Here is a 144,179-nt window from a genome sequence, read left to right as displayed (position 1 = left end):
AAGAGAATTACACACCAAGAGGGCGTTCCTCCTACCTTATTATCACTTTCCCAAGCTATCAATTAAAAAATGTCAGATTTATGTACCCTGTGGATGTCATCTGCCTTGTTTGCACACTTTGTCCTTGCAGGGTTTTGACACACACTTCCCATGAATCGTCTGAGGAGTAGTGCTGCAGGAATCAAGGCACTTGAAGATGCTGTCATAGTGTCTAATAGGATTTCAAAAGGGCATTGCTCCTGCTGTCTCTTGATGTCAGTGCAGGTTGGGCAACTGTACCCTAGTCCCCACCTGTAGGTACTGAACACCTTTCCAGTCTGGGCCACAGTCTCACTCGCCTCTTAGACACAGTACGTAGCTCTCAGGATTTTGTGAGGATGCAAGAAGTGATGATGATGAGTTTTCAGGAAATACAGAAATGGGGTACTTCCAAGCAAGTTAACTAAGTAACTTTAATCAGAAAGACAATTTATTAACATTTTCTGTTAATAGCCAGATCTGTAGATTCCTATGATTCCCACTGCCAACATCTCTAGTACAGAAATATTTACCCTTCTCCTTCAGAAGGCTGGGTTTTATCTCATTTAAAATAGAGAGAGAATGAAGATTCATTGGTCAATGTTAGCTATGTTAACTCTCCCTTTTTGTCCCCATGCTTCAAAAAGAACAGAAGCATTCAAACCTTAAAATGGAATCGCAGAGAGTCGCAGCAGCTGTGAGCCATTAAATGCTTGGCTGTAGTTTTTTATTGAAACTATTAAAGCAATTTACTGTACAGGTAGCTTTGGCAAAGTCGGGTTTAGATTCTTGTTAGGTTCACAGCCCTGTATCCCCAGAGGTGAAGCACAATGTGCTAAGGAGACTCTGGCTCTCCTCCCAGCAGAGCTGCCAGTGCAGCAGCCAGAGCACAAAGAAGCGTGTGCGAGTGTGAGGCCTAATGGAGCTGCTATCGCTCTGATTTCCAGAGAGAAAAAAACCCGAAGAGTTTGTTAGAACGCAGTCTTGAGTGCCCTTAGGTTTTGGGTAGGGAGTGTGAGGCCTGCGTTTATGGCCCACTTTTGGAAGGAGGGCGTTTCTGTCTCCGGTGCGCTGGGGGAAGCAATGGGGCTGCCATCTAGAGGCCAGAGTGACCTTCCAGCACATTCCCTGGGACAGCCTGCTCTCCTCACCACCTACCCATAAAGGATTCCCCATTCATAAATGAAAGTGCCACACTACAAAGCATTTCTCCATCCATATCTCTCATTCAAGGATTGCGTACACTGCCTCAATCAATCCAGCTCAAGAATAGCCTATAGAGATAATTGATGCGTCTGCCATGGGGATGAAAGACAATATGAAATATGAGATACAAAGAAGAATCTTGCAGAAATACTTGAGAGATTCCTCTGAGGAGCTCTTGGTTTCTGGGAGTATTAGCAGGAAGACTTAAGCATGGGACAGGGTTTGTGTTGCCTATTAGGCACATCAAGCCCTATAGCCAGAGTAAGCATGATTTTCATCTGCTCATCCCATTGCTACTCCTTACTATTGCCAGGCTTTGGAAGAGTTTGCTCTGGAAATGCCCCAGAACTGTATCTGGTTTGGCTCAGAATGTGCTTTTCTCCCATCCCTACAGTGATCTCATTCCTCTCTGACAATAAGGTGGGGAACAAGATTTGCTGTGACCAGGAGCAAGCTCTGGGTGCCTGTCCTTCCCAACCTGTTCCTAAACTGAACACTGCAAGTCAAACCCATCTGAACCCCTGGCAACTGGAGCCAGTCTGTAACACGTTTTGGTGGTTACAGCCTGTTCAGAAAAGTCCTATCTTAGCAGTTGCTTCTTTACCATGGCTGCTCCTCTACTTTGCTGCCTCATCTTCTCTCTCATCTGGGTTAGGAATGGCCTCTCCCCTATGCATGTCCCTACAGCAGGTGTAGGAGTCATTTAGTACTGACAAATGTTAAAGGAAGACAGGCAGAGGACTCTCAGGGCAGCCTACTGCTCTCCAGAGTGCCCCATGCTAATCCAAGGTGTGTTACACCCTGCCACCTCCACACACCTTGAGCACACGAGGAGGGTGAAGTGGAGTGGGAAGGTGAGGGTTGCAGGGCAAGGATACTCTGGTCTTGTAGCTGGAGAGGTTCAACCAAAGGCCCTCACAAAGCACGTCAGTTTTGCTTGCACGCTGCCTGCCCTGCACCCTGCACCCTCCACATTGCAAAATCCCCTGCTGATGTGACTAAGAGTCACGTTCTACGGCCTCAGCATTGGTTTCCACCTCTCACAGCCCTGAAATGGAGACAGGGATGTGTGATTTGCTTTCTCTTCTCCTTACCTAAGACTCTCTGACCATGGGTGATTTATGCCCAGGGGGCTGGAGGGACATTTCTGTCAATACTGTTGTATTGACTAAATAAAAACAGATCTGAACCTCACCAGTGCTGCTTACATAAAGGAAAGAGGAAGCAGCCACTGACTCCAGCAAGCTCTAGCAAAGTTCTGCAATAAGCTGCTAAAAATAGGGCTACCCCTACATTTCCATCCTGCCTTTGACACAGTCACAGCTTTCACATCCCATTGGCCTCGCCATTTCCTTGTGGCGGGCTTGCCTCACGCCCCAGCGTCACCGCCAGCCCTTCCTGCCTGCGGACAGCCCCAGCAGCTTTGAAGTGCAGGCAGCTCCCTCCCACCCTGCTGCAAGCAAACACTTCCCCTGCCCTCTTTACCTGTCCCTCAAAGGAGAAGTGGGGCAAGTCCCTGTGACAATCTCGCCCTAAAAGTCCCAGAGGTACTGAAGACCAGAAAATCTTTCCACAGTGGAGGGTTTTCTCAGTAAATGAAATGGTGGAAAGTGTTTGTTTGAGTACCCTGGGTTAATGTTCCCAAACACTGCCTTTTGTCTGTGGCACTTATTCTTGGAGGACTTGGAGCTGAAAATGACCTGAACCTGCTTCTTGGAGTAAAAAGGAAAACAAGTGAACCCAGGGTAGAGGATGGGATGTGAAGTGAGTCCTTCTGCATGATCTGAGACTCAGGTGTCCCCATCCCTGGAGCCAGGGGGTGCCTGTTAGACAGCCAGTGGTGCTGTGTGCATGCTGGATGGCAGCTCCTGGAAAATGGAGATGCATTGGTAATGTGCTACAGGAAGAGCAAGAGTGCTGCCAGTTCTGCTGGTGCTGTTCCTGAGGGATGAACTCAGAGTGGATGGCATCACTGTTAAGCTGAGGAGAAAGCAACAAAGTCTGTGAAGCCTGGTGAAATGGAGACTGTTGAAAATTACCCATGTTGTTTGCCCAAGGTTTTCCAGATCCTGGGGAAGTAATGCCCATGGGATTTTGGGCCAACAGAAAGATCACTAACATTTCTGTTTTCCCTGTTTTTCAGTCCAGCAGGTACCAGAAAGGGCAAGGCAGAACATGCTGGACTCTTGAGAGACAAGAGGGATCAGGGAAATCTGGGACCAGAGCTCTGCCTTCCTCTCTGGACCACAAGATGATTAAGCATCTGACCACCTTGTTGCCATGCTGCTGGAGCAGGGGTCCAGAAAGTCTGGGAGATGATTCATTCCTCCACGAGTTTGGAGTCTGGCTGTTCTGGCCTCAACCTCTCAAGCAGAGGGATGGGATCTTGAAACCACACAGACCCTGATTCTGCTTCCAGGTGCCAAGAGTGAACCAAGAAAGCCAGCTGAGTCCCCTTGAAGTAAAAAGACTGATGATGAAGAAGACCTGAACTCCTTCTGTAGGGGCTTGTGGATGTTGTCTTGGGGTAGCCCTGACTTTGGAAGGGGACTGGAGTGTGGAGAGGCTGCCTTGAGGAGTTGATTGGTAGGGGCCAGAGGTCTCGGGTGAATGCAGGGAAGGAGCCCCCAGCCAGCCAGCCTGCAGGACAGGAGTAACAGCCCTGTTGTAGGGTGGTTAAACATAGCAGAAAACCATTCTGCTCAGAAGTCACACCTAGGCAACAAGAAATTTTCTCCAGACCAAGCCAGAGGTTATTTCCAGAAGCGTTGTTGCCAGCAGACTCCAATATTCAGCATGTACCTACCACTGTCCAGAAGCCGCCCATGGCCCAAGGGTGCAGCTCCCGTTGTGGGCAGCTCCTGTGGGTGCACGTGAGGGGGAGGAGGAGGATGGGCATGGGGGTGGCCGCTTCCTCAGCAGACAGTTTTGTTTCTCACTCTAGTGCAGAAGAGAAGCATTTGTTAGCTCTCACTACCTCTGAGCCTGTGTAACCGCTCTCCTCTCAAGATTAGCGGGTGTAGGTTTCCTGGGTGGCTGCAGTTTCATACCTGGATCTTAATTCAATCTGTCCATCTCCCTCCTTCACCCTGCCAGAGCTCACAAAGGTGGGCAGCCCGACCCTTGGTGAAGCTGTCGGTCTATGTTGCTAATAAGATGTTGTGGGGATCGGGGGAGCGGCCCTGGAACCACCACTGGGCTGGAGAAACAGGTCTACAGCCCTTCAGAGCATTTCTCACCGTGGCCGTCATGACAAAGAGACATGCAAGGGCTCGAGGAAATGCCAGGGAGTCCAAATGATGGGATCTAGATTATCTGCACACACAGACGTGCCTTCCAACAAGCAGGTCCTTCAGGAGATCCGCACATGGCTCACCTCCATGGCTGTATTTGAGCCTCCCCCGCCGCTCCTCCGCCTTTCCTTCCGCTCCCCGGCAGGTGAACGTGCTGAAAACCACACGGGAGGCCGAAGGCAGAGCTCTGTGTGTGTGTGGGTGTGTCTGCGTGTATCTGTGTGTGTCGGGGCGTTCCGCAGAGGCAAAGCTCTGGGTCACCCGCGCGATTTTGAGGCGATTTTGATGCTAATTTGGAGTTTCTGGAAGCGCGTGTTCCGTGAGGCGGTGCCACAGCGCCACCTGGCGGGCCGGGGCCGCGCGGGGCTCGCTCGGTGCCCGGGATCCGCCCCGTGGGAAGCGGCGATGGCACTTCCCGCTGGGATGGCGCTGCTGACGTGCCGGCAAACCCCGCTGTCACCTAAACAGCACCGTCACGGTGAAGAAGCGCGTGGGCAGCCGCAGAGCCCAGCCCAAGGCAGCCCCTCTGCTGCGTCACAGCACAGCTCCACCGTAAGCACACGCATAAGCCGCTCCCAGCGCACCCCTCTTCCACGCACTGCGGGCGCTGCTGATCAGGTAGCAGAGATGCTTGTGGGAGGGCAGCACAGTGCACAACACGGGTTTGTGAGGCCTTAGCAGGGTTAAGTAAATTCACTCAGGTTTTGAGGTGTTTGCGGTGAGATTTGGGGTCTCAAAATATACTGTCATTGGTTCTCACTGGGAAATACAATATAGTGCAATAATTTTGGTGCTCACAGATAAGAGACGAGGTGCTAGACTAAAGGAAATTCAAGAGTGTGTAGAATAAGCAGATGTGGGGTTTAGACCATCCAAGTGCCAGAACTGGGGAAAGGTAAAGTAAATGAAAACAAACAGAGGGCAAGTGTGGGCAGAAATCTTGCAGCAAGCATTTTGGGCAAACCTGGAAGGCCAGTCTACACGATCAGTAATGGTTCTTGCACAGTGCTAGAAACAGGCTGTGACAATTTGAATGAAAAGAACAGGGAAACTTTAAACATGTAAGAAAACCTGTGTGTTTTTGAGCACATCACTTTTCAGTTAAGGTATTCACAGGAACTGGCAGTGATGCAGGGAACATGGCAATGGCTGTATGTGTAAGAGACAGCAGAGCTGCTTGCCTATACTTGTTAAACAGCCAGTGTGACCCAAAGCTTTACTGGGAAAAATACATAGAAAGGACAAAACCAGTGCAACCAACACCAACACTTCAGACTGAAGCACTAGATGTGGTATTTAAGTCCATGTCTGGTAAATTCCATTTTTGGCTGGAGGCATGAAAGGCACAGGCTGTGAAGAGAGGCCAGATACCGATTGTGTGATGGTCAGTACCAGCAGGAGAGACTGCCCATGGCCTAAGCACAGTCTGCTCTGAAGAGAGAGCTCTGTCTGGTAGCTGGAATGCTGCTGGCCTGGACTCCTTGATAGCCTGAGGCACTTGGAAAATCCCAACCAGAAGTCCTAGTGGAGCCTACATCCATGGTCTCATTCACAGAGTTTGAGGACTAATTCCTTCAGCTGTAGATGTGAATCCGAAGACTTCATCCAGTTTCCTCTTTTACTTGCATGTTTCCCCGTCGTCTCCTTCTTGTCATTGCTTGTCCGCATATGCTGCACCACTGCTACCCTGTCCCCTAATATCTGGCTCAGATTTTAACAGTTTAGGGTACCTCTTCTTTTCAAGGCTCTAGACTGAGAGCCTTTTCAGATTTTAACTTTGTCTATACCAATGGGTGCTCACTTCCCTTAAGAGAGTATCCTGGAGCATCCCACCTCTGTGAACCACAAAGTAACATCTACGGGACTCTGATCGAGGAGAAATCAGTTGCCACACAACACCAGAGAGCTGGCTGTTGGGTAAAACAAATCCAGCATGTGTGTAGGACCCTGCTGAACCTGATCTCAGGGTCTCCAGTGATGTATCACACCTACATACACACATATGAGAGAAATTTTAAGTCTGAACTGAAACATCTGCTCTGGATCTGGATCTTTCCAGATCCACACAGCGCAAGAGATTTCTAGAGTGGAAAAAGAGACAACTGGTAAAGACCATATTCATCCCTGGTTACAGGAAACTGCCATCGCACTACACAAAAATATCATTCATTGCCAGTGAAACTCTCTATTTTAAATCCTTTGTTAATCCTGAAAAACAAGTTTTGTCATACATTATTCCCTCCCTCATCACTCCCTCAGGGTCTTAGGCCCAGCAAATCAATAGTAGTGAATATCCTTTGAACACCTTGAGACTACCCAGACAGAGTTGCCATTAGCATATAACTGGCCTTGTTCCTAACCCCAGCCTGTCAATCCTTGCACTTTCCTCTTGGGGCTGACCTAAGGCCTGAATGGCTCCCTGATGTTTCTGCTGCATCCCCTCCTTTAGGCTGGCATGCACAGAGCCTTCTGCCAGGTATAACTGTTGGCTAGTCAGCAATATTGTCCCAGTACATCACCCGGGGTGAAAGGCTAACAATTCTCCAGCGGGTTAGCAGAGAGAGGAGGTGAAGGGGGACCTGACTTGCAGGACTGGAGAAATGGGAAATGTGCCCTCAGGTACTGGATGCACAAAGCACTTAGTCTGCTAGCAAACAATGGCTATGGAGTGGAAATGAGGGGAACAGATGGGAAATGACATGCTTCCAAAACCTCTGTAAGATGACTAATTCCACTTTGGGGCTGTACAAGTTAGCTCTCAAATCAGGGAGTGGCAGAGTAGAGAAATTCCAACCCTGGCACTCAAGGCCCTTGACCCTTTGCTGGAGCAGGGCAGAGCGATGCAGGTATGGATCCTAGGGCTGTTCCTACTCGGGATCATGTTGTTCCTCCAGCACGGTTTTGAAAGACAAATGTCTTGTCCTCGAACACAGGCCACACCCTTCTCAGCCCCTTCACAGTCCCAGGAGCAGTGGCACAAGGACAGCCAGTAGATGGCACGAGCTGGAGCCAAACCTGCTCAGTGAGGAAGCCTGGCCTTCCTGGCAGGAATATTCCTCATCCTCCTCCTCCTCACCTCCTTTTGTTTGGCAACCACATCCTGAACACACACAACACTCACTTTCCTTTTCTCATGAATAAAGCAGAGATGTGATGTGGCCAAGCACAATAAAGTTTATCTTCATGAACTACTGGGATACCAACTGACAAAAATGTCATTAGTAATAAAGAAGTGCCATAAACACCACAGAAAATATGCTCTTGTTTTGGGGGGATGATGCAGCCAGTTGCTGAAATGCAAATCATTGCAGTGCTTGACTTCCAGGTGACTGTACCCCATGCTGCAAGCAGTTTCATGCTGTAGGATAAGGCTTCCTTCCCTTGGGAGGAAAATATCCTGTGGTAAGAGAACTGCTAGCACATCATGCCAAACATTGCAAAGAATGAAAGAATAGTTTGGGTGGGAAGCGACCCTAAAAATCTAGTTCCAAACCCCTGCCATGGCAGGGTCACCAGCAACGTGGCTTTACAAAGGGTGTTAGCCTTGAAGCCTTATATGTACACAAGTTGTGTAAGCAATCTAAGAATCTCCAGTACAGTATTTCAGAAGTGACAAATGAATTACCTATAGTAAGATTCTAATTCCCATGGCCATTTGGTTGTTGGTTCCTCTGTTGAAGTGTCAGAGCAGAAGGTATCACACAAACCTGTGTGCAAGGACTGCAGAAAGAATCGTTTTGCCATTTATTCAAACAGCCACTGCTGGCTATGACAGTAAAATCCTATCCTGTCCTCCAGTTAGTCAGCATCTCGTCACTTACAACTGGTTTCTATTTTCCATTTTCTTGCTTCTATACAGGTATACCTACAAATAAATTTCTTCGTGATCGTGTCAGAAAGACTGAAGTGAGCTACAGCAACAATTAAACAAAACTGCAAAATAAGCCAGAAAAAGGATTGATTTTATTAGGAATGGTACATTTAAATACATGTAAGACTTTGGGATTAATTTACATATTTCTTCCAAAAATGTTTCCCTTCTTTGACAATACAGAAGTTAAAAAAAAATATCTAATTCCAAATTGTAAGAACAACAGTATTTGCAGTGGAAATTTCTATTAATCAAAACAAGTGTGCATTCCGGAGATTTTGACAACACTTTTCCTGGGAATTTTTTTTGCTGCTCTCATTACTAAAATAACCTTCCTTTCCATCAAGACTATTGCTAGTCATACACATGTTATTCAGTATCACACTTTTGGGTATGAAAGCTATGTCACTTTTATAAACATCAAAAACATGGACATGCATATTGACATTTCTGTGCAGTTTTATGAAGTCACCTGTCAAATAAGGCCTATACATACAATACCACATACTAGTGAATTACTGTAAAATTATTATAATGGATTCCCAATAAACCTGACATCTGGATGGTATGTCTTATTTTAACAGAAAATTCCAGCTTTCATTACTGCTTAACATTGTATTAATCCATTATCCAAGTGAGCAATATTCAACTAACCAATGTGTATTCCTGAAAGTCTTTTGCAAATTAAGCATATTGTCAAGGTCATGTACAGCTGGAACTTAAACAGCCTGTTAAGCCAAGCAACAGGGAAAAAGGGAAACTCTAAACTAATTTTATCTGGTCCATTCATTCTCGCACAGAAAAGTAGCCACAGAACCTTAAAGGAATTAAATCTATACTTCCTGTTCTCAGACTTAATACCAAGGACAAAAGCTAACATAGTATTTTGGAAGTCAAAGGCCTTGGAGGTGGAGGGGAAAGTAGGGGCAAGAGAGGGAGAAAGCAGCGTATTGTCTCATCCCATTACCTCAGCATTATGTGTACATAATATATCTATGATAGAAATGTTTACTAATAGCAGGGAAAAAAATAAAAAAGACTTCCCACTCCAGACTTCACTGAAAGAAGAAAGCTGACAGCCAGCCCCTCCTCACAGAGATGGCCTATTTGATGACAGGCACTTTGGCAATGTAAGAGGAGGTCACCCTTTCATCATGTTAACTCTTCCCCTCCCAGATCTCACATAAAACTTGTCTCAAGTCTTGAAGAAACTTGAATCAAATTAATTAATACATCTCTCAAAGCAGGTTAACTACGGCTGTGAGCAGAGCTCGACCTAGAACGAGATTTTCTTTTAGAAGAAGAGGGAGAGGGGGAAGAAGCTATCAAGCTGGAGCGGTGGCTTTTGTGGGAGTAACTCTTTTTAGGAGTGCGACTGCGAGAACGAGAGCGGGATCGAGAGCGAGAGCGGGATCGAGAGCGGGACCTGGACCTGGAGCGGGACCTGGAGCGGGAGCGGGAGCGGCTGTCCGATCGGGAAGATCCCGTAGACCTGGACCTGCTGCGAGATCTTGAGTAACTCCTTGACCGAGATCTGCTTCTAGAAAAACAAAATTAAAAGCTGTACTCTCACCTCTTGCTAAATTTAAAACAATCGTGTAAAATTTACAGCTTCTCTGTACGCACGGCCCATCCATGTGAACCTGTGAAAGCGCTGTTCACAGCATTCAGCCATTTCACAGGGCTGCTAGGTTTCTGCTCTGCTCCATCATGACAGCATCTTCCTAGGTGAAGGCCAGCAGGAACTGCTGGCCTTGACACTCTCTGCTAGTGGCACAATATGAACTGCCTAATAAAAGATGCCTCTCCCCAGCTCCTGCCAGAAGGAGAGAAATCAATTTTTAGGCAGGGGAATCTCTATCAAAGAACAATTCTTTGTCTGCAAACATCCTGCCTTGAAGTATCATTTAATTTATCAAGAAAAACACAGAAATGGAACTTTATACCTGTGGTGTTTATTCTCTGTAGAAATGCCACGCAAACCAGAGTTTCTTTCAAGAGGCTAAGTATCTAAAGGTGTGGATCACCAGAACACTTTAAGGCCGTAGAGTTTTAACACCTAGTAATGCATCCCTTTTTTAATGGAAAGAGACAATGAAAGAGCTGCAGCCAACATGTTTTGTAGTGACTGAACAGCAGAACTGCTTAGGAATAACACAAGCAAGCTAACTGATTTTCTTTTATTCTCACGAACAAGTTGGCTTTCAAACTATTTGAGAAATATTTCACAGGACTGTGAAACAGCTTTCCTTTAAATTAAACATTTTTAACAACAAAATTAATGTTTTAAGTTCTTTCTTTATAACACCACAGTTTGTCTTTAAAAAAAATGTTACTCACATCCAAAAGTGTTCTTTTTACCGTGTTTAAGCAAGTTAGTTCTTATCTTAATCTGTTTACACTGCTACAAAGTGGTTCTGTGCAGTGATATTTAGCTTGGGGCCAAAAAAACTACATAATCAAACTTTGGCACAAATACTACCCAAATCCATGCCCTCAGCAGATTTTTATCATGCCAAGTGACATACCTATGCCTTCTGTGGTCTTCAGTCAGTTTAATTCTGCGTCCATTCAGCTCAGTGCCATCCAGTTTTTCCAGAGCACTCTTCATGTCACTGTAAGATGCAAACTCCACAACCCTGTATACCATAATGAAATGCAAGAAAAGTTACAGAGAAGCAAAAAAAGTAAGGAGAGCAGGTGTTTTTTAATCTGTTTATTCACAGCTGTTTTATCTTCTGAAAGCTAGTTTTTAACATGGTTAATAAGAAAATATGACACCAACACTCCTAGTTATCCATACCTCTCACATCTACTTAAACAATAGCAGAACTGCCATCTGCAAGGAGATGGAGAAAGTGCAGGAAGCTACAGAAACCTGCATCAGCTGAGGAAATACCTTTCAGTCCTCCACTAAACTGCATCCCAAAGCTGCCCATGAAACAAAACAAGTTTGCAGTATCTTCTGACCTATTTAAGAATTTTAACAGTGAATAGACAAGTCCAGTCTTTGTGGTTTTTAAAGTTTGAACTCAAAAAAGGGTCTATGTTGCATTGGTTTGCAGTGGTCCAAGAGCAGTTCTGCCAGCACAGACACTTTATTCACCCTTCCTTCCCTCCTGCTTTGTTGTGCAGGACCTTTGTAGTCTGCAGAACTGAGAACAGTTCTGAGAGTGGGCAGGTAGGTATTCCCCATGGAAGTTGGTTGTGTTCATTTCCCATGACTTTGACTGCTGAACCAGTGTAGAGCAGCCACAGACAGGTGGTGTTTTAGCCTCAGGCCTCAGATCATAAATGATTATATACAAATAAGACAGCAGGGCTTAACATTTGAAATTAATTCTCCCTTCCTTTCCTGCTTTCATGATAGAGAATAGAAACTGAACTCCTAGTTACTATCAGTTCATGTTTTGGATTGTTTTGGTTCCTTAACTGGAGAAATTTCAGCATCTAAGCCGCCCCATAGATCTGTATTTCACTTCTTCTATATTAGAGGAAAAATCATGCCCATATCACACAAAGACACAAAATGAACTTACCCTTCATTCCTGTTGTTTCTGTGTGCATCCACATAAGTGACCTCCCCTGCCTTTCTCATGACATCTTTCAAGTCCTACAGCAAAAGTTAACATTTTAGTTTGAACGGGACACGAATCAGTCAGGTAGCAGAATACTCCCCTAAAACTTTCCCTGCTGAAACTGCTTAATGCTTTTTAATTTCTATATTAAAAAAAATATATAATTTAGAAAAAGTTTCCGAAACAGCTTATGTAATAGCAGCTGCATACAGAAAGGATGCATCATTTTACAGCTACAGTGAATAAACCACTGCTTTCAAGATAATCCTACATCCCAAAACCTGCTGTTATGAAAACACAACGCAATACTTAAAATACCAACATGTCCCCTGAAATCAGAACTGAGAAGTGCAGTAGTATTAAATCCAGATTTTCATAACTAAAGTCCCAGTTAAATGACATTCCAATAAGTGTAGACAAATTCAACCTTTATGCTCACCTCCCCCAGCTTCAAAGTAAAATTAAAAGCAAAAAGGTCTAACTACAATGTAATTAAAAATTTTACAAAGGAATTTTTCTTTAAAAGTTTCATTTGAGTATCCATCACGCTACAGTGTCACATCAATGGACATCCTTGTCTTAAACTTAACAGAGGCTAAACGTGGACAAGTAAAATTACTTGCTTAGCAATAGGAGAAAGTACAAACAAATAATGCAAGAGGTCACTAAAAAGCTAAACATTTGTCTAAGTTAAGGCAGCACTTTTACCCAACAGTATCTGGCATTTTATGATCCCACACTACTTACCGCAGCACACCACAAGTGGCAGGTGATATAAGAAGGTACCTTAAGCAAAGAGCTGCTTGTCCAATACCTAGCTGGCCAAGAGGAACTCTCTTACATGAGAAAGGCAGTGATGGCTCATAGCAATATGCTTCACGGAGGTACCAGAGGCCCTGAAAGCACTGGACATAGTCTCCAGTCTCCAGAAGTGGCTAAAGAACCCGAGGATGATCTGTGCTAGCCAATCGAGATCAAACCCAGGCAAACCAAGATCTAGACTGCCAAAAAACAGGAGTGTCATAGGAACCAAAAGGAAAATTCAGAACAGGCCAAACCCTAGAATTTCAGCCACTAGAAAACCCCCAAATCTTTGGTTCTTTTTCCTCCACACAAGAAAAATGAAGGTTAACCAAATCAAGGTTGTTAGAAGAAGTTCAAAAGGCACTTGGTTAGAATTAGAAATACGCTTAAGGAACAAAAGACTACAAAACAAAAAGCCAAGAAAAAACTTTAGAACATTTGCCACAGAATATAAAAAAGCTCAGTTTTATCTAGTATTTTGATTCAATAGTTTTATGTTAAGAACTGGTATATGGAAAGTAGTAGATATTCTCCTTGTTTCACAGGTCTTACTATAAAGAAACCCTAATAGCAAATGAAAATTGGTCCCTATTAGTACCATTAAAAACAATACTTCTAACTACCTCAATTTAGAGATGATAGACAAAATTTTGGCTCTGCTCAAGTCAATGAGACTTTAACCAGACCAGGACTGGTAAGTCAAAAGGGAGTTTAAAAGTGTTAATCTACACAATTATTTCTCAAATCAGTAACTTTAGGCTTTAAGACTGAGGCTCCCACAAGACTGCCACACTACGTGCTGAATCCTAAGAAACATTAACATGAAATATCATTTGCAATCGCAATGTCAACACAATTAAGATGCCAACGTTATTTCTCAAAAGAGGAAGTGTGCATGTGTTATAAAATCTCAACATTCTGTAATTAGGGAAATGTTTTAAAAGTTACCTGGTATCACCTAACCAGTGCAACAATCAAATTTTATCTTAAGTTTACTGTTCTGGGTCACCTTAAATAGCACAAGAAAACCCTGTTGTCCTTAGCACCAGAGAGATATAAGGTGTAGGACAACCATAAGTAGGAATATATATCTTGATGTAATACAGACCTACTTTTCTCAACTGCTTGAAAATTTGATACAGGGAAACTGATGAGGTTGGTTGGAAAGCTCTAAACATGCAGAAATACATGTTTGCTAAAAAAAAAAAAGGAGAGCATCTAGCAGTTTGTCCACTACTTAAGAGATGGGATTATCTACTAACAATATAGTCAACAATCTGAGGAAACTGATCTGAATAGAAATTTTTCTGGCTTTTTCTATGTTTAAATATCCCAACACAGTAACTTTTAAGGGAGATAAATGTTCTCAAAGTATGGGGATCTGGACACACCAAAGATTAAGTTCTGTGTGCAAGTTTAAAAACAAGGTTCCATAACGTGTGTGCTTCCTAGCAGGGATTAGAAGGGAAGAATAATGGCACTACTGTTAATGGATTAGCTATTTTAATGTGTTATAAGTAGCACAGTTAGAAGTTAAAACACTATAGTCAGTACCAAAGCAGTACAACTTCAAAAGTAAATGTAGCTTGCATATGGTTGTTACCTTCAAACAATGTCTGCTTAGGCAGGTATCGAAAAGTCTCTTATGATAACTTATAATATATTTAAGAGACATGAAAACATTTAATTAGAATACTAAAAGATTCATCAGTATGAAATCTGAATTGGGTGGGCTTCAGATTAAAATGTAAGTACACATAAAGCCATTATAAATATTCACAAGTAAAAGAAAGTTACAAAAAATGTTAATTTTTTTTCAAGTTATGCATTTAACACTGAACAGCCTTATAGGATTTGTTTTCCTTAACACTCCATTATAGCTTGCTTCTCCAGTCCCTACTGTTGTTTCCAAGTGACAATCTCTTCATATATGTAACTGCGTAGCAAACCCAGAAGATATTCAGATTAAATCCAGTTGATGATCACCTCAACTCAGCTGGTTTTCTTTAGTTATTCAATAATTAACACAACTGTTCTGTTACAAACCCTTTGAACCTGTCATGCAGAAGATAAACTGAGTTCGACCGTTGATCTAAGTGGATTGCACCCAACTCTTACGAAACACATCAGCAGAGCTCCAGGCAAACCAAGAAGCCTCCTTGTGGGGAAGCAGCTCCAAGGCCAAGGCTTTGAACATTCAACATGTCCTACTGCATCTTTCAGGACTTTAACCAAAGTCTCTTTATTCAAAGAATATATAGCTTAATGAACAACACTAAACTCCACTATTCACTCACCTTTTGTAAATAGCATCTGTTGCTATGTCCTTACAAAGTGAACTTCCTATACACTGTACACTACACAGAACATAACTAAAACAATTGATTACATGGCTATTCTGTTAAAAGCCAGCTAAATATTAGCAAAACATTAGCAACGAGGTGAAAAAACAACAAAAAAAAAAGAAAGATGGTAAGAAAGCTTCAAATTACAAGTACCGAAAGTTTGGGTTTTTAAAAAAAGGATCTACAATAAGCATAGTCAACATAGTAGCTCTCTTAAAATTTCCTCTATTAATGATGTATTACCAGAATTCTCAATCATTAACTGGGTCACAAAAATATTTTGCAAAACGTAAGAAAAGACTATAAATTACAACCAAAACAAAGGCATGCATCTCCAGGTGTAACAATACAACAGAATAACATAGTTTGAATTAATGCAATGTTTCAATATTTTAGAAACAACTTAGAGTCTTCCAAAGTTTTATCAGCTGGCAAATAGAATTAGGAATCTGTTCCCAACTACAAAATCTAGTTACAGAATATTTGCGCAGCTTTGAAACAAAGGACTTCTGTGAGTGCTTGAATGCTAATTTTCACCAATCCCTGAAGCTTTTTTCTTATTTTTTGTTGACATTAAATATTTATGATGGCTTTATTAAGAAATTAGACTGAACAGAGTCTACTTACAGAGCAGTAAAATAAGGTGTAAAAAAGCGAAGGCAAGATGCTAACTCACCTGCCAGCTGATACGGGATGAAAGGTTTTCAACAATGATCCTGTGTTCAGTACGAACAGGAGGCCCATACCGGCTGGAAGAATTCAAAGGGGACAAAAAAGAAAAAAATCTCCAGTGTAAGGAATGTAAAGCTTAAGAAATCTGACATTTTCTACAGATCGCTGAAAGATTTAAGTAATTTCCTTATTGCTGGATTGCAGACTTGATTCTTCTTAGTCAAGAGTATATTTAAGACTCCACTAGAATAGTGTCCCGAGTTTTTTCGGAACACCCGGATCTGCCAAGTATTTAAACAAGAGGACTCAGAGATATAAAAGTGGCAGGATGACTCTCATTTTTCCATTATTGCAAACCTCTTCTTGTCTAGTACTAGCAGTCTGACATCATGAACATGACCACAATGTCAGATGCCCACGACCTTCAATCAAACAAACTTGCTACTTTGAAAGTTCACTTGTAGCCTGGACCGTGGACCCATTATACCACACCAAGGTTACTGCCACTAAAGTAAAAAAAATCCAATTAACATGCTTGCATATGTAAATCAGATGTTCCAGACATTGGTTGGTAACTGGCAGCAATTCTGACTTTGCAACTGATGTGAAGGTTTATGTCCCATGTAGCTTCATCTTTCTTCCAAACTCTACTCTGCACAGGCCACAGCTATGAATGTTTCTACAGAGTAAATTCTTCCACACATACTTCCTTCACACAGGTAGATATAAAGTGAAAAGATGTAATGTGTAGTTGACTAGCAGAATACATGCAAATCTGCAGAACTTTCACTGCATGTTGGCACAAGATTCACCACTGGCTCTAATCACTGAAAGTGAACAATTCCACAAATACTGTGTGTCCTCTAGAGGTATTCTAGAGATGAGCTGTGTCCTGGTTTGCACATTCCATCACTGGAGAGAGACTCTCCTGCTTGGTCAGCAAACTTAGTCAACTGGTATTTACTAACACATGCAGAAGTGTTTATCTTGTGGCCTAGAACTGCTCCTTTTCTGGGCTGTGTTGAAATAAGCATTTGGATAATCATACAACTGGAAATGTGAAAACTTGGTTAGACAGTAAATACCTTGAATTACTGCTCTACAATATCCTACTTATCATGTAAGCTCAATTTGGTGACAAAAGCTGCAATAGAGAAGCTCTGCATTTCTCTTGACTTGGTGTTAAAATCAGCCAATCCAATTGCAGCAATACTCCTTCACATCATTTACATGACAGCAGGAAACAAGACCGGCACAGTGCCTACAATATGGCAAAGGCACATTTCATAATAGGTTTGTGAACCTCTGTGAGACAGTTAAACTGCTTTAAAATTCCCACTCTCCTCTGCCTGAGAGGGCAAGTAATAGTAATGAATCTGCAAGGTTTGAGAACATAAATTTTTTTTTGTGAAGCTATACAGGGAACCAGAGCTGGATCCCTAAATCACATAAAGAAAACTCCAGCTCTTTTGTGACTGGAAGTGGAAAAGGACACAGTTCTTTTGTGACTGGAAGAGGAAAAGGACAGAGAGCCCAGACCACCTACCTAGATCCACTCTGCGACTGGTAATAACTGAACCGTTGTGAGAATCTTCCCCTTCCTCTTCGGGCTCGAGCATGTTCAATTGTGACCCTTGTGACAGGAACAAAAAAAAAACAAGCACATAAAAAAATTAAAACAACAAACTTCAAGTATTTGACATTGACTGGAAGCAAATGTGCACAAGCAAGAATTATCTTGCCCTTGCAAGCAATGATTTATAACACAACCACTGGCATTTCTTAAGGAGCCAGACCAGTGTTTTTTCTCATTGGTCTCCGTCAGATTTTCATGAGAATTGTCATTGAGTCTGTAATTCAGACAAACACTTGAATATGCTCAACCAGTGCAGGAGTACTCACAGAGAGAAAAGAATACTAAAATAACCACCAACAACCTAATGACCTAACATACAGATTCCATAATCACAATAAAAATTACTGCAACATTCAGTGACTATAGTTCACATTGCTGCCAACTGAAGGTCAATGATCCAAATGGTAACAGGCTATCATCAGCTTGTCTTCCGGTCAATAGGCAGATAAATACTAAATAAGTTCAATTCACTCTTACTAATATTCCTAATGAGAAGATCCTGAGTTACCTCTGAAAGAGAACTAAGTGCAAGTAGAGAAAATGGTCAGCCCTGCTCTAAACTACTCTTCCCCCAGCCCTAAACTAATCTTTGCCTTAAACAAGACTGGATCCCAATGAGTATCTTTAAAGTTATGGAAGGTACATCCCACTATAGAACCACAGGAAATGGGTGTCAGAGCACAAGATGATGCACTGCATTTAGATGCAAAGCACTTTTTCTATTCTTAAGGGAAAATATGGTATCACACTTACCTTTCATCACACAGCTCTTTACCATTTAGTTCATAAATTGCATCATCAGCATCCCTGTGGTCTTCAAATTCCTAAGAAGAAAATAGAAATAAAAATGTATTTTCCCTCACAGTACATGCAAGTACTAATAAATATACTTCTTTATAAATTTTAAATTTCTACAGCAAGTATCACCAATAACTTTGAATAAGGAAACTAGTTCCTGGTACATTTATGACTGAAAAGCCAACATGTTCCTAGTCACGATAATTTCTTCTCCCTCCATCCCACAAACTCCTTTTGCCTCCCCAGTTGTTTCAGTATAACTTATTTGCAGGACCTATTAATTAAACTAGCTGGTTTGCTAAGAAATATCTAAAATACTTTTGGGAACAGGTAGGGGAAACTACTTAAAGGCATGTAATTTAAAACACAGCTCCACATACAGGAAAATTGAATATAACAGCATGAGCTGATCAAATGCGGGAGAGCTGTGCACTGCCACAACTCCCTTAAGATTAAATTCTTACTGAACCAGCAAAGAAAGAGTGAACCAGAAAAAAAAGCCCTCCTAATTTTTTCAGAGTGAATTCAGTTCACTAGCTGGGCAAAAAGATGCCCATGTAGGAAGAGTATGAAACATAAGCCCTTCTTCAGCGCTGGCCACCTGCAGGTCCAGATCAGCTGTAACAAGCATAATTCCCTTCACTGTTGCAATGGAATCTGTCGCTTTGCTTTTGGCAGAAATGCTGCTTTAGTCAGCCTGAGTAGCCTCTGCCCACTATCCAGCCTACTGGTTCTTGGCAAAGCTGCTTGCACAGCTCTGCAGGAAACTAGGTCAAGAAACCTACCCAGATGAAAAAACAGCCCACTTTGTGCAGGAGGTGGGGGTCAAAAAGTGTTATTTTTCAATCAGATCAGCTTCCCAGGTAGGTTCATTATGTGTGGCTGGATAACTGCAGCAACACCACGAGAGGCAAGGGGACAAAGGAAAGAAATAAAGCAGAGAGAACAAGCAGCTGGGTAGGGACTGCTGGCAGCAACAGTGCAGATGGAGAGAAAAAATTGTGGAACTGCAGCTTGCAAGGAACGAACAACAGAGAAGAAGCTTCCCAAGTTGAAGAAAGTGTTTGCGTAACTATAAACAGCTTTTCAGAAGCAATACTGGCTTAAGCAATCTTCCCCCTTCTGCACTGAAATTTGCTTCACTACCAAGTGAAACATCACACATCCCTGCATAATGATGCAAAGATTATCTTAAAACACATAATTTAAGTCCAGCACTTAAAAGTATCAACAGCTGGCAACTACAAGTTCCATTATGTCAACTACTTTCTAACAAATTGACCATGTGCAAGTCTATCTAACTTGATGGTTTGAAATTTGAAAACACTATGTTCTGAAATCTACAAAATTTAAGTAAACATAATTAGTTTCAAATCATTAAGCAATGATTTTAATCAAGCACAACAAAACATGCTTTTAGCACTATAAGAATGTTCACTTGGTTTTATAATATGTTTTATAAACACAAGTCTTAAATAACAGAAAATAAAGATGGAACTGACAGCACAAGGCCAATAAAGTGTCATGAAGGATAATGCCACTCCATGTGTTTATAAATGACGCGGATGACAGGATCAAGCACAGCCTCAGCAGTTCTGTGTCTGACACTGAAGTGGGAGGACAAATAAATTTACCAGAATGAAAAACCATCCCACATAAAGACCTTGATAGGCTGAAAGATTAAGCAAGGAAGAATCACAAATCTTAATGAAAGATGGTCCATGACGTGCTGCATGTGGCGTAAGACAATCCCAAGCAGCAGAATGCGCTGGGGGCTGAGTGGCTGGAGAGTAGCTCTGCTGGAAAGGCCATGGAAATGCTCGTGGAGAGTCAGCTAAGCATGAGTCAGCAGCATGGCCTTGCTGCAATGACAGCAAATCGTATCCTGGGCTGCATCTGTAGGAGTACAAGCAGCAAACTGAGGGGGGTGCTATTATTCCACCCCACTTGGCATTTGTTAGGCCACACCTGGAACACTGTGTCCAGTTTTGGTCTCTCCAGCTCATAAAAGACATTGAAAAATTGGACTGAGACTAGCAGAGGGCAACCAAAACTCATCAGAAGGTTGGATAACAAAGAGAAGCTGAGAGAGCTGTGTTTGTTCAACAGGAAGAAAAGGCAGCTTCAAGGGAATACAGTCAGTCTTCCAAAACCTAGAACATAGTTACACAAAATGGAAGTGATTTCTGATATGGGTGCACAATGATAGGATGACAAGTATGGGAAGGAAAGTTGTTTAGCTGCAAAGAAAAAGCATTTTATTCTGAGAACAATTGCATTATTTGTATAAATTTATGAGACAATTATTCAAGTGTTACTAGTGATCTTTGCAAAGAAAATGGCTCCACCTAGGAACTAGAGAGGAGGGAGGACTGACTGACTCGCTTACAGGAGTTGAACAGAAGCTGTTCCTGAATGAGTCAACAGCCCTGCCCAGGAAGAGAAGAGGAACACTCAAGGAAAGGGGACTGAGAAATACCAGCAATTGGAAAGAGCACTCTAAATATAAACTCAGGCTCGTGTCTGCATCAGCCACTTACCTCCAGACTTTTAAGAGACAGGTATTTACCTGCTGGCAGCCAACAAGCAGCTCATAATGCAAGGGAACCAGAAACTACTATGTGTAGGAGTTAAGGAGCAATACTCTCATGAAACTAAAGTAGGCAAAGCCTGTCCTTTTGTTCCTTTCCAATAACTTCACTCAAGGGATTGATCTTGGCAGAAAGAGTGACATGTAAGCCTGCCATTATGTGAGGGCAGTATCAGCCTTTCAAGTCTGAACTAAGTGCTGCACAACAGCTAATTCTCAATTCTCATGAGATAAGTTAAAACACAGGCTGATTCTGAGTCAATCTGTAAAGCTGCAAAATTTGGACACTTAGGAGCAGAGAGCTCTAGAAAGCAGTGGTAGGTAACTGAGATACAATGAACTGTCTATTTAATTTCATAGTCTGACAAGCATATATGCCCTACAAACATGTACTGATGATGAGTATGTTGAATTTCAGCTGCACAAGCCTTCAAAGCTGTGCTACTTGGATCCACCACCCACTACACCAGCTGTCTTAGCCAACTAGTCTGCTTTTATGACAGGCCATTATTGAAGAAATATGACCAAGCAGACTGCAAGGGCTGAGAGTGGCACTTAAGTGGTTCTTATAAACTCTTCTTCTGGGTCAAGACTTCAAAACTTTGTACTGCCATAACAGAATATTTATACAGTCTTCAGAAATGAGGGGTAAATGTTAAACCCGTGGAAGACTATGATCAAACAATGTATTTAATGTAGCTGGAATATTACAGAGATTTTGAGCAAAACCTGGCCATAACTGTAATCCAAAATTATGAAAAGCCTTCTGAAATGTTTATTAATATTTTCCATTTCCCACTGCAAATATTATCTTAAACATCTTCCTTCCTTGACATCATCCTAGCAAGGTTAGTACCTGCAAGAAGAGCAAGGAAAACAAAGCTGTAACTTACCACAAAGCCAAATCCATTTTTCAGATGGATTTCTCGTATGCGCCCATATCCCTTGAAGAACTTCTCCACATCCCGTTCACGAGCACGTGAGCTCAAGTGTCCAACAAAGACACGGCAGCCACTCATCTTAAGGGTGATGCTAAAAAAGAAAACAGCACCGTTTATCAGATTAACAAACTTTAAATAGGGTGATTAAGATCACTTTTACATCTCAGAAATCTTCGTTAAATAGGATTTGATTTTACTGCCCTCCAGGTACACATGTTAAAAGCCTGACTCTCTACAGCCAGAGAAAGGATAAAATCCTGTCTTGCTGACTTCTAGCAGAACCTACAAAGAACTTCCAGTTTTGCACTTTTTAATCATAAAGCTTAAAATCCCAAATCTGTAATTTCAAAGATTTTACTGGGTTAGCAGCTGCTGGGGAAAAAAAATCGTATGCTAATCATTAGAATAACAACAAACAACAAAAAACATTCTTAAAACTTTTGCTTTCATCTAGAAAAATCTCTGCAATAAAATTTTATCAGCACACAAACGATGAATGGTAGCCATCAAATTATTTTCATTTCCAGTAACCATAAATATAAGTTACTTTAACAGTCTATCAGGCTTTGAAGAAGAATTTTGCATTATGAGATTTCAACAATGGCAAAAATAAAAAAGGCTATTTGAGGCACTCAAATTTTTAAAGCTATCCACTGATCCAGTATATATAATTCGAGATATTCTATGTAAAACTCTATTTTTAACCTTAAGGTGTCGCTTTTTCAATTTATGTGGTTTAAAAAAAATTTATCATCTCCTAACTGGAAAATATTAATTATTTGTCTCACTCAATGCACCTGCTGGCCTAGAAAAAAGCAAATATTTTGAGCCCTAAGGAAGGGAAATATGACGTGATCTTGCACGACAATACTGGGCTCTAACGCAGGCAGAGTAAACAGACAATATGTCACGTTAGCTGTGAAAATAACTGCCGTCAGTCGGTATGCAGTATTTTGAATTAATGTGATTTACCTTCTCTGCTACCGTACACCCATTAGGTTTCTATCGAATACTTTCTTTACTCAGCCTTACCGTGCCCTCAGAGAAGTGCCGAAGTTTTGGAAGCCTGGGTACTGGGCGTTTTGTGGGGCGAGGGGTTGCACGGCGACAGCACTTACTTAGATTGGCCTCAGCCCCGAACCTCGGAAGAGCCTACGCTGCCCTTTGTAGCCATTCTCTCCTTTGTGCTCACCCGTGCATTGTGATGCCCACAGGGAAATCCAGTTCGGGGGGCTGGTTCAGCTCCCTCGCGGAGTGCCCAGCGTTCCAGCACACGGCTTCCCTGGGCACCCTTACCGCACCGACACCGGCCAGGCCAGCCGCGGGCATTAGGGGAAAGGCAGGCCCTCGCAGAGGAAGGAATACAGCCTTACGTAACTGTATGCTTTAAAACACGGCAAGAACAGCCACTTTGGTAACAGCGCTCATTTTGGGAACAACAGAGATTTGAAAGATTAAAATGACAGCGTAACTGCTGTTCGATATTTTTAGTTCTAGAAAAATAAAGCGGGGAGAAGAATCACAAAAGGAAATGAACACGGGGTGGGTGGGTGGAACTGATCACCGTTGAAACTGTCAAATATACTGCGAAAGACTTACGAACAACCCATCCGCGCGTTATTTACTCATTATCAAGGAGCACAATGGATGCGAGATCTGCATTGACACCTGCGAGGCGCGGAGCTTCACGCGTCGCTCCTACCACAATGAAATCGAGCTCGCTCGCTGACGACTCAGTAGGTGCGGAAAAGCCCTCGGGAAGCACGGACCCGCAGCAAGCGGCCATCTGCTCCGCCCTCCTTTCGAGCCGTGAGGATCCGGGACTGCGCCAGGCCTGCGGCCTGCCCAAGGCGGCCGGGCCCTCTTCACACACAGGCCCGCCGCCATCACGGCGCCGGCCCACGCAGCGGCGTCGGCCCCTTCGGCTCTTCGAAGCTTTGCGCTCGCCTCCAATCCGCGACGGCTCCTCGCGGCCATCCCGCCGGGATCAGCCCCCCCGCTCGGGGCAGCGATGGATGGCGGTCCCCCCCCCCTCCTCCCCCCGCCCGCGGCCCCGCCGAGCGCTCGGGCCTGCGGCGCCGCGCGGCGCCAGCGCGGCCTCCGCCCGCCGCCCCCAGGCCTCGACCCGTTCCCGCCCCGCCGCAGGGTACCGCCGCCAGAACCCCGCCGGTGGCTCCCCGCGCCCGCCCCGGCCCCCCCGCGGTGGAGGGGCGGCCACGCACCGTCGCGGAGCGGCGAGTCCTGCTGGCCGTGAGGGAACCGCTCTGCGGCCGCGGCGACAATGGCTGCCGGCTGCTCCACCGACCGACCGCCGCGCGACCGCCGCGCCTGCGCACAGCCGCGCGCGCCGCCCCGCCCGCAGCGCGCCGCGCGGCACGACGGGAGATGTAGGCGCGGGGGGCAATGGCGGAGAGCCCCGAGAGCATCCCGCTCCCGGCCGCCGCCGCGGTCAGGGACATTTCCCGCTACACCGGGATGCTCTGAGCCCCGTCCAGCCTGGCCTTGCACACTGCCACGGATGGGGCATCCACAGCTCCCATGGGCGGCCCGTTCGTGCTGAACTGCCCGTGACTTTTTGTGTAAGACCTGGCAAAAGAGATAAAAACAATTCCGCTTTACACGTGGAGGGGAAAAGTCACAAGTGCGGAGAATTCATCCGGAGTGATGCCCTCGGCAGCTCAGCCCTGCCAACACTCGTGTGCCGCGGCCAGCCCCTCAGCACCATCTTCCCTTGGGCACACAGAATGACTCCGCTTTGGACAACGCCGCAATGTTTATTGGTGATCGCTGACACCAGGGGGAAACCTTGGCTGGGGAAAAGCGTCTGGTGAACATCCAGGCCTGGATGGCAGAAGCAGTTTTTCCATGAATAAACGGCACACTGCTGCTTTATCAGTCAGATATATGACTTTATGGACTTCTTACAGTGTCATTAATGACAGTTTACAGTATGATGACCAAGATGAAAATTATCTCTTTTGTCAATGTAGCACAGCTGCTTAAGTCTTCACTGTCCCAATGCTTAAAATATATCTACGGTTTGGTTTGCCCATTTTTCCCCCCTTGTCTGACAGCATTGTGTCCGGATTTCCTGTTTTAACTTGAAGTAAAAATCTAAGTTGCACTTATGATATTGTGTGTTAGATTCAGGCATCATTCAAATTTTTTGCCCTCTCTAGGAGGGAGATAACCTAGACACTAAACATCCACATAATAAATAGAATCTTTTTGGTTGCAAGTGATCCTCTTCATTCTTTCCCGTTCAGGTATTGAATCATTCAGGCTTCTCCAGCTGAGCAATCCCAGCTGCTTGGCCTCTCCTTACATGAGAAGTGCTTCAGTCTCACTCTCATCTTTGAGGTGATGTGCTGGATTTGCTTCAGTGAGTCCATGTCTCTTTTGTGGAGATAACACTCCAGATGTGGCCTCACCAGTGTTGTGTAGAGGGGCAGAGTGCCCTCTCCTGACCCTCCAGTGATGATGCCCTGGCGAGTGCAGCTAGTGCAGCCCAGGATGTGGCTGTTGCCACAAGGCAGCTGATGTGAACTCAGAACACAGCTAGCTGTGATTAAAATAGAAAATGTGGGTAGCTATAGCTGGTGCAAGTATGTCTTACAACTTTGAATACAATGTGTAGTTGTAAGGCTGCTTTATTTGATGAGACAGTCCAGGACACTCAAAAGGCAGTGCTGTGACTTTTTGTGCGAATTCTGTGTAGGCGGCAGAGCTGGACTATTACAGGAGCAGCAGCAGACTCTGTGTGACTGTGTGCTTGAGCTGCTGTGTTAAGAAGCTCAGAAGCAGAAAAAAGCTCCTTAAGTGGCAGTCTTGGAATGGTGTGGATGTAATAGGGATTGGAGTTACTGGCAGTAATGAAGATAAGTCATGCTAGAAGCCCAATTAAAGATTTTTGGTTTTATCTTGCTTCTCCTCAGCCTCTGGGATGGTGTCAGCAGGGAGGAATGCAGCTGTGCATCTGGAACACAGCTCTGCTGCTCCGGTAGTGCCTGAGCCAGCCTGGAGTCCTGCTTTCCTTTCTTGGACACCCTGCATGGGTGGTAAAGGCATGAAATACATCAGTAGGAGAATCTGCTGCATTGCCTCTTGTGTGTGGGTAGTGTTTCTGGAAGCTATCACATGCAAAATCAACTTTAGTAATAACGCTGTGTTTTAGCTCCCTTGTTATTTTGCTTGCACTGAAACGTTGGTCTCTCAGAAGCACATCTGAAAGCCCACTGGGAACTATTACTGTCCTGGCTGCACATCTACAGATGTAAACAAACACTTATCTGGAATCAGAATACTTAAAAACCACAATCTGTTTATTGTTGGGGTAAATTAACTGCTTTCTCATTTCCCTGAAGAAGAAATTTTATTTTCTCTGTCCCAGAAAGCAGGATGTTGTGGCTCAGCACCACAGATTATGTCCTATTCATTAAGGACTGAAAGTCTTCAATAAAGTGATGGTGATGATGATGATTGAATGTGCTTAATAATAAAGGTATACAATGCTTTCTTACCTCTGAAGATTAAAGCATTCCTTATTTTTAGGCAAATCTGTACAATGAAAGCCACAGGGTCATACGAAAAAGCCCCAACAGCCATAAAAAATCTAGGGGATGGTCTGAGAAAAGGTTTTAACTAGTTGTAGGATGGCTGCAGCACTCAGGCTGGAAGGTGACAGAGCTGGGCCAGTTCATTGCTCCACCATGAACCTTCCTGAGCACCACAGGCAAGTCACCCCTGCCTGGAGGCAATAACCACTGCAGCACTTAACAGGTGCCAGCCATCCAGAGAGAATCCAAGCCAAGATGTAAAGCTAGATCTTGTACAGGACATTTGGAGACAAAAAATGCTAGCAAATTAAAATGCAAATGAGTGAGGTGCTGTTAGGAAGCACTGGTGAGAGGTGTAGGTCTGAATATCCTGACCCTGCTCAACACAAATGCACCTGCCTGCAGCTGGTCCCAGAGCTTCTTCCACCTGGGATCCAAAGGATGGTCTTGTCTCCAAGAAGAGTGCCAACTTGTGTTTGTAACAGGGACTAACTAGGGCTTGCTCTCTTCTTTGGCTGCCAAAAGTACAGACCAACAGCTGCATTTTGTAGAATGCCTCGTCATTTGAAACACTCATTACTCTGGAAGCTCAGGTTTGCTGTCTTCCTCAGACTGAAGATTCAGGCTCCCACCCACCAGAATGTCCTAACCTCTGTGTGAGCCTGTGCTGGTGGAGGAGGGAGGCTCCTCTCACTCAAATTCTTCCACTGTGGAGCAGACAGCTGAGGGAGGGCAAGTGCAGGGAGAGGGAGGCCCAGTGCTTGGGGTGCTGGGAGAGGCGTACTAGGGCCTGTTTCCCATCCTAAGGGTCTTTATCCTGTGGCTGTTTAATAGAAAATACCTAAAGATACCTCTGTCAGGGACAGAAATGCAGCATTCTTTCTGCAAACCCATTGCTTAAACCATGAGGATATGGGCTCATTCTTTCTCTTCTATTGCTTGAGTGCTTATTTCAGGGAGACACTGAGTGAGGGCTGAGGAGATGCTCCCTGGCCCAGCCATTAGGTTTGCTGCTGGTTAGGGTGTAGGGCTAGAAGATGTGCATCCTGAGGAGGGATGAAGTGTTGAATTTGCATTATTCCCCTAATGTGAAGATATTTTAGGCAGCTAGGCTTCTGTGGAGCAAATGGGTGGCAAACCCACCTTGAAATGTGGCAAAGGAAGCAGCCAGACTTGCTGGGTTGTACTGCTCTTTATACATGAAGTGAGATTTGTGGCCCCTGCTGATAATGGCTGTTTGCAAGAGGGGTGCTTGGGCTCTGAAAGGGTCTGTCCCATGGGACCAACAGTTTCTATCTCCCACTCCAGACATGCCCTGAAGTAGAAACAGATGTGTGCAGGGAATGTTTAGGTGCAACAGGGAAAAGCCTAGTGAGCAATACCTCCAGACCCGAGCACCAGTTTGGATTGCAACTGTAAATAAAGGCTTCATATTTCCACCTTCCAGTCACATCTAGCCCTTTTCCCTGTGCCTTCTGTATGTGCACAGTGGGAGTAAGACTAGGTGTGTGCTGCAGCAGCAGCGAGAGATCATGCCTTTGCAGACAGTCTGAGGGTCAGGGTCACTGAGGCATGATAACTAGAGGTCCTCAATATTTTGCTTGAATGCTGGCTTGGCCACCAGGATGTGAACTACTAATAGAAAGCAGCTGTAAAGAGACTTGCTGAGAAGAGGCAAGAGGAGGTAGTGACAGGAGGTAGTGCATTTTGTACCAACATATTTTCATGCATGTATGTCCCAGAAGTCAAAGCAGAGAACAAAACTGAGACCCTATTTTCTGGCCGTTGCATGGTATTCAAAGATGGGAAGAACCTATTTTAATATCTTATTGGTGAGATCTAGTCTGTAGTAGCTCAGAGCCCTCAGAATATAGAAGAGATTATTTTTCTCCTGTCATTTTCAGTGGGTTCAAGTTGCTGAGATTTGAAGCTATCTGGAATAGCCTTAGAGATGTACAGATGCAATCATCCAACTTCATCCTTTGCAATGGCTGACTTCTCTACTGAGTGCAGCACTTAGCACATTTTCCAAGTGTCTGCTGGGGAATGTTCTGATTACCTGCTTGCACCAGGATATGCCCTAGACTTTGTTAATCTATGTTTACTATGCTAAGACTTTCCCAGCAGCTTAGTGCTAATGCAGAGGATTTTAAGGGTTTGCACAGTAGCAACTCTTTCAGGAGCCAGAGTCACCTCGAGGGTTTAATTAATTCAACAGGATTAAGTTTTTTTCGAAATCTGTGCTACCTCAGTATCTGTAGTGCAAGTAATGTTGTACAAATAATCTTCAATAATGTTGTACAAATAATCTTCATGTTGCGGTATGAAAATTATATTTGCATTCTGTTTTCTTAACAAAGACATTTTAGTTCATGCTGTTCCTTTTCACAGCCATTACAACCCCCCACCCACTCCTTTATTTCCCTGATAAGACCAGTCAGTCTGATTCGTCTGGATGGAATCTCCATGGATATATGAATACTTCTTTGAAACCAAGTTCATTCAAGGTTGCAGACTAGTTTCCTTTAATTGTCTTCTGAGACTTCTGGCTCTGCTCCTGCACTCTGCTCCAAACCAGATGCTGGCAGCACTGAAGACATGCAACAGTCACAAGATTTGAGAGGCTTTGGGAAATGTGGTTTACATTCTGGCAGGCAAGACAAGACCCATGTTGTTTTCTGCCCCTGTACTATCAGACAGGCTGAATAAGGCAGGTCATTGAGATCTCAGCAGCCAAAGATATCAACAGTCATGAAAATAATTTCTTGGCTAATTTCTTCAAAAAGTATTTCAATTTCCACACCTGAAATAGTCAGGATGGGAGACTGACAGAAATGGTTTACCCCTGAATGGAAGGAGTGAGCTTGAAGTGGATTGTCCACTTTTTCTGTTCCTGGCAGACAAAGGGGCAGTTGCTGAGCTGCAAACAGCTGCTTCCAGAGAGGAATTTCTTCAAGGCTGATGCCAGGCCTTGGCTAAAGAATGGTATGTTAGCTGCAAAACCATGAGCCTAATACCAAAAACTGCTTTCACATTTCAGCATACTAAGTGCCACAGACTGTTAGGCCACACAACTGCAAGACAAATCTTGTGCTGCAGATGAGGAAGGTGAATGTCTTGCAGCAGGTCATGTAAGCTCTAGCCAGTTTGTTGGAGGCTGTGCCATCTGAGAAGAAACATGCCAGTATATTTTAGGCACACCTATTGCCAATATTTTTACCCCATTTAAGTATTCAAGTACTCAGAAGCACAGGCCAGACCCTTCTGTTGCTGTTGACACCTCAGTTTCACCAAAGCAGTGCTGGGGTGCCAACTTTCACAAGGCTGGAGCCCACACATTGCCACCAATCTGTAGTGTGAGCAGGGATGAGCCACCTGCTTTCTGGCATAAAACTAGGAATACTTACACCTAGCTGGTGTTTCCTGTTAACACCTGGTCACACATTGCAACACTGTCACAGCTCAGAAAAAAGATTTTTATGAAGACTTTTGGAATCTCCAAGTACAGACTTGCAGAGTGCTTGTCGCCAGGATCATTCAACATAATTTGGCTTCATTCTCAGAGTGGTGGTAGACCTGGGCCCAGAGTCATGGCCCAAGGAGCAGCTATGCTCTTTTCTACCCCTTTTGCAAAATAACATGGATCTTTTCTCCAGACAGTGGTCACTTAATAGCACAACAGATATTCCCATTCTCCTCCACCCCATTTTTATGTTTAAATAAGTAAATAAAAAGTATTAAAATATCATTGCATCTTCTGGGAGAGGTACAACCTAGAGATATAAATTTTTTTAAATCAATTTTTTTGACAGTGCAAATGTCCATTTTAGGTGCAGCACATCAAGAACAGGGCAGCTACTGTGGAAGAGGAAAGAGGGTTACCAAAGCACGGGCAATGGATATTCAGAGGCAAACTTCAATATAAATTATCTGTTCAGGCCTCTAGTCATCCTCTCTGCTGTTTTAGCTTTCAAATAGATGAGTACTATGCTATATGCTTTAAAACATGGCAAGGGGAATCAGTATACCATACCTTTGAAGAGGACAGTCCCATTTGCAGCAACATAGTAGTGACATAGGTGAAAATCAAGTGGATTAAATACTGGTCCAAGTCCTACATTACTAACAATTCATAACAACCCCTCCAGGCTTTTTAGTATCACGGGTTTCAACACAGGAGGCTTCAGCTCAATTCCAGCCCTCATTAACAACACAACGATAGCTAAGTTGCACAGTGTCTCCTTTGAAGACAAACTGTGTCTATGTATGAAGCTAAATGGCATTAATTTGCATGTTCCCTGTGTTATCCAGCCTGCAGGAGAATGCAGGTCTTGGTGTATGCTGGAAAGAAGTGTGGTAGCAGACATTAGCATCCCCTCTCCACACAGTAGGCAGATACTGTCATGTTGGGATACATCACATGGCGCTGCTGTAATTTTTACTGTGTCCTACTGAAGGTCAGGAATAAACCAGAAAGCTGTGCTGAACCCCAACCCACATTGAATAATACCTTCCTCAGGCGGGTATGCTGAACCCAACCATGTACAATACCTTCCTCAGGACTCAGCTCCGTCCTGGGGAACAGAGGACAATGTTACCAAGAAGCTCTTGGCGAATCTGACCAAAAATCCACCATTCCTGCAGTCGTTACTTCAAAATACAATCTGCCTTTGGGACTAGAGACAGAGGTATGTGCTTATACCTATAAAACACTTACTTGAAACATGTCATGAAGCAGTAATGTTATTTTAATGTTGTTTCTCCTAACCCTATGTTTCCTAAGAAAGTTGTGGGAGGGCAGGAAATGTACCTGTAATATGAGATGGCTGCTCCCCTTTGCCGATTTCTGAACACATGCATGAGTGTGTTACTTTATGACTGAATAAAACTCCCACAGGAGTTGTCCTGAAGGCTGCTTTCTTTTGTATGTCCAGTAGAAAGATGACCCCTGGAGGAATCTATGATGTCAGAAGATGCGGAATCAAAATCAGTCAGATGTTCAATATGGAACAGTAGATGAATTGTTCATGGATGGTTTAAGATACGGTGGTTGTTTGTACAGATCTAGTAACTAATTCTGTGCTAGCTTTTAAGGAGTAACAAGAATAGTGTTTCTAAAGATAGGGGTGTATTTGGGATTTAAAGTGGTCATTAAGCTGTGACAATTTCAACATTATTCAGCAAGAATGAAAGGGCTGTGGGGCTGACAATATACCTTTAAATGTAGCGTAACTTACTTCTCCTTACCACCTTTAACTAAATAGGATTAAAGTATTTTACTATACAAATGAATAGTCTAGAGTTGTTATCACAAGAAGTTTTTAATATGATTTGTGACAAGCAATATCAAAGTTATCAACTCTCAAGCTTCATGTTCTGAAACCAGACAACTCTCAGCAACAAAAAAAGTTGTGCACTGATAAACATAGGAGGCGTATTGTATTTTTTAATTAAATATGAAAACATGAGCTGTGTACATTATTTTTTCCCTAGAAAACACAGCAATTTCAAAAGTTTATCATAAAATATTTTCATGAAATGAGTGAACCAGCAAACACATGCACTTGTGTGCCTTCCCCCCTCCCAAGATAAAAGTGATGAGAGAGACATACGCAAATGTAATAGTTAACAGAACAAGTGGAGTTTTGCCATAGTTTGGTTCTTTTTGGAAAGGATGGAATGTAACATTGTGCTTGACTTCCTATGTCACAACAAAAAATATTTGGTGCAATATTTTAACATTTTCTTTTTAAGTTTCAATCTGGTGGAGAAAAAATACCTTTTTCTATAATAAAATATGTCTGTTCTTTTTAAAACGTAACTTTTTTGCACAAAATAATTTTGTAAACTGTTATTTCAAGGGCAAGGTAGGCGGTCCCATGTCAATGTCCTCCCCCCACTTAAAAATGTGATCTGTTATCTGAAGCAAAACAGGAAAACACAAAAAAGAGCGGAGCAGAGGTTGCTTTGCAAAGAGAAAATAGGGCGTGTTGGACGGGGGAGAGGGGAGGGAGCGTGTGGTGCGACAGAAAAAAGTTAAAGGTCACTTTCGCCGTAGAGCGCTGTGGAGAAGGACATGTAGTCCAGGGCACCAGGTACAGCATCACGGCCATTGTAGGGTGCCATCCTAGCAATGCAATATTCAGCCTGGTCAGGAGGCAGCTCCCGCCGCAGTTCATCCACAGTGATGTAGTTCTGCAATGAGGATAAAGGATAAGGCACTCGTCACTTCCTGGAAACTGACTTTCCCCTGAGGGACGACCACCCCTCTGTCACACCAGGGCAGCAGGCAACACTCAGGGACAGCATCCCAACAACCAGACCTGTACACCCACACAGGGAGCTCTCTGCTCTTACACCCTGGGAGGACATGCACTCCCCTTCCCTACTGTTTGGACAAGCAAATGGTTTTTACAATGAAGATTGGTTTTGCAGGAGAGATGCTGGTGCAGCTAAAGAAAGACCTGGAGATAAGTCAGGCAAGTTATTAGTGTTAAGAATGTGCCTTCCTGTTGACAAAGGAGGTCCTGCTGAAATTAGATGGGAGAAAGCAGAAATTTAATTTGGATGCTGTTGCTCACCAGCAGGAGGTAGCAGCTGCTTGTGCTCCTTGGGAGTTGCCATTCCCTCCCTTCAGAGAAAGGGAAGGGGCCAATCCCCACTAGTTCTTGCTAGTACACCAAAACAAGCAGCAGACAAGCAAACACTTTGTATTGATTCCACAGTTCCAGCAACAGTCTTTTTACTGTGGACATTTTTAATGAGCAGGCAAAACTTATGTAAATTCAGCTTCTGGAGACTCACTGTGCTGAGCTGAGCTAGCCCAGCCTCCCTCCAGGCAGGTAACAGTAGCTGCCTGTTTGCTAATCATAATCACTATGTTTGTTGTCTTTAGCTAACTCACTCACGGCCATTTGCAGTCTGTCTCAGCAATAGCTCAGGTTTCACACCATCCCTCTCTCTCCTGTGACTTCTTATAATTTCTTTTTCCCTTTCACTTTAATGACTGGGGTATGAGGGACTTTTCTTCATAATGAAATATTAATTCATGTTACAGCCACCAGAGCATGTTAAACACTGACAAGTGTATGTAACATACTGCACAGAGTAAACAAGTTAATAAGTAATACTGCATCTCAAAGTACCTATTTATTCAGTGGTTAGCTTATCTGAGTAACATGGAATTTTCTGACCTCAAAAGACAATAGAACTGGCTTTTGTCAGGTATATGTCTAAAGGACAGGTATCATGGGTTTCTAGATTATGATTAAAAAAAGATTCTTAAAGAAGAATGGAAACCAGTACTGAATTGAAGGATAACTCATTACAATCTGAGAAATGGTATCCAATATTTCATGTGAGATAACTAGAATCATTAGCAAATAAAGAGATACATTAATATTACACATACATATTATTTGTTCAGTTACATAAAAGATTAGCGGGCATTGTTATATAAGAAAAATAAGATTACATATTTTATCAGCTGCTTCCCCTGATGATGTAAATTCCAAAAATTAATACTTTTCATATCACCCTAAGTTTTCCTACATTCAACCAATTTCTATGGTTAAAAGATGTCCCCCCTGCAGATACAGCATATCCTTAATGAAAGTCTATTGATTGAATATCCTCAATGAAAATGTATTGATTGTGCAACAACTGATAGTGACATGTAGATCTGAGAAAGATTACCTCAAGTTTACAGCTGTCAGTAATGAACTGTTTTCAAGACTAATCAAAACCATCTGCTGAACTTGTTAATTTTAAAATAACAAATTGCAACCAAGCTCTTAATTAAAATTTGAAGCAAGAGTGGGCTGCAAAGTTCTGACAGCTGAGCAAGGCTTTTGAGTGCTTTAAGAGACTGCTCATTAACCCACAGTTTAACCTTGCACTCCTCCAGCACTACAGAATGCTCCTGTGAAAACACCCTCCCATGGCAGAGTGCTTCCCTTGACACTTTCTCTCAGAGACAAGAGCAAAAAGAAAGCAGAAGCTAAGCAGATAGAGGAAACTGAGGTGTGGAGCCTGACCTTGTCTCCAGCCAGGATCTTGAAGGAAGCCATAACCTGGTCAGCAGTATCTGTATCTGCTGTCTCGCGGGACATGAAGTCGATGAAGGCCTGGAAGGTCACGACACCCATACGGTTCGGGTCGACGATGCTCATGATGCGGGCAAACTCTGCCTCTCCCTGCAGAGCAAGAGAGTCATGTCAGCCTGGGGACTCAGGCAGCACTGCTACCAAAGTGAGGAGAAACTGTTCAGCAGCTCATCTCACAGGCTAGAAAACAAAGCCAAATAGAAAACACCTCTGGGTTTTTTTTTAAATCAGGATGTTCTTTTTTAGCTTGCTGTTGTGTACAAATGCTTCCCACTCATTTGTCCTCTGGAATAAAACATTGCCAGCTATGCCTGAGGATAACACCCAGATCTAGGACAATGCTCCTATTGGGGAACAATACCAGCTGACTTTAAAGGAATACCCAAATTTCTCTATACATGTGCTAGATGTCTGTAGCAGTATTTGAAGATATACACTCCTCGAATCCTTTTACTTTCATTTACTTAAAAGAGAACTTCTACAGTTTTTTTCCACTGACAGAACAGAAGAGATATCTCTGGGGTATTTCATAGTATTGTACTCATCTTTAATAGCAGGCTTTGCAAAGAAGGACTTGCATATCTGGAGTGGCCCAGGGAAACAATCTCTACAGGGAAGATCCTACACAGAAGTTTTGCTACAAAAACCAAAACATTATAGTGTAGTTTTCTTTATTTCCTTCTGCATTTAAATCAAAGGTCATCTGTTCTCATCTCTGGGATTCCTTCCTCCCCAGGTAAAGAGGAGGGAAGAGTAGAGCAGAGTCTTCTCCTGGGAACAGGCTCTCCTAACACATTCAGAACATTATACCTTCAAGAGCAATTAAGGTACCTAATCAAATGTTACCGTCTTGGCACACTACACCCAAGAGTCTGCATTTATACCGGGCTGATGAGTAAGACAATTAAACACTGCTTTGCCTGATATCAGGAGTAAAGACACCAAGAGTGCAGGTGAATATGCCTGCACTGTGCTCTTCCCCTGCCCTTTGATGAGCATCAGTCTTTGGTGAAGTTCTTCCTATTAGCTGTCATGCCTCTCAAAGTGCCACAAGTTACCGCTCTGAATATTCAGGTATTCTGGTGAGGAAAAAGCTACAGGGAGAATGACTGGAACTTGAACTTACATGTCCAGGGAAGGAGATGTGAAACAAATGGCAGGAATGAGAGGAGCAGCATTTTGAGTGCATTCAGAAGTGAGGTCACATACACTTCTGAATTATTTCAACTGATATTCAGGGCTGGGGAGGTTGTGTGTGCTATGCAGAGAGCAGGCACCAATATGAGGAAGCTTACTGTTTCTTCCACTAGTAGCTACACAGTTTGATAAATATAATTTTTATTTGAAACATACAGGAATTAGACAATTATTTCTATTTTTGTACCTTTGGCTAGAGCTGTGAGACAAGAGTTTTACATGTACAACTAAAACTAGATTTAACAATGCTGATAGTTCTGGAAAATAAAGCTATATTTACCTTGATTCACTACACATTCTCCCTGTATTTCTGAAGGTGCCTACAGAATCACTTTGAATAGGAGTGACAGAGGGCTCTACATTACCATATTGTAACCCATGGAGATAAGGCAGGCTCGGAAATCTTCACAATCCATCATACCAGTCTTCTTCTACAGAGAATGACGCAAAGATGGAAAAAGCCAAAAGAGAAAAGGGAGACCAGTCCAGGGAGAAATGAACCCAGAGGAGATGTTATAAAGAATGAGTTTCAGGGGGCAGAAGATAGAAGGAGGATTTACAGGACAATGAAAATAACAGAGGAAAGGTAGTTTGTGAAACCATGAAGAAGCAAAGGTGGTTTTGGACATGGAATAGTTTATACACAAGAAACATATTGGTGATGAAAAAAGGACAAGAAGATATTAAGCAAGACAGATTGAGGAATGGACAATGAAAGGAGTTTTAAGTGACACAGAAGTAAACAGAACAGTTTGAAGACATAAAAGAAATTCTCCCAAGACAAAAAATTAAGGAATTAAAAAGAAATAGATACCAAAGTGCATTTAGAGAGGAAGTCGTATAGAAAAGTGATGTATATATAGTCAAACACAAGAACAACAACAACAACAGATGGATTAAGACAAACAAGAAAAGAAAGGAAAAAAACTGTTATTTTCCACAGTTTAATATCTGGCTGTGTTCACCACTAGCTTTCAGTACCTGTGCATCGTTTCCAATATCGTAACCCAAGCTGATGAGACAGGCTTTGAACTCCTCAGGGCCAAGTGTGCCGGAGTGGTCCTGGTTATGCGGTGTGCCAGGCAGCAGGACATGCAGTGCCAGTGCGGTGACGGTGTGCGGCGGGAGGAGGGGACACACAGGACATCAAAGGCAGGTGAAAGGACAACAAACAGGTGCACCATGCAGTGGGTGAGGAGAGAGGAACAGGAAGAATGACATGCAGATAGAAAGACAGGGAAGAAAAATAAAAAGTGCACAACATTAGATATCACAATGACATTTCAGGATGTGCTAAAAATGCTCTTGGAACAGTTCCTTCTCAGAGAGCTCACGTTTAGAGCATTTGAATGAAAAAAACAGCTGATGCTCAGAAGCCTCAAGATCTCAATCTCCCAAGTCAATTACTTGCATCACTGCTTGTTATCCAGTGTCAGAAGCCCTGTGTTTCACTAGTAACCCAGAGTGCAGGTAAGCAGGCAGAGGCAGTGGGAAGCATTGCCTTAATCTTATAGTCAACAGTTCCACTAAAGGAGTAGGTGAGGGCAGGTATGTTTGGCAACACACCCAAGGAAGCTTAGCTGTATCCCAGGAACAGACAAAGAAAACCAGCTGAAGCTCAGGGGAGCAGCGTCATGGCTGTATTTATGAGACCGGCACAGGGGGTGGAGCTTTGCCTGGCAAAGCTATTTCAAGTGCTCAGCTCTGCCAGCAGCACGGATGTACAGTGCACACAACACAGCCTGGCAGCTGCTCCTCCCTTTGCTCACTGCCCGCTCCCCCAGTATTTGGATGTACCTCTCAAATAATATACAAGCTACTACAGGAATTAAGAATCCCCATCCATCCTGCAGAATTTTAGCTCAGAACAGACCCAAAGCACTGAAGAGCCCCTGCCTGCTGCCACCACCTCTGGACAGATCAATGGAGTTACGACAGGATGATGGGGCCAATTTCAAGTGACTTTCTTCAAGAAAAAACAGTTTTTAAAGTCAATGTTAAGCCTTCATAATCAAATAGTTGAAAGTGGGAAACCCCTATTCTGTCTGCATTAACATTCAAACTGTTGTGAAGGAAGGGGCAAATGATATGAAGGTCAAAAAATAAAATCTTCAGGGCTTCATGGGTCCCTCTCCTAAGAAAAGAGCCCACGGTTTATTTTTCTTAGACAGCTAGAGAAGGGCTGAAATAGCCAGTGTTCAGCAATTTAAAAGCATTGCCAATCTCTGAGGTCAGGCTGTCCTCAGATATAGCAGAGATGGTATAGAAGATGGAGAACAGATGGTCCCAAGAATTTTATAAACCAAATAATAATTTGCTCTCTGGAGAGGAATGGATAAAAGTCTAATTGCCTAAAAAAGCCTTCAAACCTCTCCATAGTCTTGCTTTATCAGGAAATTTTGCAGTTTCCTATGAAGACATACCTCTCCCAGGCTAACAATCACTTGGCAGTCTTCACAGAAATGAGTGATTCACAGGAGTGGCATTTTTAAGAATGAAACATCTTCTGTGACCCCATTTTATCAATGACTGCTTGTTTTTTATTGCACTATGCAGTCCACATGGGAGCTTGTAGCTGCAGTCAGCACTGACTTACCCTGTCAAAGTGGTTGAAAGAAGCCCGGAACTCATTCATCTGTTCCTGGCTGATTCCTTTGGCATCACGGGTCAGGATCTGGTTTTCCACTTCGTTGATGGTTCTAGCAATTGTTGTTAGTAACTGCTCCCAGCCCACACGGATATGCTAGTAAAAGAGGTCAGGACAGTATCGAAATTAAGAAGTCGCTCTTCTGCTTCTGAGGCCAGTGGTTCAGATGTGCTACTTATTGCAAATTAAATGATCCTAGTGTGCAAGGCAGTCCCTGGTGTCCATTCCTCAGAAAAGATTCCTTCAAATCTGCAGGTGTTTAAAATCTGAATTTTAACTGAAAAAACTCATACTGAAGAGGCCAATTTCTGATCTTTCTTTGTCTTTCTTAAGAAAAACTTGGTCCTATTGCAAAATTCTTTTGCCTCATCAAAGCAGCATATTGGAAGCCTTTAACACAAATGAGAGGCAAGCCCAGTGCTTCTAGGACTTAAGCAGAAGACTCTCCTTACCAAGGAACTGAGTAAAACACAGTGCTTGGAAGACACTAGTGCTCCCCTGCTTCTGCTCTTGATTAATGGAAATAGTCAGAAACAGAAAAACAAGTTTCAAAGCCTGTGTTCAGCTGGACTAATGTTGAACTCGGATTGCTCCCAAGAAGCCTCACATTATCAACAGGAAGCCAGTCTCTGACTTTAAAAAAAACTTCTGTTGAACTTGTTTCTTCTGCCAGGTAGTGGCAGCTCAAAATCATCAGCACTTCCCTTTCTAATCCCAGCTAACACAATCAGGTGGCAGGAGAAATGAGACTTGTCAATTTTTCAAGGAACACTGTGGGATTCAGATTGTTTCTGTTGTCTATATTTGGAAGTAATTGGAATGGGTTGGCATGAAGTACAGTAGGGCAAAAATGAAATTCAGTGACATGTCATTGCACGCTTGGCCATATTATCAAGCTCTCTGTTTTCCTGAGAACCCCAGCACATTGCCAGAGCTCCATGTGGCTAACCCTAACTGGCCACAGCAGATGAGGCTGTCTAGTTGCTGCCAGAATTTACCTCCATGGTGTAGTTGGTGTGCTTGTTGTCAAAGATAAGCGCCTCCTGGATCAGCTGGTGGTCTCCTTCCAGCTGGTCAATCTTTGGTTTGTAATTCACAATGCTTTTCTCATACTGCCGCAAGTGGTTGAGCTGGTCCTCCAGGGTCCCGTGCATCTCTATTGAAATGCGGCCAATCTCCTGCATTAGCAAAGCCAAAGGAGTTAAGACTCCGCTGAAAGGACAAGCCCCAACATGCTTGACATTTATTGCAGCAATTTCACTCTCACACAGCACGATGATTCAAAAAAAATAATCTCAGGGAGCAGTTACTTCACAGGAGCTGAGACAGTGTCAGCAAAAAATTTAGCACAGTGATGAACATTTGTCAAGTGAGGTGAATCACGTGAGATGTGTCTAATACAAGGATACAAAAGAAAGGGAAGCTGCAGACCATAAACTAGTAATCTACCAAGCCAAATATTTTTCTGATGTATGGTCTGCCATTAAGTTAGTTCTTCATAGAGATATTGCTGTAACTGCTCTCTTCTTTCCAGCTCCTGCCATCAGTAATAGCTTTGTATTTTTACATTTTATGAACTCCAATGACTTTAATTCACATCTTACCTAAAGAGAGATCTCCCTTAAAAATGTCTCCTATGCAAATGTTTGGCATATTAGTTGTATTTATTTAGTCACATGTATCAAGACCATTGGTGTGTAAGCAATTACACGAACTGTCTCTGATTTAGGATTTTGAGTTTGTTGCATATAAACACAAATCTTAAAATACCAGTGTTCCCCATTGTAAGTAAGTAGTTTTTCCTGATACTACAGGTAGAGGAAGAAAAGTACAAGCGCCTCAGTAACCAATATCAATCTTGGGATTCTTGGTATTTTCTATGATGTTTCTCTTTCTGTACCTTGAAGAAAGAATGGCTGTGATGGTGGTCAGCAGAGATAATGAATAATAGTATCAGTGAAGACCACAGAGGAAAACAGTGTTTCAAACTTTGCAAAGCCCTACCTCCATCTTGGTCTGGATCCAGGGTCCAATGACATTGGCCTGTGCACCAAACTGCTTACGAAGCCGTTCATTTTGCTGCTGGCGGGCGTGTTCTTCCATCAGGGCTTGATCCCTTCTGGGAACCAGCTGCCGCACCTACAACAAGGAGTGACAACTCAGTGTGCAGTTTGGACACACAAAGACACATGTACAGGAAATGCAGAAGTCGCCACAAGGGAGGGAGGAGTGGGTGTTTGCACTGAATACAAGCAGTCACATGGTTTAAGTCACGGTGGGCAAGCTCTCAGAATGTGAATCCTATCTGCTGTAGGATACACACAAACTCGTGTCAGGCCATGGAAGACCAGAAGCAGCTTCCATTCATTATTTGGGATTTTGGTGGCTAATGAGAACTGAGTTGCAGGATTCTGTTCAGATCTCACATGGGTGATTTTGTTTGTTAGCAAGAACCATAAGCACAATGGGAAGGGACAGTAGCTGCTCTTTTAGGATTACAGCAGGGAAAGGCTACTTGGCTGCAGATACAGAACATCCGAGGGGCTGAATGGTGACAGGATACTGATTCACATGCTATACTTACCTGTAGGTCAACTGAAGACTAAAACCCTCAAAGCTTTCAAATCTAGCAACTTTCATTTAAAATTAGCATGTAAAAGGAGGTCTGTGCCTTAGGCAATTGGACCAAGTATCTTTTCCACTTTCCAAGTATACAGCAACAGAGCCAAAACTAAATGACAAAACCCCACTGAATTTAGCAGTAAGCACAAGAGGGGAACTGCAGAGTAAATAATCCATTTCCTGAACCCACAGTGGTTGAGCAGTGACACTGTCCCCCACTACCCTGCAAGGCTGGAAAGAACTCACATGTTCCCATTTGCCATTGATCTCATGTGGGGTGATTGTAGTGTACGGATTCGTTCCTGCCATGTTGACATGGTATGTCTGGACAATCTTTGAGACTTCATTGTGGATTCCCAGGATGGCTTGTCGCTCCTTGTCCGCATCTGGCAACGTGGCTTTGAACTGCTCATGAGCTGTAGTCAATCCCTGCAGAAGGAAGGCAGCAGCAAAGGGAGGGTAAGAACATTACTTATGGATTAGCCTCTTCAGCAAATGTACTCCTGAAGTGACTGCAAAAGCTAACATATTCCCAGGACACAATGCAGGCTACTCTAATACACTTTTCAGGTTCTCTCAGTATCATTAAATGGGAAGTTTTAAGTAGATAAATTACGTGAAGTCTTGTTTTCCTTCTCTTTCTGTCCCATGTTGACCAGGGACAGAGATCACATACCAAAAAAAGGAATAATAATGACTATAATTTAGGGGAAACTATTTCTCCAACACTGCTCAGTGACTGCTTGTCAGCCTCTTTGGGGAAGAAGATCTGACTACTAGAATTACTATTAAAAAAAGTCTCACTAGTTTAAATGTGCTATATGCTCTTCTCCCACTAGGTATGCACTATTTCTACACCCAAAGTAACTCCAGGTGAGTACTGAGGGTCAGATTCAATTTGGTCAGAGTCAGTTAGAACCAGGTGAAGGTCTTCCAGCCAACTGCAAACTTGCACAGGTATCAATGCTCCCGCTGCTGGAAAACAGCTCCTTGTTCCTGACCACAACAGGCCCTTCCTGTTCCCCATCTCACTGCGGTGCCCGGGCTGCACTCCAAGGACTGAAGTTTGGGGCGTGCTTGCTGGTAGTTTGTAGCCAGCTGACAAGCCAGCTGCTCCTGGCTCATCTGCCACTGCTTCTACAGGCCTTTAAGGTACTTCATCCCAGAAACCTAGAAGATCAAGTCTAGGGAAAGAGGCAGGGAAATGCACGGGAAACAGAGGTGTACGCAGGGATAAGCAAGGGAACAGTGTGGACAGAAGAAGGAATGAAGTAAACCATGTGATTGACTGCCCTCTCTCACAACACACACTGTTAACTACTTTCTGTAAAATTCCTTCCTTACAGGGTGACTCATTGCTTTGCAGCTGCTGTAGTGGCCATAGAGATTAATACAAGTCTGGGGGCTGGGAAAGACATTGCAAACAGTCACAAGGAGATGATGGAAATGGTTAAGTGCTGTTTAGATTATTTTGCTTTAAGAAAGACTTAATGAACCCTTTGTCCAGGAGGGAAGGATGGAAGAAACAAGTGACTGTCACACAGTAACTGTCACTACTGCCCCGCAGTCCTGGCTGTCCTGTTCCCTGTAGGTCTCCCACTTGCTGCCTCACGGATGGTCACACTTCTGTCAGCTATTCTGGCAAAGACCTGACTTGGATTCTTTTCACAAGCCCATCAGGCAGGTGAAACAGAAGTCTCCACTACAATTCAGGAAGAGTAATTCCTGCTCTCTAAGGTCTGCAAATTACCTGTGTATATCTCAAGTTGCTTTCCTAACATCCTTTCAGAAGGGGAAAAACTGAGATACTGTCTTTGTTGTCTTAAAGAAGGCAAGACAACTTTGATTTCAAATGGTAATTCAGCACCAAAATGGACAATTCTGGTTTTTCTTGTGCTCAGCACCAAAAACCAGCTAGTAGCTCAGCTGTCCTCGTGGTATGTCCTATCATATAGGACCAAATGACCTGGACACAACATTCCATGTGAGAATTGACCTGCAGACCCTGTAAGCAGCACTAAGCTTTGCTCATGTGGGTTAAGAAAAATTCCACAAGACCCTAAAAGGTTCTCTCAGTTTTCAGGTTTCCATTAATATGGCTCTGGAGTTACTCTGAAAAATCTGTTTTAATTTTTTGTGTTCAGCTAGGATGATGCATGTATGCTTTATACCTATTCAGATCCAAGTTTTTGGAGAAAATAAAGGAAAAACATACTTATTTTTGTTTATCTTGATAAGGCTCACTCAATAGAGCAGAAGCATCAAAATATAACCTATAAATTCATACTACTCTGAATTCATACAACTCAGGAGACCCCAAACTTCTCGAAGTCCCCACCTAACTGGTGCAAGTGACTGCTCTGTACCTGGATCTCCTCAATGGTGTGAACGATGAACGTGTCCTGCAGGTCTTCCATGGCCCCTTCCATCCAGTTATTGAAAGGGGCAGCTCGTTTGGCATACTCCAGGTACAACTGGTCAATTGTTTCCAGTAGTTTCTCTGTCCTCTGTGCATGCACAAAAAGAAATAAAAGAAAGAAAATCAGGAGAGATGGTTGGAGAAGAATAATCACATAGATACATGGGTTGTCTAAGCTGCTCCTTCCTTTCACAACTCCTTGGTGCTCCCTCCCAGGATGGCATGTCAGTAAAAATCTCTCTGCTGTTAAGAGATTACACACTGGACAGAATTCTTCCCTCTAAGGGAAATAAAATAAATCCAAGGTCCTTTGAAATAAAACAAAACAAGGCAAAATTTCAGGCACAATGAAATTACAAAACACGCTAAAAAGTAAAAATAAATCAATAGCATGAGAAAACAAATGGCACCATATCTGAGCTGAAGAAGAGCAGCCTAAGTCTACTGAAATGTAGGCCATGTTTACAGTGCAGGATGTTCCAGGAGTTCACAAGTGAGCTGATATTGCTTGTGCCCACTGCAGCTTGGCCCCCATGAATGCACTACCCAGAAGGTCCAACTTGTGACATGTCTCACCTCCAAGGCTTCTCTACGTTTCTGGGTTAGGGCACCCAGATTATCCCACTGATCACAGATCTTCTGGCACCTGGCATTGACACTGGGAGAGTCGTAATAGTCCAGCTCACTGTAAAGAGTGGAGAAAAAAATTACAAGAAGTCAAATAATGACCTGCACAGAAATAAGAGAAACCTGTTAGAAATCTTCATCTGTCTTGAAGACAGATTCAGACAAAGAGCTCATGGTCACTGCAAATAAAGCAAGTCAGGATGATATCAGGATCTAGTTTAGGAGACACTATGTTATGCTGACCCAAACAGCATAGAACAGGACCACCCAAGGCCTCAACAAATACTGGGGCTGGCTATCTGATGGGAATAACTTGCCAAAAGGGGGAGGGAGCACAGACTTTTGCTCAAACTGGAAATAAGCAGATTATGATGAGAGCAATCTGCTCCTGTATTCTGCTTAAGAACATTATGCAGTCTAACAAACTGTGTCTTATACCTCAGAATGGAAACAGAAGATTTTATTAGGAACACTAAAAAACTGCTTAAGATTGCCTTAAGAATTGCATAGTACAGGTGGCAAGGAATAGCTAAATTACATAACCCAGTAAATTTATTTAGGACAATCCCAAAATAACTGTGTAGTTTCTCTCCTATATGCCTGACAAGAAGTGCTTTGCTGACATGTCTATAGGCTGACACTCAAGGAACACAGGCTGGTAAAAGTATGACTGGGGAAAGGAGAACAAAGGGGCACACTAAAGCTTGTAGCCTTGCATTGCTTCGTGCACTGCACATGGGCAAAGAGGGAGAAATCTGCAGAGGGAGACCAGCCAATCTGGGAAGTGTCAGCCTTGAGAGAAAACCCCAAAATAAATCACTGGGGATAAATCACTGAGTGACCCTGAGCCATCTGATGAGCAATTCTTTAGGTAGCAATGCAGGTTACACTCTTACCCCCCCCAGCCTTGTTTCTTCATGCCATTGTATTGCCCTCCTGGGGTATGTGGGCACAGCTGTTGGTGGAGTCCTCCAGTAAACTACCCAGGTAACTGATGTGGGCTAAAAATAATTTCATTCCCAGGTTTTTAATCCAGATCAGTTGCTTGATCTACTTTGCTGCAAAGCCAGCACTGCAGATGAAAGAACTCCTCCTGAAAGCCTAACCTTTAACACACCTGTGCTGGACCACTGCAGCCAAGGAGGGCAACATGCCATGGCCCCAAATATTCCTGCCATGGGTAGCTGCAGTGGCTTCCTCCACGCCCTCTGCATCTCTGTGTGTCTCTGGGGGAGAAAAGAGCTCTGCCATGATATTTCAGGGCATGGCCTCTTTGCTGAAATGGAGGATGGCTTTTACAACATGAGCAGAGCCTGCTGTTCTCACACTTGAAAAGAAATAACCTCTCCCACAGCTTAAGCCTCAGTCTTCCCTGTTGCTCTTAGAGCTGCAGCTGCTTTGGCTGACATGCAGTGTGCACTTTGGAAGTGGCAGGTCAGGTAATGCTTGCTGACTAGACAGACTCAGTTTTAATCTTACTGACATGGAGGATTGCCTTGAATCCTCCTCCTGTTCCAAGGTCAATCCTCCAGTGGAAAAGAGCAATTCTGTAAATCTCTGTTGTTAAAGCAGATAATGATCTTGATCCAATAATCCTAATTTTTTAGAGAAAAACAGTTCTTCAACCCAAGAGGACTGATCTTGGCCCAGACTCCAGATAGGCTAGTGTGATGTATAAATCTTTCAAAAATAGGAAACAGAGTGAAAACCAAGTAGTTCAGACTGTTTGTTGCCAAGAAACATGCAGGGTTTCAAAACCTCCCTGTGCTGCAGCTGCTAGCTCTTTGCCTGCCTGGTACCTCTAGCAATCCTGATGAGCCCCCCAGGATTTCTCCTGGTAACCTGTATTATTCCAGGAAAAGGAGTGGAGCTGAAGGTTTCCAAGCTGGAGTGAAGCAGGGAAAGAGCTGATCTGCTGCAATGATGCCCTGCAGCAAATGCTGAACAGAATGCACACAGTGCAGGTACTTGTGGGGGAATGAATGAGACCACAAAGGGCTCTTTCCTTCTGTTCCTGGAGAAGTATGACAGTATAACAAGTCTTAAATGCATCATGTGCCAGCAGCAGGTCAGACTCTTTAGGAAAGGGCTCATGGCAGCATAATGAACTGAAAGAGGATGGAAACTTGGCTTAGGAGTATAATTCTGCCTCCTCCTCAACAGCACCCACAGCTCATCCATTTTCTGGCCTGCTTTTCTGGTGTGTCCGGATACTGGATAGCAGTATCCTAGATACTGTTTGGAAACACTGGGAATTCCCAGCATTTTTGTATGGGGATGGATTTTTTGCTCTCCAGAGGGCAAAGCTGACTAGCCTCCCTGGCCCCAAGGATGGGATGTGGCTGGGGTGCCGTACTTGAGCTCTTGTGCAATAGCAGCAATCTGTTCCACGCGGTCCTGGTGCGCAGCCAGGTCACTCTCAAAGGCCTCGTGTTTCTTCAGCAGGGCCTTGATCTCCGACAGGGTTGCAGTTTCGTAATCCTTCTGCTGCAGCATTGCTTCCTTACCTGGGGAGGGAGCCAAAGGACACAAGAATGAAGGACAGGACCCGGTGTGGCCAAATCCAGCTCTTGCCACCCAGGCACCCTCGAGGGCCCTCAAAAGGCCATTGGCCTCACTCCAGCTGGCCCACCCGAGGCTTGTCCCCATGCCTGCTGGCCTAGAGAAGCTCAGTGCTCACTTTCAAACCACGAAGTGTGAGTTTGCCATTAACAACACAGAAGGGCACATGATGTAGCTTAAGCCAGCACTGTCACAGTTTACACTGGACTTGTCTTAGTATGTGCAAAATGGGTTATGCTGATCCTGTTAGAGCCAAATCAGCATTTACTGTACAGGAACTTTTCCTCTGCTCTGTGGCTGCTCTCTTCTAGCCAAAGTTCTCACTTTGCCAGTTAGGAAATGCTAATGTTGACTGCATGACACAGAACAGAGAATAAGCTGGTTTCCATACACTGCTTTCTAATAAAATAAGAAATAAATCTAGCCTTCTCAAGAGGAAACTCTCATGGAAGGACCCATGCACAATCCATCTCCTCCTCCCTACACAACAGTCAGCACTGTGTCAGGCTACAGGAAGCATGTAGGTTGGCATTACCATCTGTCCAGGACTCATGAATGGATGCCTTCTGCCGGAACTTCTCTGCCAGGTGATCCAGCCTCTCTAGCCTCCGGATCTCATTCAATAACCACTCCTCGTAGCCTTTCTCAGCCTGCTCAAGGCCAGCCCAGGCATTGTTTATATCCTACAGACAGAAACATGAGAAGGAAAGGCAAGTTAGAAGCTGGAGGGAAGATGTTCACCAGCATTAATCTCAGTGAGCTACATGGCTCCAACTGATGGGAGGGAGTGAGCATGGGCTTTTCATCTCACAGGGCTCTGCAGACAAGTCAGGGAGACAAAGTGTCAGACTTAAGCAGGACTAGAAGCCCAGGATACAACCCTTTGCAGAAGAAAAGCCTCTTAAACACCTCTGGAGTTTTAAAGTTCCCCTACATCTAACTTTAATAAAACTCAACCGTTTCTGAATCAGAACAAAAGCCACTGAGACATCTCATAAAGACATGCAACTTGCGAAGAGTCTCAGAGTCTGATTTAGACACAGGGAAGCAACAATCACTTGATCCTCTCCTATCATGGCCTCCCTGATCTGTATTTTTCAGGGTTCCTCTCACAGAATATGTCACTATGAAGGTAGGCATTCTCTGCCCACCCACAGGCAGAAAGGAGTTCTCATTTTTTAGGCATGTTTGGGGTATACAGAAGCAGTCCCCCGCACTCACCGAGACCATTTTCCCTTCGGAGGGCATGAAGGCCGGCCTATTGCTGAGGCGCAGCTTGGTCTGCAGGGTGTTGAAATTGATCTCAAGTTGGCACTTCTCCTGGACCTTGGGGGGTTTGTGCAGGCGGCGGTAGTCACGGAAGTCCTCCAGCTTCTGCTGCATGGCCTGCATGGTGTTCTCTGGGGCCCGGTTCTCCAGCCAGGGGATGGTGCGACGAATCCACTCCAGCAGCTGCGAGGAGCAATGACAAGAAGCATTGAACTGAAAATTGTGCTGAAACTGCAGGTGTTGCTCTGATTTCATAAGGGACCATTTACTTTTATGTTTGCTGTCAGAAAGATTCTGCCACCAGCAGGGCTCATAAAGGAAAGTTGGCCAGCTTTTTTGGAAGTACTTTTTTTTAATGAGCAGCACATTCCCTTCCACACTAAGTAGTATTGCTAGCTGCAGCAGTGCCAATCCAACATGCTCAAGGCACAGTTTTTGCACAAGCAGGACCAAAACCATTATGTTAAAGCCCTTAAGAATTTTGGTGGACTGTTGCATAACTAAAAGATGCTGTAAGCATCTTATCTCCAGAAGAATCTGACAGGAGAAATCAAGTTCTTGCCTTCAGTACAGCCTTACACTTTTCCCACTCTAGCTTCCTCAAAGTCACTGTTGCTCCTTGAATATACCTCCATAACAAATCCATCTGGAGAGCTGGCAAAATGCTAATGCAATAGGCAGTCTAGAGTGTGAGTGGAAAAGAGCCCTATGCTTTTCAGATTAGGCTGAAACCAGGCTTATGAGTTTTGTTTTCCCTTCTATTGTCCATCTTTTCCCTACTTAGCTACCACAAACATACTCCAGTCCACATTTGGTCTCTTGTAATTTCCCTGTTGTCAGTCTGTCAGCCTTCTCAGTTAACAAAAGCAGCCTCCAGCTTCTATCTGACACATTCTTTCCATTATCAGTAAATGCATATTTCTTTCTTCAAGTATCACTAATTTTTATTCTCTGATCCAACTCCTGACTTCTACAGTATATTAAGATACAAGTTGTATGAAAGATGTAATGATCTTGTATAGTCCTGACAAATTCAAGTTAAACCAACTTGATTTTTCCTTCCATTTTAGCATTTCTGGGTTGGCTCCAAATAAACTGAGAAATTCAATGTCTCTCTGTGGAAACTTTTTGTTTTAAAGTAGATTGTCTTAAAGGTAACTTTGGTCCTTAATTTGAAGAGGAAAAACTAATTTTCTAGGGAAAATAGCAGTGGTTCAATAGCACTCCCCAAGATGACTTATCAGCATTAAATGCAATTCTTTTCTGCATATCACCACTCAGAAAACAACACCTACATCACTGGCCAATTTTTCGTAGTCTTCCATGAGCTGTTCATTTTCTTGGTTGACTGCCAGCACCTTGCAGATCCGATTTGCTGCTGTCTCCGCCTAACAAAGACAAGAAAAATGGAAGAAGGGGAAAATGAGAAAAAAAACCCAACGAAACCAAAACCTGCAGCTTAGCTTCCTGCTACATACCTGCAGGTACAATCTCCTACCCTTAGCTCTCTCAACCTATCTGCACTTTGAGACATCTGTCCTGACCTCTCTGCTTTCCACTTGGCCTTCTACAATGATTTGGTTTTTCCCTTCTATAATGATTTGGTTATTCCCTTCTTCAGAGGTTCTCAGCTGTACTGATTCTACCCTATATGTTGTGGGACAACCAATGTTTCTATGCTTTTTCTGGAGCTGCTTCTGTAAGAGGGCCTTGTTGTTTGCTTACTACCCTGGCTACCTCTTCACAAAGACAGGTAGAGTTTCTGCTGCCATCTCCACTCCCCACACCAGCATTCTGAGCTGGAACAGCAGTAACAGAGTAATGTCGAGCTGATGAGACTGTCTCCATACTTTTACCCCAGGAAAGAACTACCCAAACAGAGTTAAGCCACACCCTAGACTTACGAGAAAACTCCTAATTTTGTTTGGAAGATAAAATGGTAGATACTCCACTTAATCTTAAATTCTGCCCAGCAGAACTGTCTTCCAGTTTTCACTATATTTCTGGCACTGACTACAGGGCCACCTCCATGGTGAAGTGTACACCTACCATATATTCAGAGTCTTATGATCCAGCTGAGAAGAGGATTTCTTTTCCCCCCACTTTTCTGGGTGATCTTTCTGCTTACTCTTCCAAAACAAGTCTCACAATAAAAAAACATCCTACTGCTACTATTTAGGTTTGGAGTTTTTTTCTTTCCTTCTTTCTCTCCACTGTGAGACCAAAACCTGGTTCTCTGCAGGGAGCTCAACGTGTCAGAAAACGAATTTGGAAAGTAAGGATCAGAAAAATCCCTGCTATGAACTCAGAAGCAGTGTCTGGCATGGGGGACATACAAGCAGGCTGATCCTTGCACAGAATGTATCTGGGGGTCATCAGCTTCGTTTATCATTACCCATGGTGTGTGCCATGCCACAAAGCCCGAGGAGATGCCCCTGTGATGCATCAGGGGATTCCTCAAACCCCTCTCAGCACAGTGCAGCTGTGACCCTGGTGCCTGGGGAAGGTGTCACAGGGACCCACGGGCCCCATTGGGAGAACTACTCCTTAGAGAGGCTGAGTGCAAATGAGGGAGAGGCCAACACTACAGCAAACCAACTATGAACGCTGTGTCCTGCCTCAAAACTACATTTAGAACTGATGCCAAAATAAGTTTTGCTGAGTTTATAGCTGGTACATTTCAACCTTTTTCTATTTTTAAAAGACCTTTTATTATCTGTTTATTCAATCTTCAAGGACATTTGAGAAAAAAACTCTAAATTTTGCAGCTGATGTGAAGCAGCAAGAATAGCAATAAAGTCATAGCTACACAGTGATGTATGGATTGCTAAGGTCCCAGGGGACACAGCAATCTTATTCATTTGTAGAATGAAACGGAGCTGTTAAAACATCTATTCAGTCATCTGCCCCTTCACTAAAGTGGACCAGCTATGAGTTACACAGATTATCAGCTAATTTAAAACACATCAGAGAGACCTGTACAGAAAAAGGAGCAGTTTCACTTAAAAAGAAACCTGCAAAAAGTGCAAACAATGGTTACATTTAAGAAAGCTTGTACTTTGACCTATTTTTAACTAAAGTTTGTACTCTAATGGAGTGGTTTCTGATATTCAGAGAAAACTATAGACATGGGACCAAATAGTATGGCAAAAAGACATTGCTAGAGCCCTACCATGATATGTCTAGTGACTGCAGGGAACTGGCAGTACCTAATGTTTATCTCAATCACTCCAGGAGAGGTATTCATTTAACTTTCTTATTTTTATACCCCATGAGCTCACTGCAGCAGCAGCCAGCTGTGCAGGCAGGATCCCCTTCCACTGAGGCATATTTACATGTATCTGATGATAGACTTTCTCCAGCTGCCCAAGTTTAAATATGTGTGTGTATATATGTGTGTTGAGCAACTGTCCAAACAAAAAGACCCCAAGAATGTCAGCAGTTACGACATTATTTGTGTTATCCTAATGGCAGGAGTGTAGAGGCTTTCTTTACCAGTACTTGCCTTGGAACTGCTACTGCTCCAGGCAATAGTGTGCTGCTGCTGCTGCAGCCACAGGAAAGGCTCTTGGTGGCCACAGTCACCATTAATATCACAAGCGACACGTTACACTGTGCTCTGAGCACGGTAGGACAAAAGTATGCCAGAGCTTTCAGGCAACCTTCACAATACCCTCCACACTACTGCTAATGAGCTGATCCACAGTGATGGCAACCTCAAAACTAAAGTGAAACACTTTCAGGTAAAAGAAGAGTGGCACACCAAGATGTTTACATGAGGCCAAGGCAGCTCCCCCTACACCTTCATTAGTTCAGTGGAAAAAGCTGTTTTGGCTTTTTCCCCACACTGCTAAAGGCAACGATGCATTTAGGATGTTCATGCTACCTCCAAAAAAGCCAAGATGCCCACAAGGCACAGGGCTGCACTGAGAAGATGCAGAATCCTGGGCTCTGGAAGCTGCACACCTGTATTCTCAGAGAACCTGTGTGAGCTCATCAGCTTCAGTGCAGCACTGTGCTGACACACTGTACTGCTTGCACTCAGAGTCTTGGGGAAGGCAAGCTCATTTTGCTTGATACCACGCTGCTGTGTCGATGCACATGCTGTCTGGTGGAATCAAAATGAAAAACTGAATGGCAGCAATTTATCTGACTTTTGTCTTTTCTGTGCTTCTCAACCATAACTTGAACTGCTGAGGATAGGTGTAGAGTTTGCAGTCTCTCTAGTTCATGGATCCAAGTCTTTCTGCTGAGGAGGACCATGAAGGAAGGCATTCCCACAGTGCACTATGTAGGGATGCCTGCCTGTTGCTGTCCTCTAGCCTCAGGGGAAGATGCCTGGCTGCTGCTGTTGTCCTCTGGCCTCAGAGGACCACTCCAAAATACTATACACCAAACACAATCTCTTAATAAAACAGTAAAACATTAGTTAGAAATTGCCACACGTTTACAAAATATTAAGCCAACCAGTAGTAGCATGCATTTAGTGTGAAAGTCAGAAGCAGTTAGAAAACAAGCAAACCAACCAAAGCAAGTATACCTACAAATATATATATTTAAAAAAAGGCATAGAGAAAAAGCAGCCATCTGCATACACAAGTCAGGCTGGGGACCCTGTACCTTCAAAGGCTCAGGATAAGAGAATGAAAGAAGCAGAAAGCAGTTCATGGGACTCTCCCTTCAGGCCTGGTGGCAGTAATGAAAAATCTGGATGAAAAATTGAGTGATACCACAGTAAGTCATCTAACCCTGCATGAGGTGGCAACACAGTAACATCTGGGCAGGGGCTTGTACTCAGCAATCACTTTGCATTTGCCTGCGGGTTTGAATCTATGTCACTTAGCAGCTGGCTAATTTATGACTAGGGCAGCTCCAAAAAGGAGCTGTGCCCCTCCTGCCAGGGCACAGTTGAGTTGCTGGCCCATTAGGACTGCTAAAAAATGAATAATGTATTAAATCTTCACTGTAAGCCTGTTGGACTACGTGAGATTGAAATGTTAACACTAAGAAACTTCATGTGTAGTTTTTGCCCCAGCTACGTGGTTCAGGTCCTGAGGCAAGCAGAAGACTGTTTTCAGTGATCCCAGCACACTGAGCATCCACATAAATTGCTGATCAGAGCATGGAACCTGCTGAACAGGTTTCCAACTCATGGAATAGGTGCAGAGAGAAAAGGAAGAGATTGGTAAGTGGAATGGCTGTTTCTGCAGCAGGCTACAACTCTCATATTGTAGTTTGATGTTTCCTCATCTGGAGCTCCTCAGGTTAAGCAGACTGCATGGAGCAGTCCCTCAGGGGCACCTGGCAAAAATCAGGCCTTTTCATGAGGCTGGCATGATTTCTGAAACTACAGTCTTCCTGGGCAAGTATCAGCTGGCTGGAGCTTGCAGACTGGTCTTGAGTGTTTTGAACAAAAACCCACAGGATCCTAGCGGAAAAGTCATGACTACACCAATTATGCCAAATGGGCAAGTCTACTGCACTGCCGTGGGACACATTCCCAGTTCTTTGGAAACAAGACAGTATCATGTAATTTATGTGAAACTGGGTGAAGAACAAAAAGCTTGAACTAAAGAGCTGCTCCCTGGAAACTACTGCTTGCATTTACCCTCTGAAAGCCAGCATCAGCATGGAAACTGAATCAATGTTGGGACCATCAGCACTGCTTTGAACAAAAGAGATGGAATCTTTCTGGAGTCAGATTAGCCCTCAAGCTGGGCAACACAAAGACTGTGTTTCAAATAGAAAAGGCCTGTCTGTAACATGAAGAACATAGTCTTGAATTTTGGATTTTACTGATCTAAAGTCTCCTATTTGAAATTAGCAGTAATCTTGTGGAAGGGCCACAGCCCAGGCAGGTAATGACATGGGAGAAAAGAATTGACCTTTTTCCTTCATTCAAAGGACTGCTGGGAAATTGCTTGCCCAAAAGTGATCTGCAACTGTTTAGTTCCAAACATCCTGATGTCAGGCAAAAGGACTTTGGAGTAAAGACGAATCAGAGGAAGAAGGAAGGCCTGAAGCTATGGAAATGGGCAAGGTAGAGGAAAGATAAAAAGACATATAGGTGGTTTGGGAAACAGGAGAATTACAAGGGAGAAACAAGGAATGGAAGTGAATTTGGGAAAGCTGAAGGCCTGGTAAAAATGAACTTCATGGCTGGAGCACAAAAGTGCTATGTAACCAGCTCACGGATGATTCAGCCTAGGAAAAGACCACTGATCTAGTGGAGTGTGGAAGGCAGGATGGCAGCCCAAGAGGGACAGGCTGTGATTTCCTGGAGTGGGCAGATTTGACTGTGGTAGTTCTGGAGGTGCACTGCCTGGTCAGGACAATGCCCACTAATTACTGAAAGGGTACTGCCTCTGTCAGAGCAAACATCCATTCATCTTCCAATGCCAGCTTTACCTAATGCTTTCTCCTCTGCTGTGCTGTGAGACAGGAGGGAAGGAGCAGCTCAAGTGTGTCCAAAAGGACATTTACATCACTTCTCCAGCAAGATTACAGATGGCATATCCAAATGCATCACTGGATGCACTGGCTGCCCTGCAGACACCCTGGGGCAGACGGGGGTCTGGCATTCCTCACTGGAGAGGACAGGTGGGCAGGGCGGGGTGAAGGGAGGGGTTGTTAGCAGTAAAGTCTCACCTTCTGTGCCCCTGAGAAGGCGTGGTAGTAACATGAGACATAGGTCATTATGGCCTTCTCATCCGGCCTTAGCGTGCCTATAATATCTGTGCAGAGAAGGAAAAGAGGTTGAAAGGATAAAGTAAGAAGCAGCACATAGGATAAAACAAAACAATCATGGGTGGCGTGAGAGAGGGGGAGAAAACTTCCCATCATGCATTGCAGGACAGGCCAAACAGATTTCCATGCGGAGAGCTGGGAATTCGGACCAGAAGGTGGCTAGCAGTGTTGGCTTGTGGCTCAAAGCGGCACCCCTCCCTACCCCCCAATCCAGGGGGCTCCTGAGATGAGAATCTGGGCTCTGCACCTTCACAGCTGCAGTCTGGGGGCCCGGCCCAAGGATGCAAACAAGTTGTTTGGAGATCTGAACGCCCGCGCTCGAGGCCCTTCATACGCCAAGGAGCTGGAGATCAGAGCCTTCCCACGCAGTGCACTTCCTACACAGGAGCTGCTCTGCTGCAACGTGCACTGCCTGTTCCTACGGCACTCGAGTACAGGAGGCTGCTTGGTTTTGGCAAGAGATGTGTACAAGGTTTCACCTACAAAATGTTTTCCTTAAGTGACTCCATTACCAACAGGAAAATGGCTAAGCCAGAAGTAGCGAGGACTCAACTGCCTGGTTTCCAACATGGATGAGAAAAGAGGGGGGAAAAAAGGAAACAAATGAACAAAAACAGGCATCTCTGTCATGATAAGCAATGCTCTGTTTACAAAACCACCGTGGATGTACTTGTTAGACCTGCTTTATAAGCCCCAGGTGAACTGGGGCTGAATTTGTGGCACAATTTGACAAAGCAGCAAGTTCAGACCTTAAAGCAAGGGTGCTGGAACCTGCAGCATACATAAGGCAAAGCTTTGGCCATTCATTAAACCCTTCATAAAACCTCAGTCAGCTTTGTTTCTCCATCTTTGGAAAAGACAAAAAAAAAAGTGAACAGGTATCTGTGTAATTTCCCATGGGGGGAGGCTGCAGTTTCCTGCTGGGCAGAGCATCTATGTGGTGGTCTTTACTTTTTGTAAGACCAAGCATCCTAGCTCAGATTTACCAGGATCAAGAAGTCCAGGACAGCAGTTCATAAGGCAAATGGAGAAGGCAGAGCTCCCCACTCCCTTAAATTTGCATGTGTGCCAAAGTGTGGCATACCTAAGTGCCACTGGAAGTACTGCTGACTAGAGGGAAATGGGATTCCTGGCTTCCTTGCCCCGTGTATTGTATTTGGGGCACCACTTTGAACCAACAGCCAACTCTACCACGAACATAATAATAAAGATGCCCGTAGCTAGAGAGGAGAGAGAGAAAGAAAAAAAGGTTTGGACATTAGCAACGGCAGCAGGTGTGCTCTGTGGAGGGAGCTTGGGATCCTGCGATACCTTCTGGGCTCCTGAGAAGGCGTGGTAGAAGCTAGAAACATAGGTCATGATGGCCTTCTCGTCAGGACGGGCAGTTCCAACAATGTCTGTCAAAAAAAACCTCACATTAAGAGCATAATCAACTGATGGGAGGAAAGCAGAGGAGGAGCAGAACCACAAGTGTTCAGGAGGCCTGCTGCGGCGCGGGCGTGTCACAGCGATTCCACAGCGCTTCCCCAGGAGATGTGTGTGTCTCAGAACCCAGGATCACCCTTCTGGTTCCCCTCCCTCATCATACAATTTCCTCCAGAGTCTGGCCAGGCTAAGGCAGCCATACATCAGCATGTTTTGTGTCACAGCACTTCCCTGTCCTGAGAACATTACTGTGATTGGTGGATTGAATCAACCCAAACTGGCATCAGGCTGACATGACTTTTATAGACATATTACATTGCAATTCCTCTGTGCAGTTCTCTTCTTCTGGAAAGATACTTTCTCCCTTCTTTTCCATTCCCTCCTCCATTTCAACACAATGATGGCTTGAATTTCAAAAGGCCCTTTCATTAGTTTCAGTGGAAACTCAACACCTCCAGAGATCAGAATTAATGGTGTGGAGGAATGCACATTAGCTTGACTCCATGAGGGAGGAGAGAGATCAGTAAGGAGCAATGAGAACTCCTGCCAGGGGCCCTCTTCATCACTGCTACTTTTGCTAAGATCTGAAGCTAGATCCGCTTATTTTGGAGGTATCTGTATTTCCTAAGGAATGGCAGGAAACGTTTGAATTTACTGGAAACCTCAGTTTTTTTTTTAACCTCAGCATAATGAATGCAGGGAAAGCAAAACTCATCTCTGGGGATGGGAAATACCTCCTAGGAATATGAACATCCTAGTTACTAAAATACAGGTTCACTGGGTTTGGCTGTCCTATTCCCACCTTTCCTCTTTGCTCCTCTCACTCCTTGATTTAACAAAAACATTTAACTGCTTCCCCCGTCCAACTCTAGTCTGAAATACAGCTTCTACCATTGAAGCCTGCTGGGTTTAGGCAAACAGCCAACAACCAGAGAACTATTTCAGGCTGTTGTTTGCACTCCAGAGTTACAGTCTTCAAAATCTGTTGCCAAGCTGGTCCTGACAAGACTCTGAAAAGTAATCCTGGCTGTCCCAGTGGCCTCAGGGATGCAGTTGTAATCAGTACCAAAAGCATCTCTGAACAACACAGAATTCTGTCTTGGTCTCCAGACCCAGTCAGTGAAGAATCTTCATGCCAAACACTTCTGAGTAGTCAAGAAAAAGCAGTCTATAATAATGATAATAATATCATGCCCTCAGAAGGAAAAATACCAGCAATGTCAGAAAGACCACAGAAAAAAAAACCCTGGAGCAAAAGGACACGGGCCTACATCATCCACTAACTCAGTATTTTGCCTGATAATTAAAAGGGAACACTTCAGTCAGCAGATGACAGGTGTTAGTCATCTCTGCCTTGTGTGTCAACCCCAAGCTAAGATCTCCATGCTAGACTCGAAAGACAAGGACAGAGGAGAAAGAGGGAAGCAGAATATGTGACTCATTATTCCATTTTAACTTTTTCCCTATACATTTACTACACAGTCAAGCAGGGAACATTCCGAGGTTACTGGAATCTTGTACAAAAGGACTCCACCTAGAAGAAGTGGAAAATTTCTTGAGAAAAAACAAGTTAAAAGCTGTTGGAGTGTACTTTACCTTCTGCATCCAGCATCTTCGGAATATCCAGATATTTCTCAGCCACGTCAAAAGCTGTGTTTAGATTAGTGAGAGGATCATCCTGGGAAAGACACAGAGGAAGAGTGTCAGCAGCAACTTTTAACAAGGTACACAGCATTTCTCTCAGAAAGAGCTTTGGTTCAGGTAACTGTGCTTGCCAGACAAAAATTGTGTGTGAAGCCTCATGCAGCAGGATGAAACAATTGGCTTCCTTTTGAAAGAAGAGCCTGGAGACTCTTGGTATGATAATCAACATACAGTCTATGCACTTGCAAAAAAAAAAAAAGGAACAATGCATTTTGTCTTGAACCTAGTTATAAATAATGTTAGCTTCACATCAAACTGATAGTAAATGATGAGACCACATCTCACATTTACATCTCATGCTTATATTGGGTTTGCAAGTTCCATTTTAAAGAACTGCAGAGCTGTGTATCTGTTAGAACATCTAAGCAATACTAAAATAGTAACAACATCTGCAACGGGTGCTGTCCTTAGCTAGTGTACAGTTTGTTGAACACTAGTTGAGTGGGAGGAAGAGAAATGTTCCAACAAATCGCTACAGAATAAATACATATAAAAGTACCCATTTTGCCTTGAGTATGGCTTTTCCCTCTGCATGTCTTGTAATTTCCCTAGTACATTTCTATTCCTTTCTATATAAACCTTCTGCAGATTTTAAATTGCAGAAACATGAAAAACAAATGTAATTGAAAATTAAAGACTCTGAAAATTGTGTCCAGCATTCAAACATAATAATCAGCAACAAGACACTTGACAACCTGTGTAAGATTCTCATGGCAACTTGTTCCTATATTCCTGCATAACCATGACACTTCACTATTCTGAAGGATCAATCCACTTCATAGGTGACAAATGACATTTGCTTTATCAGTTTCTGCTGTTGAGACATGTGGCTTCTACTGGATGAAAGGTTGTGCATAAACTGCTAGTGTTCAGCCATCTTGTTTGGTGTCTTTTGGGAGGGAAGAAAGATGGGGTGCTACTCTCCATATTGTCATTTGTGCTGTTCCCACTGAGACCCACATCAAAAACCAGGAAAAAGGTAGTAAAATTATTTCACCTTCTTTCTAGAGCAGCACCCATGTTCTGTTTATTTTCTATCTGAACCATGTGCCTTTGCTTATTGCACTGACTTGGAAGATTAAGCTGTGCCTCAACTCTAATCAACAGGCAGCTTCCTTTGAACACACCCAGCAGGAAAGATGAAGCTGGGCAGGCTTGGGCAGACAGGGTAAGGGCATGAATAAAACTTCCTTTATGGCACTGGTCATTATGTAGCCCTCAGATTACAGCCTCCATGAACTAGGAAACTGAGCTGCTCTGAAAAGCAGTTTCCTGCAGCATTTACCTAGGAATCAAGCACGTATTAGGCTGGCATCCAACATCAGCAACATATTCCTTTGGGTGAATGTCTCTCTCAGACAATGTTTCACCTATCAAAGTAAATCACACAGAAAGGCCACTAAAACAGACAGTTATCTGTATTAAATCCACTGGAACAAGTCAATATTAAGCAAGGTAATGTTGCACAGGCATTCTGTGATGAAGCCAGCAGCTGTCACAGTATGACATAGTGTCAAATCTTACACTCCTATAGAATGGTGACTACATCAGATATATCTACATCCATCTCTTCAGAGCTGAGCAGTGGATTTTTACTATTCTCCAGCTACAAGGAACCATCCCATGCCATGGAATTAGAGGAACCACTTCAATTCCAACCTACTTGTCTTTTGTGCTTGGTGTGTCTCTGTGAACCCACAGCATAAGCAAAAGCCTTATCTGAGGAGGTGAGACTAGGTGGTATATAACCTCCTTTGTTCACTGAGTGTAGACACGGCCCTAGCTTCATTTAGAGAGAAAAAAAATAACAGATTTTCTTTCATTCAAGTGCAGGAGCATGCAAAGTGGCAGCTCCCCTGCCAGTCTTCCCCTAGTACATGTGCCTTTTTCTATTTCTGTAGAAATGTCATCACTGTGTAGCAAATTTGACCCCATGCTGACCGTGACCATCAGGGTTATTAACACCCTGACAGAGTGTTTAGTATTAACACAAACCCCTCCTTAGCACAGATCCATCTGAACAAGCCGCGTGAAGATCTGCCAGCCTCTCCTGGAGGAAAAGGAGGAGCAAATCTCTCCCTGCAGATAGCTTTCCTATCAGTTTGCAAGTAACAACACCAGGAGCATTCTTGCCAAAGGTTAAAAAGAAATTTTTGGCTGAAAGCTGGGAGAGGTTTCCTGATAGGAAAACTTACTGAGCTTGGGCAGTCCCAAAGGAAGGGCTGGAATCTTTAACGTGTGAGAAACTGGAGACTCACCTAGATAAAGCCAGCAGATTTCAACTTCAAATGCAGAAAGATGTGTGATCACAATATCTCTTAGGGAATGAAACTGAAGATAGCACTACTGAAAGCAAGCTACTTAAGTCCAAGGCTAGCTTGGAGATGAGCAGAGAGCTACACGTGAGCAAGACTCTGCTCCCAGCAGGAAAACCTTCACCCCTCAAGAGCAGTGGAGCAGCTCATTCCAACAATGATACTTCTTCGTGCATGAGTTAGGGCTCCCTGGGGCTCTTCCAAGACTAGGGCCCCAAGCCCTATGAAATTCCTCCCAATTCCACCACTTTCAGTTCCATCCTACTGTACACCAGCTAATCATTATTTCAAATCACCTGTTTCAGCTGATGCCCATGAAAAGGGGCAAGGTAATAAAGACTGGCCAGGCAGCTCCAAGCCTCACACTGAAGCACCCCAGCTGCAGGGACACTTTAGGGACCCAAACACAGCAGATCAAACAAAAGACAAGCCACCTGTCCCCTGATTCCTTCCACAGCTGAAACACACACCCAGAAGAGCACTGACCCAGATGAGGCTGTGGAGGTGTCTTGGTTGCAATTCCATTTACATGAACATAGCAGTGGCAGAGGCATGAAAAGGAACAATAACTTGCCAGACTCTAGCTGAGCTAGCCACAAGGAAATCTATAGCTTCACCATGGAGGAGGTATTTTGTTTTAGTGGTGGCAGACAGCAAACCTGCCCTAGACAGACACCAACCTGGTTCATTCTCTGCTTTTGCTGACTAAAGATTATCAAAGCTCTTCATCTTTCAACCCTAATTCAGGCAGGGACTCCTCTCTTCCTCCAGCTATTTCCAATCCTTGCAGCACACAAGGTTGCCAAGGCAATTATTGCAATGTAACATAAAAAACATTATTTATTAACTAGCAATCAGGAAAGGAGATGGAGGGGAAGGAAAATTCAGAGAGAGCAAGCACTTATTATATCTGCCAGAACTGAAGACACTGGGAAAGAAATCCAAAATTCATGTTTTTAGAAATATCTGCATATAACACAGCAGTACACAGACCACAGTCCTATACATATTGTGGTATATGAGGGGGTGTCAGAGCCAGCAGTCAATCACTGTCAACACTGACAGAAGTATCTTAGACGTAGCTCACAGCTGAGCTACAGTGAAGGTAAAAGGAGGAAGGGAAACCCCATCCTCTGCATACCTCTCACTTGCAGACCACCAGCTGAATCCCAAGACCTTATCCACAGTGAGCTGAATAATAGCAGACAGATCTGCACTAAATAGAAACTATCTAACCAATTAGCTGGGATGTCAGGCTATCACCAACACCAAGCTGGACTTGTCCCTGTTGTTTTGAGGCCTAGACTACACAAATAACTTCAGCTAGGCAGTGCCTGTATGCAGAAAAGAATTGTGCTTATTCCTAATATAGCTAGAATAGGAAAAATAGCCAGGAACAAACTCAATACAAAAGAGTGCTGACAGAAGAAGTTGCAAAATTTTGGGAAAACATGTGGCTATACACTGGCTGGCTACCTTTTGCAAGTACACACTGCCAATGCAGGCCTGTAGCCTAGACACAGCCCCAGTGACAGAGCAGAAAACACAAGTTGCAGAAGAATGCTGCCCAAACAAGAAGTACAGTGCAGAACTCTGGGCAGCTTGGAATGATTTCACCTCTTTATCTCATAGATTTCTGTGTATGTGTATACACAGAAACACACACAGCATTGCCAAAGGCACACACAACTGAGATGCCACTAATTGCTCCCTAGAGCTGGAAGAGAACTTGAGGTGGATCTCTAACCTACTATCCACTGCAATGGCTGTCTCTCAGCAGCCTCCTCTGTGTTTATATATACCTCAATTGGTTTCAAATATCTAGCATAAAAAAGGTTACCTTCCCTTCAGCACACATCAACTGCCATAGCTAAGGACTAGGCTCTTAAGTTCCTCCCAGCTATTTGCTCAAGATTTCAGCTGTTGTAGAGTTCTCCAACATACATTTAATCTCACCTCTTTAGAGTAACTGAGGCAGAACAACAATAAAAATGATACAGAGAGCGTGAGAAGACTTCAGAAGGTCGGAGGGAACCAGATGAAGGATGGGATCAAAAGCAATCAGAGATCAAAAGATGTTGGTTCCATTTAACCTTACTCCAAAAGTAAAAATCCCCTCCCATGTACATGGAATTTGGCTAGAACAATCACACTATTTTTCACCCTAAAAAGCCTGCAGTCAATATCAACAAATAACTCACTTTCCTTCACTCTGTTTTTGCTTGGCTTTGGCTTAGGGCTTTGTTGGTAACAGAGTGCTCTGCAGCATTTACCTGCCTGGGTTTGTCAGGCACACATTGCTTAGCTGCATTATTTTCCCAACATTAGGCACGGAAATGTTACTCTAATAATTCCTTTTCTTCTTGCTGCTGTTTGTGTAAACAGGTACAGTCTTCCCCCTGTGCTGACTCCAGACACTAAAACTGATCAGAAAAACTGATTGCTCTGGAAGACAGTAAAGATCTAAAAGGTTATTGAAAAGCAGATCAGGCATTGTACAATTTATGGCCTCTGGGATGCTAATTTGATTAGGTCATTTACATTTTGCTCATTTGCATGGTGATCCAGGAGCCCAGGTCTGCTGGTCATGGGCTTCAATGTTTATTTCCCTAGCTAACACCAAGCACACATGCACTTAAAAACACACAGTCCAGCAGGAGACCTGATGGACAAGCTTTTTGTGTTAGCCCCAGCAATGGTACACAAATTATGCTCTTGGTGACATTTCATTATGCTCTAGGTGACATGAGCACAGATACAATGAAAGTGGATCTCAGCAGACTGCAGGAATGCCAGTAGGACAAGAACCCAGTTTGATCTTCTATTGCACTGCTGGGTCAAGACACTGGGAGCAGCATAAACCACTAAGTGGTTATTGCAATCATCCATTCAGCAATCTTGTCTCCAAACCACACAGGGAGTAAAATTTGGAGCAGCTTGGTATCATGCTACCAGAAAAAGTATTTAAGTAAAATTGAGTTTTCTGACAAATGCTTTTTTGGCACCTGATACCTACATGCTAGGAGAAGCCCAGAAGCACTGCAGACGACTCAGTGCTAAGCGGGAAGCATGTGACAAGCGTCCAGTGAGGGCACACAAACCCCTCAAAGAGCATTTTGAACACCAGAAAACTGGTTTCTATCCAGCTCTCCACAGAAATGTTAAGCCAGATTTGACTCACTAGTCTGTGACATTAGCACAGAACTATTCTCACATTTGGTGTTACAGAGTTTGCCAGCTTTTGCTCATCAGCTGGGACTGGGGCATGTGTGCCTCATACCAGGCAGTCTGAAAGCAGGGAATCAAGGAGGAAGCTCATTAAGTTCACGCTTCACCAAGAAGCCTGAATGTACTGATTCACCCCTCCTTCCTTCCCCCCCAGTCCTGCAACTGCCAGCTTGTGCTGAAGTTCTCCAATTATGTGTATCAAGCTAATTCTTTTCCTTCTTTACTTCTAAGGTGCCAAGCATCTGCTCTGATAGACAAATGGATTTGTACCTTTCGTAGCTTGCCGTAGTCGATGAGCTCTGGACGGTGTCTATGAATTAAAGCACAGAAACCAAGGCCATCCTTCCAACTATGAGAGAAACACAAGAGAGAACAATGAACATTGCTCAGCCATGGAGACACACAGTAGTGAGCATGAGGGAAGGCACCAAGGCAGTGAGACAACTAATTCTGGTTTAGTTTCCAACTAAGAGTGCTTCTGTTAAGTGCTAGGAATGAGAGATATCTTGTACGTGCATGAGACTGCAATGAAGATTCCTTTCAACCCCTATAAAAATCCATTGTGATTACAACTTGCCCATTGAGTTGGGACCTCATTTTTTGCAGTTCTCTGTGCTGAACCCTCTGTGCATGTCCCATGCAGCACACGAGCTTGAGATTGAAAAAAGGTGTAGACCCAAGCCATAAAGGAGGAACAAGGACATTCCTTAGGGAAAAGGCAGATGTCCCCAGCCAGCTGCACTGATGGCAGTTAAGCTTAGAAGTGCTTTACTTTGTATGGCTCATACAAGGCTCCAAGATGTGCTGGAGAAAACACTATTATGTAGCATCTTCACTGGAACATCTGCTAGCTTGGAAATACGAAAAGCAGAGCAAGAGAACCTCTTCTTCCTTCCCAGCTCTGCCATACTACAAAAGTTAGGAGGCAGTCCTTTTGTCATGGCTGCTAAAGCATTCTGAGTTTTCACAGAGCAAAAGCTCTCTTACTTAGCCCATGCCACAAATGCTGCTCTTGGAGGACTTAATGCCCTGAAGAACTTTATGAAAGGAGCAACTGTAACCTGAATGAGGTACTTGGATCCTCTTAGAACCTCTGCCTCCAGCTTCCTAGGCATCTCTCTGGACCACACTGTTATTTGTGTAATGTGCACGTGCATTGCCATGGGAAGTCTGCCAGGAATATTGTTGAACATACTGACAGACATAGGAAAATAACACAGATTGTAAAACTAAGTTCTTGCCTGTAACTCACCTGATATGGAAGTTCTGGATGTTTACATTTTTGTAGGGGGCTGTCTTCCTCTGACACCATAACAAAAGTCCTTCTTTAGCAGATGTTTCTAGGGAAAGAAAGAAAAAAGAAAACACATCAATTAACTAATTTTCTTAGAAAACAGAAGTCTCTGGAGCATATGCTAGAAAGCCATCACCAAATCCTTTTTGGTAAAGACTGCACTAAATTGTGCTTTATTAAATTTCACTTGTCAGAGAATTTCTTGTTTGGTAAAGTTTACTAGGATAGTTTTGTTACTATTATCTTCTTAATGAAGTTCAGTAATAAGGAGATAGCTTTTTGGAACTGGAGAGTCTTGTAGGACTCTTAAGTGATAAGTTTATTTTCAGGCTCAGTCAATCCTTTTGAGCTACCCTTGAAATCTCTTGTAGGAGAAGCATCTGAAAAACTCATCTCAGTGTGCTTGAGCTTGGCCATAAATGTTCATGAGATGTCAGGGCAGCTTGGGAAGGGTAGCTGCCAAGGATCCTTCAGTGACTTACTTAAGAGGGCATTTTGGGCCATTTAGGTGGCAATGCCATTTAGTTACTCCAGTTTTCCACTACTGAACAGTGTCAGGAAAGAACTAAAATTTACCTTCAACTGAGATATCCTGAATGGCAAAACGAAGGATGATGGTCCAAATCATTCCAAGGGTCATTTTAACATTGCCATCCACAATTTCTGTGGGGAAAAAAAAAAAGGTAGAAAGAGAAGAAATAGACAAAGTTGCAACTGCAAATCCTTGTAAAAAAGGAGCACTGGGGAACATTCCCTTTTGCATATGGAAGGAACGGAATTCCTGCTAAAAACTGTTTTTCCCTGCCTTCCCAGATGTTCTGCTGATAGGTACAGTAACCCATAATCAGATTTTGCAGGACAATACTGAGAGCAAAACAGACACAGAAGATCCTAAAGATTGGGAATAAGCACTGATTTAGATCAGTGTAATTCCCCACACAGGCCTAAAAGCACCTTCCTCCAGGTATAATTAGTACTACTTAGAAGTCAGAGAAGCCAAACTGGGAAAAGCCTTACTTCTCTTATCCCGTATCTACTCCAAGTCACCTACAGAACTGCCCCAGCATAAACATACCAGAAGAACCAGTGACACTTCCCAGAGCAGATGAGCTCTGACAGCTGGTTTTGTCCTGTGAACAAGATACGACCAAGAAAACCATACACCATAAACATTTTCATTTCAAACAAGCCTAAATACATCAGACTTCCTGTACAGGACTTCTTTCAGTCATGTAATTGCCAAAGGACAATTTTTAAATGTCCACACATCCTGGTGGAAGAAGAACCAAAGACTCATGCTGACCAGTCAGCACAGAACATAACATAAACCATGACTGTGAGCAGATTGCGCTTTACTGCTCATTAGATTCCACAGCATAAATCAGCAAGGGTCAACAACTTGGAGGCTTTACAAGGCAACTGTGTGAGCTATGATCTGTTTAGGATGAAGGATCAAGGTCCTGAGAACAACAAGTGCTTGGGGCAATGCTGGCCCAGAAAGAAGCTTCCATCATGTATGGACTAGAGCCAAACAGTGAGCAGATGGGTCTCAAGTACTGATGCTCAACATCTACAAAAATTCCACAGATATATATATATATACCCACACACAGTTACAGAATTTACAGCCTTCACATTTTTGGATAGTGAAACCAGCTGAGCTGTTTTCTCCTACTCATTCTCTGACAGGTCCCTGTATGGCAGGATCTTTCACAAATAAATGACAAGTTACAAGAGTATTTTCAGTAAGAAAATGTTTGGAGGTAGAATAATTCAAGTCCCAATAAGATTGTCAAAAACCATTTTTGTACTACTGTAGACTCCTCCATGCCACTTCTTTCATAAAGCTGCCCAACAGGAACTGGGCTCTGGGGCAAGTACAACTTGTGGTATAGGCAATTGACGCCTGTCTGGATAATGCCACAAAAGTAACTCTATTTTAATCTTTCCTTTTAAGCTGTTAAAAAATTGCTTTTCTTCTTATGAAAAAAATTCAAAATGTGAACCTCATTGTATTCAAAACCAACATGCCAGCAGTACACACCCCAAAAACAGATTTTCAGAAATTGTGTCCAAATTCCTGAAAACTTGTGATTTAGAGATACATGTCATGCAACTTCCAGTGTAAATCAGAATTATAAGCTCTACTGTCCTTTGACATACATCTGAATTAGTGATTTACAGAAGCAGAAGACAGAAAGCAAGACATGCTACCTCGTTCTACTGCAGTAAAACTCTGTCTCTCCTCCTTTCTAAACTTCAGAGTACACTAAGATCTTTTATTGGGTCATCAGTTTGTCCAAAATTAAACAGCCAATAACTTTTCAGTTCAGTACAAAAAACATACAGTTATTTTGCTGGCATGAAAAAACTGTGTTTGCCTGTTGACGGTTTTCACACAAATTAATTTTTTACAGACATTTTGAGGTCAGGGGGGTTGTCTGCTAGGCTGATGCAAGAAAATGTCAGACGATGGCAAGTGTATTCAGTTCTGTACTTTTTGTATTCTTCATCACTCCAGTAAAGCACTGCAATCAAGAAGGAGAATCCTCACTATTTTTACAAATACCTGAGATACTGCAGCTAAAATATACAAGAAAGTATCTGTATTTTCAGCTTGTTTGTTTTGTTAATGTGATTGATAATCACTGGGATCTTCAAAAATCAAAAAACCCAGTGCTTGTAAAACCCCCAACAGTTGGCAGGACTCTTCTAGGATGTATTTAAGACCTGAAACTAAATGGAGCTCTTTAATGGGTTTGATTAAAATCTGATGACAATACTTTAATGCTGAAAATGCTTCACGAATAGTAATAAATCAATCAGTGAGCTGAAACAGGTATTACTGCTCCAAGGATTTAAATTGGAAATAAAGGTCCAGACACTTATCGACAGTGTAAAGTTGCTAACATAGTGTAAGAACTCAGCACTACGTTCTGGTCACATTCTAAAATTCTAAAGTCAGCTGGTGGAATTAAGGTGGAAGCATCCCTTCTTTCCCAGTGCTCTTCACAGCACAACCCATTTAAAAAGAAAGATGTGCTCCCTGTTCCCATATCTGATTATTCTTTAGCACAGTGCACCCAAACAAAGCTGCTGTGGAGGAAATCCAGAATGTTTCTACCACTTCATCTCTATATGTCATTTTACTTTACACAGTGCCACCATGTACCAAGCAGATACTGGTGTCAGTGAGATTAGCGAGTGATACATCCCAGGACACACATTTAACAAGCTACACAATCCTCTATCTTTTTTTTTTTTTTTTTGTTGTTGCTCTTTGAAAGAGACTTGACAAAATGGTTATTATTTATTAGAAGCAGGCAAGCATTTTTCATTTCTAGTGCTAAAAATCCTCTCCTGGAAACCTGGTTACAAAGTCAACCCGACTGATCACAAGACTCTATGCTCTTTAGCCCTCACTCACTTGGTCTTCCATCCCAGCACTCCCTCCTGCCAACCTCCTTTTCCTTCAGAATTCACCACCCTGCATCTGCTGCCAGTCTCTTTCTAGTATAGTAGGATAGGCCAAGAAACAAAAGCGAAAAACATGGCTGCAAAACAGGTTTGCATGGAGCTTTCTGCTTCCTGGTGATGAAGAAAAAGAAACTCCACAAGGATTGTTAAAAAGTTGAATATAACACTATATAAGGAAGACTCAGTAATGTGAGAGCAGTTCACGTATTAAAAGGCTTGTAATCAGACAGTATTTTCTAAAAGCCTGACTCTGCTTTCCAAGTGCTCTTTCTAGGCAGGGCCTCTGCAAGCACTGTGTGCACTTCAGCACCAGCAGCTGTTGCATGAACAGCAGCACAAGCACATGTTATCAATGTGATTTACATTCAACTTGAGGGTTGATCAATTGCTGGCTAAAGCTGGTGAAGCATCTGCATCCACTAGAGGGAAATTTTTTGCAACAGTGAATATGCTTTCACCCAGTTCCTATCACTGCACCGAGTACTAAGCAGGCAAGAACTACAGGACTGTTGGCCACAGAGACGTGCCTTTTGAAATGCCACCACCTCTTTTAAATGCATGAACTCATTTTGAAAAATGCAAAAATTATTAAGCTTCCTTTCCTGCTACAGATAGTTAGAAGCAGAATCAGCAACACAGAAACTGTTATCCCCTCCTAGATACTTCTGAGCTGCCCATGAGAGCAGAGCCTTGGGTTACCCCATGGAGAGAGGTTGCAGGGCATGAACAACTGGCAGGGTAGCATTATGATCTGGGAACTGGAGACCTAGAACAACAATGGTGACAACAAAAAGGGCTGCTCTGCATTTTGTTTGTCAAACAAAAGCCAAATACAGCAGACAACTATCCATGTCCCTGTCTTCAGAAAGCATGTTGCTCCTGATGGTCCTGTCAGATTTAGGACAGACAGCTGGCATTGTTAGTGAGGGTGTAGCTCTCAAGTCTCTAACAGAGTGGACAGGACAAATAAATGCTATGCTTCACGCACTGACATAGGGAGACCCTATCTTCCCCTTTTTTTTAACAGTGAAATAAATGTATCCTTGCACTGCCTGGTGCTTCTGTAGGTGTTTTACTCAGTTGGGACTTTTGCAATCACTGAAATCCCTCAGCTTTACTTCTCCTTTTACTTGTGCAGGTGAGAATAGGGGTCAGTTCACCCAAAATTATTTGTATGTTCAAGTAAGCAAGATCTGTTTAAGAAAACAGCAACTTTCTATGTAGATTTTAGTAAAAATAAACCAGTCCTAGGGTGACATACTTGACCTATTCAGCTTGTTAAAGCCCAGGAGCATTTGACATGAATATGGAATCGATTACAGCAAAAGAAGGGTCCTGAGGTGTCAGATGACAGTGAGATTTAAAAGCAGATGTAAACCATTTGGCTAGAGTCTTCCTTGATCCAGATTACACAGGTCTGCTGTATGCCACAACATACTTTGATTCTATACACATACTTTGATTCTGGCTAACAAAATGCTTAGATTAAAACAAAGCAAAACCAAACCCCCCAAAAAACCAGGACATTGATGGCCAATATGTACAGAGATCTACAGCTGGACTGCAGACCCTTCACAGAGGACCTTGCTGCCCAGCAGACACACAGGGATGGAACAAGCCCCTGAGGTAAGGAGTGTGCTCCCTCAGCCAGTACCACCACGCTGCTGCTGCATGCTGGTTTGCTTCTCTGGGAGAAAAGCTCCCTAGAAAACCTTCTACATCAGTCCAACCTGACCACAGTATCTACAGCTCATTGCTTGGTGCAGAATTATTACCAGCTCATTGGCTGGCAGACCTTCTACCTTGCTGCTACATGATGTCTTTTAAAAGTCTCAAGCAAGTCCCTAAAATTCATGCTTCAGAAAGGTTCATAATCCCTTTCATAGACAGAATAAACTTCTGTGCTGTCCAAAGTAAATTCCATTTTTACAGCTGATGTGCAGTTTACTGCGCAGCAAGCCCCTGACAGGCTGGGCAGAAGTCCCTGCAGCAGGCTGTGCTCCTTGGTGACAAGCAGAGTGGCCTGGGCTCGCTCTGTGTGCAAGGGTAGGCAATGGGGTGGGCAAATCCATGCTGTGACCACACTCACATGGCCTGAGAGGCATCACAGCACAGGCCCAAGCACTCTGTATAAAAATCAGAACTAACCTTAGGCTAAACTGCAGTGCCTTGCCACCTCTGGTAGTTTAAAGAAAGCCACATGTATTGTCCATATAGCTGCATAGGCACCAGGACAAAGGAAAGCCAGGAACATTTGGCAGGGGAGTTCAAGATCACTATTCAGATTGATGTGGATCATACTTCTGTCACAAAATGGCACTTCACAGCCTGTTTCTGAACAGGGTAACTGCTGTCAGTCCATACTGAATAAGTGGGCCCTGGTGATCTTTGGTCACAGATCACTTGACTTGCAAATGACTTCTAAGTGCTGTGAGATGCAGTCACAGCTGACTCAGGAACAGGACTCAGGAGATGAAAAAAATGAATCCCTCAGAAGAAGATGAAAAGAAACAAGTGCCAGGGAGAACAGGAAAAAAAAAGAGGGGAGGGGATTTAGGAAGAAAGAAAGATAGGGTTACCTATACTCTGGAAAATTTTAAGGAGCCATTTAAGGTAGACCACCTCTAGGTGCAGATCCAGCTTCCAGTTTTCTAGTCTCAAAAGGGTCCAATACAGATATGGACTATTGTATCAGACACTGCATGCATCAGTCCTTTTGTAAAGGCACAAAATGACCTCAGATGTGTATTTGTGTTCCATAAACCATACTCACAGCCAACAACAGCCTCAGGTTTCTACTGCTGAAAAAGCTGAGAAATTTGAAGGAAAGTTTTGCATGCAAAAATCAGTATAATTCAGCCATTGACCCCTTTTTGCTGTTCAGTACCAAAGACAGTGAAGAGGCATCTGCAATGTCCCTGACATTAGTTCCAAGTTATTCCAAAGTCTCCATAAGTTAAAGCAGTGTGCTGAGGTAAAGGTTTTGGTAAGGCAAACATAAGCACCTGCAGTGGCTGAGGTAATCTGCCTGATCTGACATGGAACAAATGAACCATAGGATGGGTGCAGGTCTTGGAGATGCCCCAAGAGAATGTTTGAAAATTCAGAACTGGGGACAGCATGCCAAAACTGCACTGACCTCATGAGCTAAGAACAGGCAGAGCTCAGCCCTGCAGCCCCAGGACTCTCCCAAAGAAGGAATACACATCCAGAACTGTATCATGGGCTCACTTCCTGGCTGTGTCATGAGTTTCCCTAGAGAAACCAAGTACTTCCATCTGCAAGGTGGAGATAACAAACCTCCCTCATTTTCCATGGTCACTGTAAAGACAAACCTAGAAATATCTCAGAAGCAGAGTATCTCCACAGCAACAATGACAACCTGAATCCATAGGAAGAACTTACAAACAGATCCAGAACAGAGAAAAGTGTCATGAAAACCTGTAAGCCCTTCTGGAACTTGGGTGACATATCTGTGAAACATCCACCACCTCTGCTAAAAAGAAAAAATCCTACACAGCTGCCTGGCTTCTGCATGGTCTGCAAGTTCTTGAGGGCATCCCAGATGCTGCCCACACTGGTCTCTACACAGTCATAAAGGCTTCCAGCCAGAGCATCCAGCTACATAGGGTGCACAACAAGAAGCCTGGAAGCCATGAAAACTGGAACCTCAGGGGTCCTTGTCCTATCTTGGGGACTGCACTTGGCTTTGACCCATGCAATGTCCTCCAGCAAGAGATCCTTCTCCAGCAGCTCTGAAACAAGCTAAATACAAATAGTTGCTATGCTTCAATTCAGAGTTTTCTTAATTGGAGAAAGAAATATCTCAATTAATTTGTTTCTGCCATTGCTCAAAGTTTTCCTTAACTCATGAGAGCCAGGAGAAAAGCAGGATGACCTGACCAATAATCCCAAATGGAAATCAGGTTTGGCAACCTGGTGTGAAGACCAGATTTAAATCCAGAGTATATCCCATTTTTAACTCAATTGTTTATTCTGCAAGAACACAGTAGGGCTAGGGAGGTGCAAAGGGAAATGATATGCTGCTATGAAAGAAAGGCAAGGGCTAAGCACAGCTTGGGCTCAGAAAAATCAGATGGTTCCTTTACCTTCTGCTCCAATGGATACTAGCTTGACTCCTTTGCTGGCAATGAAATCCAAGGCCTTGTTCACATTGGATATTTTGTGCACTCGCATTTTGCCTCTTTCAGGCTTCGCCAGACGTTCTCCTAGTAAGAAAAGAGGCAAAAAAAATAGTATTAGAAAACAGTTCTGAACCTGCTCTTCCCTGGTGCATGTTTCCTGTGGTGTGACTCCCAGTGCTCAGCCTGGCAGAGAGACTTCCCTGCATCCCTTCAGGACAGCCACACTCACCATTTTAAGCACCCCCAGAAAAAATCAGACAGAAAAGTATATTTTTGATGCATCCCAGGTAAGTAACACAGAACCTGTCCTTTTCAGAGGACATTTGCATCAGAAAGGAAAAAATCTGTTAAATCTCCACTGGGCTTGGCAATGGAACTAACCTCCTCTAGCCACAGATAACGAGGCCTGGAAAGAGCACAAACTCTCCCCCTACAAAGACAGGCAAATCTCTCCTTGGAACTACCTACAGTCAGCTATGAGGGAGAGATCTTGTACCTTGCCTTTTATTTCCCCCAGCCAAGATTCAGACCTCCTACCTCTCTAGTCTCTCCACTGAATGGCCAAAACTGCCTGTAGCAGGAAATAAAATTACTTCTTTGGCAAAGTGGCTTTAAAACTGTAAGGACTGTCACATCAACTCCTTTTCTTTAAGTCTGATGTATTTCTAACTCCATACTAGGTCTTTTACACAAGTGCATTTTAAATGTTTATACTGAGGCACAAAGAAGGAAGCAGCCTAGAAGAGGTTAATCTCTGACAGAAATCAGTCTTAGGATAACACTCAGCTCCTGACTGCAACAAAGCTGGTAGATTTGGAAAAGCACTTTCCAACCTTATTTATTTGAAAGAGGTACATTAAGTGCAGTCATGTCCTTCTTGATAGACTGCTTGTAACTACAGTCTGCTCTTATTAACAATAACCCAAACATTCAGAGTAAGCAAATTAAAGCTTGGACAGGTGGACCTTCCAAAGAAACCTCTAACAGGAATATAATTAGATGGGATTTCAGGAACCACCTGTATATGACAACATTAGAAGTGAACATCCACTTCCAGATCACAAGCTCCAGAATACAAAAACAATCTAAAGAAAACCAAAGCTGGTTTTGTACTTAAAAAAGGTATAATTAAAAGGAGATCAAATGGGCAAGTCTAGGCAAGCCACTTGACTTATTCAGTTCCAAAAGTCTCCTGCTATATTTTGAACTGAATTTTTAAGTCAATGTAAGCTGACTCAAACACTTTTTTTGAGGTTTAAGTGTGAGAAAGAAAAGCACTTGCCTTGTTTCCTAACACAGGTGTGAAGAAAAGCTAAAGCAGAGAAGAGAATACTATCTCCATAACAATGCCATCTAAAGGAAAAATGTCTGGAAATTACAATCCTTTAAAAGTGTTTCAGTGGTTACTGTAAACTGGTGCCATTACCTCTCACACTAAAGCATAAAACTAGATTCATTTTTAAAAGAAAACACTGATGTCTGACAATTTAAGTTAAAAGATGTATTTTATGGTACTGCCTCCTTCCTAGGATTAAAAGAAAACCTGAATTCTTTTGCTTTAATGGAACCTCAAGTACATGCCACAGTAGACTGCTTTATTTTTCCACTTGGATAATCTAGTCATTCTGAAAAAAAGCCGAAGCATTTTTGTGACAGTTATTTGCAACAGTTTCACAATGACATTTTCATGTGTAATTTTACAATAAACTTAAGCAGTCTTATGCAGCCAAATGTCAACAAATGGGTTGAGCCAGCTAAAACTTCCTTCAGTTCAATGTGACTGTAAACTAGCCTTGCAAAAAGAAAAATAAAGACAAGTGATTAGGTTTCAGCTGGGACAGCAAGCTGATCCAATTCACCTCGTGGCCCATGTGCAATGCCAGTGCAGTGGAGAGCAACTGACCTGCCCTCCCTGGGGCTGGGGAGAGCAGGATTGCTCCCCCTGACAGCCATGAGATCCTCAAGTCACTGATGGTGATGACAAACCTTCTCAAATTCTAATCCTTTCTCTGTGAACTTTTTTAGCTTTCAAAACCCAATGACCATTTCCTTCAGACTTGGACTTCATTAGAGACTTAGATTTCCAGAAAAAAGCATCATTTGGTTCCATGCCATACATTACTAATGATGTGGACTGTTAAAAGGAAGCTGGCTAGAAATATGTTCTACTTTGAGCTATTGGCATCACTGGCTTTATTTCTCAGTACTTCTCCTAGCTGACAAAAGGAAAATGGTCTACTATTTGCTTCCATTCTGATTCTCATGTAGTAGTCCGAGGCTGCGCTGTAAAAGCCAAGCAATGCAAGGATGTGTTGGCATAGAAGTTGTTCCCTGCAAATTTGTTTAGGAAAAATTTCAATTAGTGACTCTCTCTGTTTGAACAGGGAAAAAAAGCACCCTACAACTTTATTTTAAAAGCACTAAATGTAAATTCATCCTTTTTCAGTCCTGTATTATTTTTAAAATGGCTTTATCAGGGGAAGGAAACATACATGGTGAAAAAATGAAAGTGTATCCTTTGGGGCAGGGGGTTGCAGTTGTTACTTCCAACCACAGAGGCCAATCAGAGAGGACCTGCAATGAAGAAGTCCCAGCACAGTCCATGGAACTTCCCCTGCTGTACAGTGACTGGGAACAAGGGGCTCTTGTGGGGCTGAAAGGGGACCTGTCAGCAGCACAGCTCACCACCAGAAGGTACCATACTGAGTAAAACTGAAGCACTCAGACCATCATTGCTTTCCATACTTTGGGAAACTGCACTGGATGGGAAAACTGCTTCCTACTTGCCTGGCACCAACGTGTTTCCAAGGACACCTGTGAGGATCTCCCTCCCTGAAACAGGTTTCCCACAGTCCCAGTGCAGTCCCTCTTCCACCCCAAGGTCTCAGGAAGCTTCCCTGCTGAGGCTCCATCCCTCCTGCCATGGCAGAGTGCAGCAGGCACCCTGCAGCAGGGGCAGAGGGAGGGAGGGAGATAGTGCTCCCAGCCAGGTGGAGGAGGCACTCAGCTCCACATGGCTCTCAGCCAAGCTGACCCAGCACTCTCATGGCTGAAAGCTCTTACAGCCTTCTACTCAGGGTTAGAGGAGATCAGCCAGACACAGAGTAACCCTGCCCATGCCAAATTTTCATCAGCAGTCCCCCAAAATATGTGAAGAGGAAAGTGTGAGCCAAGAGCTGAAAGGAAAGGCCAGAAGCTGGAACTGGAGAGCTAACAGCCACCCAGAGACTCACCATTTTGGCAGATGATGAGTGGCCATGGCAAAAACGTACAGGTGAGCCCTTGCCAAACATCAGGGGACTCCTGACCCTCATACACTGCTCCCCATATGGGCTGCTACTGCCCCAGCTATGGACTGAAGGGGTTGCTAGAGGAGCTGGCAGCTGGAAGGAGGCTCTGCATGAGCAGGGGGGCTCACAATGGATAAGGGAACTGCAGTGATGGAAGTGAAATGAGGAAAACGTGTGCTATGTTTCTCTTTTTTTTGCCACTGGACTTAGGAGAGCTGCACTGTAGCTTCTGCTGCCTCTAGGGAGAGGATGCTCAGTCTTAAGATGTGAAGGACCACGGCCTCTGGTGGGATGCAGTCCCCAGCTGTCCCCCACACCTGTGCCCCCTGGTCATGCAGCTGCAGGCACAGAGCCACTGTGCACAGGGACAGGGACATGCCATGCCCGTGACACTGCAATTGGAAGCCACTGGCTTCTTCTCAAACAGAGGTGGATCTGACAGGCCTTGCCAGTGAGCTACCAAAGGGACAACAGCAGAGGAAGAGTGGGAGATGATGCAAGGAAATGAAGCAGCAGGAGATACAAGATCCCTGCTTTAGCACCAAGCCTCATCAGCCTTCTCCTACACATCCTTCTCTCCCCTACCTTCCAATCCAGCCATTAGAAGCTCAGCCCTCAAGGCCCATCTGCCCCAGGGTCCTCTCTGAGGGAATATAAATACAGAAAATACACTAACAGTACTCTGCTACCTCATTTCTTACAAGCACTGCAGAAACAATGTGCACACTGCATAGCTTTGATAGTGTTTCAAACTCAGATCCCTCCAAACGACCAGCATGGGCAAACTCCCTGAGATTTCATTCTATATTCATAACTTCTTGAATAACACTGACAATAAACTGACAGAATCTTTACATAAAATGGAAAAAGGGAAGGTAAGGAAAGAAAAGGGACATAGGACAAGCTGTCTGAGTGCTACTATCATGGTCCTTTAATTGAAAAATATACCAAGGTCAGGAATTCAAGTCACAGGATTGCTGTAACTGGCTCAAAAACCATCAAAACAAAGTCTGTGAGCTGGGGTGAACAATCCCAGTTTGATAAATACAGTCTTGCCCTCCTTCAATCCCTCCTACAACACTTTACTAAGGTATTTATTTCATGAGCACATCAAAAGGGATTACTGCTTACATGAAATAATCCCTGGGAGATATCTGTCTAGTAGTGGGACAATTGTGACACAGAATAAAAACAAATCTGACCTAACTTGTTCATGCCCCTGCTTTTATTTCAGAGAGATTTTGCTTTTCTTTGGGATTTTTTTTCCCCATGAAGGTTTGAGCATTAAGATCAGATTGAAACTAGAATGGAAAAACTTGAGTCATGGCTGAAACTGAATGACACAGAAGATTTACTGGTTTGACTCCCTTCTTCCAGTAACTTCTATCATACTCCCACTGCCATGATTTCCTAGTGCAGCATTCCCACACTTCCCAGAGCTGCTTCATCAGCCCTGCCAAGCAGTAAGAGCCACTGCCTGGATCTTCACAGGAGGCTGTGCATTCCTGACAGGCAGAGAAAAGCCAAGAAGCCAGAGCAGGAATGCAATAGGCAGCCTGCACAGGCCATGAGCTTTGGAGCACATTCCAAAATGGCCAGTGCTGGAGACATATATTTGTAGGGAGAAATTTGTTCCGAATCAGGAAGCAGCTGTTCTTCCATTCCAGCAAAAACTGCAGCATTACAGCCCTTGCAATCAGCATCCTGCACGGGCAGCACCACACAGAACCTCTCTCACCTGAAATGACTTCCAGAAGTAACATGAGTTTAAGACCATCCCTGAAATCTTCCTCTATGTTCTCAATCTGCGTCCCAGCCTTGCGGAGGTGAGAATTACACCATGCTGTAAATGTCTAAAACACAGAAAAGGAAAGGGAAAAAAAAAAAAGCAGTCAGTAATCTTCCCACAAACCAAACAACAGTTCCCAACCAAATCAGTGCTGTAAAGTACCATGACAAACGCTCATTAAGTTCTCATCTCTCCATCCGATGTCCCTGTGGAGCACAAGCATTTGCACCTCTAAATACCCAAAGAAGATGCAGGATGTTTCTGTAGCCGAGGGAATCTGAGAGTCATTTCACAGCTCCAGCACATCTGATGTTCTGGAGAGGCTTCTCATTTTCTGTTTGGCTTAGAATACCTTGAAAGCGATTTTTAAGCATGCTAAGTGCCCAAATTGCTGAAGACTTCCAGTGGTATTAGATAGCACATACTAACATGAAGAACAGAGAACAGCATTCCAGATGATCTTGTCTCTAGAGAGGTGCTTGGGAGAAAAAAAGAACCATTCTTCAACCACTCTGATCTACTCTATCCCCACCAACGCTTAGACACTGAAGCAGAGCCTGCTGAGCTCCTCAGGCACATAAATCACATCCCGGTAGTGTCTGTCCCGCTGCCTCCATTATCCCTGACTAACTGCTAAGCAGACCTCCTTTTCCTGTGATCATCCCACCTTTCCCCCCCATCACATACATGGGGGAGTAAAAACTTTCTGAATGAGGATAATATCACCCACCTCAGCAGAAGCGCAGGTCCTAGAAAGGATACAGGTAATAACCATTACTTAGTGACACTACTGTCTAGCACAGCCCCAAACTCCCACTACTTGAGAGCCTCTGGCAGAAGCACCACTGCAGCCATCTCAAAAATGAAATCACAGCCACTCTGTAATTAATGATACCATGCACCACCACTGGAATAACAATCCGAGTCTGAAGTGCAGGACAGACGGAAGCCCAAAGTACAATACAGCCAGTACTATGCAGGCTAAACAAAACTCTTTTTTGAAAGCACCTTCTGACTTCAACTAGTCAAGACAAAAGTATCTCTCATGTGAGAGAAATTAATTTCACCACAACAGATGACAAGACATTTTTTGTGGTTGCAATCTGTAAGCCCATGCTCTGAACAATGGGCAAGTGGGGCACTGCCAGGGGAGAGACCATCTCTTCCAAGAGATGTGACAGGAGTTATCTCAAAAGAGTACCATGTGAACTAGTCTGAAAAGTTTCATGATCAAAGCACAAGGAGCAAATATAAAACATCTCAGACACCTCTGTGTGTGTGGCACAGACTTAGATAGCTGAATCAAAGAGCTGAATCTCACCTGAACATGCAGAAGCTGACACAAAACTACTGTTTGAAGAGTAAATGGTAGCAACCAGGAAGACAAGTTTGTTTGAGTGCTAATGAATGTGTTTCCCAGTGTTTGAATAGCAGACCAAGTAAACCCTTTCCTTTGTACAACCTGATAACCCCTCTATCACTCTCTAAATAGAAGTCTGAGGTTACTCAAAAATGAATGTATCCAAAAGCTCAGTGCTACCACAAGGAAAGTCTTCCCTCCCTCTCCCAGATGTGGTCCTGGAGCCAATTCAACTCACTGACCCAGCAAAGAAAATTGTTTACTTTCTTAAGGCTAGTATTCTGCTCAGTAGTGCATGGAGGCAGTTCAGCAGAATTTTAACAAGCCTCTACAAAAAAAATTGGGCACACAAGGGCCAAGCAGGAGGGTGGAGTGGACCACAGCAGTCATGCCATTTTAAGCTGCTGGGGAACCACAGAAGGAAGAACTCACTTAATACTGAATCACAGCACAGCAAAAATTCAGAAAGGCTTTACTACTTATGCCATGCATGGGATTTCAAAAGAAAGATTACTCCAAATGACAACAGGATTGTTCTTCATTGTCTCAAAGCTGGGCTTTCACTACTAACCTGCTCTCATTTGAGTTCACCAGACCACAAATAGCGTGGCAGAATCTTTCCTTGGAAAAAGCATTGCTCAACAGCTGCCAAGCCTTCCACTGCTGTGCTTTGGCCTTGTTCTCCACTGGGACTGTGGAATGGAGCAGGATAACAGCACAGCTGTAAATACTTTTATGGCAATGGCCCTTTGGACAGATGCATGTATTGTGAAAGTCTGGGATCTCTTTTTTCAAAATGGCCTGGTTTCCTTCCAGATTTGGAAGCTTGGAAAAAAGAAGAGTAAGTAATTAAGCACCTTTTATTGCTTTTTATTATTAATCCCCTGAGAAGAAAAAAAGGTGGTGTTTTTTTTTTTTGTGATGTTTTTGGGGTTTTTGTGGGTTTTTTTTGGCTTTTTTTTTTGAATAAGAGTGGTTTTATTCGGAAAAGGGCCCCGTATCCTGAAGTATACAATTTTGGTGCTATTTTCTTCATTCTACTACTTGAGCTGTATTACAAAAAGAGAGGTTAATTTATTTGGCTCCCTTTTGCAGCCAGGCTACTTCACTCTTCCAGAAAAGGCAATGAGAACAGAGATGCTTTCAAATGCTATACCATCATCATTACATATCAAAGTATGAGAGTAAGTTTTGTCAGAAAAGTTGTGGATGTCCATGAACCTCCTTCTCATATCTGGACAAAACACCTTGAGCTAGTGTCTGGACCTGAGTGACACTACAGAATTCATGTTGATTTGAGGAGGAACCCCAAGAGCTAACTCACAGGCCACAAGGCTGCACTTTTAGTTCTTGTCTGACTTCTCTGCTTTAAATCACTGATAATTCCAATGGAGCTCTACAGGGCATCTCTCTGCACAGTTTGAGGGTGGAAGAGAGTCACCAGTTCCACACTTCGAAGAAACACAGATGAAGTAAAATGCAAACCACAAATCTCCTAAACTTTGCTTTATTAATAAGCCTGGCAGAATAACTAGATCAGTGAGAGTATTTTTATTGCTGCAAGAGTCGCCTAGGGCTTGGTAGGAAACAAAATCCCAGAGCCAGCACCAACTTCTCAGCTGGAACCATCTCCATCTCATCACGGCCTCAGATAGGCTGAGTGACACAATCCCACAGAACACTGCCATTAGCCATGAGTGGCAGAATGGACACTTCAGCTTCTCAAGAACAGGGACCATGAAGAGTGAATAGATGGAGCACAGACAGTTTCCATGAGACTGTTCCCAGATGCACAAACATTTTCGCAAAGCATCTTAAGGTCCCACAGGAATTCCAACGAGCATAATACTATAAGCAGCACAATAGCATATGTGAACAGCAACAACCAGCATCCCAGTGTGGATCCATTAGGCCATTTTAAAAGAAAGCAGGATTATGAATGCATTTAATAACTGCAGTGGGACTCACAAACTCTATTCACCACAGATCAACCCAGAACAAAATCTATCAAAACATAATCTTCAGAAAATAGCTTTATGTTGCATTTGCTGTACATACTGCAGAGGGGTAAAACACCTTCCTACTTCAAAGCAGTAAACCGGAAAGAGATCTGACAGATAGGAGAAGCCTGGAGAAATCAGAAAAGCAAAGGGAAGCAAGAGAAGGGAGAGCTGAAATTTTTGCTGTCCACTGAGTCTTGCAATCCTGGCAGTCTTGTTTAGAGCCAGTTTTACTGACTTGGCTTCATGCATCTGCACAGGATCCTTTTTGTTATTCTAGGAAAGCTCCTGAAACCTCCCACTCACCCCAGCCACCTTCTGGGCAGCACAGCCGCTCCTCCCCACGCCTTGAGTCACAGCTACCAGCGGCAACTGGCTCGGTGGCAGCTAAACCCTGCTGTGCTGCCTGGCACCAGCAAACAAGTTCTCAAGAGTGGAAAGGGCTGTCAAAAGCAGCCAGCCACCTTTCTGGTGCAGGCCTGGCCCTGGGAGCAGTGAGGTAAGGTGACTTGCACCCAGTTCAGAGGGCAAAAATACACTGCCAGGCAAGAAGCTGCTCAGAAACAGCAGAGGTTCTTCCTTGCTCTTTGCAGACACAGAGTCTGGAGATTATTCTCCTGCTTACTTCTAGCTCCCTGTCCCAAAGACAAGAAAACAAATAGTCTGTTAACCTTGAGGCTTATGGAATTTTTAGAGCTGGAAAACTACTTACTGTTAAATAATAGCACAGAAACCTCACACCATAAATTTTCTGTGGCAACTGCACAAGAGGTGCAAACAGAGCTGTGTTTCTTGGCCCTTGGATCTTTCCATATATTGTACTTGCAATTTTATTTTTGGACACAACAGATTGCCAAGATACCCCTGCAGGTCTGCCTCTTGTTCGCTATGGAAGATGTCTGATGAAGGAGCACATGTGTTTGCATGTACATGGATGCATTTCTCATCAGTGCTCTCTGGACTCCCTGCTCCTATCTAGCTATGATTTGTAGCTTTTTGGGGTTGCGGTTTTGGGGTTTTTTTCCTTTTTCCATCCCAGCCTAAGCAAGATCCCTGACAACAAGATCAACTCTTGCTATTTGGCTGCTGGGTCCTGCATGAACAATAGCACATTGGTATTCTACCACAAAACAACCTGTCAGATAACAAAAAGAATAACAAATATTGAAAGTAAGCAAATACGATTAACTGTTCTGCTGCCTCAGAATATTTACTGCTGGGGTATCCTCTGCAAGGCTACCTGTACGCCTATTTTAATAGTCATGCACACCCTTTTTCTTGACACAACATGAGAAGTCCTTGCTTCTTCTGTATTAACCCTTTCCTAGTCAGGAGCTAGTTAAAACAACAGCCTGGTGATAGCTAGTCCTGCAACCAAAACTCTAATGAGACACCATCTTCAGCTAGATCCTTCCAGGTGTCTCTCAGTCCTGCCAACTGCAAACCTACCCATACCACTTGTGCATGTACACATGCACTCTCTGGTATTCTCTGCAATTCCCCAACATTTGCTTTTGTTCCTGAAAGCCAATAACCTTTCCCCTCCACACTTATTTCCAATCTGAGTACCTTTCTGGTACCAAAGTGGCTCAGGCAGAAATCCTGAAACCTAGGGAAGCAGGACAATAAGTGAACATTTTAAAGTTTAAAGAATGTTTCTTCCCCAAAAGCAGCAGCACCACAGCACCAATACCACTTGGAGCAAATCTAGAGAGCTCTTTGCTGAAAGAAGGCAGTCATAAGGCACTTTGGCTGCTGAGCAATTTTAGCAGTGTAAATGTCGAAGCTACCACAGCCACATAAATAACAGATACTAAAAAAATAAATAAATGGTCAGTTTCATCCCTTTGTGGCTGTGACAGTGACATTCCAGCTTTATCTGACCTTTCCAGATGCCTTTTACTTCTTGCCTTGCTAAATAACCCTTCCACACAGCCCTGCTTTCCATGGGTGAATGTAAACTTTCTGACACAGCCAAGGGACTGCCATATTTGTGTAACAGCCCTGGAGAAGCTGTAAGTGAGACAGAGCAGGGCTCATTGCCTATCTTCTGGCAGGAGAAAGGTCTGGCTGGAGCAGAAGAATTCACTGGAGCACTGCCTCTCCAGACCACCACCACTGTGCTCAAAGAGCAGCAGTGTTCACAGCCACCAGGGCACCCCTCATTCCTGGGATCCTGTGCTGGGGATGAATTTTAATCAAGTACTTCAACACAGCTCTGCTGTTGAGATTTGTCCACTAAGGTTTGGCTCCTGTTAAGAGGGCGACAGAGATGCTAGCACACAAATCTCAATCTAGTGGCACAGTTTGATGCTGTCTACACATGCTCTGCAAAGGGAGGTCTTGAGTGGGCTGAAAGCTATGGGTGCTAGCCCAGGCTTTCTTCTAGCCTTGTAGGGGAAATGACAGCAGGACTCCCTTTCCAGTCAGCAGAAAAAAAAGCAGGATGTTCAAACAATTTCATACATGGCTGAAAAACAAAATGAATTTACCCAGCTGCAAGTGCTGCACTTCTGCCAGTCATGCAGTTAGCAGTGTCCCTGGGCTTCTGACTGCACAGCTGGGCTGCATTCCCTGCCTGGCCTGACACAAACCCTCTGAGGCTCCTGTTTACTGCAACACCACACATCCCTTACAGCACTGCTCGGAAAAGCAGCTAATTCTTGCAACAACTTTTACACCCAAGTCCACGCTGAAAGGAATTTTACTTAAATTATCTGAAACAAGGACTGATGCAATCATCTAATAACATTTAATAGTTTATTAGAGCAGGCAGAAAACTGCACACAGAGCTTTTTTTAAGCAATAGGATTACTAATAAAGCAGTCCAGCTGCCCCTTAATGGGATCCCTTCCACCTTGGTAGCCTGGAAGCTGAACATACTGTGCCAATTAAGGAGGATGCTAGCCCATGGCCACCACAACTCTCTCTCTCTCGCTACTTGAACAGAGAGACCAGGCCATCATCAACTTACTAACTGGGAGGATTTGGCTGGGGAGGCCATGAAAAATAAAGCTCCACAATCCAGTTCCAGTTCCCCTCATTCAACAGTAACTAATTTACTAGCATTACCTCTCAGGGTCTCATGTGATTTTCCCTTTTCTAATGCTACTGCTCTGAATCCTCCTTTCACATCTTAAAGCACTTGGAAGAAATGCTGGGGTCTCGTGGGTGGCTGCTTAACACTCTCCTCCACACTCAACACAGACTCAATTGACAGGCTTGGTTGCAGCTTCTTTTTCTGCACAAGTCTGTGATATAAGCTGACAAGGAGGTGCTCATTTAATTGGGCAGCAAGTACAAAGTAACCCTAGATCCTGTCAACACCCTGGCAAAAGAAAGGCTATGGCTGGACATAACAGATCACACCAACCACCCCAGTGAAGAAAGCTGGGCTGTTCATGAGATACAACTGAACCATGGAATATTTCCTCTGCCTATGTGCTGCATGTGACAGAAACTTTATACACATACATATTATTGGTTTTTAATAGTGATGGGTGAAGTACAGACCTACTACAGCCTTACTTCTGTATACTACACCTCTTGAATTACTCCTTGGTGTGCTTGGATATCTGCTAGAATGCCCAAAAATACTCAAAAATGGTTGTCCTCTCCCCTCAGGGGAGCCCTAGGAATTGCAGATCCTCTACACAAACCTCATCACAACTATAGGGAGCCACCCAAAGGGCCTTTTATTCGAACCTGAATTAAGAGAAAAGTCACTATTTGCCATACTCCCCAGTCTCATCTTCCAACCTGAAATACCTTCACTACATGCTGCTTTGCACTGGAAGCCACATTACAATTTTGAAAAGAAGAAAGGTATTTGATAAGCCCTTTTGGTATTTATGTTCCAAGCCCAGCCTCCAGGACACAGGGGTAGTTCAAAGAGCTTGGTTTGTATTGACAAGTTACATTATCAGCAGCTGACCTCTAAAGAATTACAGGTATGATGCTCAATGAGATGTAGGCTGCACAATGAAGAGCTTTGCCTTCCAATAGAGTTGGCCTTTTAGAAGGGCTGAAGGAATTATATGGATATTCAGAAGGAATCATTACAGACACTCACAGCACAGTTTCACCACCTCCATAAAAGGAGTTCAGTAATACTAGCATCAGTGCTAATGCACTGTTCTGGCTTAATTGCAGCTGCTGAGTTCTAAGCTGAAAGACAAAATATAGCCCACACTCTTTCTTAAGTGCTGTGCCCTGAAAACAGGAGGTATCATTACACTGTACTGTGCAGTACCAGCATCTGCTCAAAGAACCATCTGGTAGCTGCATAAAGACTTACTGAAGGTGAAAAGGCAAATGTTAAGTCTACTTGCATTTACCAGCCCCAGGGCACAGCCCCTGCAATTTGGAAACACAGAACTCAGTCACTTTTTAGTCACTTTCCAAAACCCATCTCTGCAGCTCGGGATGAGTACAACAGTACAGCAGTAATAGCTCCACCCCTAAGTGGAACAGCATAAGCCAGTTTGGATTTCACTGTCAGTGTGAAGTTCTCCAATGAAGTCTCTCTTTGTCCAGAGGAACTAAGAGCTGCTGCACAGAAAAAATAAACTCTTCTGACAGCCAGTTCATCCTTTTGGTCACTGGCAATGAATGAGCAACACATCACTTGCAAGAAGCACCAAGTAAATTCAGGGCAGGAGTTTTCATTTTTGTTCAGTGGAATACAGTCCTCAGTGTCTTGCAGAGTTTTTAATTCTCATATCCTGGAAGATAGGACAAAAAAGGAAAAACCTAAAGTCTGTTCCACATGGGTTTCCCAGTGCATGGTGTTAACTGCTTTGGAGCCAGAACACGCCCTTTTATTAGCTAACAACAGGCTAAAGTGGCGAGGGCAGAAATCTCAATCCAGCACACTTCCTGTCCAATACAGGGTAAATATTTGTTCTACTCTACATTTGTGCCTCTGGAGCCTTTAACTCCGCTTCTGCTACAAAGCTGCACCATTTCATGAGGAATCTGCTTCTGGTATTTGAAAGCTACTGACCATTAAATCAATGAGTTGGCTGGTATTTCAGACCAGTAAAATATAAGCTCTCTTTATTCCTGAGTTACCAGAGAGCACTAATAGCTAGGAAAACACAAGAAGTTTTTGAACATGCAAAAACAATTTAAAAAACCCCAAAACTATACAAGGATATCAACTGGCTAGAAGTAAGGTCTTTTGGAGTTTACCATGAAGTTCAGACTAGCAAGACTCTTCATTATATTCCTCTTTCCTATGAAATCAGCTCATAAATGTCAACTTGCCTCCAAGCTCTCTCGTAACAAAAATTAAACAGAGTTGGTCTCTGCATTTTATATGCTGAATTTCCCACGTGATTTATAGCATTTCAAGATATACTGGAAGAAATCACTTTACCACACTAGGATGCAACTATTTATAGACTGAAAAGTGGCAGCAAACCACTGAAAGCCAGACTGTTCAATTCCTGGTAGCTGAACTCCAACTGCTCAGCACAGGATAGGGCCAAGACACCAGGATGAAAGCCTGCACAAGCAGCCTTATATTCCTGATGGCAGCCTGCACCTTATATCTCACCATCCAGGTTTATTCAGACCCAGTACTGATTTCCTGGTGAAGGTGAGGTGTCACCCACCTGGTCCCAGGAACAGGCTGTGGGGAGGACAGAGAACACCTGGCACTGTAACACAAAGCAGGACATGCAGCTCTGCTCCAGCCCTGGCCTATCTGAGAGCAGGGGCCAAAGGTACAAGACTTCTTTTAACTTGAAGCAGGTCAGGGAAGCACCTTCCCTCTGGTGGATTCCCAGGCAGACACAAACACAACTGCTCCAATGAAGACTCATCTTGCTCCTGCCGTGAAGGAATATGTGCGGGACATGGCAGTTCATTCTAAGTCCAGAGATCTAGCAGTGCAGGAGCTGATCTGGCTAAAAGCCCTTCTGCAGTGTAGGTTCAGAGATATCTGGGAGTGCCCAGGGCTTCCTGGAAGGATTCACAGGTGATGTTTTTTCTGGGGCTCTTCCTTGGCTGTTTACTTTGCTGATGATGGGAAACGGAGGAAGAGGAAGTTACAGCTTCATTTTTCCAGGTTTTTAAAATACAGAGCTATGTAAACAGGTTGACTAATTGAAACAACTGAATGTATTGCCCACTGCTCTGTATGAACATTGCAAAACTACCACAAAGCACTGTCAAAAGTTTAGGGACTCTGCAGCTCTAGAACATAAAAATCATGAAATAATCTGGTTTTCTAAGGGCAAATGTTTTGGATAAAAGATATGATAGCTGCATTTCAAGCAAGAAAGGGCCTCCAGAACAGTGTTTGGCCTGAAGCCTTAGATGTCCCTGTCAAAGAGCAAGGAATCAGAAAGGATAGGCTACATGGCATAGATGTACTATGCATTTGGGCTTCACTCCCATCACCAGTAACTCCAACTCTTGGATAAAACATACAGAAAAGAAGTAAGACTTTTGGCTACATTTATCCCCTTAGCCATCATCACTGTCCCTGACACAATGTGCTGTCAACATGCAGAGCTCTCACAGTCATTTGCAACTGTGAAAATGCATAATTCCCAGCTCCAGAAGAGTCAAGGTCTGCAATTGTTAAGGTCATTCACCTGAAATAGGATTTTCCAAAATTAAGAAACTTGCTCCTGGGTCAAGATGACTCTGATTCACATGTGCTACCAAAGAATTAAGGGCCCTGAAGATGCACGGGGATCTTACTGTGCTAGAACTACCCTGCACAGGGCGAAAAGCTGCTCTGTGCTCCAAAGCACTTCAGTGTGACACTTGAAATGAGGGCTGAAGTAAGTAGGCAGTGTTAGTCAGGCTGCTTGGCAGTGGTCTCAGCACACCCACAGCCTACCTCTTGTCATTTTCCTATATCAAGATCATAGTAAACTAGAGATTTGATCCACAAAGACTGATCCTCTCTGAAAAAGGAACAGTTCACAACCCCTACAAGCGACACAAACGTGTCTGAACTGCAGCCCCCTGTGCCTGAATCCCCCCCACTCTCCAATGCTTGGAGCCATCAGTGCTCTCAATAGCCACATCCATGCCACAGTGCATTCTGCTCTGCTTTGGTCCATGCTGCTGGTGCTGCCAGCCTAACCTGAGGGGAACAATGTAATTGTGCCAGTCTGTAGCAGATCACACCTAGCAAGTCAGGCAGCACAAACAAGAGCAAGAAAGCAATTGGAAATGCAATGAGCAGACAGCTGGCATCAGGGGCTGGTACAAGTGCAGGCTGATGTCTCAGCAGAGGCTGAAATAGGGCCTTAAACATAGGTACCTCGTATTTAATAAAGTGAAGAAGGGGATGGTACTGAAGAGACATGAACTGAAGGGCATGTTTAAAAGTGATGGATGACAAAAATTACTGCTGCAGCTGTTTGGGTGAGAGTGATTGGATTGCTTCGTGGAGGTCAGGAAAAAAAGAATTGCCATTACTCAAACATAAGATAATTGAGAGTCTTTGTAAGAGCGGCATGGAGATTCATCAGCCATTCTGGAATAAATAAAATGTCAGGTCAGAGCAGGGAATGTCACACTTATTGTTGGATAAAAGGATTTAACTAATCTGGGGGAAGGCAAGATACTGAATGTTTACATGAAGGCACTGTAAAAAAGTCTCACTGCTAACTCATGTGAGCAGTAAATGTCTCCTGAAATCCAAAATACAGAACTGAGCCTTGGGAACCCTGAAAAGGGACCATTTGAGCATCCCTTCTTCCTCCCACCTGCACCCCCTGCAACACAGAGCAACAGAGAGACTGAGAAGATGGAACTGCTCCTCCATCTGTCCCCAAGCAGATGTGCTCCGTTCATTCACACAAACAGAGCAGCAGTTGTCACCTTTTACTGCTGTTACCTCTGTAAAGCCGGCACAGACAATTGGGGTGGGACTGAGATCTACACTTTCTCAGGAATAAGAGCAGGTAAGTCTTTGGTGTGGCACAAGCTTTCCAGTGTGTCCATTCCGTGTCCAATTGAACCTGCAGGCCTTCAACAGTGCACAGACAAGCAGTGTCAGGATTATCAGATCCTCAGTGAATTGCTGGGAGTTGACCACAGGAATTTCGCCTCCCAGGCTTTAACTCTTAGGTGGCCTCACATTTTTGCAGTTCTAGGTTCAACAGTTTTTTCACTCAGTTTAAATGAAACCACTAATAACAAAAAAAAAAATTATATAGATCAGTGTCTCTGTGTCCTGTGGTTGTGGTTGTGGGCACAAGTATTTATTAAGGTAATAGCCATATTTAAAATTGAATTGTACTGTCACTTTCTTTTACTTGGATACCAAAAGTATGAAAGCTACTGAATGGTGAGATTATGAAGGTGGTCTTTTCTAGAATCTTAAGACATATTCTGTGCTTAGGCATGAATATGTCATCTAAGAGTAGAGTAGACTAGAACACGATTTAAGCTCTCTACAATAGCACTGAATAACAAGTTATTTCTCAGTGAACATCACAGCCCAGGATGGGTCTAATTAGCGAGCATCTTCATGGGCCTCAAGGCACCTGCATGGCACTGCAGGCTTCCAGCACTGACTTACACCACACACAGCACAAGTGATGGGATCTCCTATCTTCATGCAGTAAATATAGTCCTGACTGGTACCGAGGTGCGCTTTGAGTGATCTGTGCCAAGGCTGTGAGTACACCTGGACAGCACAGTGAAAAGCAGTGTAGAGCATCCAAGGCAAGGCACCAGAAACACTGGTGGTGGTACACAGCACAGCTTAGCAATGACTATCCAACATAGGGGCTGCAACAGGCACCTAGGGCACAGTGCCCCACAGAGACTGGGACCCAGCAAACAAGGGAACTGAGGCTGAGTAGTACAACAAAGCAAAGAAGGGGAGTTCACATCTCCCCAGCATGTTGCATTCAGACCAGGATGTAGATCTTAAAATAAAGTCAGAAAAAAAGGACAGCTGAAGATTAAAAATGATGATAGGGCATAATTACAGCAGGAGTTTTGTTCCAGACTGCTGTGGTTCAATGTTTCAGACATCCCAAGAGACCAGTAACTGCATTAAGAGAGACAGAGGCAATGCTGGCTCACCCAACACAACATCTGGCTGAGGACAGCACAGCACTCTCCCGTGGGTCCTCCAATCTGCTGTCTTTGCTCCAAACTCACACTCCTTGGCCTTGCCCACAGCCACCAAAAATTCAGGCTGGGAGTCCTAGGGACAATATACTTAACTTTAAGGGGATGCAATCTTTAGAGTGTTGTGATCTCATGAGCAAAACCTTGTATTTTTATCTATTTTTATCTTAATTATATTGTCTTGAGACCGTTTATGTAATTTATCAAAGCAACAAACACTATCTAAATGAAGTCAGATGTGGGACTGATACCAAGGACTAAAACCAAAAGAGAAACATTTCAGTTTGTTGGGTATTTTTGTCTTCTTTCTTTGATCTTTTATTCAACAGGAACCATTAGCAAAGGCAGTTCCAGTTCTTTGGAGCACAGCAGCTCTGAGCTAATATCTGTTAGTATTGTTTGCTATTTTAAAAGGTTGTGCTACAGGTTTATAGCCGGATTTTCCAAAACTTTTATGAAAAGTAGAAAGGAAGCAAGACTTAAAGACACATGCACCAGGGATCTGCAATAGTTTGGGAGGGTGTTGAGCTTGTTAGAACAGTTGCCCTAGGTAAAGCCTGGGAAAGGCAGCAAACTTTCTGGACTTAATCCAAAAGCTACCAAGGAGAATGTTTCCACTGACTGCTGGGAGTTGGGTCCAGGCCCTGCACTGTGGGGGAGAGTGGCAGAATGACAGAAGAAGTCTGATGACTCTGACCACGTCCAAAGGAGCCGTAAGGAGCTGCTGCGTTATTTAAAAGTAGTCACGCAGAACACTTCACCAGATATTACTGGGGGAAACTGATCTCTTTTTAAACCTAGCAGCAAGATTTCCACCACCCTGATGACAGGAAAGCCTAAGGGAACATAGCAGGAAACACGCTGCAGGAGGAACTGGGAGGAAAGCACAGCCAACCAGCCAGTTCAGCCCATCAGGAAATGTTTACTCTTTTTTATTTTTCCATGTCAAAACGCTGGAGGCTTCAAACTATGCTCTCTGAGAGACAGAGAACAAAGGGACATGGGGACACAAATCCCAGCATCAATGTCCTGGCCAAACAGACATTGCCATGGACTGGTGAGGACTTGGGGACCAGCCCAGGACTGCCTTCTGTTAAAGTCATGCTCTGCTCCACAGTCACCCCCTGAAAAGATGTGACAAGCCCAAATGTAACCCATATTACTGACACCACTCTACTGTGTCTGGCTAGGGAAATTGGCACACAGGGCAGCCAGGAAAGCACATGAAATATCTGAACTCAGAAGCTGAATCTGTAGCAACTCCAGTGGCTGAGGACACACTGTGATTTAAGCACTAGCCACAGACACGGTCAAATTCTTGCATTTTCCCATTTCTAGGAGATGAGGTCAGAGAGCTCACCACAAGAGAGGACATATGATGTAAACTGGATAGTAAGTGCCAGAACTATGCAGGGTTTTTTTTCTTCCTGTGCTCCACACATATCTAAAGCCTTTCCATTTATAGGAAAGGCCATTGGTATAAAAGGTGCATTCTACATCAGACCAGAGGAGGCATCATTCTGTCATTCTGGGTATGAAAATGTTAGCTCATAGTTAAGGAATAGGAGGAAAATCTCCAATGTTTTCCCTCACTAAGAGAAGCCGTCAGATGGATAGAGGACTGAAAGAGAGAAGAAAAATAATTTATTTTCACTAAGTAAAATGAATTTACCTCTGAGTTTAAGGTGTGCTAGCAATTCCTAATAAAAAGCACTAGATAGCCTTTTTTTTTTTTTTCTTAAACCAGCTGGAAAAAAGAGGATTGGAATAATTCTTATTTGCCCTGACAAATGTCCCAAGTTACTGTGTATTAATGCAAATATCTTAGAAAAGAGCAAAGACAGAAGAAGAGTAAAATCCCAACAGAACCAAAGTTAAATTTTTACAGGCAACTTTACATTATTGGTTAGTATTTTTACTTCCTTACTATAGCTTCATTTCAACCCTAATCATACTCCCATATACTTGCTTCCTAAACTGTGAGTGTTCCCAACTAATGGCTGCAAATTCCCCATTTTTAGAAAAGCCAGTTTCAGGATAGCTCTTACAACTTGGCCTTTTTTCTGCTCTACAGAAAAGGGTCTGTTTACAGCAAGGGTGCATATAATAAAAATATTTCACTACAAGTTGCAGAATTTTGCTCTAGCAGTGGAATTGTGGTATCTTTTGGGAACCGTAGTTCAGATGCATTATGCTCCCCCTTTCTTGTGGAAAGAAAGTGAGAGTTCTGCAGGAACTTGTTTAAAGGCACTGTCCACAATAAGCTACCCAGCAGGATGGTACTTTAAGGGAGTTGTAATTCCCCTTGGAGACCATCTCACAGATACAACTGAGGAATTGCTGATGGACCCCTTACACACCAGCATTCCCCAAAGCACTGTCAAGGCACAGGGCACACACACACACACAGTGCTGCCATTTTGTCACCCACCATGCAGTTCCTCAATGCAGCGACATCAGGCTGTCTCTAGGAGGACAGCCACTGGGAAGTGAAGGTGGCAGCTCACAAGATGGTGGTTTGCTGAAAGGGGAGGGCTGAGAGGCAATGGTAGGGATTAAATTTCAATTCACCTGTAGGGAGATGGATGATGAATAGTTGAGGTGACCAATTTGAATAGGGTCAGGCAAAGATTATTATTTGCCTCTGATACTGTTTGAAAAGAAGAGGTGATGAAAATTGCAAGATGATAACTGCTATTGACTCATTCTGGAACAGAAGGAGGAAAAAGGGGAGATGGGGGGCTCTAGTTCTGTGTATTCTTGCATGAGAGACATTGCAAAAATAGCTGAGTGAAGAGGGTTGTGTTACAAGTGTTAACCTCAGTCTGGCAGTGGCAGCAACAGGCTTTGGTCCAGCAGCAGCTGGAGAGAATGACCATATGAAAAATCTTTACCATACATGAACATAAATATAGAATTTTCCACTTCTCTTCCTTTTTCCTGGAAGCATATAGCATTTATTCCCAAAAGTTTCAAATGGCAGACACTGAAATGATCAGTGGCTCTGTGAGGAAGGAATTCTATTTCCACCTAAAAAAAAGCTGTATTTTAGCCTTGAACATAATGAAATCCTGCAATATGAGATATATTATCAGGTGATATGTAAAACAAATTAAATTTTAACCTCCCTGTCAAACAGAGCACAGGAGCTCACTGTGAGTCCAGCTGTACATCTACAGCATTCATGACCACAGGTACAGTCAGTCCTTAGGGAGATACTCTACAGGATGTGCAAGCTACTGCTGGAGGTGAGCATTTGCACAGGTTGCATCCACAGGTCTCTGTAAAGCTGTGCTGCATTCTGATGAGCAGCTCATCCCACTACTGCTACTAGTTCAGGTTTCCTTTTGGCACTGGGCTCTGCAGAAACTGCTCAGAAACCACAAACCACATTTTAATAAACAAAACACATACACAAAAAATAGAAATTCCACCACAACTAAAACTCAGCCATCCTTCTACTCTTTCCACCTCCCACACTGAGCTTCAAACTTGCATTTAGAAAAACCCAAAGTGACCAGCTCTGTTCAAAGCATTAAAAGCTCCACAGCTGGAGCACAGACACATCAGCAGTTCTAGTCTTTGTACATAGCCACTGGTAATATGTCTGCATAAACTCCTTATAAGGATTTCTATACTTGCTTCCATTTCCAGGCTAAGCAGAATGGGAAGAAGCCACAATAAGAAGCAGCATTAGAGAACTCTAAAAGCTGGAGTGCTCTGCTCAGACACCTCAGCCCCCCAACAGGGCACCCCTCCACTCTGCTCAACAGCTGAGGAGGGATTAGTTAAAGAGGCCAGAGGGAGCACATGGAGATGGCTGCAAGGCAAACCCTCAAATCAGAGCTCCCCAGACACGAACAGTTTGAGCACCCTCCTCATTATGCACCAGAGAGCTTCACTGTAAACACACCCTCTACTGAGGCAGAGAGCAGTAATACAAACCAGATGCTGCAGGGAATTTTTTCCCTCTTCGTCTGCACTAAATTTAAATACTGAGCTCTTCTTTTGCCAATTTATTCTTAAAGGGCCTGTATGCTACTCTTCATCTCTATACCACTTGCTTGAATTTAACAGAACTCAGTAACCCTCCGCGCACTTCAGCCACCCTGAGAAACACATGCTCTTCACAAGGCCTTTCCAGCTACTGGGCCAGGACCCCTCATAGCTTCTCTACCCTTTCACCTGAGAACAATGGAATCTTGCAGGTGAAATCATGGCCTTCAAAAGCTTCCTCCTCCTTGATATAAACTGTACTTCAGGTCTTTATCTTCTGAAGAGTGATGTGGCAGAAACAACGCAGGAGCTTGATTCCCACTTAGACAAAGTGTTTTGTACTTGCTTTCAAAAACAGGCCCGATGTGCCAGGCCCAATGAACACCAAGAAAGCCCCACCAAGAAGTTAGTTTAACTACAGTGCCAAGGGCAATCCAAGGGCAATCCACCAGCCTTCTAGCCAGGGGACCAAAATGAGAGTTAACCAACCACAGGCCTTGCCTCTGAGACAAAGGAATGGAAATCCATTGTTCAGAACACCCTGTCACATGCCTGTCTCAGAGGCAGGGGAGGACAACACCCAAAGAGCAGTGCCCCCTGATGTTTAGAGGCAGACAGTGGCTTCACCTGCACTATCCCCATGGCACTCCAATGTGCCCACTACCACAGTAGAGCTTGAGTGACTGCACCTGCCACAGGCATGAAGCCAGCACCACTTTCCTAGTGAAGGCTTTTTAAATGATCACGGCTAATCGTTAAAATGGAATCAAGCTGCAGAATCGTGGGAGCTGTGGCCCTGGCTCCTCTTCCCTTTGCTGGGCTATCAAAACCCACAGCTGCTTTGGTTATCAGTAGGACTTTTTCCCAGGAAGCTGCCTTAGCCACTGACTGCCTCTAAACATCAGCTATTCTTGGCAACTCACACAAATCACTAGTAATGAAACAGACAACATGCCATCCTTGAAAGATCCAAAATAATGCCAGTGCACATTTTCCTACATACAGTTGTGTTCAATTCCTGAGCAGTTTCAGCTCTTCCTGAAAAGTAACACTTCATCCTCAAAGTCAAACATTAACTTATTTATTCTTTGATAACAAGCCATTCAGGAAGCAGCAGTACTAATGAATTCTGGCTCCCTACACTACTCCAGTGTGCTGGGGTCTAGGTAAGGAACAAACGTATTTGGCTCATTACATCATGCCACACCTCTAGAAACGAGATGCAGCTTGCATCTTTCCTCTTTGTTGCCCAACATTTGACTTATTTTCTCCATTGACATAGTTGACTTTTCACAGGGAAACAGCTCTTCTGGAATATAAACTAGGTAAAGGATGGAAAATGAAAGCATAAAGTGGCCAGTCTCAACTGGGGGGAGAACTAAGTAGGGGGGTTACACAAAATCTCATACAAGTGCAAATATCACCTGATGTAATTACCAGTGATAGAGAAAGAAGATGATCAGTAAGGTGTAAACATATTTTGGTTTATAAATCCTAGCTGTGAAGAAATAGATTTAATCAAAGACAGGTGAGTAACAACGACAACAAAAGTAATGGGTGATAACTCCTCCAGGATTCAGCTGTATTGGAACTACACAAACATCTTACTGAATCCTAAATTAACACCAAATAAACTGGGACAAAACTCATGCCCTTAACAAGGAGCAGTACCCAATATGTGAAACTGCAATTTCAGGTGAGGAAAGAACAGTATGAACAAGAATTATTGACATAACAGTAAGAGCACTCTGCTCATGCTGAGCCTGCATGCAGAGCACAGTGAGGTCCTGAACGTGCACAACCAGACAGCAGGAACAAAACATTTTTGTAAGCAAACTCCTTAAATCATCTGAGGTGTTCAATGTACTTCTGTTTTACAGTTCAGTAGGGAAAAAGAGGACAGAATTATGCAGCAATTGTTCCATATATTTACAGCAGATTTTATGCAGCATTTGACTTAAGTGAAGGTCAGATCAATATTCTGTGGCTTACAGTTAGCTTGCTTAGCTCTTTTAAGGCAATACAAAGGCAATCTCTCCTTTCCTGCCCCTCCCTTACCACTCTTGGAAAAGACATTGTCAAGGTACAGAAATAATTGTGGAAACCTAGACTTTCTGTGGACATTATGGTTGCATATTAACCACCAGCAACAATAGCAGCTCTGAGGGCAGCACAGGGAGGTGCCCTTCTCTCATACAGAAAAGTGAAACCATTCAAAGGCTGGAGTACTTTTCTACCTTGTGTATTGTGACCTGAAATAGTCTTACAAAGATACAAATTTTGGGTTGATATCAGAACCGGACTGCTTCAAAAAGTCCCCAGCATCCCCCATAAAACAGGGCATCAAAACCAGTGTGAATCATCGCAACACATTATTTGCCTAGACTGAGTACACATGCAGTCGTATCTCTTAACTCATACCCTTCCTCAAAGATTTTTCTCCCTTTCTAGTAAGCTCTGATCTCATCTGAAATGTATGCTCTTTTAGCTGCAAGGTCCCCAGCCAGCATATGCTGCCTTTGAAACTCTCAGATGTGGCTCCTGACCACAGGAAGCCATTTGCAGTCTGGCTTGCAGTCAAGAAGAACAAAGTACAAGGATGCCCGCTGCTTTATACTTGCAAATGGGTAGCTGGAACCACTACTTTTACCAGGACAACAGGCACACCTTGTTTTCTGTGATGCACAGAATCACAAAATAGTTCTGGTTGCAAAGGACCTTTAATCCAGTCCACCCTCCCTGCAGTGAGCAGGGACATCCTCAGCTACACCAGGTTGCTCAGAGGCCTACCTACTCTGACTTTAAATCTTTCCAGGTGCATATTTCTACCCAACACCTCTCTGAGCAACCTGTTCCAGTGTTTTATCACCTTTAGTGTAAAAACCTTCTCTCTTATATCTAATTTAAACCAACCCTCTTGCCTGCACTGCAAAGGCCCTGAAAGCTACACAGGGTGCCTGCTTACACACCCCATTCATTTGTTAGACACCATTTGCTTTCCATCAGCTGCACAGCCTTTGGAAAAGCAGGTGCATCCAAGTAGCACTCATTTTTTTAGAACAATCTTTTTTATTAATTGCAAGGAAAAGAGAATCAGCAACAACAGTACAGGCTTCTCCAGTGTCTGCCAGCAGCACCTGCCTCCTCCAGTAGCTTTGGAGAAACCTCAGGGCCTGTTTTACACTATGTTCATATGCATGGTGATGAAGGAGACACAGGAGGGACCAACGACAGCACTATTTCTGTGACAGAGCAACACAGACCCCTTACTACAATGACTGAAAGAAACTCCACAGGTACAGCAGGGAATGAGGTTGGAGATGCTCCCACTTCTGATGTCAAAGTTAAACTTGAGGTCTCTGCTCAGGAAAAGGTGAATGTCTTATTTACACAAGACATTTAATTTGAGAGTAGGATGAGGTAGCAGGGACTCTGCCTTTATTTGTAAGCTTGCAAAAGAGTATTCCTGATAAGAGGACACAAAACCACATGGGGCAGACAGAATGACATTAACTGCAAGCCCAAAGCACAGCAAGTGACACCAGTGCTCATACCAGATCTGCTGAGACCCATCACAGTGATGGGTCCTCTCTCCACATCACCTCTGGTATCCTTCCATCAGAAAGGACAAGACTTGCAGAAATACCCAGGCCTCAGGTGGGAAGCAAATTTCAGAAAAAGATAACACCTTGCTGAGAACAGTTTCCTGCATGGCCTGGTTCAAACATTGAAGTTCTCATATTGGAGAGCTCCTGCTTGAGCTGTGCTGTCACCCAAGAAAAACAGCAATTCTCCCTGCCACATGATACACATTTAAGAGAGGAAAGGAGGAAAATGCAGGTACTGAGAAGAGCATGATGTGGTTCCAACTGAGCCCTGGCCTGTAAAGGCAATGTAAAACCTCACTGCAACAGCAGGATACTGGGAAAAACAAAACCTCTACTTCAAGACTGGGCAAGTAGTCTGGGCAGACTACTACTAAGATGTACCTTGACTCTTCCTTACATAACTTTTTTTTTTTTTGCATAGAATTTAATAATCAAGTAAAAACTAGTGTGTAAGACATGTGCCAAGCACCCTCTCACATATAACCCAGTAGAAAGGCTCCTGCACATGCCGAGGTGCATCACATGTGCCAGTTCAAGGGAGGTTTCTTTTGCCTTTAATCATTTCTCCCATGAATAAGTAACACCTAATGAAAGTGTCTTACTCTGACAGTAATTGTATTCTGATACCCAACTGCTGCTCATATGCCTCTCCTCAGACAGCCTCTTGTTAAGATTACAGCAGTAAGGGCAGGAGACGTGAACTCAGACACTGCTTAACACAAAGGCTTAAAGCAGTTTAGCTTAGTACCAATTTCTTATTTCAGACTTTATGCCCAAAGATTGCTGGATTAGCCCCCTTCATGGAGACCAAACACAGTGTTCTCTATAATATGGGCACACCTACACATGATATAATTAACCTACTTTATTGCAAATTCACCCTCCAGCTCCACAGCCAGTAGTACTGAACAAGGACCTCTGCAGACACCACACAGGGTCACTCATCATTTTGCCCCATCTTGCTCTGTATTTAAGGGTGGACACACCAATACCTCATTCACACTTGTGCTTACATCACCATCAACCTTGGCATAATCCCACAGAAGGGAAATCTCAAATACAGTATTGGTCATGGTCCTCTCAGGTAAATCATGTATTTTAGGGGAAAAGGTATGGTTTCATGATGAAGAATGACTAAGCCAACCAGATTTCCTCAGTTACCATGGTTGGATGGCCACCCAAATTCTTCACTGCTGCCCAAGGATTGGCAGCAGGAATTACCACCACATCAAGCTCTTCAACCCTACTGCCCTTTATTGGTAAACTGCACACAAATATCTATTACACACAGAAAGCCAGGCTAGCAGGAGCATTGGAAGACCTAGGGGATTAGACTCAACTTGCTTTGATGCCTGCTTGTAAATGCTCATATTCTTACATGTTTGTGTAAGAAAATGCCAAATCACTTAGTCACAGATAACATGTCAGAGTACAGCTCATCTCTCACAGAGTGCCTTCCATACTCACCATTCCTAATTTTGCTGTTGCCTGACAATTTTCCTTTGCAACAGTTGCTAAGCAAAACATTTGCAGTTCAGCTTAGTATCACAACTGACACTTGATGGCTGTCCTAATGGTTACACATAAAAAAATGCATGGCTGTTCAGTCTGGTTCAAACCACCGACAAGAAATAGATAACTCAAATGGAGGACATGCAGTTCATGTGCAGTCCTGATCACTGCTATTATGTTTGCTGTCTGTTTTCTCAAATAAAGAATCTTCTGAGCAAGGCGAGGTACACGTAAGTTACTATGTGGAAGTCAAATTACCTTGATACAAACAGCCAAGGAACATTTACTGTCACTTGTTTCAGAAGACCTAAATATTGTATTTCAGAAATGTCCATACAAGGTCTGTCAATATCTACTGAAAACCGGTATCTTGCTAGCACCCTAAGACACCTACCACAAGTCTTCTAATTAGAGCAATTTGACAGTATTGCTGGAAGTAGCTTTCTCTTTCTTTTACAACAGCGCAGTTAAGTGTAAGACCAAAATAAAAAAGATAATTCAAGATAGACTCAATGTGCTATATTTTTAATATCCATGGCTAAGAAACTGTACCATACATTAGCAGCCACAGCCACCACTCAACAGAATAGAAAGCAGGAATTCACCTCCTTTCCTCCTGAAGCACAAAGGAGTAGAGTCATTGAGGTTGAGGAAAAAAAGTGAAGGTCCTTCTGACACTACTAGCAGACATATGGATAGGTTTATTTCAAGCCTGTGCTTAGATCAGAAAACCTCTCCTAATTTTCTTCAGCCCAAGAGTTTCCTAAGCAGGTAGATTCCAACAACACACAGGACAGTCAAGAGAAATCCTTTTTCCATTAGCATTGGACTCATCACAGGGAACTGGGAAAAAGGTACACCTCTTCATCCTTCCTCTCCCACGCTTACTTTGTGTAAATGTTATCCATGGATGATGATGTGACTTTTCAGATAAGACAGAAAGAGGGGGGATGGAAAAAGACCTTTAGAAGAAGCAAGGGAAAAAACAGACTTCTGCAATCTGTCTTCAGAAATGGCTGCAATGCAGGTTGCTGCCAAGTGTTGAAGCTCTATGGAGGACAAATGACCTGCTACTACACCAGAGAATGGAAAAGCCACGGGCTGTGTATGGGCAGAGATGAGTTTGTTAGGATGGAGAAAGAGAGAGAACTGCCTTGTGCAGAAGGAGTAATAGAAAGGTAAATCACAACCTGCCTTGGGCCCCATGGAAGTTTGCTACAGTAATGCCCATGCTGATAGCAAGAATAAAGTATAGATTGTGCTGTGAAATTACACCTTTCCTCTTATCCAAAACCACACCTCAAAAACTAACGTGAATTTTATACTTAGTTCTCCACCACTACAGCTTGTACTCAGCACTGAGCAATACCGACCCAAACCCCTAAGCCAAGGGGTTACAGTCTCATTTCCCTGACTGTCACTGTCAAGCCAGTGCTTTAATTTCAGACCAGGGTAAGGCAAGAACCTCCTCTGGTAGAGATCAGGTTGTTATGGTGTATGTCAATTTCTGGCAAAATTCCCCTGGCTTCAAGCTTAGACTAAAATGAATGTAGTATGGTCCAACCCAGTCTTCATCATAAAACTGTTCATTTTCTGCTCTCCCCATAGCTCCCTTTGAAGGCAGCAGGGAGAATCATGTCTCTGCAAGAGACATGATGGCAGACTGCATAGCTTCAGAGGAATACAAACATGACACACATTGTTTCAGGGTCTTTGGTTAAGTGCTAATCATCTGGATTTGGATGCCAGTCCCGATTATGAGAAATATGTAGTAAACAGAATCAAGCCATGTGATATGCGGGCTTAACCCTCTTCCTGCTGGCAGCTGCACATCAGCACAAAGCTGCAGTGGGAACAGCAAAACAGTCTCCACAAACCTACCGGCCTTCTGTCCTCAGCCTGGTGCTTGCCCCTGTCTCCTCTGCAGAGCCACACCCACACAACAGAAGGCTGCAGAAGGATGTGTGCAATTTCGACCACAATCAGCCCCTGGACATCTCATGTTTGGTGATCTCCCCTGCTCTGACCCAAGCACGTGGCTGGGCAATACTGCCTGCAGCTTCACAGGGAAGGGCGTATGAGTAATTAAGATGCCACAGTGAGAGGCTGAAGCTGATCCTGTCTGTGGGCCAGGAAGAAATAATCTCACTCCCAACATGCTGAATAAGCCGTGGGTGGGCTGGAAGGGCAAGGGTACAGCTGTCCCAAGCCTTTCCTCAGCAAGCAATCAGGCGATTGTCACACGCTCCGGTGGCACTGGCCATCACCCTGGGATACCCTGGCTGCCACGCAAGCATGTGGCACAGGGCAGCCCTCCAGCTGCTGCCACACCACTCATCACACAGTTATGGCCGGCCACACAGCCCAGCACCAGCACCACCACAGGCTGGGGAGAGCAAGTGACCTGAACCAGCAGGCCAGAACACAGTAAGTAAAGAATTTCAGTCCTCTGCTCCCGTCAGATTCCCTGCCCTTCCATGGGATCACATATGCTATTACCAAGGCACACAGGACCTACCTAACCTTTGCAAGACTCTTACTTCCTCTTACACAGTCTGATGGCCACACAGCATTGTGCTTGTAAGGGAAATACTTTCTTCCTGCAGAAACCAGACAATTCAACTCAGAAAGTAGAGTTTTCACAGATTAAATTTAAGTTGATACTTAACTAGCCTAGCTACACTTATTAGTGGCCCAGGACCTCCTCACATCCTACCTCCTACATCCTATGCAGCATACTGGTACTGCCAGAGGAAGTTAGTCATTTCCACATTAGACAGCCTCCCATGCCATGAGCCAGCCAGCTCATTTCTGCACACAGGTAAGGTATTGTTAAGTGAATTAGAATTTATTTCTTCCCTTCTCAGCTGCCAAAACTGCTAAGCCACTCGCATGGCTTTGCAGGCGACTCTAGCACTTTTTTTTCCTGATTTCCTGATGCTTAAAAACCCAACCCTGATAATTTAGGGCCTGTCTCCTGCTCTCTGTTGGCTCCTCTGTATTTAGGACTGCTGTAGGCTGAGGTCTACTCAGGAAAACTCAGAACAGAGAACAGAGCCCTGACATGCTCATGCTCTTGACTTTGAACTACATTTGAAGCAACAGCTAGCAGAACAATAGATGTTCATATGAACAGTGACAGGGTAGCAAAAGCAGATCAGAGCCTATGCACTGGATACGGGCTAAGGAGTTAGGCACCCATCAGTGGAGCCACTACAGCAAAGCATCTCCCTGCTGACAGGGAATTCCCACTGCAGCAGCAACCAGCCCTATTGTATTAACCCAAAGGGAAGCACCAGCTCCCAGGCACGAGGGTCCAGCCCATAGTACAACCCTGTGCTCCCCAAGCTCCCTACTGCACTCTGGCCCCCGTTTAAAGATGGGGGATCAGACTACTGGTACCTGTTCATGGAAGAAGTCTGGTATTCTGCAAAGCAGCATGGCAAAGTCTTCAGGTTTTGAGCTTTCAGTCTTGGAGGGCTGGAAGACTGCACTTGCTCAGCAGCTTTGTTGTCTCAAAGCTTCAGCAACTGAGTTCATGAGAGCTGCACTGAGCTCTGGCAATCTCTGCAGGGCCTAACAGGAGGCAGTTAACAGCAGCAGCTTCTTTCCCAGCCCAGCAGCTGCTGTGCAGCAGCTCTTTGACCAGGCATCAAGCACTCCTTCCAGAAGGCAGGAGACTGCACTGGACTTGAAAGTGAGACAGATGTCAAATCCCAGTCCAGGGCCAATGCTTGGGGAATCAGGCAATGTGATGTTCAGAACACAGATGTGTCAGTATTTATTTCCACATGAAAAACAGTCCGAACTGTTTTTTTCTTAGACTCTTTCCAGCTTTTTCCCATTCTCCTGCTGCTCCTTCACTGTGGAGAGCTATCCAAGTTTAACTCTTCTTCCTCTTATTGTTTTGGTAAATTAATTTTAACACCGATTAAGATTTTTCATCTGGCTCACAGTTCATGCCCACAAGTAGTAAACGTGGGAGCAATGTAGAGGCTGTGCCTTGCAAGGCAGGGAACAAACAGCTATTTCTCAGGCAGCTTTGGCTAGTTCAGCCCACTTACTCTGTCAAGCAGTAAGCACAGTCTCACTGCTTCCAACAGGACTTACTTGTGTCAGGCAGATTTCCATTCCCTACTTCAAAACCCTTCCTCAATCTCAGATATTTGCATGCCTAGAGGTGGGCAAGTTTTAAGCTGCATTCCTACCTATGGAGAGTTAGCAGACACTTCATTCTTTTCACATGCAAACTAGAGCTATCACCTGGACCAAGCTGCAAAAATTCAAGGAATTTGGGCAGGGCTTAAGTAAAATGGGAAAGCATTGCCTTGCTTTCCAACATAGCAAAAGGTATTCAGAAGCCTGGAACAAAGCACAAACCTCCTTTGGCTGCCGGGAGCAGGGCACCCTCTCCATTTGCTGCAGCCCCAAAGGGATTGGTTTCACGGCTGACATTGACCACTTTACTGAAAAGTCACCATTTAAGTGGGCAGTCTCACTCTCTGCACTTACCCTTCACTTCCCCCACCCTGCTACCTCCTTCTCTTTACCTTGGGCTCAGTAGTGATCAACTCTGATCTGGCTCAAAGCTCACTTTTTGATAGCACATTCAGGTACTGATGCATCCAACTGAGAAAAAGTGACAGACAAGCACAGTCCGACTGGACTAGAGACTCTGAAACTGCATCTGGAGTTAGTCTTGTCGCAAGTAAATGAGGAAGGGAGAACATTCAGCACTTGCATATGCCAAAGTTAAATAAATTAGGTGTGAAACAAGATTTTGGCAGGTATTTGGAATCATCAGGAACTGTAAATTTGAATATACTTTATGTCACCCTCTGGCAAATTCTCTAGAATTCACTTTACAGACAGCAATTACACAATACATTTATTCACCCCTTTTGTAAGCCTGCAGAAGTAGCAAAGTTTACAAGTCAAAAAGCAGATAAGCACTATATAAACTACATTCAGAGCTCTGGAGTGCATTATCCTGAATATACATACGTGAAATATTTTGACCAACTAATATCTTCTTGGGAAAGCAAAGCAAGCAGCAAATGGAGGGTAAACTAGATCCCAGTTAGCTTGATAGAAAAAAGCATGTCTAGTTAATATTTTTATTCTGTTCTCTTCTACTAAGATCAGAATGGTGGTGGTTGTTCTGGGCACTGCAGCTTCATGACAAATCAGCATCCTTAAAAACTGTGTTAAGGGCTCACATGAGAAGAGGTCAAAGGAGAAGATGACCTACCAATCCACCACACAGGAAAGTCAGAGTGGAACAGAAACCCAAGTGAGCTCTGCAGATGGCCCACTCTTCATGATAGCATGAGGACAGCACTCATTCCCAGAGGCACACTTACCCAAAGGACACCTCTTACTATGTACAGCACTGATGAAGAACTTTGCTCTTTCCCTAGAGAGCTGCTCTTCTGGATGGGCTGTGCACCCTGAGTACACACCACTTTCAATCCCCACAGCCTGACTGTGCCCAGTACAAACACTCCTCTACCTCAAGCACCCCACTGCTGCCCCACTCAGAAGCAGAGCAATGCTTGCTCAGAGGCTGCTGGAGCCCACTCCCAGTGTGAGGGCTTCTAAATAACCTCTGAAGGACAGAGGCACCACCAAAATAGTCTCTAGGTGAAACAGATAAAAGTAATTATTAAAATCTTACTAACAAAAAGTTTCAAAAGCTCTCTCCAGCAGTACTTCATTTTGTTAATGTATCAGACCATGAAAGCCAGCAACTCACCTAAGCAGAACAGCAATCTTCAATCCAAAGCACGTGAGATCACTGAACACAATGGCAGAATAAGATGGGAACACATTTCCCTTCCCAGCGCCTGTTAACAAAGGTGAGGGAAGAAAAGAAAGGAAGAAGAGGAGGAGGTAGAATTTGGGATAGGGATATACAGGTAGAAAAAGATATCAAGAAGTACTATAAGACTGCTTTAAACTCAAAGCAAAATTTAACAAAATATAGTATGTGGTGATTTTATTTTCTGGTTACACCCACATCAGAAATACACTACCAAATACTGCTGTACTATGCTAGAAGATTGAAAGAGTGTTAAGAAAGGGACAGGTAATTGCAAATTTGTAGCGATGTGGTGAAAGCAAATATCTGAAGCTAAACATGACAGAAACACAGAAGAACCCCTTTGAAGTGGCCATCACTAGGCTTGGTCCTGAAGAGACACTTGGGAGCACTTAATCAGGGCGTGCTGACAGTGGCTGCACCAATACCTGAAACCAAGTCAAACACATGGCGGTAGAGCAGAAGAACATGTAACTGGAAATCATTTCTTTGAATCCAGCGCATTACACCCAAGCATCACATACAGGATGTACTGAAATCAGCACAAGTGGTCTTAAAGTAATACCTAAAAGCAACAAAAACTAAGGTAAATTTAAAATCAGTTACCATCTTTTCAGAGCTTGTTGCCTTGCATCATCTGGGAACCATGCTCACAGATCAGAGTTCTGTGGTGCAGGCAGGTGTACAAACACAGCAGAAACACGGTCCCTTTCCCCAGTTATCCTGCAGGCTACAAGCCCCATAAGAGAGTGCAGGAAGATGCAGGGAGCTGCACAGGCAGACTCTGCTCAGGCCAGCAGGCAGAGACCTTGGCACACCTCTGGCCACTGGCACTCCAGGACTTCCTCCCCACCCGACTGACCACTCTGCCCTGTATGGCAATAAATACATTTTCAACCTTCCACATAGCTCTGAACAAGTTAAGTATAGGACAGCAGCGGTGGAGGCTGACAACATGCACAGGGTCCAAAGGGGTAAGGACATCTCTTCTGTCCTAGGCTAAATCCAGAGCACATGGAAGAAATACATTCTCATCAGTTCTTTTTCTCCATTTGACAGGCCAGGGGCCATGGTGCAGACCTGCCTCTATTGCCCAGCACCACACAGGAATAAAGCCTGGAGACTGCACAATAACTTCTGAAGAGCAAAATGAAAACCCTGCAATGGGAGTGGGTTTTGGGTGGATGCATTCTGTGTTATTTTGGGGTGGTTTTTTGAGGGTGGCAGTAGTAATCGTGTTTGTTTGATTTGGGTTTTGCTAGTGGTAGTATTTTTTTTTAAAACCTCCTCCTTAGGCCGGAAAGATTTTTAATTTTTCTGACTCTATCACAGGCCAAATATTGCCAACAAACACCTTCCACAGCAGCTGAGTACAGCATGCCTGCCAGCTGGACAATGAGGAATTTTACCACTGCACAGCCTTTGCTTGCTGTACTTGCATGTAGTCACCCACCCTCACTCCTCCTCATCCAGCAGGGCCCTCCATTTCAAAAGCTGCCCACACTCGATCCTCACCATGGCCCTCCTCCTCCTCCAGAAGGAAGAGCTCAAGTTACAACAGCTTCATCTCAGGAGGTAAACATGAGGAAAGGCAACAAAGGCCAGAGACAAGCATGCTGACACTGCCCTCCTGCAAGGGTATAAAGGGAAAGCAGGTGAAGCCCTCAGGAAAGCTGTCTCACTGCTCCCAAGAGAAGTGGCTGAAGAAAGCTGCAAGTGATGTGTTTGCCTGGAAACCCTGCAGGAATGAATTTGCAGGGCCAGAAGCTGAAGTCCCTTGGCCTTGCCCATGAATTGAGTGCTTTAGCAGGTGGAGGGAGAGCACAGGCACCACACATTGGGACAAGAGGGTCCCTGACAGCAAGAAGACATTGAGCCTGCTGTGACGGTGATGTTCTACCCTGTATAAACCAAACGTTAAGTACCAACACATCACACCTTCAATGTCACCTGCTGCCCTGGGAGTTCCACCCAAGGCCACTATCTTCTGCCACAGCCTGCAAAAAGAAGGCTCCTTTTTGACAGCACCACCCTAAGCTAGGCATACCAGCTCACACCCATGGGGCTCTGAGGCATCCCCCTGCCGTGGAAAGGCCACATGGTGCCCACTGGGGCTTGGCACAAGAGGCAGTGGCAGCTGTGCCAGGCTTGCCCTTCGTCCCTCTGAGACAGCAGCAGCAACTACCTCTCACAGGACTGCAGGCAGAATTTGTTCCAAGCTCTGCAATCAGAGGATATTCTGCTTCAAGTGCTTTAATTACTGTAAGCAGTTCACTAATTACAGTAGTAATGATTGGATTACGGCCAGTTAACAGCTTTAAAGAAATAAGCCATTATAGGAGGGGGAGAAAAATTCTCTTTTGGGTTTAGGATAGAAAAAGATTTCAGCAGTGCACCCTGTAGGAGGCTGTTGGTAGCTGGCTAGGTCAGACTATTTACAACAAGCTGCAACAGCAAGGACCTGTGTCATGTGTCACTAAATGATATGTTGGCACATGAAAATTATCAGTGTTGGAGGAGGTGAGTTTGCAGGAACAGAAGGTCTTCTGTTAGTGTGCTGACCCCATGTGCTCCAACACCTCTCCATGACTGGACCCAAAAGAGGTCCTTGCAGGTGTGTGCATCCTACATTGACATGGTATCATGCCTGAGATGCTTTAAAATCTCATCATGCAAGTCATGAATACAGGCCTTTTAGAATGTCTTAAGAGAGACCTGCTAGCTTGAACCAAACAGCTAAAGGCAACCACTCACACTGCCAAAAGCCAAAGGCACTCACCAAAAAGAACAGCAATTTCCTTTTACTAGCAATTGCTGCCAGCATTGGGAGGACCAGAAATCCATACAAGTAATGGGCAGGGAGGCTCCCTCCACACCTGACACATACACCTCCTCACTCCTTCCCTGACTACAGAGCAGCCTGCAGAAAAGCAACTGGACTAGTGGATCCCTGCAAGAAGTCCTATCCCAAAGGAGACACTGAAATAAGGGGGACTACCAACTCTGGAAGATAAAGTTTTTTGTGGCCATCCCTTTTCTGAGAAAGGCAAGAAGACTCTCAGATATGAGGCAGGCAAGATTACCAGACACACAGCCTCGCCACTGTGCAAGGCACCTTCCACAAAACAGGAAAGCAAGATCCTACTTTACAGAAGAAATCGCCAGTGTGTTGAAACTACAATAAAAGCAACAATACTCATTCACAGGTGACTATCCTGATGGTACAGCCAGCCAGCAGTGTGCCATGGCCCTGTGGGTCAGGTAGCTCTGCCTAACCAAGAAAAGGCAATCCCTTGCACCACCAGCAGCCACTTTTACATCTCTACTCGCCCTAGGAAAAGCAGGTCTCTACACCTCTTGCTAGCCCTCACCCACAACAGCCAGCCCTCCATGGTAACACACCACCATTGTACCCCCTGCAAAAGCTCTGCAGTTATTCCCCTTGCCTCCCCTCAGCAGTATCTCGTTCTGCTTGGTTTCCTTACTCTCTTTTCCCTTCAGAGGTCTTCAGCTGAGGACTGGCAGAAACTGAGTTTGGTATCACTGGCTGGAGAGCGAGGATTTCTGGCAAGAGAAAACCAGTAGATCTGGGCATCTTGCCCAGAGTGAGTTCACACTTGGCTCACCACAGCTGGAAATAGTCTCATCTCTGGCCAGAGTTCCCCAACGGCCCAACAAAACCCTTGGGAAACAGCAAGTTTCCACACGCTGACCATTTTGAAAGAGCCTGAAACAGGGGTGCTCATGACTGCACTACAGGGCTGCAGCCAGGCAGCGTCCATGCACAGCGCAGCCGCCCGTAAGCGCCACTCCCAAGGGGGCCTGGTGAGCAAGCCCTGATGAGAGAGCCACAGGCTCGCTGGCTTTGTGTGCAGAACCAGGTGGGGCCAAGACCAGAACTTCCTCTGGAGATGCTCCTCTTGTACAACAATATTGCAAGCACGGCTAGAGGGAAGGCAGAGGCTAGCCTGGCATAAATACGCTCTAAACAGCTTCAAACAGCCTCCTTTTTTTGGCACTGCTTAGCAGTTAAGAAATTAGCTTGCTTTTTTTTTCAATCATGGAGTCACTTTTTACAGTTTTCCTGGGGACAATACATTTAAGTAGCAGAACTGACTTGCCATGTACTGAACGGTAGATTTAAATAAAGTGAGTGAGGGGGATTACAGGTAAGGAAGTACTTGGGTAGCAAGATAAACTTTGCTGCTGTAGAGCCAAGGAATCTGGCCAGGAAACAGGGCTCTAGGATGTACACATCATTTTCCATGATGAAGAAAAGAGCACTCAGCTGGGATGCAGAGACCATACATGGTTCTCTCACTCTCTCGCATCTCTCAGAGGCCTTTATGGGCTAGCTCCTGCAGGGGAAGATGTAACAGCACAACTTCCATTTACAGCAGCAGTGAGGTTCAAATGCTTAGCATCATATGAGTGAGGAGTAGCAAGTGCCCTGGCTGCCTGATCCAAAGGACATGGAAAGCAGAAGTCCTGCCTCTACTGCCAATTGGCCTTGGTTCAGCACCCCTGTAGGTCACGAGGGTCATCCTCAGCATTATAAAAGGAAACACCAGTATTCTGTGTGAAATTTCTCCAGCCATCCAGCACTGTGTTGATGGAAGGAGCAGAACAAGCCAGCTGCCCATTCACACTATGCTGTGTGACACACACAAGATTTCACAGGGGTCCCTCTGAAAAATGAGGGCCATGCATAGGACACATGAGCAGAGCCCACCTGTGCTGTCCAGAAGGGCAGGCCCCACACTGCAGCAGTGCACAGCCACAGCCAGGTCGGACAGACTGACAAAGCAGCAATCAGCTGACCATCGAGTCATCCCCTCCTTCCCACTGACCACATAAGTTATCTAGGAGGATGTGGAAAAAGCTGCTGCTCAAGAAGCCTGCCCTGCAGCCTCACCTGCCTATGAACTATCCACACTGGTGCTCCCAGTAGCCCTGGATTGCTGGTATTCAGAGCCCTACTTGAAACCACTGCAATCTGACTGACAGGTGATGCAGAGACACACATTAGTGGTGTTCACTGTAGTGAGTGTAGCCAAGACACGGTCTTTCCACTTCCCATCTTGGCTCTAATACCATAGAAAAATGACAGGTTTGCTGTCATTTCTCACACCACAGGGTTGAACACATTGCCAGTCTACACAGATAGAATGACAAGTCAAAGACTTATCTGGATGAAAGACCAAAATCCCCTCTGTTTATGGACGCATTCCCCAGCCCTGCCAATGGAAGCTGTTTCAGACCACTGAGGGTTGAAAGTGTCTCTGCACAGTCTCATCCATGTTGTAGTGCTTCAAAGCAGCCATGGATTTGGAAGCAGCATAAGAGAGGACAATTGCAGGTAAAAGCATGAAGAGAGCAAGCTGCAATATGTAGGAGAGCTGGCTTTCAAAGGCCTGACCCAGCCCTTACCAGTAAGATACACTCATTGCCAGCTGAATGGCAAAGACACAATGACAGTAAGCCAGCATGGGGAAAAATTGGTTCTGCTTTACCACCTAATAGGGAGCCAAGAGGTTAAACTGGCACCAGGCCACACCACATCCTATGACCAAGTTCTGCTCTCATACAGTAGGGGAATGAGAGCAGGGAAGGCAATGGCAGGAAGGGAATTGGAAGTAATTTAATTAAACATATTCTTAATTAATTTTTAAATTAATCATATTAATGCTAGTGCCTTTGTTCACCTAAGCATTTTTTTGATTGGCCCAAAACGTCCCCAGTTCTGTCTCAGGGATCTGAGTGACTTTTGGGAACCCGTATGTCAGTCTCATGCACCGAGGTCAAAAAGAAGTGGTGGGTGGTTCCACCGACTTCAGTAGAAGGCTTTTCTGGCATGACTAACACCAGACAGTACTGCTGCTGACAAGTCCATCCCACCACTCTTCACCAACTCATCCCCACAGATCCAATCTCTGAGTAACAATGCTTCAGCCCCAAAACGCCGGAGTTAGAGCAAATCCTATGTCTCTGTGAAGAAAAGGTGACTGCCTTTCTTGCTGATGTTATGTTTTTCCCACCCTGGCAGTTGTCAAGCATACTATACCTGCTTTTTCCCCCCTCAGGCACAGTTCACATATTGCTTTGATGGGATAACAGGGTTTTACATTGCTATAGAAGACTTATGAGGTCATGCTAAGCATATTCCTTATGATAACCATCATGCTTCCAACAGTCACACATGGCAAGAAATCAGTTTTATATTCCCATACAGAAGAAGAGCAAACTCTTGCACAGTCTTCCATCCTCCTCAAACACCATTTCTCAGACTGTACAAAATACCTCTAAAAATCACAGCAATCCATCCAGCAAGCCCCTGGGGCTGACACAACATATTCAAGTGAGACCAGTCCATTGTATGTAGTATTTTCGCAGCTTCCCAATGTTTCCCCAGACAGTTCTCCAGCCTCTTTTCTACACTGACTGCTTTCTGCACCTCATTGTCAGAAAGAGCACAGCCATTCTCCAACAGCATAAGTGCACCCCAGAGAACAGCCTAAGTGTCAGGCACAACAGTGATAATCCACAGCCAGATGGAAAACACACTCAGTCCTTCACCAGCACAGTTTTCACCATCTCTGTCACTGCTGTTTGTGCCAACCTTAACTCCAGGTCAATGTTCTTAGTGGATTTCAGTGAGTAGCCCCAGAAAAGCACACAGGCTCACAAACTGGCTGGGGAGGCCAAATGAACCCTGCTCCTCCTCTGTCACCTGACAGTGCATGAGAGCTGCACCTCTCATACTGCACACACGATAAGAGTAAAGTGCCTGCAGCAGCAGCAACTGGGACCTCAGGGCTAGGAAGAACAGTCAGTGGCTTGCTACTGTAACATACAGTTTCCAAAAGTGTGACTCCAGTGTTCACTTTTACCCTGCAGGTTTACTGCCCCACATTATCAGTTACCACCCAGCTATACTTGAATTATACAGACAACACCATCTCATACAAAAGCATGTGCTTCCAAGGGGACAAGTGGGGACAAGTTCTTGCCCAACACACAATAAAACTGGTTTCCAAACAGCTTCTTCTTAAGGATGCCCTAAGTAGCATGCCACATGCCCCAAGCTACAAGCACTGCAAACGGTCAGGGCAGAAAACAATGTTATCCTCTCTAGCCTTTGCACTCAATGCATTGAAAAAATGTCACTACTAAATCACATGTACAAGAATTTAAACTGGTTGCCTGAAGCAGTCAGCAAGAAATTCCCCAGACAGACACACTTTACATCACTGGGCTGGTAGCTGGATGCCTTTGAGGTGTTTCACCCTTCCCTAGAGGGCTGGAAGGATAAGTTCAGTACAGATTGATGAGTACCATGTTCTCATAAACTGATCCTTGGGATCTGTTACAGACTCCCCCTGAAAGAATCTGCAGTCGCCATCTTAACCCATGCCTGCTTTCTCCTTAGCCTGCTCCCTTACACAGAATTCTGAACAGGAGGGTAAGTCACAGCAAAACACACACGCCTCATTCATCATCCACCATGAGGTTACAATGAATAATAATGTTTTCGTTAAAAAAAACCAAACATGCACATCCTGACAAAACCTGATCATAGAAAGCATGAGGCAGCTCCCACACTCAAGGACATATAACTGATCTACAAAGCCAGGTATTTCCAGAGTTCCCTACAGCAACTTCTGAGTTTCATGTTTTGAAAAGCAAGTATCTGGCAACAAGATACCTATGTTAAACAACAAAAGCTTGATCTGAAAGATAGGAGATATCTGGTGACCTATATTGCCTGCCTGCAAAAGAGCAGCTGAGCAAGCATTCTTACAAATTTCACCATTCTGCTTCAGCATCAATAATGGTCAGTGTGAAATAAAGCACACAGGATACTTGGGTGCAGCAGGGCCACCTTCCCCACAGCACACCCACAGTGCAAAGACCATGAAAGGACCATCCCTTGCTATGGCCCACACAGGTGCACAGCAGCAGCAAAGCAACCCAGTGCAGTGCATTCATCAACAATGCACATTTATTTGCCTCACGGCTGAATCTATAATAGCACTGAATGAAATTTCAGCAATCTTCAGTTTAGGAGTGGTATCACACCTTTCTGTGGGTCCACAGCAGCTACCACAACCGTAGCTTTCTGGAAGTTTAGATACCTTTCTCAAAACAGACCCTCTCTGGACAAAAGGAGATTCAACCCAAATGAAAAGGAAACTATGATTGTGGCTCTTACATTTTGTCAGAGATAATAGTCACACTCATACCACCTGACTAGAGCATGCTTACCAGGAGGCTTGGAGGTGGGGTGTTTCTATGATGGCCCTATTTAATGAGAACTTTCTATCATTAGCAACTTTCTATCATTAGCAACCCCACCTCAGAAAGGTGATTAGAACAGCAAAATTCAAATCAAAAATGCAGTAAGGCCTGCAGGATGCAGACACAGCAGGGTCATGAGACTCGTGCAGTTTTTTTTTACCCTTGTATTTATGTGTATCTTTACATACAGTGCAGGGCACAGAATAGTGAGAGAGGTTTAAGAAGACTTGAGTTTCTAACAGGCAATTTATGTAAGTTTATGAACAACTGTACTTAGTAAGCACTACTTGGCACAGAAAAGGTGCCACCAAAGTCTGTGCTATCACTGCTTCTGCAGCACCATAAATCTGACCAGTCCAGCTCTCTAAGCCAGAGATATCGTTTATTGCCACATTGTCAGAGATGCCAACATGGCAAGGCAGAGCAAGAGTGGGTAAAACACATGGCACATCAATTTCACCAATTTAATTTTTTTCATATTTTTAAATTTTTTTAAATAAAGATAAGCATTATTATAATTCCTTAGAGCATGAAAGTTGCATATGGCTATCTTCTACACACTGCAAATGAACACTGCTTCCTACTCCTAAGAAAGCATTTGTCAGGTCAAAAAGAAATTTGGCATTTAAAGTTTCCCTGCCAGCTCTACAGTTGAGACAAGTTGCTTCAGGCAAGATTTTAAAACAAACCTGAAGGAGCTGTACCTTGAGCAAAGAGTTCATTAAGAGAGAATGGCCCACATGAGCGCCTGCTGTATGGAGGACCTGAAGGCTGGACTCCTACCAATACCCCCAAACAAACCCGGCTTCACCTCAGTGTTATTCCTGACACTAAGGAGCTGGAGATTGTCCTTCTCATAATCACCCTTCACCTCATCTGTGAAGATGAGCCAGGCATGCTGAACACCACCCGGCTAACCTAGTCTCTCACACCAAACCCACCAGGAAAAGTCTGAATGCTGCAGCTGATAACTTGTCATCAGGAGGTAGTAATGTCTTTGTGGGCACAAATGACAATCTCTTGACCACTAAACACCCACAGATGTACTTCTTACTAAGCAACCTTGTCTATCTTGACAGCTAGGTGAGTCCACTACAATGGCTTTCAGCAAGTTTTGCTTTGCAGATCTGGGAAACTGCAGGATCAATCTTGTTATGCCTTAGCTGCTGCCACTTTGAGGCTTGACTCCAGACAGGAAAGAAGAGAAGGCACAGAGGAAAAAAAAGGCTGTTACAAGAAACTGCTGAGATGAGTTCAACAGTTCAAACTACTGAGATGTAGTTCAAAGGAGAAAGCATTTTAATGCCCAGAAGAGACCCCCCCCCCTCCCCGCTCCTGCACAAAAGATTGTCCAGAGGTTTGTATCAGGTGAAAAGTAGCTGAATTTGCTTAAGAACAGCAATGCTGTGATGAGCTCTTTAAAACCTCTTAGAGAGTCACTTCTGATAGAAATTAAAAACTGGCTTCATGTGGAAAGCTGCTTTCCTCCCAGGAACTGTCACTTTATCCCTACACTATAAAACAGAAGCTTCCGAGGAAGGGGCAGGTAGGCAGGTGTGAAACCAGTGCTTCTCCTCTGTATCACATTCAAGAGGCCAACTTTCACCCTTCACATATGAAAATCATTCTGCAGTTTGCCTATTTACCCATTTCAAAGCAACCTTCCAGACAGCAAAGGTTGTAATATCTGTCTCAGCACAGGTAGGAAACCTGCAAACCAGCTCCCAAAATCTCAACAAACTTGTCCTTATAATGCTCCTGTAGAAGACATTACTAAAATTCAGTAATCTTCCCCCTTCTGATGTCTGCTGAGTTCTGCTGAGCCCGTGCATCCAGGAGAAGGGGAGCTGGATTTAATTCACATTTGAGTAACATTACTGGACTGCTCGCTTCCAAGTCTCAGTGAGTCCCAGCTGCACAGAACCTGGCAGGACAGCAAAGTGGCACAGCTACCCACAGCCCAGAGAGCCTTACCGAGCCAGGACACCAGGGGCAGGGCTGGAAACAGCCAGCAGGACACACACACTTCTTATACAGACATTTGTTGCTGCATTACTGGCCATGCCATCACTTTAGACATGCTGTCCTTGCTCCCAGAGGGGGCCCAAAAAGCAAAGTTTAGAGTCTGCCTCAGCAGCTGGCCTCAGTGATACAAACAATAATAATGATGATAATTCAACAGCACTTAAATCAGACTTAGGTGAAGAAAAACCTCAAATATATAAGTCAACAAGAAAAGACTGAGCCTGAAATGTATCTACAGGAATATTTGGTAGGCATCAATCTCTCTTTTCACACTCAGTAAACTATTAACTAACATGTACTGTACTGAACATTCAGGCTTAATTACTGCAGTGATTTCATTTCACAGGTAAGAAGGACTGACAGTTTTACTACACCACACTTTTTGCTTGGTAGATACTGTTGCCTTCTTACATCTGAAGGACCCAAGCCCCAAGACCCCAACAGGGCTTTTGGTCACATTCAGACCCCCAGAAATCCCTCAATATATGCACAGCCTGCCCCAGCTGGGGTGTAACCACCAATCCCTCTGAGGGGATATTAGCCTGATGGGCTGCAACTGGGAAGAGCCATCACTCCCAGACCGGATCCTCCAAAATACAGACGTGGGGGGGTCACCATAAAACTTTGAGCTTGCACCCACTGCAGAAGGGAACAGCTTCAGCTGTTCATCAGCAGAAAGAAGAACAATAAAGTGATCCCACCACCAGCAACAGACATTTAACTACAGAGAGTCCTCCAGTCCAGCAAGCTGGAGAGCGACTCCCACCACGTCAAATTCAACTGGTAGCTGTTGACCTGCACAAGAAGTTGGCTTTCATTACTAAAAATTCCCTCTTGGCTTCTTCCCTCTGCACAAGTAACCCACGTTAACAGAACAGCTCTCTGTCACCCTCTTGTGATAGGACCAAGAGGACTTAACATCTCCTGAAAGGAGGTAATACTAAGAGAACATGACATTTACAGCATGTACAACAACCCTGGGTTTAAGGCTTTTGAGTCCAAAGGTTCCACTCCTGCTTCTGACAACCAAACCAGTGTACCCCTATATATAAAATATTCTACCTCACCCGGCACCATAAAAGGCAAAAACCCCTACAGCATAACAATCATTTCTCTTCACAGCCGTCAGCAAGGCTGGTGATCTTGCTCTGGGCCCCAGTAGCTGTTTCTAGATGTACTGGCCAGATACAGGCATAGGACTGGAAACAGAGATTGCAGCCAGGCAGAAGAAACTTCCCTCCTCAAAGGAACGGAGCTCTGACTTCCAATAAGCCATCCACCACTCACAGCCCAGACCAAGACTGCATTCCTCACTTTGCCGAAATATAACCTCACACACCATCAACTCTTTCACCAGTAAATGCCCTTGATTGTGTACTTTAGTTCTCATGCTATCTACTCTTAGCACTCAAGTCCCTGAGCAAGGAAACCACTGACAGCAGCTCTGTAGCTATCACCTTCAATCAACTCATCATACTCCAGGGAAAAAACTTCTCAGTGGCACCATTTCAGACAGCTCTGAACAGGAAAACCTGAAAACCTTTCATCTGGAAGTGGAGGAGGGGAAGAGGAGAAGGGTTAAAGAGGAATAATCATCTTCCCACTGTTGTGCTCTCCTTCCCAACTGTTCCCAGCTTTCTACAGAAAGCCCCACACCTCAGGCTACATTATATACGTTAATATAACATTTGTGCTAAAAAAAGCACTATCATCCCCTCTCTCATGGAAGGTCTGGGGTTCTCTTCCCTGCTCACAGCAAGGGGAGAGCAAGGCACGATCCAAAACACGAGCCAGTGACTGGCTGCGAAGTCAGCGGGAGCCTGCTGCACCCCGAAGTGCCCCGGCCATGCCAGCATCAGTGCCTCTCCAAATTCTGCTTTACTCTCGTCCGATGGAGTGACTAAAACGGAAATATTTCGGGGATTAGGATTCCTGAGTGACCTAATACAGGATGCTTTTGGTTTAAAGGAGGAGGGGAAAAAAAATATAACTAGCTAGCGGCGAGGCTGGAGCTCCTCCTGAGCTCCCCTCCCCACCGCCACCCTTTCGGTTTAAAAAGGGGCCGAATGTTACCATTTTTGGACATGAGCTCCGCGCAAGCCCTGCCCTAAACCACACCATTCAAACCAGCAGCCAGTGACTGTCCCGCCGCCGGGGCCGGGGCACGGGCGGCGCCGGGGGTGCGGGGGGAATGCGGGGGGGCCCCGCCACCGCCCGCCGGCGTCCCGGCCCCGCCCGGGCGCACCTGCGGGCCGGGAGCCCGTGACCCGGCCGCGGCCGCTGCTGCGGGGGGATCGCCGCGGCACCTCCCTCCCGCCCCGCCATCACCTGCCCGCCCCGCCCGCCCCCGCGTCCCCGCCGCCTCGCCCCGCCACGCCGCGCAGCGCCAGCCCCCGGCCGGGCGCGCACCGGCCCCGCCGCAGCGGTGGAGGGGGCGGCGGGGCCGGGTCCCGGCAGCCCCACGGGATGCACGCCAGGAGAGAGGACGGGGGTGCGCCCACCTTCCTCTGCTGCTTCTCCCAAGCTGGGTCGAGGAGCAGGTCCCGGTCCCAGTCTTCCTCCGGCTGCATGTAGTCATTGGTCTGCTCGTAGTGATCCATGGCTGCGGCCGCTGCTGCCCGTCGCGTCGCGCCCCGCCGGTGCCGCTGCCCGCTGTGTCCGTCCCGGCCCCGCGGCCGCTCAGCCCGAGCGCGCGGCGGCGGCGCCCGCTCCCACCTCTCCCTACCTCGGCCGCGCGCAGAGCCGCGGGGGCGGGACGCCCCGCCCACCACCCGCCTCCGCGCCGCTTATTGGCCGCCATCCGCGCGGCCGAGCCCCGGCCCCCGAGTGTGAGCTCCTGTTTCATTGGTCCTCGCGGCCGTCCATCACAAGATATCTGTGTGCCGTGGTAAGCGGTTCGCGGCAGCCCCGCCCTACTCACGGCCCTTCTCGCCACCCCCCGGCGTGGGGCGGAGGCCGCGGGCGGGTGCACCGTGCCGTGCCGTGCCGTGCCGTGCCGTGCGATGCCATGCGATGTAGGGAAGCTCCGCGCCGCTGTGGGAGAATTCCTATTTTGACGGCTCCGCGGCTGGATGGGGCGCGGGAGCTTGTGCTGGGGTGTCCTCACCGGCGGATCCGAGCGGCATTTTGTCACAGAGTCACCGAATACTCTTGAATTGGAAGAGACCCACAAAGATCATGGAGTCCAGCTCCTAGCGCCACACGGGACACCCCAAGAGTCACCCCTGTGCCTGAGAGCATTGCCCAAAGGTTGCTTGAGTGCTGTGACCACTGCCCTGGGGAGCCTGTTCCAGTGCCCAGTCACCCTCTGGGTGAAGAACCTTTTCCTGACATCCAACCTAAACTTTCCCTGATACAACTTCAGGTGCATCAAATGCTGGCACTGTGAGGATGTTTTCGTGTGGCACAGCTGGTGCCCATCCTGCCGGTCCCGACGTGAGTGCTCGGTGACAGCCCCACAGTCCTGCTGCCCGACTCCAAACACAGCTCGGGCGTTGTGCAGGAGTGCTCGCACCCAGGACGCAGAAAGAAGGGGCAGTGTCACCTGTTCTGAGCGGCAGCCGCTGCTCCAGGCTGGCATTGCCAGCACTGGCAGCCGGAGCCCTCAGGGCCCGAGGTGGGTGCTGCAGGCCAGGGACAACCAGGGCCTCCCAGACGGCAGCACCTGCTGCTGTCTGCCCGCAAATATCCTGTTCGACAGGAAAACGCTCAACTGAAGTGCGTTTGGCTCATCGAGCAGCTTCCTAGAAGGGAAACACAAGTTAAGGAGTGTACCAACACGCAAATACTTGACACGGGCTTCCATCAGTTAAACGAGTAGAGGAGGAAAAGAACAGCAGAATTGTTTGTTCCCCTGGTAGTCTCGCTGAGAAGCGCTGTGGCATCTCTCACAGAAGTGGAGGAAGCCCAAGGAAACGCCGTTCCGCAGCATCATGCAGAGCAGAGCTTGTGTCCCAATTCCTCTGATAACAGAGGAAGCAGAAGTTTGGAGCCCAGGAATGTGGGAGAGAGGGGGTAGCTGAGAATGGACTAGAAAGATGCTACAAAGCACCAGGTTGAATTGAGCTGAAATGTTCCACATCAAGCTAGATTTAGCCCTAAATCACACCAATGAGCTCCACTTGCAAAAAAGGGAAAATTTTTTTCCTTTGTCTTAACAAACATTGGGAGTGAAATTGGATATATTCTTTACTTCTTGGTGTAAATAACTGTGCAGTCTATAATGAACAGATGTATGATATAATGGTACTCTGTACTGTTCTCTGTCTTCATGTGTCATATGATGTACCTTTATGTACACTTGCAGATATCAAAACCACAAATATAATTATCAGAATTATAACAGTTCTGCACCATTCAGAGACTTGCATTCACTCTACCATGCATCACTCAAGATGAAGAAAGATTATTTAAATATGTAAGTACAGTAACATTCATAATTTTGAAGAGGAAGGGCCAATTTTTATTTCTTACAACCATTCAGTGAAACGCCAGTTCACAAATTTAACAGAATTTGTGAACCAACAGCTACAGCCTGATCACAGGCGGATACAGAAACAACATGATGATAGAGAAACAACAAAGATGTCTAAAAGTTTTGTTCCTTTTTATTATTTATGAAGATATTTTCCACCTGAGGAATCTGGGAGAGTGTGGGTATTGGTAGAGATCTGGGGGGAAAAAAGGAGGAGGGAAACAAATATATTCCTTGAAAGAAGTCTTAAGCTTTGTATTTTAAGGCAGGGGGTCCTACTTGCTTCACCGCGAAAGCCAGTTTTCAGACCTTCACAAATGTGGAGAGAAGTCTCAACTGCCTTTTAGTTAGTGGGGACTCTCAGCATTTCCCAGGAAATGGTCAGCACCACGGAGGTCCAAGCCCTGAGACATGCAGTAGGTTTCTGTGAGGCTGAATCTTCTAGATGCTGCCTCTTTGGTTACCTGGAGTTGAGTTGCAAAGCAACCGTGCCCATATTCATAAAGTTACTATTCTTACCTGTGTGAAATACACCCAGTGATCTCTTACAAAGTCTGATGATACCATAAATAGAAAACTATTTTTAGTTGCCAGTATCCTGTTCATGTACCTATTTCTTCTTGCATAGGGCAAAGGATGGATTAGACAATTTAATAGACAACATAAGTGTAATAAACTATTATAAAATCAAGAACTAGTGTGAGGTTTCTATTGCCTCTCTCCTAATTGTCTCTGACATTTGTATTTCTAACTTCATCATCCTTGCTTCTAAAATTCTTTCTTGGATTTCTGGGAAATACTTAGTTTTTCACTCCTAAGCCCATCCCAACCATTAGCTTTTTACAAACTCCTTAACAAAAGGAAGGGAGTGTTCTTGGCCAGTTTTATGAATTTACGAGCAATAGTGAGGGGTGAAAAAAGACTGTTTCCAAACTTGGGATAGTTCCCAGATCCACTTGACCCTCTGCCCTTGCAAAGAGTAGTACCAGCACCACAAAGGGGAAGAGACAAGCTTGCAATGGGAGAGAGAAGCACAGCAGCAACAGGACCCACAGAGCCCAGTGCTACTGATGGGAGAGGTACCTCTAACCCCAGCAGCACTCTGGTCTTCCTTACTTGCTGTCATTACTCCTAGAGTTCTCTTCTCTGTACAAGATTGCTGCTGATTTCCGTGGGCATTATTCCCACCCCGCTGGACCAAGTGGGTCTCCAGTAAAGTCTTTCTGATCCAATGAAGAGAGGGTGGCCTTTCTGCAGGGCAGGGGACAGAGTCACCATGAGAACAGCCGGACGTACACCCTACTTCTTCAGTCTGCAACAGATGAAAAGAGGAACAAGCCCGAAGGCATTAGGGTATTTCTGGTTACTGTGTGCTGCTCATTCTCTTTGTGCTTTGCATATTAGCTACAGGTCACGAGATTCCCTGGGGACATATCTGTTTTCTTGCCAAGAACATCCATAAGCTTCTGTAATGAGGCCCGGCAGGTGAGCTCAGTCACTGTACAACAGTGAACAAGGCTGTGTTGGAATGGCCCTTGACTTTTGTTTTGGGAAGTCTCACAGCCAAGTTTCAGCACTTATATTCTGCAGATGCATAAAAACTTTGTTGCTCAAAGATTTGGCACCTAAATTTGAACTGTATGTTGGGCTGTCACAGTAGAGAATTCAACAAGTTAAATTCTTTTTCCTAATTTCTATGTCACCAATTCACGACAGACTACCAGTAAGAGCTCAGGCCCTGGGAAATGCAGGCATTAACTTGATTGAGCTCAGTGGGGTATACCATATATTATATCTCTGTCTGGCCCAAACAATAAAAAGACTCAGGAACCAGAGAAGATAAAGACAATAACATTTTCCATGTTCCTACAAGAGACAGGGAATGGATTAAAGTTTAGAAGAGAGCACACTTCAAACTGGACACCATAAGTACACACATCCCTGACTACTGGTGTATCCACGTACAAACCTAAGGCTTGATCCAGGCCATGTTCAGTGCCACCTCTCCTGGTGGAAGCAGAGGAAGATGCTGCCCTGAGGCACAGGGGAAGCCATGGTGCAGCAGCTGCTGCAGAAGCTACACACCTCCATGTGGAGTGCTCTGAAAGGCACAGCCAACCAATGCCTTCCACATGGTAGCAGGAAGGCAAGAGCCTCTGGAGATTGCAAATTAAGTATGAGACAGCTCATTCCTGCTGCCACCAAGAGGGAGACTCAGGTTTGAGTCTCTTGTTCTCACTTTCTGATTGTGCAGATCTTGCCTGATGATGTGCCTGTAGCTTAAAGAGGCAAGAGGCAGAATTTATTGTTTCTCTCACTTCCAAGGCACGAAACTGAACATGGTAAAAGTGTGACAAGCTTTGGAGGTAAACATTGTGAAATTTTTCTGGAAAGGGAACAGCTGCAACATGGTAGGAGAATAGCAAGCACATGGCTCCACCCTTGCCTTCACAGAAAACCTTTTCCTATGCAAGAGTCACTGCGCGCTCAGACTTATCATTATTTAGCTCCAGTTTAAAAACTTCACTTAAAATCCATTCACTTTGATGTTCTCCATAATTGCAAGTCTACTATTTTGTAGTAAAATGCTTGGGAAAAAAACAGCCCTCCCCCATCTTCAAGGATATCACTATTACAGTGGTATCTTCAGGCTATTTTCAAGCAGAACCCTTTTCTGGCCATAGCTTGGAATCACTTTCCAGAGAGAAAGCCAACAAAAATTTAATTCCTTCTAAGCAAGGCAGCTGCCTCATCATACTTCAGCTACAACACACTGAACTGGCTTCTTTCCCACACAGCTCTGCCACAAACCTGTGAGTCTAACACTGACCAGAGCAGCAGTAGTCATTGCTGTGCACCCATCACTGCTCTGGGATGTGCTGGGTCCCTTACAGATATACCCAGTATGGGTAGGGCATGCAGCTGTAGGTCACAGTTGTTTCAATAGTGAGTCAGCAATCCCTGCCTGAACAAACCCACAACTGCACTCAGATATGTTGAGAGCAAAGCACTTTGAGGATGCTTCTCAAGATTTCGCACACTGCTGCAGGGGTCTGTAGATGTCTGCAGACCCCAGACTCCATCCATGGGACAGTTTTGCACAAAAAAAGCATTCCTAGGGGAAGATCTGCAGGATTCTGCCACAGAAATGCATGGCCAGCCTGCTCAGAGGTCACATAGCCCCATCATCCCTGTCAGGTTGCAGAGAGCTAATGTAAGACCTGACCATGCATGAAGTTCACTTGCTTGTAATTTTTGCTCCGTGAATGATGCAGGCCTGGCATAATCCTGTAGGGGAAACCATGGAGGGTCATGGATGGAAGAAATCTGATACAATGCAAAATGTGATACAAGCAGGACAAGAATGTACTGCAGTCTTTCATTCTTTGTGGAGAAGTGCATGGTGTGAGAGTGGAGGCTATGTGAGTTACATATGCAGAGCAAACACAGAAGAGCACACATCAACAGATCTGGAGCAGACTGTACTGCCAGCAGCCAGGGAATGCTGTGCAATTGCAGCAGCATGGCAAGGCATGAGTGCTATGCAGGCAGATGGTAATGCCAGAGCTGCAGCTCTCTCAGGCCTTTCCCCCGGAAATCCATGTCCACAAGTGCATGTACAAAGCAGAGTCATTTGTAGAACACAAAAAGCAAACCTTCTGTCCCCCTTAGCATTTGTAAGGCTGTGGATGGAGTCCTGTGGCTAGCTCTGGGTGCCAGGTTTTAAGACAGATACACATCAGTTGGAGAGAGTCCAAAGGAGAAGTAACAAGAAGGCTCAGAGGTCTAGAAAACCCGACCTTTGAAAGGAGACTGGAAGAAACAGGCTTTGTTTAGTCTAGGGAAGAAAAAAAATTGAGACACAGTACCAGTCCTCAAATACGTAAAAGTTAACTGCAAAGTGTAACACATTACATCATTTGCTGTGGCCACTGGCAAATCCGCGAACAGTCAGGATAACAAAGAACTTGAGGAGGCCACCAAAGGAAGGTGCTGAATTTCCACTGCTGGATATTTTAAAGAACAAGTAGGGCAGTTATAAGAAAGGCCAAACTTTAGGGACAATCAACTCCATCATGGGCTTGGAAGGTGAACCCTCTAACTTAGTTTCATACTGTGCAATACTATCAGCTCCAGAGGTTAAGACAGTACTATGAAGCAACATGATTGTAAAGAGATTAATGATTGAAGAAAAGTCTTTACAGCTGTAGGAAAACAAAAATGTAAAATCAGACATATGGACCCTGACCTAGATAGTCTCATCAGACATCCATATGTAAAGCACATTGCAGCACAACTGCTGCAGGATCTTCACTCAGCTGAAAGAGTTGAGTAAAGTGAAAGGGGCTGTGGGAAAAAAAAAAATTTTACACACTTACATGGGCAACAATTACTTTAAATCCACTTCCAGCTGCCTCAGGGGAACTTCCCTGCAAGGGAACTTCCTTAAGTGGCAGTTCTCTGTGTTACAGCTACCAGCAAAACTCATCATCACTCCAAATGCTGACAGGAGATGCTTCACTCCTGGTTTTGGGTTTTAAGTGCACCTCTCATGGAGGTGCACTTAAAAATGCACCCTCCCTGAGAGGTGCACTTAAAAGTGCAACCTCCATCTCCTCATGCTTGTAGCATCAATTGTTTATTTCAATAGTGAGATGGGTCACAGTGTCATCAAACTGCAGACTATATTCATAATCCATGCTTGGGTATGGAGCCACAATGGCAGTTCAGAAAGGGCTAAGACAATGCAGATCCATGTCACTCTAGAGAGGCCCACCCTCATCATAGTGCACTAACAGGACATGAATGCTCCAAAATGCTCTAAACTAAAACTAAGTGCAGAGGAAGTTGGTTGATTCTTACCTGTTACCTGTGGTCTTTAAGATGCTAATCAAGGGTCTTGTAGTATCATCTAGTGCTCCTAAGGCTGCCCTGAGAGATCTGGGAGAAACACCAGAGATTTTCATTTTTTCTGTACATTGCCTGGCCACCTGCCTCCACCAGCAGCAGAGGTGGCACAGCTTAGCAGAGCATGGTGTGGAGGAAAAGCTCACTCCCTTTAGAAAAGTAGTTGGTACAGCTGAGAAAACATACCAACGGCCTTCCAGGCATGTCAGCTTGTTCTCAGCACACACAGTGGTCCAGCAGTGAGTGGGGAACATGATACTGAGTCAGTGAGGGCTGGGATCCATATTCAAACTTTCTTAGAATTGGAGCAGGACCCACACACTGACCCTAAAGTCATTGCTCCATTAGCTTGCCTTCCCAAAATAGACTTCCGGGAGCCTAAAGCTAGCCTTTCATGGCTATGGGCTTTGCTTGAAGAAATCTCTTCACCCCCCTTCTCTGGAGGGTTCAGGGAGCACCTGGGTGGTTGGCAGCCTGCCTGTCTCTGCAAAACAGGTTAAGCTTCTGTGTTCCTTAAGCAAAAACTGCTCATAGAAGCAGCTATGGGTTATGCATGCCTTTGTACAGAAAATCATCTCGTGGTCATTATTCTTGTCTCCTAACTAGCTAATGGCTGTTTCTTCTCTGTACAGTGGGAGCAACTCTGCACAGGTACTGGAAATCAAACTGCACAGTGCAGTTACAACCTCTTGTATCAGAAAGCTCCTTATTTGGAAAGCTGCAGGGAGTGCCATACCCTTACATTTGCTGTGGCTCCACGTTGAGGAAGGTGACGCTTGTGGAGCAGTGTGCCCAGTGCTATAAGACAAGTGAGGAGGATGCTGCTGGGCAGCCCCAACAGCAGGGACAGCCACTCAGTAGGCAAACTAGGTGAGCTGCTTCCCCAGCTTCCTTTAATCTCTTCCCTAAGAGGAGGCTCCAAACCAGCTGTGCAAGCCCTGCGCTCCCCCGTAGTGCTTTGACTCTTTGAGCCATGACTACCTGCTTGTGCCTTCCCTTCAAGCCTCTCATAAAATTAGCTTTGATACACAGCAAGCAAAGAGGGATGTGAGAAATGCAGACAGTGGCACTTTCAGACCAAAGCAAGGAGGCTCTCAGGACAGTCCAGCCATCACCTCATTCAGGCTGGGCTGCTGCATGTTCCACCTCTGCTCTCTGTGCCTGTAGCCCAGTAGGCAGGGCCAGAGGTCACCTTTACCATTTAGAGTTTCTTCCACAAACACGTCTTCTCCCATCCCTAGGGGCCCTTCCCAGGGCATCCTGCTCTCCATTTATATACTGTACTTTTAAATTTTTTTGCTCTGTGAGAAAGCCGAAGCTATTTCTTCAATAGCAGAGAGGGAGATGAAATGGCCGAGGAGTAATAAATAATATAGAGTGGTGGAGCAGACCTCACATTAAGCCTGAAGTCCACATATCAAGACATCCGTCTCTTTTGTCTTTTTTGGACCAACAAATTAACCCCAATGAATCAGTACACGTTTCTTTCCTGCCTTTAAAAATTTATTTATTTATTTAATATTTTTGCAGGACAGGCATCAAGCAGAGGCCTTCCCTGTAGTTGTGCTCCTGTCCCAGGAAGCACGGATGCACTTCCATGGCACGCCTGGGAATCAAACTGTAGGCTTTTCACATGGCAGCTTTAAGCAGAATTAGCGCGGCTGCTGTCCAGCCCAGCAGTCGGTGACCCTCACTGGGTCCCCTGGATGAGCGATGCACACACGGCGGGTCCCGGCACCACTGCTGGACTGGACGCCCCTCAGGTCACTCTGTCTGTCCCCGGCCCCAGAAGGGACGAAAGCCGACAGTCCCTGGTGGGCCGTGCCGCTCTCCCCGCCAAGTTTCCCCACCCTGGGCCGTGCCTGGCCCCGCGGCGTCGGCCGGGAGCCCGAAGGTTTCCACAGTCATCAGCGGCCAGGCTGGCTGCCGCGGGCCGCTCGCCGCCCTACCGGAGAGGCGGAACCCTTCCGGCCCCGTGAGGAGCGGCAGCGGGGGCGCATCCGTCCCGCCGGCCCGGGGAGGCCCGGCCCCGCCGCGGGGTGCGGGCTCCCCGGGGCAGCTCCGCCCGCGGCCGCTGCAGCGCCCGGCTCCGCCTCCCGAGCCGCGGCGGAGGCCCTTGGGGCCTAAGCTGGGAAATGCAGGGCCGAGCCCCGACCGAGTGCGAGAGGACAAACACCGAATGGGGAATCTGGGGCTGGGCTCATCGCTTCAGACGTGCGCTCTTTACATGACTGTGGAGGTAAAGATTTGATGCTGTTTATTGCCTTCCAGGACACTGACAGAAAGCAGTGATGCTCTCCTCTCTGGAAAGCAAAAGCTTCCCTGGGACTTCCCCTGCTTGTTAACATAAAGGAAGATTTGTTTTTTTCTTGTGTTCTGGCCAACAGCAAACTCACCATCACTGTTCCTGTCCAAAAATACCCTGAACATCCCTACCCCATCCCCTTCACAGAGCAGTAGATGTGGTTTCAGCACTCTCAGCTGGCTGGGAGGCAGCCTCCACAGCAACAGCAACCTGGCCTCTGAACCTGTATATTTACTGAAAGCAGTGCTGTAGCAGAGCTTGACAGCTTTGGGGTGAAGTAGGAGCCTCATCACAGGCAGAATGGTTCTGGCGTTGGGGCTGACACAATGGGACCTACTCCCACTTGGGCCCCTTTGGGAAGAGGTGGTTTCAGTCCTGGCAGGTGCCTAGTACATCTCCTCTGACACTGAATCGCTGGCCCTATCTCATCTGACCCACATAAGCCTTGCCTCAAAACACACTGGAAGACAAACACCCGCTTTTCTTCAATCCGCAGAGTTGGAAACCATTTTCATGCAAATTGCCAGAGAAAGGCTAAAGGCTGAAGTGTTATCTCCCCATCCCAAGCAGCAATATGCTACCTCATGGCAGTCATATTTTCCAGAGGAATGAACCTTACAGAGAGAGGTGGCAGCTGGCTGTCATTTGGAAGAACAGGGCCAGTCTCACCTGCAGAAGCAGCCCTGTGGCTGTTGTGCATCCGGCATTTTTCTACTCAGTGAAGGCCATTCCTCCAGCTGAGATGCTTGTTACCATGGTCTCCTTCTCCATCTTAGTGTTATCTTTGGTGATATGCAGCCTGATATATCTTGCTTATAGCCACAGGTCTGCGAAGCTGATCCCAAGCAGTCACCACTGCCTCAAAGTTGTTGGACAAGAAGTAAGGACATCCCCATCTGGGGAAAAGAGAGATGACAAGAATGAGCCACAAGGGCAGTGTGCTGGATTCTTTCTCTCAATTACTTTATCTCTGACTTAAAAAAAAAATTCTTTATCTCACAGGGTGTTTTTTACTGCAGTAATTCCTGTGATAGCTGAGGTTGAAGGTATTGGGAAATAGAGTTATAGTCAGGGACAGCAGAAGGCCTTCCACTGTTGGTGGCAGTGCACAGACCATGGGGCAGAACAGATCATCAAGGACTTTTCTCTTGACATAATCACTATGCAGGTTATGCACATTGTACCCAAATGGTTATGAAGAAGCTGAGCTAATGAGCCTCAGAAAACTTCCTTGTACTGTTGTGGTAAAGAAACACAGGTGCTCTTTAATCTCTCTTGTAAGATTGAGCTGAAAAAAAATACTGCATCAGCCAGGACTTTGAAAAGTAGTGATGAAAATAAAAGTCTAGAAAGAAAAAGAAAGTGACCTGGTCTTATTATAAGACTTGGCAGCTCTGGAGCTGAGTTTTTGGCACTGTCCAGTTCCTCTGAACACCCCTCTGACACCTAACATCTCTGGGCCACACTGTTCACAGCACTGCAGTCCAGCAGACTAGGAATTCAAAATGTCAAGATATTGAGATTTTGTGAAATATCCTGGTTATTTCTTATGAAGTCCCATTCCATATCCTCCACTTGTATGAGTGAACTTAGACAATTCTCAAGATAAGCCCCAGGCAAGAGCCCTATATTATAATCTTTCTTTATAGCAACATCCACATAAAAGAAAACCCCTTATGGCATAGTCTGCCTGTCTGTGTATAAAGGTGGTTTACTCCTTTTAGAATGGCAAGTATTTTCTGAAGGCAAAAATGGGAAAAAAGTCAGAGAGCTGCGAAATGGACTGACAATATTTGTATGGGAAATACAGTGAAATATATTATTTTCTACTACAAACCATTCCAACTACTGATATGCACAGTAGTAATGGTTACAGTCATCTCAGGTACAGAGCCAGAAATATGCTCTATGAGAAACATTTCTAGTTCCCTGCTGAAAGACCTCTACCTGCAGCTAATGAAGCATCTTTTAATCCCTGTTTCTTTCAGACCCAAGCCTCATATGTGCACCTCAGTTACCTCAAGTACGGGGTATCTTGAAGAATAATGGAAATCAAAACCCAAAAGGTGTGTATATTTGACTAAGAACACAAGGGAACTTAGATGCAAATTACACTTTTGCAAACCTTTGCCAAGGCAGTGTGGAATTCAGCCCCAGCACTACACCAATATACATCACCTTGGTTGATGAGAGGCTTGGTTGAAAAGTTACGGTTAAGTCCTGTCCTGTCAGCACCTTGTTGTAGTATCCTGTGACAGGACAGAAGATAAAATTTGGAAATAATTTTCCTCATATGTGTGCATAGACTCTGTTCCACATACTCATAATTTCTGGAACATACTGCTTTGGGGTTAATAATGTTTCTGGGATGTTCATTCAAGGATGGTTTTCTGATAAGACAAAGAAAGTAACCGAACAGCCCCCTGAATTCCCCAGCTGTCATTCTTTGAAGGACAGACAATGTGACAAGCAAAAAGTACACAGTGGATACAGTAGAAAATCAATATAAGTATTTCTTCATCACCTGACTCAAGTAAGTCTCCATTTTGGACTTTGAAAATGCCCAGGTCTCCCTTGTGCTGAGTTCAGCTTAGCATCATAGCACTCACTTCAATGAGGGGAAAGCAGAGAGTGTATGAGCCTAAGGTTATGGGAATACCACTTTATAACATGCTCAAATAGTGTCTGCTCATAGTAAAGCTGAGCAGAGCTCACAGTATTGTGTCATCTCTGTGCCCATACCCTCTGCCCAGGGGCTTAGGCTGAGGCTGCAGAGCTGGAACAGGCTGTGTGGGTCTTGTTGAAAGACATAACTAACTTCACTCCTTTCTGATTCTGTTTTATTAAACCTTGACATTAGCCACAAATTACATTGCCTTAGCGAAAAATAAATGTAAATATCAGGGCTTGTCTGCAGACATCTCGTCTCTTTGTGACTGGCACCTGAGATCCCAACACATGAAAAACAAAGTGGAGAGCACAAGGCTCCCCATTTTCTCCATGCTTTTGTGCATTATAGTCTCTGGACATTTGTCAGCACTGTGCAATTGCTGAGTTTCCTGTCCAGGGCCAGTTTCCTTGTTTGCACAGGACTTTCAAATAGCTCTGGGGAGAAAAAGTCCAACCCCTCCTGTATGACCACAACAGAGGAGAGGTGAGTCCCAGCCCAGCTGCACAGAATGTTTTTGGGCATGACCATGCCAGGCTCAGGGCTCTGGCACTTCTTTTGGAGCACAGCAATGGCACAACATGTTTGCCAATGGCATCTGGTTTGGCCCTGACCTTTATTATTTTGCAGCATGACCCATCTCAGGGCAGTTGCATCCCAGCCCTTGGGCACTCTCTGGGAGTGACTCCATTTGCATCATAGCTTTTGCACACAAGGGAAAAAACCACAACTATATACAACAATAGTGGTAATTATGGCAAGAGCAATTAAAAAAGGAGGGAGAAAGAAGGTCTAGGCTCCATCCAAATTGTGTATGCCCAATACCAAAACTAGCATTACCTTGAACGGGACTGAGTGCTGTTTTCTTCATAATTCCCAAATAAAGCTACAGAGGAGGCACACCTTGGATTTACAGCAATATTTTCTCTTGTACCTGTTTATCTGCTTTGTTCATTTATCTGTGACTTAACATTCATATTTCCAAAATCCAGCCCATCCAACAGGTTTCTGGGAGCATAGTCACAGTGTATTGCATACATCTAAAACACCCTGAGAGAAAAAAACAGCTCCAAGGGCTTTTTAAACATCAGCAGACTTCAGTTCTGCTGGAGCGTTGGTGGAAGAAATTAGAGATGGGTGCAAATGAATGAGAAATTCCTGCCTCTGTTCTCCAGTCTGGTTCAGCAGAAGTACCAGTGGAGCAAACTCATCCTTCCTGACAGCAGGTCTGTTTCCCCCTGGTCTCTGCCTGCACAAGCCAGAGACCTCCCTCCCTCCATGGTCATTATTGATCTGGGTGTTTCCCCTGAGCACAGCCCAGAGCTGCATGTGTGAGCATCCCTTCAGTTGTGTGAGCATCCCTTCAGTTGGTACCATCCTCTTCTGTTAGGTGCATTCAGACCAGCCTGGTCCCAGCGTAGGTCTCTATTTTCAGATTAGCCTGGGATGGATGCTCTGAAGAAGGAACAGGGCCAGTGTCTGCCTTCCAGCTTCCCTCTGAGAGCAGAAGCAGCACTCACTCCATGTGTAGTCCCACTGAGAAAAATTCAAGCCTTACATGTATAAAATTCAAGCCTTTGGATGTATAGCTACAGACACATCTCTCAGTCCTTCCACTCTGATAGAAGTCTTGGAAAGAGCTACCACTGCAAGGTGTACCTTTCAGCTTTCACATGCATGGACTGCCAGATTGGAGGCACTCCCTGAACCTCTAGGCCAGGGGATTGGCTGCTGGGGAGCCCCACACCAGGGGATACCCTGGGCTCGATGAAAAACAAAACCAGAAAACCACATCTAGTCCTGGGCTTGTAATTCAAACTGGAATTACGATCTTTCATCTCACTCTGATTTACTGTCTGTGGAAGTTCAATTCAAATTTTTGTGCAGGCCAATAGAAGTCTGTCATTCTTGAGCACAGTCAGGAAATCCAGTTTGGAAGGAGCTCTGGGAGGACAGCTGGTCCAGATGCCAGCTCAGAGCAGGGCCAGTTTTCATCAGGCCAAGAAAAGCAGGATTCCACTAACTCTATTTTTCATCCTATTTGCTGGCTTGAGAGACTGGTGTGGAGAGCCTGGTTCAAACATGGCTTAAAGAAAGAGGCCATGAAGGTATACAGCTGATGGGAAAGTAAAAGGCAGCTGTAAAGCAGCAGTTCCCAGGCTTGATTTTGTGGATAACTAGGTTCTCAGGCACCTTTTCTATAAACAGCAGGATTCTCAGACAGTCTTCCCATAACAGTCCTTGGCTGCTCTGGGAACAGATATGAAGGTTTTGAGAACTTTTCATATCACAGTGAGAACACTAATTTTGGTTTCAATAAACAACCACGGGTATTGTAAACAAAAGGAGGGGTTAGAGTTTTCTCTGTAACCTATCGTGAGCTCGGATTTTGCAATATGCATGAAGTTAATTAACACTATTATAAAAGATGACTGATTTGATCAATAAATCGGAGTCGATGCTGATCAACAACAAAGATGGGTTGTCTCCCTTCACTTTCAACAGACTGGATTGTGTTTTTACCACATTTTAGTTACACTAGCAATAGAGAAACCACTGCAGCTCTGCCCAACTGAGTAGTCAGGTTCCGTTTTGCTTTTTGCCTGGTTTATATGAAAATGGCAATTGGTAAGAGCCCAAACCATCCTCAGCTCCACCAGAACAACGCCTGTTGTCCTGGAAAAAAATAAATCATGCTGATCCCCATTATGCTACTTCTAGTGGCCACATTGTCTTTGATAAAAATAACCCGGGGCTATTCTTTAAAAAAACATGGTCTGAGCTTCTCATGAAGGATGAGGCTTCTTGATAAAAAGCCATGCCTGAATAGCATGGCCTCACAGCACCACGGCTGCAGTACTGCTGGTGACCTCTTCTTGTGGTACCTGGGTTTTGCTTTGGCGATGTCCTGGCCAAACAGAGAGTGTGTTGGGTCTGGGCTTCCTGGGGACCAGGTGAGTGTGTGGCCCTTCCCTCAGAGCCCTCTGGTTTCACTGGGAATTCTGTGCCTTGTAACTGCTTTTTCTGGGGTCCACGGACTAGACAAGGGATGATTGATGTTTCAATGAAAGCACTGAGACCAGGCAAAAGGAAACACAGGGAGGGAGAGGCTGTAAAGAGGTAAAACACAAAATAGGCAGGAGCATGAGGGATGGAAGCAGGAGGGTTTTGATGGCAGGATTAACCAGGGAGCATGCAGAGAGACGCTGCCTGAAGTGACATGTCAAGAGAAGCTGAAGACCACACAGGCTCTTACAATGGGACAAGATGTTTCTAGCTAGACTTTGGATAGAGTGTGGAGGAAATAGATGGAATTTAACAATTGACATGCTTATATTCTATACCAAGAAGCAGCATTTTCCTCTTTGCTTTTAAGGGAGACAACCCATCTTAAAACAAGGTTTAAATGATTGAAAAATCTCTTCTGGGCAAACTTTGTGGGTGTTGGTTAAGAGGCAAATGAATTGTTTTGATAGCACAGCGTCTTCCCCCACTGAACTTTCAGAGGCATAGAGGGTGCCACTTTCAGAAAAGAAATGTATGAGGGAAATGACAACTGATAGATTGAAAGGCTTATCTCAAAATCCTCCCTTGCTTTCTCCCAGTTCAATGTCAAAGATAGACAAAAACAGGTCAAAAGAGAGATGAGGTCAAAAATAAAGATGGCACACTTGAGGGTCCTAAGGACTTTGGATTTTTTTCATTTTGTCATACAGCTGACAGAGTCAAGCTTCCAGTAAACAATTTTTAAAATTGGTATTGTATTCATGTCAGTATAATTCTCCAAGGCACAAAATAGGACACAAGCAAGCAGGCAGATTTCCAAACTGTCTGGAATCATTTACATCATCCCTTTACATCATTTCCTCCTCGTAACTCATCCTATGTATTCTACCTCTGACTTGCCATCTCCAGCTTCCTTTAGATAAGGGAGAAATTCTTGTGTCACGTGAACTTCAGTTTTATCGCCAGTTTCTCAGATAAAGGGCTCACGTGAAGCAATCCTTGCCGAGCTCACATTCCTATCTTCTAACAGCAGAACATGAAGCTTTCCCAGCTTATAAGGATGGGTTCCGCTGCGTGTTTGAAAGGTGCTGCAACTGCTTTAAAAGGTTTCACAGCCTGAGTATTACAGAAGAAAATGTACCTGGTACCCGCCCTTCTGGATTAGCCAGCAACCTGGCATTCCTGCCATGCTGTTCTGTGTGCCAGAGCAAGGACCATTTGGAAGGTTGTATTCCATACTTTTTTGTCGACAGATTTTCATCCATCTCCCAGCACAAGCTGATGCTGGCTGCATTTAATGGAATAAGTCAGAAAATGTCTTCATTGAATCAGGAACTGCTTTCAATTCCCTGAAGTCTGTTCTTCTCACTCCATGGTTGAACTCCAGGCTCTGAGTACATCTGCTACTGGTGCCTAAAAATCAAGCACATTAATGTGCTTCCATGTAGAAGAACCTCAAAGCGTTTCCTTTTTACTACATGTGAAGAAAATTGGAATGTAAATGTATTAACACAATAAGCACTGGCATTTAAAATGAAGCAGAGAAACCAGATGCTCTGTCTCGTTCATTATACAAAGAAAGAAGGAAATGTCCCAAAAAACACCAAATGGCACCTGTTGCATGGAGACCAGGCTGTCTATTCAGACTTTTATGCAATAAAATGGACTCTTTAAGCTTTACCAAATATGTAATTTAGCCTTTTAATTTTCTTTCATTTTTGTTTCCAGATTTCAGGCTACAAGTCCTTGTTCCACTCATAGTAAAAAAATATCTGTTTTGGAAACCAAGGACTGGGGAGGAGGGGAGAGGTTCCCTCTTTAGCCGCTCATTTAAAATCCAGGCTGTGATGATGAGTGATACATTGCAGGCCATTTCATCACAGGCCATGCTGTTCTCACAAGGCTTCCTATTTATTAGAAACCTCCTTGCTCATGGAAAGGAAAGCTGAAGAGCAGAGCTGCACAGGGTGCCATGCTCCTCTTCACTCCTGGGCAGACGTGGGACTGTGTGGTGCTGTTCTGCAAGAACTCAGCTGCTCTCTCCTTTCCTCCTCTCTGCATTTTCCTTCTAGTTCCACTCATGGGAGATTTCTCAGTAGGACAGGTCAGGAGCAGTAGGACAGTCCTCAAGGGTTACACTGAGTGGCAGGCAGGCAGAAAGGTCATCTCTGGGTGAGAGCAAGGGCAGATTAGAGAAGTTGGAGGTCAGTGTCCAACTCCAACTGCTTCAGCCAAAACTGATGTCAGGAGAAGAGTAGGTTATTTTTAATTAAACTAACAACAGAGAAGGACCCATGATATTGTTCTTGAATAGAAACTATTTAGAGGAATAAATCATCACCATGGAAACGGGGAGCTTTGCCAGAGCAAGGCAGGAAATGAAGCACAGAGAGAAATACCCAAGGAATTTTCAGCCATGATAACTGCAGCAACTGCTCTTTTTGGGGTTGCACCTTTCGGAACCCCAATTTGCCTTCCTAAGCTCATGGGGCACAGGGGAGTCAGTCAACCTAGAAGCTTGTAGTGGGATGCAGCACCTCTGCAAAGTTTCCCACCAGTATCAGTACCACATATGCCTGAGGTGGGACATGAAGAAGAGCAAAGCCTGCAACAGGAGCCTGCAAAACATCTTTGGGATGTAAAATTAACTACACAGGGATTAAACCAAAATTAATCCAGAGGACTTGAAGCCTTGGAATGTTATCAGCTTGTCTGTTTCTCTAAGTCCTGATTAGATCCAAATGCCAGTTCTTTATCTTGAAGTCCTAAAAGGCAAGGACAAGAGCTTAGCTGAAAGGCAACACAGCCTTAATCACATTTAATAATTTCTTCTGTGTCTCACACTTATGCTACCACTACGGAGAAAATATAGACACCCCATTCTTGGCTGTTTGTGCTGTCAGAGAGGCTGACTCCTGAGTGTATCTTTTCACTCAATATGATTTTGTCTATTTTTGAGCCATTTCCATACTCAGGAGTCCAGCCTGGGCAGCTGTCATCTCCTCTGCTGCATTTGAAACTGAGCAGGATATATGGGCAGCTGCCTCATGTTCTTTGTTGTGTGCTTCTTCAATGCAATCCCAACCATGAGTGTGTAGGCAGAACCAAAGTTAAAGGCACAGAAAACCCAGGAAAAAAATATCCATTTGTATAAAACAATTTGGAGAAGTGACAGCATCAGAATGCCATTAAACACTATGGTAGGCAGAAGGTTTAGGGAAGCCCAAAGGAGCCAGCACCACCACCAGCTCAAGAAGAGCTTGCTTGATTGCAAGTGCAATAATTGAGCCTCCTTGACACTTATCCTAATATTTCATGTTGTGACAAGAAACTCCATCACTTGTGCATGAAAGCCAATATGCAGCAAGGGCACTGGCAACCTCAGAAGTGACCCCAGTTTAAGTGGCAGCCTGGAGGCTTGCTGCAATGAACAGGTGTCTGTAGGCTCTTCCAAATCCATCATGAGCAGCAGCTCTCAGGTGTGATGGAAAAATGTTCTCTGCGTGCAACACATGGGATTTAATGCCGGTTCCAGACCCCAGGACAAGGCCTTGCTAGCTTAGCTCTCCAGGTGGATTGAAGCAAAGCTGGGGAAAGCAAAGCACATAACAAACCCAAACCCCTCTGTCTGAGGGTCAGAGGGTTTGTTATGTGCCTGAGTAGAGGGGAGTCCTTCGGTGTCCTCCTTGGATGGGAGCAGCCCCTTGGATGGGAGCAGCCTGGAGACACATGGCACTGGAGTGCCTGCTCTGGGCCTCGGGCAGCGGGGCTGTGCAGCATAAGGCAGCAGCACACCAGACAGAGGCTAATATTACTCTTCCCAGAGGTTCAGTAGGTCACTGCTTCATCCTGTGAGCAACTCCAGATTTCAGGGCAGTGAGCGAATTGTTTATATTGGCTACTTGTATGAATGCTAAAAAAAAGAGAGGGTATTATGGGACTTCTGTTCTTTAATTCCAAAAAGAAATCAAACATGTCTAGACTGCTGCATGCATGTGGCTTTCCTCCAGGCTTCTCCCACCTGGAGCAATAAGCGGGCTGGAAATTCTATAAAAGAGTTTTCAACACCCATTTTAAAATGCTGTCACCGCAGGCATACTAACCAGTATTGACCAGTCAAATTCTATTAGGAGGCAACATCAGATAGAGAAAAAGTTTTCAGGCTCAGCCACAGAGATCCTCTGTGATTTCCTCACACCCTTTCAGCTGAGGGAGACTGTGGAACCAGCTGGCAGCTGGCCCCGGCCAGAGTGCAGGCAGCACAGGGGGCTGTGCCTGCATTCCTGCAGGGAGGCTGTGGGAGCAGCAGCCTCACAGGCACCCCCCGGGGCACACACTGCCCTCCTGAGCCACAGCTCCATCCCCAGGCACTCAGCCCTGCACCAGACCACGTGAAGCAGGGCTGCAGTGTAGCTGTGGGTTTTTGTTATTGCTGTTACCTGTTACCTATTGCTGCTGACAAGAGGTGTCCGAGCTGGTTGTGGAGAAAGACATTTTCCTTTTAGGCAGGAATCTGCCCAAGTTCAGACTCCAGTGATACCAGCTCAGTGAGGAGCCAGGATGGCAGAGGTGAGGGAGGACCAGCAGTCAGCGAATGTGTGCTCAGTCCTTGCAGGTTATCTAGCCTGTCTTCCTTGACAAGGCTGATACCCAGGGACTATCAGGAGTCCCTGTGGAAAATGGAGGGCTGTGGAAAATGATTAGCAGAAGGGAGAAGGGAATTACCATATTGATTGAAGCCTGAGGTCTACCTTGTCTAGCAGCAGTCCCAGCACAGCAGCTCAGAGGGAAGTGGAGAGCCGTGTAGTCAGGCAGATGTGAAACCATTGAAACCATCACATACTGTCAGTCTTGTTCTTTAGTGAGGTTTCCTGAATCTCATAAACTCTCAAGCTATCATGATCCATGTTGTATTCAATCTTCTTGCCTAAGTTACCAGTCCCAGACTTTTCATTCTTTCCTCTCCTACTGAAGGCAAGATTCTTCTTAGCCCCGTGCTGTAGACATTTGTCCAGCAGAGACTGAGGTCAGACACCAGAGTACCTACATAACAGATGGGAACAGCCATAGCAGCTGCCTCGAGAATGCCCCAGCACTCCAATCCCTCCTTTTTCTTAGCAGATCTATAGAACTACCTTTAGCTGTTTTCCCTGCATGTCTTTGTTTACAAAGCTGTAGCTTTTTGCCATCATCACCATTATCCAGACTTTCCACAGCTCCCAGGGACATGGACAGAGTTTAGCTGCATGTGAAGAAGAGGCCCAGGGGAACAGGCAGAGTTTTTCACAGTTCTCTAGTCCAAAAGGAGGTCCAGATTGTAATTTTCTGGACATGATGCAATAGATAAATATTTGAGCGAGATTTTGAGAGATCTGCTCCCACAATGATGAAGAGCTTCTGAACTCAGACAGCAAGTTTAGTCCCTGAATGAAATATTGCTTAGCACTGGTGGAATGTTGCTACACAGCAGTGGGGTGTAAATGGACCTAGATCATCAGACAGGAATTTTTCTAAAGCTATAAAACTTGAAATACACAGAGAACTGGGGGCAGGCTGGGTCAGTTCCCCAGGGCTAGGGACTAGCAAGGAAGAGTCCCCTGCTTGGGAAGGGGGTGCTGAGCCTGTCTGCTGGTGATGCTCTGTCTGAGCACACATGGAGCTGGAGTCTGCACAGCTGAGGGCACCAGCCCCAGTCCTGCACATATTTTACAGACTTGCAGGGAGCTCTTCACAAGGAATAAAGGTAGAGATCTCTAGCAGATCTAGGAGATTTGATGGTTTTTTATTGTGTCCCCTGCAGGCAGATGAGGAGAGGAGTTTGGTCTGTGACCACATTTGTTGCCTGGAATTCCACTTCCATGAGTGCAGCCCTGCATTGCTTCTCCACAAACCCACTTCTAAAGACACCAGGCCCAGCCCTCAGCCTGTGATGATTTGTTTCCCCAGAGTCTGTGTGCTCCAGCCTGAGTGCAGAGCCCACTGCTCCCAGCTGCCTGTGGCAGATGGCACTGTGGCACACAGGCTGCAGAGAGCCTGGGGTGAAAGGGTCACACTTGCTCAAATGCCAATGCAGGTGCTGGGGATTGGAGCCCCAATCCTGCCTGCCCAAGGGACAGAGGGGACCATCATGCTAATTCAGCACTGAGCACAACACTGTGCACCCACCCTGCTCCCAATTTACCCTGCTGCTGGTCCAGGCCTCTCCCCCTTCCTACTACCACAGCTGCATAAAAGCACAAGCAGCAGCCTCCCAGCAGGCCTCAGCCAGGCCCCCCAATGGGGGAGTCAGAAACCATCCTTGCCAGCTACCTGTGACCAACTGTGGTCCAAGACCGACCATGCTACAGTTCCCTGATGCTCTGGGGCTGCCACCTGTCCTCCAGGGCCAGTGTGGTACTAAACACCAGGGAAAGCTGGCCAGGCAGGATGGAGAGATGGAAACACTTTTATCCCAGTGGGATGCTCATACCTGAGTTTTCCCCCTTCTACCGCACCTCTGCTGGGAGGGAGGCCACCCCAGTGTGGGATGTCTGACACAGGAGGAAGGCAGAGCACAGCTGGGCTGTGCAGGAGCAGACGTTTCCCATCTGGCGGAGCCGGCAGCGTGGAGGCGGGGGGATAACACTGTGCTTACACAGATATGCTGCGTCCAATCAGCGGCTCATACATAATTCAGGGCCTGTGTGATGACATGCTTTAAGCCCAGCAGAAGAATCCAAGATATGTGTGAGACTACCAAGCACTTGCTTTGATGAGTTATCCCAGCTGGCTGCCTTGGTGGCATCCTCGTGCTCAGCACTAGCCATATCCTCCTGTCCAGCATCACTCCTCTACCATGGTGATTTTCCATGGCTAGGAACAAGCTGGATGGAACAAGGTAAGGAAATTAAAATCATCAACAGCCTCTAAAAATAATTTCCTTGAGAAGCTGAGTAATTTGATCAGATGCTTGTATGTTCTACCAACTGCCCAGGGCCAAGCGCATTGCTTTCTTCGGCAGCAGGACATTGTCTTGCTAATATTACAGGAGTTATAAAAGGATGAATGAGTGATACCTATAATTTGATTCCATTTCCTGCATGGAAAAAGCATAATTAGATTTATTTAAGAAAAGAAGAACAATTGAGATATTATTCATCACAAAGCAGTCCACTGGAAACTCCTACAAAGCAAAAGAGGAAAAGCCAAGCCCCAGAGTCAACTCCCTGAGTTAAAGTAATAACATTTCTCCAGGAACATTCATAGATCTTTCACTAATGCTAATTCAGCCTATTCCTCTGTTTATGCAATGATGAATTCTCTGACTGAATAAATCAGCTCCCCCATCATACTTTTCATGAGAAGAGAACTTAAATCAGTTCACTTTGTTGAAGGTAATCAAGAACCACCTTAAGCAAAATCCAAGTGTTCGGAGCAAAATCCTCAAGCTGCTGCTACTTTTCATAGATAACAAACCTAGTGAACAACAGCACAACTGTTTAGTGAATTAATTTATTAATTCTCAAAGAGCTCAAATGCTGCCACATAAGTATATGAGAACAGACTGTGAAGCCAAAATATTTGTATATCCCGTCCTCCCTTGCTCCTGCTTTACAGAACTGGATGCCCCCATGCCTGTTTTCCAAAGAGCTGTTTGTGTTCGTAAACCTGGAAACATTAACGATGGAGCTAACAAGAAATGGTCTCAGGACAGTGCCCCGGGCAGCTCCTCAGGGAAGGACACAATGATGTTATGATCATGTTTGCCCTGATACTGGGCTCTTTCCCATCTCCTTGTCTGGTCATTTAGCACTGGTGAGGTTTTGCTGCTGCCCAGCAGGGTGCTGCTGGCACGGATGGCTCCAGCTGCCTGCTCAGCAGGGCAGGGCTGAGCAGCACAAGGGGTGGGGAACAGTGGAGAGAAACTGCAAAGACAAGAATCACAACCTGCCTTAGCAAAGAGCTGAAAGGGGCTTTTGTCTTTGTACACAAGGCAAATATGGCTTTCACTTTAGTTAAAAAGCAGGAAACTGGACCAGTCAGCTGCAGTACTTTAGGAATGGCACACGTGGGCTTAAAGTAGCTTCTGAAGGATGCATGCAGAGTAGTTATCTGAAAAAAAAATTTGAAAAGCTTTTTCAGGAGTTTCTCAGCTTGCCTCTCCAGTACATCAGGTAGGTGCAGGTCTACCTCTGCAGAGCATTATGCACTGCACCATTAACTTCCAGAAGGAAGTGGGGCTGTCCTGTACAAGATTACAAGGACAAACGTCTGCACTGCTCACGTGTCAGTGAACACCTGCAGAAGTGTTGGCAGCACACAGCCACCCAGACATGGAGCTGTGGGAAAGCTGCTCCCTCTGGGAGAAGTCCCCAGCTCTGACTTGTGCTGCACCGATTAACAGATAGCAATGAATCTGTTAATCGGTGGAAACTGCTTGGAGTCTGGTTTCACCTAATTATTCTAAAAGGTGTCAGGAAAAGGTAACATTGACTTGTCTTTTTTATATCCCTCAACTATACAAATCCCTGCTTTTCTGTCTGTTTTCTTCCCACACCCAAGTGGCCCAGGTTTATCAGGGCCTGATCTGGGACAGGCTGCTTGGCTGCTGAGCCATGTTGTTCTCACTGTCTGTCTTTTCTTCTTGTAATACAGGCTGCAAAGGACATAGTCACCCTTGTGCACGCTGCCCAGCCATTAATAAAAACATTGATAGATGTATCAGTACCCTATACAGTAGTGCTGTCCACTAAAAGTGTCACTAGTGATTTGCTGCTTGGGCTTTATGTTGATTAATGATGAATGCACTGAATGTGGATTGCTCTAGTTTAATAGAAAATGCTTGGGCCCTAGGACACTGAAAACACCTCTCCAGTAGCCCAAGTATTATTGCAACTTCTACATTTATCAGCTGAGCTTGAAAATATGCTTAGTCAACAGAACCCATTTCCTATACCATTCCCTATCAGTTTGCACTATTTAATTAGCCATGATGATATTTTCTTGCTTCTCTTTTAGCACTTGCCTCATGTCAAATCTTCATTCTCTTGGCACTGAAAGCAAGCCAGTGGGACTGGAATTAGGTCATCCTGTTTCCATGGCTGCTTCCCAGACCCCCAGAGCTTTCCTGAGCAGCAAGGCTTGTTAATACCCCCTGCCCCCCGCCACTATATTAGCAGTTCAGAGGTGTCTCTGTGTGGTTAGCCGAAAACTCCCAAGTGCAAACTGTCCATTCCTGTTGGTTTGAAGGAACAGGAGCCATAGCTGCTCACTGGCTTTCTTGGGGCAGGGTGGCTCACCTCAGGGTCCTGCCCATCCTGTGCTACTGCAGACAAACTGCACTTTCAGCTCTTGGGAAAACAGCAGGTTCCTTCTGATCTGAATTTGACCAAACATTCTTACTTTCCCTGTACTTCTTTTTTTTCCCTCCTTAGGATATTTGTTTCCCTCATTGCTTCCCCATATTTCCTTATATCTAATTCATATTTATTGCAGTGAACTTCTCCATTTCACTGTTTGCTAATTGTAAACACCTGCTTCATTAGTACATTTACTGCCCCTGAACCCAAGTTCATTTGCAGATCACCAGTACCCACCTGTCTCAGTGTGGTATTTGGACTTTCCAGGGTAACATCATAAAGCATTTAAAGTCAGGGCTGGGTAGAAAGAAGCCACAGGTGCTCCATTACATGCTGCTATCAGCAGTAGTGAAATGAGCTCTTCACATCCTGATATCACCAGCGAAGTGATATGCAATAACAAGTGGAATTGCTGAAGGAGAGAACTGAAGTCCTGGTAACTCCCTGCCCCTCATTTCCCAGTGAATCACTCCTTCATGGGACAATGCTTTTGTGGAAGAGTTACCAGGTACTATGGCCAGCAGGGTGAGGAAGGGGATTCTCCCCCCCAGCCCTGCTCTGCTCTGGTGAGACCCCACCTGTAGTGCTGCATGCAGCTCTGGGGTTCTGAGCATAAGGACTCAGCCTGCTGGAGTGAGTCCCAAGGAGCCCCATGAAGATGATCAGAGGGATGGAGAACCTCTCCTATGAGGAAAGGCTGAAACTCTCAGAGTTAGGGTTGTTCGGTCTGGAGAACAAGTTTCTAAGGAGACCTTATTGCAGCTTTCCAGAAACTAAGGGGAAATGTGGCTACAGGAAATGTGGAGAGGGACTTTTTACAAGGGCATGTAGTGATGGGACAAGGAGTAATGGCTTTCACCTGAAGGAAGGTAGGTTTGGATTAGATATTAGGAAGAAGTTCTTTACTGTGAGGGTAGTGAGGCACTGGAGCATGTTGCCCAGAGAATTTGTGGATGTCCCATCCCAGGAGGTGTTCAAGGCCAGGTTGGATGGGGGTTTGAGCAGCCTGGTCTGGTGGAAGGTGTCCCAGGCCATGGCAAGGGGATTGGAATGAGATGATCTTTAAGGTCCCTTCTAGCCCAAACCATGCTGTGATTCTGCTCCCTCACTAGCCACTGATGACAGGAGGAGTCACAGCACCCCTCTTTGAGCCTGGTACCACCAAACACTCCTGCTGCTCCTTTTGGGGCTTTCCTTTTGAGTCAACAAGTACAAACGCATCAGCTTTCCATGGGCTTTGGAAGCTGAACTGGCACACAGGAAGTTGAACAGCACAGGACTGCCTGCCTCTGTCCTGGAGGTTTCCCCTCTGCAGCAGTTTCCTACTAGCAGATCTCAGCTGCTTATGCAACCATCAGCTTCCTTTTTACTCAGAGTTTGTAGTTTAAAATATTTGGGGATTTTTTGTTTGCTTGGTTGGGTTGGTTTTTTTGTTTCCCAGCTGTAGACAAATTAAATCCTTCCCTTTAGGCAGTATAATTGTATACTATGATCAGCTGAGTATTTAATTTGGTTTAAACTTCAGAAATGTAATCAGCTAAGCAATACACCGACTTTAAGTTCTGAAATAATTTTCATCTGGCAAGAGTAAGATTAGAGTAGGCTTACCCTTGGGCTGGAAACAAACACTGGCTTTGGAGACTATAGCATAAAATTGGAGAAACATCAAAGGTATTTCAGGCCTAGCTGTAGGAGACCTCAAGATGTGTCACTCAGACTGAGACCTTCCCATGTTTTTGCAGATTTTCAACTTCAGAGCATAGATTAATGAGCCATTTTTCCTGCTGTCTGCTGCTATTTGTGTGTCTCTAGCAAGATGGTCTACTGTCCCAGCAGGTTCATTAACTGTTGGGCAGATGGGTCACAAATGATCTGTACCTTTTGCATCTGTATCATTAGTGGAGGGAAGAAGAAAGCTGGAAAACAGAGGGGAGATGAAAGGTGAAGAGCCCTTGTGTTAGATGACGAACTGCAAAAGTTTTGACTTTAAAAGTATGTGTAAGTAAATAAAAATCTCCATCTAAGGCTGCAAATTGCTTCCAGTGTTCCTCAGATAGATTATCATTCAGTCAGCCATTCAGGAATTCAAAACATTGCTACAGACTTTCCCAGATCAAAAATAAATCTTCCACATCATCAGAAACATGTACGAGCTAAAAAAAGCTTATTTATGGAAAGACTAGAGATCTGCCCTGTCGGACAGACTGGAGCACCCTCAGTCCCTGAATTAAAGGAGATGCAGAACTTCTGCTGTTGTTATCCCTGCACGCAGATAAGTGCACTGCAGAGTTGGGGGGTGTGTGTGTAATACAAACTTTGGGAATAGGGGGCTTATAGCCAGCTTTAAACATGTACATCCTTTAATTCCAAGACTGTTGGAGCTTAGACCATCTTTCCTTTCTCTCCCTCCAAAGCTTGGATATGTGGGAAACAGACTTTGTTCATGCTTTGGAGAAAATTGTGTTCAAGGATATAATTCCAAGCCAGGAAATGCCAGGTCTGGCCATAATATACTGGAAGTGTCACTGAAGCAGAGCTATGAAGTTTCACTTTTTGCTTTCTAGCTACCCAACACTGGA

At 44.6% G+C, this 144,179-nt stretch overlaps 2 protein-coding genes across 7 annotated transcripts; both read right to left on the bottom strand.

Annotated features, from left to right (window-relative positions):
- Positions 1–8,458: 8,458 nt before the first annotated feature.
- On the bottom strand, positions 8,459–24,098 carry LOC132074703 (serine/arginine-rich splicing factor 5-like). Of its 2 annotated transcripts, none has more exons than XM_059474669.1 (8): positions 23,975–24,098; positions 21,705–21,843; positions 18,177–18,247; positions 17,334–17,420; positions 15,792–15,864; positions 11,928–12,001; positions 10,917–11,027; positions 8,459–9,928 (listed from the first exon to the last, which is right to left on the bottom strand). In XM_059474669.1, the coding sequence occupies exons 2-8, from the start codon at positions 21,828–21,830 to the stop codon at positions 9,637–9,639; spliced, it is 834 nt and encodes a 277-aa protein (XP_059330652.1). In that variant the 5' UTR covers positions 21,831–21,843; positions 23,975–24,098; the 3' UTR covers positions 8,459–9,636. The 2 variants fall into 2 exon arrangements, with proteins under 2 accessions (XP_059330652.1, XP_059330653.1); XM_059474670.1 differs by lacking the exon at positions 23,975–24,098 and adding an exon at positions 22,785–23,686.
- Positions 24,099–31,610: 7,512 nt separating this feature from the next.
- Positions 31,611–117,626, bottom strand: ACTN1 (actinin alpha 1). 5 transcript variants are annotated; one of them, XM_059473539.1, is made up of 22 exons: positions 117,403–117,626; positions 77,120–77,234; positions 72,056–72,175; positions 65,046–65,132; positions 64,428–64,515; positions 63,446–63,524; positions 57,525–57,606; positions 55,815–55,900; positions 49,052–49,144; positions 47,709–47,939; positions 47,023–47,170; positions 46,282–46,432; positions 43,875–43,983; positions 43,246–43,386; positions 41,126–41,308; positions 40,262–40,396; positions 39,256–39,435; positions 38,207–38,353; positions 36,592–36,672; positions 35,976–36,041; positions 34,345–34,503; positions 31,611–32,503 (listed from the first exon to the last, which is right to left on the bottom strand). In XM_059473539.1, exons 1-22 carry the CDS (start codon positions 117,499–117,501, stop codon positions 32,345–32,347), a joined length of 2,739 nt encoding a protein of 912 aa, XP_059329522.1. In that variant the 5' UTR covers positions 117,502–117,626; the 3' UTR covers positions 31,611–32,344. The 5 variants fall into 5 exon arrangements, with proteins under 5 accessions (XP_059329522.1, XP_059329518.1, XP_059329520.1 ...); XM_059473535.1 differs by lacking the exon at positions 35,976–36,041; XM_059473537.1 differs by lacking the exon at positions 36,592–36,672.
- Positions 117,627–144,179: the final 26,553 nt, after the last annotated feature.

This window comes from Ammospiza nelsoni, chromosome 6 (assembly GCF_027579445.1).
Source record: "Ammospiza nelsoni isolate bAmmNel1 chromosome 6, bAmmNel1.pri, whole genome shotgun sequence".
Lineage (NCBI taxonomy): Eukaryota > Metazoa > Chordata > Aves > Passeriformes > Passerellidae > Ammospiza > Ammospiza nelsoni.
The sequence above is the reverse complement of the archived record's forward strand: the minus strand, read 5'-3'. Positions and strand labels throughout refer to the sequence as shown.

Bases quoted from the DNA above. Each gene is read 5' to 3' on its own strand.
- LOC132074703 (XM_059474669.1), bottom strand. From the start codon at position 21,830: ATGAGTGGCTGCCGTGTCTTTGTTGGACACTTGAGCTCACGTGCTCGT. The intron at 15,865-17,333 runs GTAGGTGGTCTG...GAATTCTTCCAG, and splicing joins CAGTCGCAGAGTGGATCTAG to CCGGTATGGGCCTCCTGTTC. The intron at 11,028-11,927 runs GTAAGTTCATTT...TATGGTATACAG, and splicing joins AGAAACAACAGGAATGAAGG to GGTTGTGGAGTTTGCATCTT.
- ACTN1 (XM_059473539.1), bottom strand. From the start codon at position 117,501: ATGGATCACTACGAGCAGACCAATGACTACATGCAGCCGGAGGAAGAC. The intron at 55,901-57,524 runs GTAAAGTACACT...TTTTTTTGACAG, and splicing joins GAAGATGCTGGATGCAGAAG to ACATTGTTGGAACTGCCCGT. The intron at 43,387-43,874 runs GTGAGACATGTC...GTGCATGCACAG, and splicing joins AACGTAGAGAAGCCTTGGAG to AGGACAGAGAAACTACTGGA.